The sequence below is a fragment of a genome, unplaced genomic scaffold (genome assembly GCF_019419815.1).
Source record: "Pyrus x bretschneideri cultivar Hongxiangsu unplaced genomic scaffold, Pyrus_bretschneideri_v1 Contig32, whole genome shotgun sequence".
NCBI classification, from domain to species: Eukaryota; Viridiplantae; Streptophyta; class Magnoliopsida; order Rosales; family Rosaceae; genus Pyrus; species Pyrus x bretschneideri.
The window spans coordinates 1,133,955-1,278,133 of NW_025999635.1; the positions used below are offsets into that span (position 1 = coordinate 1,133,955).

General features: G+C 36.3%; 10 protein-coding genes and 1 long non-coding RNA gene across 24 annotated transcripts in view; 8 read left to right on the forward strand and 3 right to left on the reverse strand.

Moving 5' to 3' along the window:
• Nucleotides 1-156: 156 nt before the first annotated feature.
• LOC125480152 (protein IN2-1 homolog B-like) lies at nt 157-2,807 on the reverse strand. Its single transcript, XM_048590560.1, has 10 exons — nt 2,569-2,807; nt 2,320-2,391; nt 2,170-2,230; nt 1,677-1,763; nt 1,301-1,399; nt 1,121-1,223; nt 959-1,035; nt 700-807; nt 495-575; nt 157-413 (listed from the first exon to the last, which is right to left on the reverse strand). Exons 1-10 carry the CDS (start codon nt 2,778-2,780, stop codon nt 402-404), a joined length of 912 nt encoding a protein of 303 aa, XP_048446517.1. The 5' UTR covers nt 2,781-2,807; the 3' UTR covers nt 157-401.
• Nucleotides 2,808-3,648: 841 nt separating this feature from the next.
• Nucleotides 3,649-7,505, reverse strand: LOC103948331 (probable protein phosphatase 2C 38). Of its 4 annotated transcripts, none has more exons than XM_048590554.1 (5): nt 6,978-7,502; nt 6,122-6,598; nt 5,162-5,544; nt 4,304-4,540; nt 3,649-4,109 (listed from the first exon to the last, which is right to left on the reverse strand). In XM_048590554.1, the coding sequence occupies exons 2-5, from the start codon at nt 6,441-6,443 to the stop codon at nt 3,882-3,884; spliced, it is 1,170 nt and encodes a 389-aa protein (XP_048446511.1). In that variant the 5' UTR covers nt 6,444-6,598; nt 6,978-7,502; the 3' UTR covers nt 3,649-3,881. The 4 variants fall into 4 exon arrangements, 3 of the variants coding, with proteins under 3 accessions (XP_048446511.1, XP_048446512.1, XP_048446514.1); XM_048590555.1 differs by having other exon boundaries at nt 6,122-6,539; nt 6,978-7,501; XM_048590557.1 differs by having other exon boundaries at nt 5,162-5,529; nt 6,978-7,500.
• Nucleotides 7,506-15,209: 7,704 nt separating this feature from the next.
• LOC103948338 (protein MAEA homolog) lies at nt 15,210-20,013 on the forward strand. 2 transcript variants are annotated; one of them, XM_048590553.1, is made up of 7 exons: nt 15,210-15,655; nt 15,997-16,191; nt 16,774-16,896; nt 17,487-17,672; nt 18,261-18,394; nt 18,883-19,069; nt 19,158-20,013. In XM_048590553.1, the coding sequence occupies exons 1-7, from the start codon at nt 15,335-15,337 to the stop codon at nt 19,167-19,169; spliced, it is 1,158 nt and encodes a 385-aa protein (XP_048446510.1). In that variant the 5' UTR covers nt 15,210-15,334; the 3' UTR covers nt 19,170-20,013. The 2 variants fall into 2 exon arrangements, with proteins under 2 accessions (XP_048446510.1, XP_048446509.1); XM_048590552.1 differs by having other exon boundaries at nt 15,211-15,655; nt 19,162-20,013.
• Nucleotides 20,014-22,890: 2,877 nt separating this feature from the next.
• Nucleotides 22,891-109,094, forward strand: LOC103936744. Of its 4 annotated transcripts, XM_048590542.1 has the most exons (13): nt 23,000-23,183; nt 23,430-23,888; nt 24,112-24,339; nt 24,505-24,803; nt 25,127-25,238; nt 26,712-27,017; nt 28,488-28,817; nt 29,258-29,539; nt 103,851-104,186; nt 104,629-104,910; nt 105,730-106,053; nt 106,527-106,808; nt 107,671-109,094. In XM_048590542.1, the coding sequence occupies exons 2-13, from the start codon at nt 23,460-23,462 to the stop codon at nt 108,979-108,981; spliced, it is 4,521 nt and encodes a 1,506-aa protein (XP_048446499.1). In that variant the 5' UTR covers nt 23,000-23,183; nt 23,430-23,459; the 3' UTR covers nt 108,982-109,094. The 4 variants fall into 4 exon arrangements, with proteins under 4 accessions (XP_048446500.1, XP_048446499.1, XP_048446501.1 ...); XM_048590543.1 differs by lacking the exons at nt 103,851-104,186; nt 104,629-104,910; nt 105,730-106,053; nt 106,527-106,808; nt 107,671-109,094 and adding exons at nt 30,392-30,715; nt 31,094-31,375; nt 32,309-33,917 and having other exon boundaries at nt 22,891-23,183; XM_048590544.1 differs by lacking the exons at nt 23,000-23,183; nt 23,430-23,888; nt 24,112-24,339; ... (3 more) ...; nt 28,488-28,817; nt 29,258-29,539 and adding exons at nt 98,675-99,020; nt 99,270-99,728; nt 99,952-100,179; ... (1 more) ...; nt 100,969-101,080; nt 102,096-102,374.
• Nucleotides 35,011-114,132, reverse strand: LOC103936743 (ribosomal lysine N-methyltransferase 4). Its single transcript, XM_048590551.1, is given in 16 exon segments — nt 35,011-35,359; nt 35,800-36,000; nt 36,372-36,517; nt 36,631-36,719; nt 36,945-37,078; nt 37,501-37,584; nt 38,029-38,064; nt 38,379-38,444; nt 38,446-38,460; nt 38,571-38,611; nt 38,876-38,945; nt 39,309-39,416; nt 113,250-113,309; nt 113,386-113,496; nt 113,601-113,759; nt 113,850-114,132. Coding segments are annotated over 15 exon segments (1,389 nt in total). The 5' UTR covers nt 113,958-114,132; the 3' UTR covers nt 35,011-35,359; nt 35,800-35,838.
• Nucleotides 46,563-48,175, forward strand: LOC125480153. The gene is made up of 3 exons (XR_007260555.1): nt 46,563-46,688; nt 46,764-46,829; nt 47,213-48,175. It is a non-coding gene; the product is annotated as an uncharacterized LOC125480153 (long non-coding RNA).
• LOC103945047 (cyclic nucleotide-gated ion channel 1) lies at nt 51,536-54,373 on the forward strand. The gene is made up of 6 exons (XM_048590559.1): nt 51,536-51,864; nt 52,000-52,073; nt 52,156-52,663; nt 52,900-53,124; nt 53,435-53,727; nt 54,026-54,373. The coding sequence occupies exons 3-6, from the start codon at nt 52,220-52,222 to the stop codon at nt 54,171-54,173; spliced, it is 1,110 nt and encodes a 369-aa protein (XP_048446516.1). The 5' UTR covers nt 51,536-51,864; nt 52,000-52,073; nt 52,156-52,219; the 3' UTR covers nt 54,174-54,373.
• On the forward strand, nt 74,532-82,812 carry LOC125480148. Of its 4 annotated transcripts, none has more exons than XM_048590547.1 (9): nt 74,532-74,954; nt 75,967-76,429; nt 76,660-76,884; nt 77,076-77,362; nt 77,716-77,827; nt 78,739-79,017; nt 79,183-79,512; nt 79,635-79,907; nt 81,117-82,812. In XM_048590547.1, exons 2-9 carry the CDS (start codon nt 75,986-75,988, stop codon nt 82,653-82,655), a joined length of 3,489 nt encoding a protein of 1,162 aa, XP_048446504.1. In that variant the 5' UTR covers nt 74,532-74,954; nt 75,967-75,985; the 3' UTR covers nt 82,656-82,812. The 4 variants fall into 4 exon arrangements, with proteins under 4 accessions (XP_048446504.1, XP_048446503.1, XP_048446505.1 ...); XM_048590546.1 differs by having other exon boundaries at nt 74,532-74,874; XM_048590548.1 differs by having other exon boundaries at nt 74,532-74,837.
• Nucleotides 114,133-125,243: 11,111 nt separating the features above from the next.
• On the forward strand, nt 125,244-129,341 carry LOC103936764. Its single transcript, XM_009346633.2, has one exon. It carries the CDS (start codon nt 125,244-125,246, stop codon nt 129,339-129,341), a length of 4,098 nt encoding a protein of 1,365 aa, XP_009344908.1.
• Nucleotides 129,342-130,715: 1,374 nt separating this feature from the next.
• LOC103936747 lies at nt 130,716-136,441 on the forward strand. The gene is made up of 4 exons (XM_009346609.3): nt 130,716-130,936; nt 131,831-132,073; nt 132,172-134,714; nt 134,818-136,441. Exons 2-4 carry the CDS (start codon nt 132,050-132,052, stop codon nt 136,133-136,135), a joined length of 3,885 nt encoding a protein of 1,294 aa, XP_009344884.1. The 5' UTR covers nt 130,716-130,936; nt 131,831-132,049; the 3' UTR covers nt 136,136-136,441.
• Nucleotides 136,442-141,240: 4,799 nt separating this feature from the next.
• The window catches only part of LOC103936748 (SAC3 family protein A), a 9,043-nt gene continuing 6,104 nt past the window's right edge, over nt 141,241-144,179 (forward strand). Inside the window, exons 1-5 of one of the 4 annotated variants that reach the window (XM_048590523.1) lie at nt 141,242-141,420; nt 141,557-141,611; nt 141,746-141,820; nt 142,289-143,134; nt 143,580-144,179. The exon at nt 143,580-144,179 is cut by the window's right edge and continues 24 nt beyond it. In XM_048590523.1, coding sequence (XP_048446480.1) covers nt 141,761-141,820; nt 142,289-143,134; nt 143,580-144,179 — 1,506 coding nt within the window. In that variant the 5' untranslated portion in view covers nt 141,242-141,420; nt 141,557-141,611; nt 141,746-141,760. Of the gene's footprint in view, nt 141,612-141,745; nt 141,821-142,288; nt 143,135-143,579 lie in introns of those variants that run through there. The other 3 variants (XM_048590522.1, XM_009346615.3, XM_009346616.2) reach the window with 3 other exon arrangements.

Sequence of the window (144,179 nt, forward strand, 5' to 3'; positions counted from 1 at the left end):
ATTGCTCCAATTGAGTTAAGGTTGAGGGTCCATGACAACAATTTACTCAAAATCTAAGTGCTTCATGTAAAATCTCTTAAAAGTGCTTCATGAAAAAATATTTGACAAGTGCTTCTCCAGAAAGCACTTTTATGATTGACAGAAAGACTGAGAAAGTCAAGAAAACCAAGTCCCTAACAATTTGGTTATCACATAAAATTATTCTTAAAAGGAAAGCTGCAAGTACCAATTCAGCTAACTTATTACACAAGAAATGAAGATTCGCTTGAATAATTACACCCCCAGTTTTTGGGAATTATGATTTGGTTCTCCAGGTTCTCCGAACCACCATCAGTACTTTGCAACGCATACGAGCGAAACTTGGAACATCTGCATCGATTCCTAACTTTGCTATGCTGATTTCATTTCTGAGCCTGCAAAACCAATGAACTAAGAAATTAGCATTTGAAAACGACGAGAATTGCCTTCCTAACATGCTGCAACAAGAAAATTACCAAAAACCGTCTCTTGTAACTTTCGACAAGCTCTTTGGGATCACGCCGCGTCTGTTTGTAAGCTACATTTTTGTCCATCTCCTACAAGAGCGATATACATATATATTCATACGAGTAACCTTTTCGATCAAATTTTGAATCCAACTTTATAATCTGAATTATGAAATACATAAACTCGTGTTTTAAACTTGGAATCGTTGTGTACCTCAATCCATGCTGCCAGTTTAGGTCTGCCTGCAGTGATGTCATACTTCTTCACGTCCAATAAGAGAGGCCGAAATCTTTCAAGGAATGGAGCATAAGCTATATCCACCTGAAAGTAAGAGCAAACTTAAAAAAACTTCAACTGTTGCCCAAAACTTCATATGAATTTTGTACGCGAGGATGGAGACTGTCCTGTAACGCTCAAGGAAAATGAAACTTAAACACTAATTGACAGAAAACAGATATAGCTGCGATATTACCAGACTGAACTTGCCAAGAAAGAAGGGTCCATCTTCGAATTTGGAAAGAGCAGTTTCGATATAGTCAAATGAAGCACCTGCTTCAACACACGACTATGGTTAATAGGAGCCCAGTTTCAACTTAAATCAAATAAAATCGAAAGAAGCAAGTGGTCGTCTCACCAGCTGCCTTGATTTCATCTTCTTTAATTGACGAAAACACAGATTTATTGAAGGTGTCTGTGTAGGACAGCAACTCTTCTGCAAACTCTTTCTTTGCTTGATCCTATATTTGCAGAGTATAAGGTTTTGTATAACATAGAGCAGTCAATATTCAGTAACCAAGTATTCTTGAAATCTTACGTCAGGGAACAGTGAAGGCCCTTCAAAGTGACTGTCAATGTATCTAATCAAATCAAGACTCTCTCCTTTCACTTCGTTATTGTGTTCAAGTGAAGGCACCTGCGTTCAAATTTCACATCAGACACGCCTTGTAGAGAAAATGCAATGGGAAATTAAGCATACGAATGACACAGAAATTTTGTGCAGACATAATGGCTGGAAACATCCCATTGGCTCCTTTTTCCATATAATTAACCAGTGCGGTTTCTGTGAACTCCACAACAGGGCAGTATTTTAGATGCCTTATGATACGGGAGCATTTCGTTGTAATGCAGCACAAAACAAATGAAAACAGCCTTGTAAGCTTGTAGCATATGCTCTAGTTTCAAAATTTCACCTTGTTAGCAGGGTAGACTTTCTCCTTGTACCAAGCAGGCCTGTCTTGCAGATCAATAGGAACCAACTGTATCTTTTCCTCCAATCCCTGTTCATAAGAATCATCAATGATTAAAAGGTTTGATCTTGGCGGTGAGAACAAAAACAGCCAAAGTACCAGCGTACTCAACACAGTAGCAAACATCCACAAACCAGCAAGCATTAAGAGTTGCCCGCAGAATCAATATCCAATTTGGTAGCTCCGAAAAAAGTATGCCAAGGAAACAGATTAAGTTTTCCCTTTTGTTTCTACTGGAACTTCAGATACAAGAATCCGATTCAGAAGTCCCGGGCCTTCTACTCTAAAAGCTTCACTTGAGCAGTTCTATTCATTTTTTGCAAAGCCAAACGACACGGATGAAATACTCTCAAAGTTCTTTTGTTCTCCTTAAGTATTTTTGCAGCCATTCTAATCAACTCAATAAAACCAAACAATGAAATGTTCTTGAAACAACCTTACAATTCCGGGCAATCCACGCACGCTGCGCATACGGGCACTGGTAAGATATATACAACCTTCAACAATCCAAAAACCCAACATTTTCCAACGGTCAGATTCAAACTAAATGCAATTAAGTACTGAAAACCTAGTAATCTACACCAACCTTGTATTTCCATCGAAGATTGGAGGTGGGTCCGATGTAGAAGTAAGAGCTGGTGGAAGAACCTCTTGCCCGCTTCCCACATAAGAACAAGAAAACCAAAAACAAATACGCAAAACAAGATTGCTCACTAATTTATGAAGTAAAAGATGGAGACTTTTACAATTCTAGCAACTGGGTTCTTAAAAACAGAGAAGAAAGGTAAGAACTTTAGTTTGAACTGCACGAAATTTCCCATCTACTGTAACATACCCAGTCGCCATAGTTGCAGAGACTGAAGCTCTGGTTTTCTTTCCAGGGGAAGCTCGAAGACGAAGCTTGGGTGGAGACAATACGGCGGCGTTTGGAAATCTGGCTGTCACTGATATCTTGGAGAGAGAATCTGAGATGCGCGGCCAAGATTTCGGAGATGGTGATGGTGAAAAAGCAGCAGTGCTTCTCAATCTCACTTTCAAAGTCGCCATTTTGCGGTTTGAGTTGGTTTTGATTGGTTGTTACGTATTTATGTTCTCAACGGATTTTACAGAAATTTTCCGGGAAAAAATAAATAAAAATTAGGGGTATGATGTCCACACACTCTATTTTATTTCTTACATATTTTTTTAATTTTCAGCCGTCGGATCGGATGAATTGAAAAGATCAACACACTTAAATTATCAATGGTGTGTGAGAAGTAAAATATGATGTGTGGATAGCATATCTCAAAAATTATTATTTGAGAAAACTAAAGGCCAAAAGGAGAAAGAGTCTGCATTTTAGATTAAGATATAAAATATCCAATGATTTTTGGATTTGAGCCATTGGTTAAAACAAAAGCCTAAAAAGTTATACAAATGATATGCTATTTTAAATTAATCTTTTAATATTCCAAAAATATAGCTACGTGTTATTTCTATTGGGCTTTTTAATTGTTAAATATAAATGACTAGAATTTACAGAGATACAATGGTTGAAATGAAAGAAACAAAATCTGAAAGCTGAAAACAAAATTGTGAAAATAAGTCAAAATTTGAGAAGCGATATAAGAAATTCATGTTTCAAGCCGAAAAAAAACCTTATGTTTTCACGTCATGTAATTTAAAATACATTACTTGATATAGAGTCCGGGTGCAAGTTGAATTGGAGATTTCGATGGACATAATGCTTCCAATTTTATATTTTCAAGGCAAACATATATAATTCATGCAAATTGAAATTGTAGCTCTCAAAAGAAAAAAAATTAACAATAATCATGTCATGTTCCAATGGCTAGGAACTTTCTGCAGAAATTTTCTGAGACTCTCAAGTTCTCTAGCTACTCTCTTTCCATTTATACTGAAATTTCATGTGGCATTAAATGTATAAATTAAAAATTTTAAAAAATTTTAAAAATCCATAAAGCACAGCCATACTATACATCAGAAGAAGAGAGAAGAAAAAGGGGAAAAAATGGAAAAAAAGACCCAAAAATCTGCCTTGAACTCCCTTCTTTGTATAGAAAACAAAAGCTTTTGTTTGTTTCTTAGTACAAGTGAAGAAAACCAGGGGGTTTTTGAGTGAGATAGATCCATTTGAACCTCCTAAATCTAGGTGCCGGTGGCAGGGACACCACCACCTGCCTTAACGGAAAGCAGAGGCCCGTGCCCGTAGCTATGACTGACCAGATGCGAATCTAGGAACAGAACTACCACTGTGATGTCGTCGTGAAAATGTCTCCTCACGCCTCGGTCTATCTTTTTTAAGTCCGAATATCGCATTTCTCTCTTCTTTGCTGCTTCATGAAGCGCGGCTTTCACAAGTTTCCTTGCAATACCCTGCACAAATACAGGAAAACATTATAGCAGGTGGAATAGCAGCTTCAACAAAAGACAATTTCGATCTGAGATACTGAGATACTGAGATACTGAGCTTATGATATCGTACGCGCAAAATAAGACTGATCGCCCGAGAGCCAGAAGATAGTTGAGTAAATACTAAAGAAAGCCAAAACTTGTCAGAGGAACCATACATTACGCGGATAGCTCTGGACAATGTCAACTGCGTCCTGATTGCTTAACTGCTCCCATAGGCCGTCTGATGCAAATATGAGAAACTGATCCTCAGGGTAGAGTTTTTGGACTAGGATAGTTGGCTCAGCTTTAAGGATCGGCTTGTTGAAGGGTTGTGATAATCTGAACTTTGCCAATAGAGGTTCTTTGTTAAATTCTTGCCTCTTCAGGTAGGCATCGCCGATGGATCTTGAAACCTGCAAGACAAGCAAACATCTCTAACATGAGTGCTGCTCTACTGTGCACGCCATGCCATCTTTGTGAAGAGGACAGGCAAATTTGGTCACGAGCGTAGAAGATTTCAATGAATGAGAATTACCAAAACTTCAAAGCAAAAATTATGCCAACCTAACCAGAGGTTTCATAGTTTATCTTAAACAAACTCTGTTCTAATTTAATTAATCCGTTATGATAGGGGAAGACAGGCCTGACCCAAGGGCTTCATAACATATACTTTCACCAAAAGACTAATAAATATTAATGTCCAAAAGATCTCAAATCATTTGTTAAAATGCACCAGAGCATTCCTCCAGCAAATTTGCAAAATTGTTCGAAGCTCCGGGTTCAAAAATAAAAGTCAATACACATAAACCTCAATTGTTTAGTTCCAAATCCATTCCAATAATGGCACCACGCCCTAGTCAGGAAATATAATAAATGAAAACATTGCGAAAACTAAAGGACTTACAGACGAAAATACTCAGCCACACACAAGTCAAAGGGGAAAACGATCACTATATATGTATGCGTACCCTGGTAACAGAAAATGAATTGGAAAACATTACACGAAATTAAGAACAGATAAGAAAATTAATCACCTGTATCAAACCCTTCACGCGCCACACCTTGTGCTTTAACATCACAATCTGTGGATCATTGGGATGCAACGAGTGCAACTCCTCTCTCACAGATTCATGACTTGCATTGTGCTCAATCGATAACTGAACTGCTTTTACCTGCTTAACGGTATTTTCCAGTCTGCCTAGCACCACACGAGAATCCCCCGCATTTGCTATGTATAGCAGCCCACTACATACTATGCCTACTAAACAACATGCACCAACAGAAGCAAGCAGTGGCTTGATTGCCCACTGCTTCTTTACTAGAGAGAGGAACTCCTCTTCGGTCGCCAAAAATGCTTTGGTGATAACATCGGCTGACATTCCTTGATTCTCTGATGTGAACTCTGCACCACGGAAAGCTGTCAAGTCAGTAAATATATGCATTAGCTATCTAAGTAGTGGAAGCGAAACCTGCATAAATAAGATATCTGTTATACCATAAAAACTGATAACAATAGGGACAATTACGTGACCAGAACCTCAGTAGTTCGTAAATTTTCATAATTAGTATTATGACATATAATTCGTGATCGAGGAGGTCGTTGTTAATGAAAGAAAATTCAAGAAATCCAGTCCAAACCACGTGTTTTACACCTCACTCTGGAACCTCAAAATTGCCATAATAATAACGAAATTCTTACCCCACTGATCCCGATTCTGACTCAAACATCATCAGTCGAGCATTGCAAAATGAATAAACTGTCACTACAAAGATAATCCCAGACAATAAGGCTCCCACCCGAGCATTGAAATAGCTCTTGATGATCGCATGTGTAGCAAGCATGCAAGACAGATCACACCAAAACGACTATACCTTGTTTAATACTACCTTCTCAGGTTTTTTTTTTAATAATAGGAGCATTAGTTCAGTTATCACAATTACCAAACTCCTCAATCGGTCTAAAAAAGATGAATTTAGGAGGAAGAATAACGCACTCTTGATATTGTTGAACAGGTGTTCATTTAAAAACCGGGCTGTTTCTGGACCTCCGTGTCCATCATAAATTCCAACAAATGTTCCATGAGGACCTGATTCGAGGGAGCTCAATGGCCCCGATTCCAGTTGGCTATGGTCTTCCAACAAATTGTTTGCTTGAATTACTGCCATCGAGAAATCTCCATTAACATGATGCCCTGAATCTTTATGCCACAACAAACCATCAATTCGACCACTCACGTCCCCCCTATTAGAATTTTCACCCTCGAAAGATGGTTTCCAGCAAGGTGACACAAGTTTCAGAAAAGTAGTTGATACCATCCCTCACATATTCTCAACCAAATGACACCGGAATTAAATTATTCAACGAGTCATCGTTGTGAACATGAGCTAATCCTCGCGCCGCCTCTAGCTTCCCTACAATTACAAAATCCAAGAGGTGTAAATCATCGAACTATGATCGGTATGTGAATAACCTGCATATAAATTTACGAGTAAACATTAAATTGCAAACAGAACCAAAGTCAAATTGAAAGGTGTGCAAAACAAGATAATATGAGTTTAGGAAGATAATTAACTTCCAGGTAATTATTGAAAAGGGGCACAAATAAATAAAATGGGCATGTCCAGAAACAGCACAATATTCCCAGATAATTAAAATGCAAAATAAAAACTAATAGGTATTTCAGAAAAGACACGAACTTTGTCATGAAAAAACATCAAAACCATAAATTCAATTGTCCAACATATACTTAAGACCAAACAAACATCTGGGGTACGAAAACACAACATTGAATCATAACTCAAACAACAAAAGTTCATGTCTTTAAGAATTCAAAAACAAAAACTCCATACCTTGTATTCGATATGTTGGAGCCTTGGAGGGGGATTCTTCTGGCCTTTGTCTATGACGATTCAACTACCATCCGAGAGCTCAGAAGAACATTTTTATTCGGATTAGACTGAGAACCAATGAAGCAGATTTGGAATGTTCTGACAGAAAAAAAAGGTTGTCAGAAACGTGGAAAGGGTTAGATCGAAGGAATGAAGAGAGAGAAATAGAGGTAGAGAGATAAAGCAGAGAGGGGAGAGAAAGAGAGAGAGGGAGCAGTAAATTGGTTCTCTTTATTATTTAACAACAAAAAAAAGGGTTATAATCTTATTGTTTCTTGCAGGGAAAGAGAAGATCAAGCATGGAGAAAGAAGAATACAAAGTTACAAACCCCTCGCCCTCGGTTTGAAAAAACCATGATAAGGCAGAGAGCTGAGGCCTTTCGGGTTGGATTTTCAGTTTTGGTATTCTAATTTATGGGCTGGGGTTTTGACTTTGACCTCCAACAAACCACCATTTTAGGCAGCTTTTGCTCATCTTCCCGTCCCCAACCTTTATTTAGTAACAACTCCCTTCTAATAAGTTGTTCTAAAGAATAATCATTCCCACTTTGCCAATTATATTGTGTTGCCTTTGGGAATTTCTTGGGAATATAGTTGTCAACTTGTTGCCACTATCTATTACCAAATAATTTGTATCATGTTGCATAAATCATAATAAAAAAACATATTTTATTATCTGAATTTAAGTTTCATCACATTTGTTACAACAATGTTATATGCATCTAAACTTAGGTTCTAATTCTCCTTCCAATAGTTCAGATGAATTTAATGTAATTATATTATCATTTGGCAAAACAAGAAGAACACATTTGGGTTCATTTTTTCTCGTTGCTTTTAAGTAGTGGTGGTACATCGCCTCCGTGTTAACATCTTGTAAAAAAAAATTTGGGTACCGGTAACATAATAAGAGTGGACTATATGATTGATATATACTACTCTTGGGATATGATAATAAAAAAAATCCACGTACTATAAGTTCAATGAAGTAGTAACATCACATAGTTGTGTTTCAAGTCTACCGAAAATGTGCTCTAATGAATGTGTATAATCTAATCAATTTTGCTCTCCTAAGGTCCTTATGCATATTAACCACAAAGATTATATTAGTTTAGATTCAAATACTTAAAATATTTGACAACTTAATTAAGCACAACCAGCTTAAAATGAAGGAGACCATCGTGATTGTGAGACTGGAGAGGAAGAAACGAGTTCCTTAATGGTTATGAATTTAAGCTTTTAGATCTAAATTAGTATACTTTTATGGCTAATATGAATTTGATCCTCAAGATCAAAATCTTAGAAGAACGGAACTCCTACTATATAAATTTCAAAATTTGAGCTCATTTAATATGGCAATGATCATTCCTTCAATACTCCTTTTATTTTATTTTATGTTGCTTGGTGAAGATTGAACCTTTTTTGTGGGTTAATTTTTGGTTCGTGTGTTTTTTATGACATTAGACACATAGTTTTTATCGGTATGCACCAATTTGATTAAACCATATGGATTCGACATTTCGGCAGTCACTGTAACGGCAACAACTTCCTTCCAAGAACATGGGACTTTTCTCTTCTACTTGGAGAAAATCGAAGCTTGACTTTATTTTAGCAACATAAGATTTGATGGCTTTGAATAAGTTTATTGTTCATCTCTATGCGTTTTCTTCTTGGTCTGAAGTGAAGAACTTTCGTATCAATTTTCTACTCATAAGTTACAGAGGAATGTTGAAGCGCTGATTAGTTAGTAACTTAATATAACGTTAACTACTTGTTCAGATGCTCTAAACAGTAAATTGTTTGGATAATGAGATTATGTTATGAAGCATGTCCAAATAAATGATTAACTGTATTAAATTACTAAGAGCGTATTTGAAAATACTCTTAAAATGGCTAAAAGAAGTTAAATCCTGGAAAAACATTTAAAGTATTACCTGGAAGAAGCACTTAATTGATGCTTTTTAAGTACTTTTGAAACCCAAAAATATTTTCTCTAAAAACGCTTTTAATTATTTTAAAAGCATTTCCAAACGAGTCCTAACAAGTCAACACTCGTGTATTCTTGTAATTTACAACAATTTTTTTATTAATTTTATTTTGCCAATATATTCATCAGCCTATATGTGAGTTTGTTTCAATTCTTAATTTGTTCACATAACCCTTTTATCAAAATTTTAACTATTTATCAATTTTAGTTGTGAATGTAGCATTTGGTTGATGTACATGTCCCTAAAATATGGTATTATACATTGTCCATGATAGAATTAATGATAACTGTGACAATTCATGGTAGAGGGGGACAATGGTGAGCGGGAATGAACCCATTCACACGTGACGTCAGAGCATAAGTAAAGTACAGTAGAGTAGGTAAGGATTATACCCTCAGAGGTAGCCACCTATATTGAGACTCACCAAGAATCCTCGTCGATACGAACTTTTAGTAGCTAAAACCTGGAGGGGCGCAAAACAGAAAATGTGAGTGGGCAAAAAACAAAGTTTTTGAAAACACATTTCTCTTTTTAAATATTATAACCCCTCACCGTAAAATCCGTATAGTTTCCCAAAAAATAATACTACCTACATAATTAGAAACCATTCTCGAAAGTAATGGAAATCGAGTATATGCCAAGTCAAGTACCTCAGCTGTAAACATGTAAGTCAGGTGATATAATTTAATGCAGAATGATATGTCAGCCAGAGTCACCTAATGTGACTTGTACGGCTGAACCTATTGCTCATCAATCTAGCTGGAGTCACCTAATGTGACTTGTACGGCACTAAACATGCACACGAGTCGGAACCACCTAATGTGGTATGTACGACAAGCTGGGTGTAAATAAGTACGCTCAAGTGCTACGATCATGTGAAGGCTGTGCAACGAATCGCAGGTCACCTACGAGTCAGAACCACCTAATGTGGTCTGTACGACAGGCTGACACTTGACTTGGATCCAAGTTGAGCATGCGGTGCAAGAGGTGAACGATCACGTGAAGGCTAGGCCCTGGCCACGGGCGGAGCAATAACACCGGGGTGCAGGATAATGAGCACTAAATGCATCTAAACATAACCATACTCACCGTAATCACTATCATTGTGATATACTCACTTGAAGTACCTGGGCCTCCGCATCATCAACAAATATTATGCATATATATATCAATGCATATACTAACATGTAGTGTAATTGACATGGCATTTAAAAACGTAAATCCATTTAACACAGTTATGGGAAAATGTAAAGCATATATACGTATATATAGAAAACTAAAAGTCCACTCACCTGAGGTACGCGCTACACTCTCTAGCACGAATATCAAAATGTCTCGAACGATCGTCGCCTAGAACAAATATCAAACAACGTCTCATAATCCTTACTAATAGAACACGTAATTTACATAAAACACATCCCTAAGAATGTTCTAGAATGATTTGAGACCTATTGACCAAAAGTCAACCGTTGGTCAAAGATCGACGGTAGGGTCCACAACCCTACGTAACTCGATCCGGAAGATCCACATCTCAGATTTTTCATCCGTAACTTCCAAAGATCTACATTATGCTTCTAGAACAACATACTAAAGTTTTATTACGATCCAACGACTAGATCTCCGCCAATTGCAAATTCAAGTGGCGGTTAACGTTTTATTTTATAAACTTACAATATCCAATTCGAGAAGATCCATATGTCGGATTCCCGATCCGTAAGTTTCTATGGTCCTTAAATATTACGTACTATAAAATATTAAAGTTTAGTGATGATCCAACGGTCAGATCTTTGATTGCTATAATGTTCAAGTGGCGGACCTTAACGAAATTTCGCCAGATTCTGCAGATTTTGCAGATTTTATGGGCAATCTTTGGAACTCCATATCTCACTTGTTTGTCAACCAAATTCGACCCATAATATACCATAACAAAGCTAGAGAAGTGTAGTACCTAATTGGAGTCCAAATGGTCGCCGGAGATGGCCAAAAAATGGCCAGAAAGACGACTGTCCGCGGGAAAACAAGTAAATTCGCCAGAATTTCTGAGAATCCTTTCAACGTCCATAACTTTGTCAATACTCAACGAAATCAAGTGATTCGAAAACGGAAATCATAGTTCTCAACAAGACGAAGAGATTGGTACCTTACATGGCTTTCTCGCCATGATTTGGCCGTAAAATGCCTCGAAAGTGGAGGAGGTCGCCGGAAACTGGGCAAACTTTAAATTGTTTTAACTTTCTCATTTCTCCACCAAATCACACGATCCAAACATGAAAATTCATCTACACAACATGAGGAATCGATTTATACCAGTTTTGAGTTCAAAAGATGGATGGGAATTGTCTGAATCACGCCTAGAAGTCTCGGCCCAAAACCTTGTTCTTCGAACTCGAGGTTAGGATTCGTTTTCAATGAAACAAAACTCAAAACTGGGTTTATGGTGGTGAAGACATGCAGACAATGGTTGTTTTGATGTTCAACAAGTTGAAATTTTTGGTGATGATGGTGGTTTGTTTCACGGGAGAAAGGGAGAGCCGAGAGAGAGTTAGAAAGTTAGAGAGAAGGGTTACGGAAGAAGAAGAAAAAGAAAAAGGGAGCGTGTTCCAGAAAAGTGGGGGTAGCCCCACGTGGCACTCATCCAATGATCAGACAAAATACCGCCTGTGTTTTAAATGGTAAATTACCAAAATGTCGTCAACGTTTAAAGGTTCGTAGAATCTTTGTTATAACTCCAAATTACATTCCGTTTGCGCCCACGCATCCGTAACGACGAATACTACGAGGATACGCCAAGAAAACGAGTCTTACGTGACACGACACAACAGTCAACAAAAGTCAACGCATTTGACTCGAAGGGCATTTTTGTAATTTCACTTATTAAATTACAAAAAAATCGTAAAATTGGGAATGGGTCATTACAAATGGTTATTGAGATTGTCCACTGTCAATCATTTTGGTCATTTCATGAAAAAGCTCTGTTAAATTAAGGGTATTTTTGTCAAATCAACCTCTCATCTTAAACTGGTGGTTTATTTAAAACAACAAAGACTTTTTACAAAAGAACAAAAATGATTGGTGGTGGATAATGTCAATGATCACTTTTTATCGATTTTAAATTTCAAAAATAAAAATGAAAAATTATGACAATCTCAATAACAACTTTGGCTAAAATGTCTTTTTCTAACCCAATTGAAAGTACAGATAGTAAAGCGAAACAATGTTCATAGTTTTAAAAAAATTGTTGATACTTTAAAAAAATTGTATGCATTCCAAAATTTATAAAAACAGAAGACAAATTTGTATAAAAAAAAGTGGACGACCATATTTTTAAAGTGTCAATAAGAGAAAGAAACCAAAAAAAAGTGCATAAGCTGGAAATACAGCAAGGTCAAGGGGCTCCATGCCAAACAAAGAAAACAGCTGTCCGACGTGGCATTGCCTAAACATTTCCCGCGGACCGTTCGATGGCAGGCCAACCATGTAGTTTTATCTCTCCCTACGTAATTATCGCATCAGTCCACTCCTTCGAGACGACGCTACGATTCGTTCCCAGCCACACGCGTCACCATCGCCGGAGACTCAAACATGGCCGCCAGCTCAATCTGAGTGGCCGCCGCCCAAATGACCTCCATAAACGAGCTCGCCGCCAATTTCGCTACCTGCTTCCTCCTCGTCAAAGTACCAATCTTTTTCACCTCTTTTTTTCTCTTTTTGCCCTTTTCAATGTAATTATGATAATACATTCTGTTTAATTAATTAAATAATTATATGAAGGATGCAGCTGCCGGCGGAGCAAAATTGATTTGCTTTCCAGAAAGCTTTTCGTTTATTGGTGCCAACTGACAAAGATGGTGACAGTCTGAAAGTGGCAGAACCTCTGGAGGGTCCAAGGGCTTGTTCCTTCCTATGGTATCTTTCAGAATTGTGATCTGACCTTCCTTTAGAAGTAGGTCCTCGTCAAGGGTTTCGGTCTTCTTCTTCAACGTGTTAACCTCCGAGTTCAACAACATGTTCTTCTCGTTGTATTTCTTCACCTCCTCCCACATCATATTTCTCTCCTCTGAAGTTTTAGGCAGTATCGCCCGAGTAACCGTTAATTCTTTCGTCGATGCCTGGAGGTCACTTTGAAGCTGGTTTATGTTCTCATCCTTCTTAAGCATCTATTAGCAAGGAACACGTCATATAACATACAAACCACGATATTCAAACATATTAAGATCTCTACCGTTGAAATTTATACGTGATACTACGTACAGGTTACCTGCATTTCAAGGTCCTTCGACTTGTGGGTGAGACGGGAAAAGTTTTCCATTGCATTTTGCAGTTCACATCGGAGAATGTCATTTCCTCTTACAGCTGCTGCAACTTCAGCTTGCAACTGCTCAACTACCAGCTCTTTCGGATACAACTTTTCTCTCAGTAGACTTGTTAGTAAAGTTTCTGCTTTAAGCTCATCTCATATCGTCCTACGTAAGTAAGATTGACAGCATCAGTAACAGTTTGTGTAGAATACAAACAAAATAACTTATCGTTCCTTTAACTATGCAGAAGAACATACTCGGCAGCAACTAACCTCGGGCGTTTGATCATTTGGATATGCTGATCCATCAGCATTCGTGCACTTAGATGCTAAGTTTGAAGTGGACAGACTGGATTTTTCATGCTGCAAACCAGACATTGTCTGCAAACTTCTTGCGAAGCTTTCAGTTCCCCGTTTTATGCCCTGAACTTTAATTTCAGATTCAACAAAAAATTCCCCGTCGAACCGTTGCTTAGCGTCGGGAAGTTGGCCTGCTTTCCCTTCAACAAATTCGAGTAAATTTGAACATAACTGCGAGCTATCGTTAGAATCGATAGCCCTTGACTCTGCAAGCAGGAGACTCGTGTCCGCATCTCCTTATCTGCCTTGAAAGTTAACGCACCATTTTCTTTCCCACTTCCTCTCAACCGGTCTAACAAGTGTATATTCTCATGCCTAAGAGAATCAGCTTCAACCCAGAAACCCGAATGTTATGGCGAACGGATGTTTAAACGGGCGAGAGGGGTAGAGGAGGAGGTAGAGTATTACTGCTTAAACGGCGTTAGAGGCCGGCATTTCGACCGTTAAGCTCCAAACGGCGAGGTTTGGCTGCGCGGTTGCTCTTGTGATGATGACTGGTGATATATGGGAGGGTAAATTCCAACAGGTTAGTCTCTAGATTCTTTTGACGTGGATTCTAGAGATTCGTAAATTGTATTCGTTTATCATACATCATACGGTTAGTTTTTGTCAGGTACTGTTTATATTTAATTTTAAATAAAAATATTTAAAATAATCATTAATCGCACGATATATAATGAATGTATATGATTCATGAATCTTCAGGATCTTCACAAAGAAGATCCGGCGAGGATGAAAATTTTGAAAGTTTTGTCGTCTGCTGAAATTGGGGGAGTAGCGGGTGTCTGATAGAGCGGGAATCGGGTGGGAATAGGTACAAGGTTACTTGAACACACGTGGTCAAGAGGTTTGCTTAGCTAAAATTTCTTTTTCTTCTAAATTAAAAAAATTAGTAATGATAACGAGAGATATTACTATCGTAAGCTAGACTATAACGAGAGAAAGAGTTTGAATTAGATACGCAGCTGGTTAATAAAGAAGGTTTTATCTACTATGACAACCCACTACTTGCTGGGGTTTTGGCTGGTTGCAAAAAATTTCACGTAAATTAAGTGCTAAAATGTATTAGATTGTTTGACAACATACTATTATCAAATTTTATTTTGCAGTACATCGCATTGCCGGTACTGGAAAAGGATCTTGCGAGGATCCTTTTCTTGAAAATCCCGTGATCGTGATCATTCATCGTACATGTACGGTAAAAAATATTTCAAAATTTAAAATTTAAAATTAAATATAAATAATACTTAATGAAAACAAATCGCACGATGTATAATAAATGTTCATGATCATAAAATCTTTCAAAAAAAATGATCGGCGAGTTCCTTTTCCGTCGGGACTGACCCAAAATAATTAAAACTTTTTTTTTTTTTTTTTTTTCCTGGACTCTAGATTTGGGATTTTTGTTTGGACTGGTGGAGGTGTTCTCATGGGCCAGACCTCACTACATCTTTTTCTTTTTATTGGGCCTTACCCTAATGAAGCATTTTTATGACCCCACAAAATAAAAAAGAAGAAACAGTTAGAACCGTTGTAGAAAAACCACCAAAACAATACGCCGTCGTTTAAAGTCCTCTCCTCCTCCTCTTCCATCTGCCGTTGTCCCTACCCTTTCTGTCATTCCACGCTCGAATCTCCCCAATCATTCTCTCTATCCATCTCTTTCTCCATCTTCAATGGAAATCGATTCCCTCCCCAACGGTACCGCCGCGTCGCCGGGACCGACCCTAGGACCCGTCCCCACCGCCGCAACCCCTCCTCCTTCCTCGAAACTGAGCCACCTCGCCGACTCCCTGAAGCTGGAGCACCAGTTCCTCAGAGTCCCCTTCGAGCACTACAAGAAGACGATCCGCGCCAACCACCGCGTCGTGGAGAAGGAGATTTCCTCCGTTATTAACGGCGTATCCGAAGCCGCTGACCGGGACAACATGTCGTCGGACGACGCCGTGAATCATCTCAGCTCCCTCGTTTCCAGGCTGCAGGGGCTTAAACGAAAGGTACTGCTTTTGTAAACCTTAGCTTGGATTGTTTTATCCTGTTTGGATGACGGAGGAGTGAGAGGAAATAGAAAAGAACAGAGGTTAATCCGATGGATTCGAGGCAACCAGAGGTTAATTTGAGATTTATTAGCTCGGGCAGCTTTGATATGATTTACATTACTGTTAAACTGTTGAAAGTCATCGATCTAAATTGACATTGAACTAATCCGGATTGGATTTTTGTGGTTTAATAATTGTACCAGATTATTTTTGTTTATATTTGTGCTTTGAGTGATTGAATTTGGCTATTTGTGATTGGAATTTTCATGCTGATTGATGTGGGGTTTTTTGTGATTAAGTTGGAAGAGGGGAGTAAGACGGAGCACTTGCAGGCGCAGAGGTGCCGGGCTCGGCTTGATCATTTAGAATCGGCAGATGTGGAGAGTCTGTCTGAATGGAATGACACACGTGTGAACCGGATACTTGTGGATTACATGTTGCGGATGTCTTATTATGATACGGCAGTGAAGCTGGCAGAAAGCAGAAATATTCAGGTAGTTTTGGTTTACATTACATATTTGTGGTTCTTTATACCGAGTGCTCTGTCATCAGTTTTTTTCTTTCCAGTGTTCATAAATTCATGGAAGGTTTGAATATCATGAGTTATTGTAGTTTGAATGTATTAATTGGATTGAAGAACTTGGAAACGATGGCAATATTATTATATATCTGGCAATCAAACGGTTTTATTATTATAGTCATGCTCATTATCCAATTGCTTACTCTACTTTACAATTGGAAGAGGGATTCATCTTCACATTTGCTAACGATGGAAAGAAATTATATTTTTGACATTAATGAAGGAATTATGAACTAAATTTTAGCTCACAAAGTCTATATAATGAAAGAAAGCAGCTTATTGCTTTCATAATTGATAGGTTGGAACTTTTATGGTCTAGTATAGGAGTTAGGAAGTGAAGGTAAGTAGAATAAATAGGGGATACTAGCTTTTATTGCCGCAGGTTCATTGGCTTGTTAGAATCCCTTCTTTCTTATTGCTAGTGGTGCAGATTGAAGAATTTTTCCATATTTCTGTTTGTACGTGTTGGCAACTTGATTAGTTTCTTATGTGTCAGGATTTTGTTGATATTGATGTATTCCAAGAAGCAAAAAAGGTTATTGAAGCCCTTCAGAATAAGGAGGTAGGCCCTGCCCTAGCCTGGTGTGCCGAGAACAAGTCACGGTTAAAGAAATCCAAGGTATGCGCTCCCTTTCGTTTTGGGGGAGGTAGGGTTGAGAAGCATGCTATTTGGTGGATTGGAAGAGTTTGCTAATACTACTCTTCTGTCAGTAAAGTTATCTGTTCTGTTGCTTGTTTTTGAAAGAAATTAGCAAAAAAATACTCTGTACATAAGTTTAGGAGGATGGTGATTCTTTCAATGTGTCCTGCCGTTCTTTTATGTGAAATTTGATTTATTTGTTCGAGTTTGGCTTTCTACGGTATGCTTCTATCATACTTGGACTGCATACTAGGAGATGGAAGTAAAAAGAAAATGACATTTTTCTTTCATATATTCTAATTCATTTTGCTGCTATATTGTTGTGAAAGATTCCCTGTAGTTGAGCTGCAGTGCTTCCGTAAGTATGTTGGTTCTACTAAATTTCTAACAACTGCTTGTGAATTTCTGATAAAATGGTTCTTGAAATTCATTTGTTTGAGTTGGTACTGCAAACTGTTTCCTTCCTCAAATTAGATAACTAGACAAAGGTTCCTGTTGACAGTTATACCATTTGAATTGTAGTTCGATTGTTTTATATTATCTAATGCTGAATTCTTTATTGATGGCAGAGTAAATTCGAGTTTCAGCTGAGACTTCAAGAGTTTATAGAGTTGGTACGAGCTGAAAATAACTTGCGAGCGATCACATATGCTCAAAAGTACCTAGCACCATGGGGAACTACTCATATGAAAGAATTCCAGCGGGTCTTTGTAACAGTAGCTTATAAGAGTACTACAGAATGTGCTCCGTACAAGGTGATCTATTTTTCTCTAGATTGGGAAATTCTTTTACGGAGTACTTTGAATCTTTGGCAGCATTATAGGTTTTTACTTATCTGAAATTAACTGTGCCACAGTTTTTGTTGGAATAGACATACTGATATTTAAGGGACTAAAGTAAAAAAGTTAACGAATATGATTTTGAGACTATGGTCTCTGTTTTCCCCAAATCTTGTGGGAATGAGCTGAATAGGACAATGTGCTAAATGGTACCCATGTTTAATTGAACTTATTACTATGTAGGAAAGATGTTTTGTTGAACACAAACTAGTACATATTTGCCTGCACCATCTCTTTGTGGTGGTGGTTCCTCACAGATTAATTTTCGTCTCTGTTAGTCATGGAGCCTTCAATATTCCCGGTATGGAATCCTTTGATATACAGGACTAGGTTTTCAAGAATAGACTCATTTTCTGTGCCATCTCCTTGGGAAATAATATATTTTGAACTACACATTTTAGGGAGATGTATTGGTTTGGTGGTTATATTTATCTTTGGAGCTGCATGGTAAAGGTCAATCTCTGATTGTAATTTTTTTATTTTTTTGTTAATTATGTTTTCCAGGTTTTATTTGAGCCAAAGCAATGGGATTACCTGGTTGACCAATTCAAACAGGAATTCTGCAAGTTATATGGCATGACGCTTGAGCCTTTGCTGAATATTTATCTGCAAGCAGGCCTGTCTGCTCTTAAAACCCCGTATCCTATAACAGTTGTTTATCGATCTGTAGTTTACTGTTTTCCACTTATCTATTAATCAGGAGTGTTCTAGGCTTGGTACAATCGATTTCACTTTATATGGAGTTGACTCCCAAAGCTTCTTTGGCTTTGAGCTGCATCGTTGCCTATGTGACCTGCAGAACAAAACTCTAGAGCGGGAGGGTGAAACAGCCATAGCATATGTACATACTTATGTGATTGAAATAGTGAACCAAAATTTTTGTATATGGAATGAAGTTTTGACAATGCGTACTGTGTATTTCTTTCGTTGTGGAAATTTAGTATTTTCGTCCATTTCTTGCTAACTTTTAAGGGTTTTATGTCATAATATCCAGAGTCATTAGGTGGTCGTGGTTTAGCTCCCTGATTGGTGTTTTGACACTTCACATTCACCTTGAGCACATGACCGCTTGCATTGCAGCTGTTAATTGCATTTATAGATTTCGTTTTGCCTTGACCTGATTCAGATACTGTTATGATGATGATTGCACCAAGGAGGATCCGCTATCACAGGAGGGTTTCCGGAAACTAGCCCTGCCCTTACCTTATTCTAAGCAGCATCATTCGAAGCTTGTTTGCTACATAACTAAGGAACTAATGGACACAGAGAACCCACCGCAAGTCTTGCCCAACGGCTATGTCTACAGCACTAAGGTTCGATTGCATTTTATGTAGTAAAAAGTAAGAACAAGATCTTTGTTAATTCAGTCTTGAAATATTCTTCTTGATTTATGTTTTGGAGGCAGGCTCTTGAAGAAATGGCGAGGAAGAATGATGGTAAGATTACTTGTCCAAGGACAGGATTGGTATGCAATTTCACAGATCTGGTGAAGGCATATATATCATGAATATAAATATTATTGCCCTTTTAAATTATTCAAGTTCGTTATTAATCTGTAATTCTGGGATTTCTAACTGTCAAAACATCCTCCTCTCTGTCTATGTACATAAACAGGAATGCTCTCCTAAGGTCCTCATTTTGAGGACCCGTGAGGTCCTATTTCATTTCAACCCTTAAAATTAATTTGACTGTGAAATAATCCAAAATATGATATTATCCCTGTTACAACATAACAAAATAATAATTTTGATATAAAAAAAAAAACAAGAAGAGTTTCAGGCGTGAATGTCATATATCCGGTATGTTGTAAAAGGGATAATATCATATCTTGTTATTATCCCTGTTACAACATTTTTATTTTGTTATGGTGTAACATGGATAATATCATATTTTGGATTATTTCAGTCAGATTAATCTTATGGGTTGAAATGAAATAGGACCTCACAGGTCCTCAAAATGAGGACCTTAGGAGAGAATTTCTGCCTACATAAAATGCTTTCCTGCCGGACGTCCGGCTCATTCCTCAACTTGGAAGTTGGTATTACTGGTGGGGGATTGAAGCATGCACATATATGCAGAATTTATTTTCAAGTTGCTGAACGGAAGACATTCCACACTTGTTAATATTTCAATTAATTTACTCTACTGCTTTGAGCTGTAAAAACCAAGTCATGGGAATCCAAGTTGACGGGCTCTAAACCCAACTTGCTGGGTGAAGTAGCTACAGTTTTTAATACAAGCGATATTTAAACTCGGACATCCTATGAAATTAGTGTGAAAATAATTTCTCCTGTTTAAACAGAAAGTTTTATAAACTAAGTATTACTAAAATAGATTTTCGTTTTTTCTTGAATCACACAAGGTAGGGCAAACAAAAACGTGGATGAATGATAGCATGTTGGTTATGATGATGAGCAGGTGGCTTGTAGATCACATGTCAATGTTGCTATGCCAAGTACAAATGGTGTTGTCCACCTGAGTAACTTAGTTATCTTTTCGCCAAAGTTTACCACTATTCTAAAAATCCCTGCCTAACAAGTACAAATCATGTTGTCCACCAGAGTAACCTAGTTATCTTTTCGCCAAAGCTTACCACTGTTCTAAACAGCGCTAGGCAGCTAGCCACTACTCTGATTAATGCCTAGGCGTTTGATAATTAAGAAAGGGCGCCTAGACCTGCTGAGGTGCCCGTCCAGGCCCGCATAGACACTTGTTTAAGTTGCAACTCACTCAGATAGAAAATAGATAACTTTCATTTTGCATTTTATTGTTTTCAATAAATTGTAAAAGATTTATTGAACACTTAAATAAGCACACATTATATGTTTGTTTACTATGTTTTCATTATTTTCTAATACTTTATAATATATATGTCATTCTATTTTCTAGCTTATGATGAAATTATATATATTTTAAGTATAAACAGATATTTATTTACATAAAATACAATAAATTTACTTAAATCCATTTAGACGTTAAGCCTCAACCCGTTGTCCATTTAACGTTTAACGTTTATTAGAACCTTGAAACTCACAAGAAAAAACACTAAAAAAAAAAGGCCCATTAAATATGGAGTGTCGGAGGAGGAAAGGATTGTGGCAGACATGGGGAAGGACAGTATATGAATGATAAAGTACAACTACAATTTAATTGAGAACAATTTTTTGTTTTTTGAACCAAAAATAAGCATAACCTTTCTCCTTCATTTCCTCTATCATTTTAATCCCTTTTTCTTCTTATATATACCTAAAGGGGCGGATCTGTAAAAGCCCCATTAAATATGGAGTGTCGGAGGAGGAAAGGATAGTGGGAGACATGCGGAAGGAATGTATATGAATGATAAAGTACAACTACAAGTTAGTTGAGAACAATTTTCTGTATTTTGAGCCAAAAATAAGCATAATTTTTCTCCTTCATTTCCTCTATCATTTTAATCCCTTTTTCTTCTCATACACACTTAAAGGGGCAGATTTGTGATACCATTTTTTTTACACAACTTTTTATGAGATTCACTCTGTAATGTATTTTAACGTTCTAAACCGTCAATCTCTTCGAATTATACTAACAAAATAGCACCATTACAAATCAACTCAAACGAAAAAAATTGACTCCATTCAATTATATGTCATTGTAACCAATTTTCTATCTCTTTGGGCATCATTGTCAGAAAGTTTTCAGCTCGACAATCACACCGTTACATGGTGTTATTAATTTAGATGTTACAACTTATAATACCAGTGAATAACACAATTTTTTTCTGCAAAATCAATCAACAATAGTTAAGTTGTCACCGATATATCATATTGATAATAATGAAACTCATATGATATAACGTGAAGAATTGATAATATTACATCATAGTTACAATGAAAAACGTTAAATTAGTAAGATGAGATTCACTTCTATAAGTGACATTGACACTACTATCTGAAAGATGATGCTAGAGAGGCCATCTTTTTAAATCATATTTGAAGATGACAAAATAATGTGGTGGTTGATGGTTAAATTATTTCTTATTTTGAACAAACGGTATTATCTCCGCTAAGGGGGAGGGGGTGAGTTTAACTTTATAATGGACTAGCAATAATGTGATTCAAATTTGCATTTAACGAGAAGCAAACTTATGACCTTTCATTTATAAGTGAAGAGGAATACCACTAGAATTCTTTCTTTAAATCATTTAAAATAAAATTCAATCACCACATCATTTAGTTTAAAAAAATATGGTCCAAAAAGATGAAGCATTTCCTTATATAAATTGATTATGGTAAAAAATCAAACCATTAAAAACAATAATGTTTTTGTTCTAATATTCTTGGCGTGCTTGGATCATATTACTCGGATAATATAACAATATTCCAAACCAAAGTCACAATTCAGAATACCTTTTTATTGTTCCATCGATCGTCATAGTGCACTAGAAGCAACACCAAAAGAATCCCAGGACAAAAAGTTGGAACAAAACTATAATTTTGCTATGCCAGGGATAAATGGTGTTGTCTGCCTGAGTTGCCAAGTTGTCATTTCACCGAAGTTTTCAAGAAAAAGAACAAAAGAAATGCACATTTGCTGTTTTTAGTTTGAAAAATGTTAGGTAGACCAAATTTGTAAAGCATGTGATGTATCATTAATAAAAAATAATTACGTTAATCAATACTTAAGTAATAATTTAATCATCAACAATTACGTCATATTTCTTACAAAAGTTAATTTAGTTAAATAGTTTCCCTAGGATTACACTTCTTAGTTTTTAACTTAGTATTTTAAATATAGAGAATATTGAATTTGTGACTCATTTTGTGTGGAGATTTATAGTGTCAAAGCCACTCAACCTTGTAAAAGTCTTGATGACTTGTTTCAAACAAAATTGAAAGTAGCAATCTAGCAGGGACTATGATTTTTTTTTCTCATTTTTTTATCTCCTTTCATCTCCTCCTTTTACATCTATAAAAAATTAATATAAGATATTGACGTGACTTTACATGACCGTTCAAATAGGATGAGAAGGAAGAAGAGAAAAAAAGAAAAGAAAATCCTACTTCATCTAGCTGACACTCTCATTTGGAAAAGAATAAAAAGTTGTCGGCAATTATTCCACTTTATAAAGTAGTTGTCTTGTAGAAAAAGAGAGTGAGAGAGAGAGAGAAATAGGGAGCAAAACGACTCAATTTTGATGCAACAATATGACAATCACGACCGTTGGATTCTAAAACATTGCCAAACTCAACAGAATTTATTTGAAGTCACTTCTATAAAACGTGGACTGTTGCATCCATATACCGACCCTGCTTAAACTTGAACATTTCAGTTATAGAAATTTGAAATCTCAAATTTGGTTTCGAAGTGTATTTGCTACTTTATCTGCAAAATTTCAGAGTTCTAGCTCCAAGATTCAGTTCTATTTTCTCCGGAAAAAGAAAAAGAAAAGTAAGTTTGAGTAGTTTCTTGTTTTTTCTTTTTTTCATCAAAATGTTGTGTCAACTATTTTATGATTTTTTTTTTGGTGCAACCGGAGTGACAGAGCACTTATGATCATCAGATTTGATGAATGTTCAACAAATTTCAATTACTAGATCAAATCCGACGGTTATAAGCGCTTCAACACTATGTCTTGAGAAATTTTGATTTTTTTAGGACAACTACTAATTATATTAGTTGTGTGTGTTTGTCCAGTAATTCTGAAATTCAAATCCAAAGGCCGGAATGGAAAACTCGCATATGGAAGTAAGTTGCATATGGGCAGCGAAAACTCAAAAACCTACTGAGTCTCTAGATCAGAAATATTGGAAGAAAATATTTATATCATCGTGTTTGTGTGCTGTCCTATTAGATCCATTGTTCCTCTACGTTCCTATTCTGAAGGATGATATCAAGTGCCTTATGTTAGATCCAAAGTTGAAGATAGTCACTCTTCTTTTAAGATCACTCACAGATTTTTTTTATTTAATGGACATCATTATTCGAATGTATAGATCTGAGAACTATTCGAGTTTAATCGATGAACTTAACCACAGACAACACCAGCTGAATTTTAATTTTGTGCTGAACACTTGTGTGCCAAGAATAGCCAAGACAATATGGGCGTCATATGATATCTTAATTGACATTGTAGCTCTTCTTCCCCTTTCACAGGTAAGAACTTAAATCCCTTTCTTGGAGTAATTGTTTTCCCTATTTGCTTTGCCTGTGGCCAAAACGGATTTTTTCGTGTTAAATGCACAAAACTGACAAACAATATAATATATGTTTGGGTCTCACATACACTTTGTTAGAGAGTATTAATTTTGTGTTCTAGACAACATTGTTATTCATCCATCAATTTTTACTGTTGGCACTACTAATGAATGGCATCCAGGTGGCAATCCTCGTTTTCTTCTCAAAAATGAGTGACTTGAGATATTTGACTACAACAAGGATGGTTCTTATGAACGTTTTCACTATGTTGCAATATGTGTCACGAGTTCTTCGCATCTACCTCTTACTTAAAGAAATCCAAAAAATGCCTTTAAAAGAGGAGATTAGAGCGACTTCAACATGGGTTAAAGGTGTTCTCAATTTCTCTATGTACATCATTGCTAGTCATGTAAGTTTCAATATATATCTCTTTTTTGTCGAATCAATTCTTATTATCCTGATCTCACTTTTGTTTATTAAAAAAAGAGTGAAATGACTATTTTGAAGTAACCATAACATCTAAAATATTAATAATTTCCTAAGGCTTTTTTTTTTTTGTATGTTTAATTTTCAGGTAGCTGGAGCCCTGTGGTATTTTTTTGCTATTCAACGAATGATGATTTGCTGGCATTCTGCATGTCAAAAAAATGATGGATGTGATAACAGAATGTTTGGTTGTCACGATCACCACTTCTTTAGAAATACCACAATTCTAAATGATTTATGCCCTGTCAGTGTTGGTGACAATTCATCAGGCACGATGTTCTTTGATTTTGGTATATTTGCCACTGTGCTTAAATATGATGTTGTAGGATCAACCAGTTATTTCAAAAAGTTATTGAACTGTTTCTGGTGGGGTTTGCGAAATTTAAGGTTTGTACATTTTTGTCTTTCTTTATTGAAAAATTTAAACTTTTTAAGGTCCTTGAATTTGTTCATAATTTATATGAATTCTTTATGTTGAGGATCTAAATTACATCGAGAACCTAAAGTATTGCTTCAACGAAATAGAGTTGAGTAGAAGGACTCGTAGAGATTAAAAATCAAGTTGAGAGACAAAAATGTTATCTTGGATAAATTTTAGGAAGAAGGGACCATAGAACCAAATAAACCCTTGGAATAATGGTTGTAAATTGTAAGTTTATAACTTGAAATTTGATATCTTATATAATGATCCATTAATTTCATTTTTGCAGTTCCTTTGGTTCAAATCTAGAGCCAAGTGCTGATGGATGGGAGAATCTCTATACGGTTTTTATTTCTATAAGTGGCTTGCTTCTGTTTTTATATCTCATCGGAAATTTGCAGGTTTGCTTAAAAAACTTTTCGTATGTCTATCATTAAGTGCTATTAATCACTCCAACTACGTAAACTTGATATGTGAAGATTTTGATATCCATCAAATTCACTCTAATCTAATATATGTTAAGTATTCTTAAACTACATATATGTTAAGTATGATTTTTTTTTTTCACTAAATCTAAATGTCATGTACAAGAAATTTTTACTTGTAACAGGAACACTTACCACATAATGTATTATTCTACGTGTTATCATATAAGTAGATGACATAGATGATATTCTCGGTTTTAGGATATATTTATAAAAACCAAATCTGTGTGTAATTAGAATGAGATAGTAACACCATGTGATCGCGTTCTAGTTTTAACTCTCATTACGTATGTTAGATTTTCATTGTGGTCCTCTGGTTAGGTGCATATTATTATGAATTTCATTGTATAGCTACAATAAGATACCTACATACGTTCATGATATTGTATTCCATCAAAAGATTAGAACCAAAAGTAGATTAGGGTGGGTTGGTTGAGTTGGACTTTAAATCGTTGGCCATTCCAATAGGCTCGGGTTGGAAATTTTCAAACCCATTGCCACCTAAGAAAATAAACAAACCAACCCACCCAAATTATTCTTAGGTTGGCTAGGTTGGGCGTGTTTCACGGGTTGAGGTTAATTAGTTTCTATCTTGTTCATCTGAATTTGGTGTTGTAAATGACAAGCATATCACCAATCACGTCGCAATTGTTTGGCCATTAAAATTCAATCCCATAAGTCCCTCTCCTTGTAACAGTTTATATTTGTTGTAATTGTAATTTATTGTCATTATTTGCTAGTCTTATTTGGCTTTAAAACTCCATATTGGTGTCACTTAGTACTACGATTTAGTGATATTTCACTTCATTTGTAAATGAGAGGTCTTAGTTCGATTCTACCACATTCTTGTTAACCCATGTTATATATAATATCGTTAAAAAAAAAACCGTCAACACTGGTAATTTGTTTATAGAAAAAGCTGTTGTAAATGCAAATCAATCAAGCCAATTTTCTATTCACCATTCTTCTTCTAATAGACGTCTCTAATTCTCCCTACCGTAATTTTCTCCTAAGGCATGTATTATCATTCGGATGGGTCGGGTTCAATCGGATTAATAGTATTTCAACCTAACTCAACCCGCTATAGAATAGATGGTCGATTTTTTACCCAAAAATAACTTTTTAACGTTTAGAACCCAACATATATCAGTTGGGTTGGTCAGGTTGGTCGGTAGGCCACTAACAAGGCCACTAACATGCCCACCCCTACTAGGTATTAATGTAGTAGTATTTCATTTTTTTCATTTTTTTGGGTTGAAATAGTAGTTAAATGTAGAAAAAAAGATTAAACTGAAAATCCAATATACTGATGACATTCAACTTCAAAGAAAAATAGTTGTTATCCAATATGACAATCTAATTCTTATCAATCTCTTACTTGGTGAATAGATGTCTATGCAATTTGAAACTACAATAAGAGAGGATCAGAAACGCAGGATGATAATCAAACAGAAACAAAAGATGCTGCTAATCGAACAAAAGATGGAAAAAAAAGGTCGAGATATAGAATTATGGTTATTTAAAAGAGGAATTCCCACCGGGTTGAATAAGGGTATGAAGTTGCGGATGATGGAAAAAGTACAAGAAGCACTTAAAGGTGATATGGATATTAGTTTGGATGATATTCTCCCTCTTCTTTCCTTTTATGATCAAAGCCGTATAGAAGATTATATGCCTTTGACAAGGTTGAAACAAGTAAGTTCCTTATATCTAAATTTACCCTTTAATTAATTACTCACTTTGATAATCACATAAAACGAGTATAGTATCTATTTATCTTTTGGATAAGACTTATTTGTCGAAATCCCCCCTAAACTTATATCCTACTACCAATTTACCCTTTAAAATTAAATTTTAACCAATTACTCCCCTAGACTTTTATTTATGGCCAAATTCCCATCTTCTATTAAATATGACACATTTCAACCATGATTCCGTTAGTTTGGAGGGCAAAATCGTCATATAGAAGTAAATATGTTTTGCCCTTTTTGAATTAGCATCTGGGACATGCGACATGCCATTGGAGAAGGTGGGTTTGCAGGGAGAGCGGAAGGGGGATCACGAATTGAATTGGGAATCTGGAACCTGCCATTGGAGGTTGTGGGTTATTGCGGGGTGGTATTGGGAATGAATTTGAGGGAAGCGGTAGGCGGATGAATTTGATATGAGATTAGGGGTGGCTGGTGGTTTAAGATTTGGGGTGGATGAGAAGGGTCACAATTGGGTAGAAGAGGGGAAGTGAGAGATGTGGTTTTTTATTTTCATCTTTAAATCCTACTTTTATTGTGAATCTGTTGACCTTAAAAATTATAAAGCCTACGAGGCGCGCAAACCTGGTAACTAATAAGTTAACCACAGAATCATGGACAAAACGTGAGAAATTTAAACGGCAAAAGGAAATTTTGCAATAAATAAAGTTTAGGGAGGTAATTGATTGAAAATAAAGTTGATGGGTAAATTGGCACTAGGTTACAAGTTTAGGTGGGGTTTCAACAGACGCCTGTCCTGTCCATTTTCAAGTCTCCATTCACACAACCGAACACCCTGGTTCTGTATACCAATCATCCTCCTTCAACCTTTCTCTGCCCACAGTCCGCTCCAGAACTGCAAAAACATTACAGATTCTTTCACAAAAGCTATTACCCATTTAATTGAAACCATACGATTTATTTTTATAAAAAAGAGGGGCTCTTCTTTGATGTTCTTCTTCCCCCACTGATTGTTACCACTATGGAGATCCATATTAATTTGTGGCACAAAAAGTGGCTTCAAGATCACCAGGTTGAGATCAAATGATAAGACCCACTCTCTGGATTGATGACGACGGGTTGCAATCATCGCCGTCGTCCATAACGGAGGACGACGATCACAGCGGGTGGCAGAAAAGAGGGATTGGGGTCATCGGAGAAGAGAGCGAATTCAGTGTTCGATCAGAGTTTGGTTGTGTGTTTGGAGACTTGAAAATGAACAGTTGTCTTTATTGTATTGGACTATTAGGAGGTCGGTAAATTTTGAGTACTGAACAGGCAGTACCAAGTATTATCTTCATCATTTTATTAAGAATTTAATTAACTGTTGATGATTGTATCTTTATCCTTTTAATGAAAATTTCTTCCTATGGGTTTTCTTGCTTTCTCTCTGATAGTTTAACAACATGAATTTCAGGTGCCAATGCTTCGAGGGATAGATGAACATGTGTTGAAAACAATCTGGCAGAAATTCGAGCCTGTGAGGTATACTGGGAGTGAGAACAGCTTTATTATTCAAAAGGATGAACCACTTGACAAGATGGTCTACATTGTGGACGGAATTGTATCCATTGAAGAGAGATCTTCTGATGATTCGAGACGAGGTGCAGGAGAATTATGTGGAGAAGAACTTCTACGTTGGCCATTCTCCTCTTTCTTCCATCTTAGAAATCCGTTGGCAACTGAATCTGTCATGGCAACTGGTGTTGTTGAAGCCCTTGCTCTCAAAGCATCGGACTTGCGAAGTGTAAGCTCTTAATCAAATGCACATTTCCCTTATTAAAATTGAGCATTGATAAGAAAATTAAGTGGCATAAAAGAGTGATCCAAAAATTACCGTATTTGAAATATCAGACAAGACTTTCATGCTTTCAACGCAACCCTTCACATGCGGGGCAACTTAAGCCTAATGTGTGGATTATGCAAGACATATTGAGTGATGCATTAGTTTCATCTAATACCATATTAAAATTGAGCCTCCATCTTAGTTAAAATCATTGGGAATAGGAGGAAGAGGGTCCAAAATTATTTTAAATTATTAGGCAAAATTTGATTTCCTCTGACAACGTCAATAAGTCTATAAGCTATAAGAAATCTAATTACCTCAATTTGATTGTAATTTGGCTAGATTTTCTTTTACTTGAACTAACGAACTCTAACCACCTTTTTCTTGCTGTGGATTAATAGATATACCACCAACCATACATTTTAGAAAAAGAGGAGCGTAGACACAGAAGGATGATGAAAGAGGAGTTTAAGCTAAATATATATGGATTGATACAAGACAATGATATTTTTAAAAGGTTGAATGAGGATGTAAAGTCGCAGATCATGGAAAGCGTAGAACTAAAAATTCATCAAGATGGTCTTTATTGGGATTTGCTCAATTGGGATCAACTCGTTTCTTATCTTCCCAAGGATTTTCAAGATCAGATCGAAAGGTACTTGCCAGTGACGAAGTTGGCGAAGGTAAAGTTTCTTCAAATCCATGAATCCATATCTTTAATTTTGAACATAGAATTTGAGGCATTTATTTATTTATAACTCTCATCCCAATATCCCATTCATGCGCATGTGATATTATAGCTCCCAGGCATTTAAATACAGCATAACTAACGTATACTATACCAACCCCAACCTAGGGCCTAGGCTACATAACAATCTAGCCCTTGCCCATGATAAGGTGGAGCGTAAGTACATGAGACAGAAAAAAAACAAACAAAAGAAAAAATAAGCTGCCAAATAGAAGAATTTGCCGGCCAATAAAGACCATTCACTTGGAACTTTCTAAGCCTTATCCTTTCACACCAATAAATTTTAAAAGGAAAACCATCCACTTCGATACTTTTTTATATTACTTGAGGCATGTGAACATTTGTAGTTATAATCATCCAAATAACCCAAAAATGGCAATTAACTAAAACCAGGGAAAAAGTTTAAAAATATGCTATAAAAAAGTGAGTGGTAGAAATAGGGAAAGTGTGATACTAATTGGATAGAAAAAGAAAAAAGAAGTCATGCTTATGGCATTAGTCAGGTTTTTTATTGTCACGATTCATTTAAGAAAAATACTAAGGAGACCATTAAAAAAACAATCATCAACCGTTGTATTAGTTACGTTTTTTACTCTCCCTCTTCATCCTTCGGATGTTCAAAGGTGCAAAAAAAAAGAGCCTTTTGCCAAGTTGAAGCAAGTAATTACTCACCTTGATGATCATATAATATGAGGATTGCATCTCTTTATCTTTTTAATAAGAATTTAATTAATTCTTCCTATGGCTTTTCTTGCTTTCTCTCTGATTTTAACAATATGAATTCCAGGTGCCAATGCTTCAAGGGATAGATGAAGATGTGTTGAAAATAATCTGTCAGAAACTCAATCTTGTGAGGTATATTGAGAACAGCTTTATTATTCAAAAGGGTGAACAACTGGACAAGATGGTCTACATTGTGGACGGATTTGTATCCATTGAAGAGAGATCTTCTGATGATTCGAGACGAGGTGCAGGAGAATTATGTGGAGAAGAACTTCTACGTTGGCCATTCTACTTTTCCTTTCCTCTCAAAAAACCGTTGGCAACTGAATCTGTCAAGGCAATTGGTTTTGTTGAAGCCCTTGCTCTCAACGCATCGGACTTGCAAAGTGTAAGCTCTTAATCAAATGCACATTTCCCTTATTTACAACTAAGCATCAATAGGAAAATTAATTGGGATAAAAGAGAGATCCAAGAATTACCTATATTTAAAATATTAGACAAGACTTTTATGCTTTCAACACAACCCTTCACATGCGGGGCCATTTAAGCCTAATGTGTGTAGTAAACAACACATATTGAGTAATCCAAAATTATTTAAATTATTACGCAAAATTTTATCTCCCTGATATGAAGTTCATATAGTTTGACAAATTCAATAAGCCTTTAAGAAACTCTAACAACCTCAATTTGATTGTAATTTGGCTACATATTCTTTTTAGTTGAACTAACGAACTCTAACAACCTTTTTGTTGTTGTGGATTAATAGATATACATGCAATCAGACATTTTAGAAAAAGAGAAGCCTAGACACAGAAGATTGCTGAAAGAGGAGATTGATCGAAATATAGATGGATTGATACGTAGAAATGGGATTCCTGAAAGATTGAATCGAGATGTAAAGTCGCGGATCATGAAAAATGTAGAAGAAATTTTTCAACAAGATGATCTTTATTGGGATTTGCTCGATTGGGATCATCTCGTTCATCGTCTTATCAGGGATTTACGAGATGAGATCAAAAGTTACATGCCAGTGACTAAGTTGAAGCAGGTAAAGTTTCTTCAAATCCATGAATCCATGACTTTAATTTTGAACATAGAATTTAAGGCATTTATTCATTTGTAGCTCTCATCCCAACATCCCATGCATGCGCATGTGATATTATAGCTCCCAGGCATTTAAATACAGCATAACTAACGTATACTATACCAACCCCAACCTAGGACCTAGGCTAGATAACAATCTAGCCCTTGCCCATGATAAGGTGGAGCGTAAGTACATGAGACAGAAAAAAAACAAACAAAAGAAAAAAATAAGCTGTCAAATAGAAGAATTTGCCGGCCGATGAAGACCATCCACTTGGAAATATCTAACCCCTATCCTTTCACATCAATAAATTTTATAAGGAAAACCATCCACTTGGATACTTTTTTATATTACTTGAAGCATGTGAACATTTGTAGTTATAATCATCCAAATAACCCAAAAATGGAAATTAACTAAAACCAGGAAAAAAAAATATGCTATAAAAAAGTGGGTGGTACAAACAGGAAAAACGTGATACTAAGGGTTGCAATAATGTCACTGATAGCAAAAAAAGAAAAGAAAAGAAAAAGAGTAATTAGTTACGTTTTTATTGTCACAATTCATTTAAGAAAAGTACTATGTGATGATGATAAAAAAAAAAAAAAACAATCATTAACTGCCATATTTTGTTGTTTACAAAATATAATTTAAATAGATCTAAAGCCACAATGCATCATTGCAACGGAGCAACAATCACACCTTTCACATTTACATGGCCACCTTTTCTTGTAGTGAGCAAACACAAGAACGGTCCGAAGGCTGCAGATTTTAATAAAAACGTTGGAGATTAATGATGGATGAAAAGTTTTTAAAATTCATGAGTTAGTTATAACTATATATTTATGTATTAGATTTTTTATTCTGTCATTTAATTTATTTAAATGTTATGAAATGTAGATTTCAGCATTCCGATACATAGACGAATCAGTGTTGAAAGAAATTTGCAACCACTTTCGGCCCAAGAAGTATAATCGTACTGACAATATTATTGAAAAGGGTGACCCAATTCAAATGTTGTTGATTGTGGAAGGAAGAATAGGCCAAGAAGGTTGGGTAAAAGACGCAGGAGAAATCTATGGAGAAGAACTTCTGGCTTGGCCATTCTCAACCTCTTTTCCTGATAAAGTACCTGTCGCAACTAAGTCTCCTTTTGTAATTACGGATGTTGTTGAAGCCCTTGTTCTGACGCACAGCGACATGAAGAGTGTAGCCACTGAATTCCGGAAGCATTTCATAAAAAATTACAGCAAATTCGTATCAAGATTGGGATTCAACTTTTTTACCTCAAACTTTTTTACCCATTATTCTGAAGGGGCCATTAAGGTGGCCACAAGGAACTACACTTGTTTGAACAATCCAAATGAAGAAGGCTTTGGAATAGTTTACCACACAGAATTAGATGGAAGTGCTGTCGCCATAAAAACGTGCAACAGTGCTGCTGGTGACCCGTTCATCCAGAGTCAACGTCTTGTTCATGAGGCATTTGTTCTTTTACATATCAGTCAGGAAAATGTGGAGAGGCTGTTAGGTTATTGTTTAGAGACAAGATGGCCTGTAATGGTTTACGACAGCACCGATGCTTTGACTCTTGTTGAGCACTTTCACAAAAACAAATCGAAACTCTCGTTGGAATCACGAACGAAGATAGCAGCGGAAACTGCAAGAGCTCTAGCACATGTGCACTCCAGGTCAGTCATACACCGAGATTTGAAGACAACGAATATATTAATAGATCGTACAACTCACACTGTAAAAGTTACCGGTTTTGGAGCTTCACGATTGCTTGATGAAGATGAAGGTGAAATGGAAGATGAAGTATCAACTTTGCCTGGGACATCCAGACACTTGGACCCTGAGTATCTTAAATCACGCGACGTCTATAGCTTTGGAGTAGTCCTAGTGGAGCTACTAACGCGTCAAGAGGCAATTTCTTCTGACGGGTTTGAGACATCCCTAGCAAACGACTTTCTTTGTTCAGTGCAAGAAGATCGCTTGGGCCAAATTCTCGATGGTGAAATAAACACAGACAAGTTTAGTTTTGAGATGGCCAAAAAAGTGAGTGTGCTTGCCGTGACATGTTTGAGGTCAAGTGGGGAGGAAAGGCCGTCAATGGAAAAAGTAGCTGAGGAGCTTGAGGGACTAGTGCAAACTATTAGAAACAGGGTAGAGCATTCTACGGTGGACGATAATGTATCTTCGGCCTCTAGAACTTCCGAGTGAAGTATTGATGTGAACCCCGTGCAGCTGGTTTCAGTTTAAGTGTGTGCTTGTGAAATAATTAGGTATCAAATGTTGTAACTTTTATATTTTTGCCCATTTCATTTATTTTTGCACTTCTCTTGGTTCAAACCTCTAGAATTATCCATTGCCCCCACTGAAATCCATACCGTCTTAAAAGAGATGGCCAAAATTCAGAACTAGAGAACCATAAATAGAGTCCAGTAGAAAATGTATTTGCACGTTGTTGTAGGATTGAAAATGAATAAAATATTATGTTGCTTTTTTCTTTGGGAGTTTTAACGAAAAGCTTGCAGTACTGTTCGCTTTAACGAAAAACCATATTTTTACACTAAAAAATCAAACCTGATACTATTCACTTTACCCTTTATTTTGTCCTTATCGTTAAAACTCAAAGTTTTCAAGTCATTTTTATTAATTTTCCTTTTTTCTTTTCGTAAGCAATGTTTGAATCCATAATGCCAAAGAAAGCTGATGGCCCTAGGTTTGTTTCTTTTTTTTTTTATTTTTTTTTTACAAATTTACAGTGTCAAACAACAAACTGGTAGCTGGAAAAGGTGAAAATCACCAAGAAAACTGACACTTGGTTCAAAAATATTAGAGGAAGTACAGGCCATTGTGTGTGACATGCAAAAGTGCTACTAATTCAAATTTCCAACATGCTCAGCAAATCTCTAACTTTTCAAAAGTAATTAAATTGAAATTAATAGATTTTTCTTCTGCACACTGATTATTGAAGATTCGCTACGAAGAATGAATCCGTAACTTACAGAGGTTTCAAAATGGACTACACCATCCATTAATCTAAACAGAACCGTCTCAGCAAAGCAAACAATTTAATCTCGTTCCTCCAGAAATGGCATGTTTTATTACTTCACAGGGCTAATTTCTTCCCAAATATTCAAGGCAAGTGGTTTTAACATTAAAATACCACAACATGATTAACACATTAAACAAACAGTTTTATTAATATAGCTTATTTTCTGGCACAGAATTAACCTTTTCAATGTATCAAAGCAAGTGGTAATTATTAAAATGAATATGTTAACAAACTCTTATAAGCATAATCCAATAACCTAAATATAGTGTTTTAATCGATATCAACAATAAAAAACAATGCAATTGTAAGCATAAATTTAGGTGATTCAATGGTTAAAAACCATGTAAACCTCCTAGACATGAAAACATATGAAAATTAAGGACTGACTTGAGCTCGGAGTTCACATAAAACTTTTAAGAGTAGCAAATGCTCTGTCGGATAGGGTTCCTTGTAATGAGATATATCCTCTGCACAAACAGCACAATGGCAAAAATGGTAGTCTATTTAAAAAATGAAAACAGATTAAAACCTTTCAGTTTCATTTAGAGAATTGTATATTATCACTACTATGCATTCAGTTTCATTTCAAGCTACTATCTAATAAAACCTTTCAGTCAAGGTTTCTGTAAATTAATTTCAATTTGAATAACAAAACTATTTTTAGTAAATTTCTTTACATCTTATTACAAATTATTACATCTGCTCGGATTTTAATACACTGAAGATAAAGTTAAAGTCCTTACATCACAATCTGAATTGAGATCTAGCTCATTGAATCACAATTGAATACTGGAGGTGAAGCCCTACAACGCTTAGGGCTTCGGCTGTCATGAGGACTCCTTGATCTTCTCTCCAAACTCCTTTCTCTCCTTACAGGTGATCGGGAACGACTGCACATTAGAAAAAAATAATCGAGTTTCAGCAAAATACCCAGACAAATGATATGCATACATAGAAATTCGACCTGAAGAACAAAGTACCGGCTGTCGACTTTCTGACGCTCTCCCCCCCTCCTTTTTCCGGCCTTGGGATCGGCAGCGTAAGATGAACTTACACAGGCAGATTTATAAAAAATGTGGACTATATTATAGAAATTTACTACTATAACCTCATTCACTTGAGAAAGCATTCACACAGAAATCCAAATTCACCCAGCAAAAATGTGTCTTCTATTTTTAGCGTAAGAGCCAGTTTGGTGGGTTTTCCTTCATGTTAGCCTGATATTGTGGGCTCCTAGTTTCCCAGAATCCCGGTTTCTCATGTACAGTTTCATATAAATCCATAACTTGTACCTGTGTCTGATTGCATAAATAATCTCCGATGATATTACCTCTCTCGAGTCTTTGGTGGTATTGCAAAACCAATATCATCATCTATGGCAGTCTGTTGTAGTCAAAGTGTCGCAGTAGTTTCTTAGCCACGCAGAAGCAGTTTTGAGGATATGAAGTTCACCATTGAGGAGATCCTGAGCCATTTGCCTCCGGATAGAAAGTCTTTCGCATGTAACTGGAGAACTTACAGGTCCCAAAGACTATGCACACACTCAAGAAGCACTAAGGGAGTTACTACATTTGTAGTCAGATACAACATTATGCAAACTATAGAAATGATTATATTAAAATTCCACTCTCTTCATATGTTTAGTACGGCTTCCCAAACGCCTAAGAATTCTCCAGTTATAAAATTCCTCAACTTCATCAATATCTCAACCAAAATGAGTATGTTACTGCAACACGTCACTGATTCAATGTTCGTATGCTTAAGAATTCCTTCATTCAAAAGAACCGTAATTGGTGTATGCTCTCGTGAATTAATGCATTATCATAGAAAATAATGAACTCTTGTTTAACTTAGCATAGACAAGTTCTGTAAACGAAGGGAGTAAAAAGTTAGCATCTTTACCTTGATAGATGCATCATAATCCTCAGCTAATTGGGTTAATTTTGATAACATCTGATGTGCTTCAATCTCTCTGATGCTGTTTGTTAAAGGACGTCGAGCCAATCGACCATCATGTTCTGCAGCTTCTTTGGCCAGGTCACTAAGTTCTGAATATTAAGAAACAATCAATAAACTATTTCCAGATGAGTCATAAGGTTAAATGAGCTCAGAAGCATATTAAGCAATGCATGCGAGTAAGTTAACATGAAGAGAAACGCACCTTGAGGAGAGGCGCAACATAGAACACGAGCAAAAGCACGAAGTGACTGAGGAATTCCTTTCCCTTTTCCACTAGCAGACCTAACTTCCCTATGTCATCGTACGATTATTGTAATCAGTAAAAGATTTTCATCACAAGATATCACGTCATCACGCAGATAAACGCAAACAAGACTGGAAATGGAACAAAAGAAACAGAATATTTGACTTCACAGAGTACCACTAGATACGGGGGATAAAGGCCATCATGTAGGCAAAGGAACAAAAATAGGGGAAAAAAAGGAAATAAAAGAGATATAGTGCATCACTACCAACTTGTTAGTGAAAGAATCCATTGAAGAGTCGAAACCATTGACATCATTACTGATTGGTCTGTGATGTCTCTTCAAAAGTTCCCACTTCATTTCACAAAGGACGTCATGGTGAGGTATATTGACCTGGATCTTGACCTGAAAATAGACCAAGGGCATCCATAACATTTACAGATTACATATAACAAAGCCATCATCTGGAAAGAAATGATGTAGAACATGTATTCAGTATCTTACTAATTAACACTGGATGACAGATAATTAAGTGGCTTGAGTCTTCAAGCAAACTTACTGAACATAGAGATTATAAATACTCAACTAATTGCAATTACTATGCTCCCATGAAAGACATCCAACTTATCAAAGAGGTTTTAAAACAAGTGCTAGATCAAAAGTAGTCTTGGTCATGGAGTCAAAGGGAGAATAGTTTTGTTACCAAAAACAAACTTCTAGTCGAAGTATTAAATCAAAGTAAGAAGTGTGAATTAAGCAACAGAAACATTTTCGCAACATAACAAAGCAATCATTGTGACTATAGTGAACTGAAATCCAAGACTGACCTGGTCGTGGACGTTGTATGAAAGTGTAAACCCAAAGTCAAGAAGCAGGGTAGCATTTGAAAATTTTCCGTATCTTATCAGTACCTATACAAATATACAAATTGAAGTCCAGAGTTACAACTTTAAATAACCACTTCTGCAACATAACCATACTCACGAACTGCTCCAGAGGATGTTTCCATGTACCATCCATTCATACTAATAATAGGAAACCCCAAACTTCCAGTAATTTCTAAATATTAATTCCACAGCATATATCAAGCAATATTGTGCTTTTTACTCTAACATAGACCCTGTGTTCATGTATTGTGATCCGTTATCTGTTAACACACAATGACCACTGAGGAATAAAAAGTTTTACTAATTCTTTGTCATGAAAATTTCAAACCCAACGAGAGACATCTAAAACGAAAATGAGTGAAAAATTTTAATGAGTCGTCTACAAAAACAAAAATTGATCAAAATTCCAAAGGGTGCCTGTAATTTTAAATAGGGGAAACAAACCATCTTAATTAAGTAGCATCTAACCTGTTCACCAGGAGGATAATTGCGGTCAGCAATGACCTGCCCAGATAAATAACAGGCATGAAAAATCAAGAACATTGTTCACACATATCCCTGATATGTATAAACTTTAAAGGGAGCTAGTAATTGCAAATATAAGTAGCATATGAGAAATGAATTTGTTTTGCATCCCAATAACTGAACTAATATAAAGCAATAAAAACATAAAAAAGACTCAATTTCCATAAGAGTGCAGAATGAAAAAAGAGAATATAAAATTCTTGCACTCCTATAACCAAATCAAGATGTGAGATAGAGAATCAAAACGCAGAGAGAGAGAGAGAGAGAGAGAGAGAGAGAGAGAGAGAGAGTACCTCTGAGATATGTTTGTTGTTGTCACTCAACACTATTGATTCTGAAGTGCCGTCATGATTCAAAAAAATCAGCAAATGGGATCTATAAAATAAATTGAAAATCCAAAAATTCACATCTAAAGGGGAAATAATTGAACTTCCATCATAAAGTTCATAACACTATTTACAACGGAATCTTTATAAATGTGTTACCAGGGAATAACCCTTCATGCTTCCCCATGCTCGAGAAGTAACTGCGAAATCCACCACGAACCAGTGAGAATAAGTTGTATTATCTAGAATAGTTTGTATCCAGCAATCATATAAAATCGGAATGAATAGATATATAGGTAAATGGAGATATAACTAACTAAAGTATATGAAATTGGATGCCATTGAACATCTACACCGCTGCTGGCATTCATTCATTTTATTCAAAAAATTGGAATTAAGTACAATTGAAGCAATTTATTCAGACAGTTTAGGACATGAAAATGCTTTAAAATGGAGAAGCTTACCTAAAGCATATACGTGCATGAAATCCATAAAGGTGATACTTTTGGACATTTCAGGGAAGTTCTTGAGAGCCTGAAAATATGTCATAGCAATAATCAGAATCTAGAAGTTAATAACAAAGAAGTGATTGACAACCATCTCATATCTCAGGTAAGTATTGACTTGATTAGGTTTCAAAAGTTATTAAGTTGACGGGATCCCAACTATTCCAAATTCTGAAGAATGTGTGCCACCAACAGTTGACGGGTTACTCTGGTTGATTAATTTTGCCAGATCATTCAAGAATAAGATAAAGGGACATTGAATTACATGCCACCAACAGTTTAAATCCCGAATAGAGATGATGATATTAAACTTAAAGCATACACATGGCAGAGGTTCAAGCATGAACGTCCCAAAACCATTAACCAGTGTATGAAACAATCAAGTACTTACCGTCCTAATTACCAAAAATTCCTTTTTGATTTGAGATCTTTGATTAATTGTTTCCTGACATACAGAGCTTTGGCGAATCAGCTCCAGCTCATCGTCACTCCAAAATATCTAAGAATATACAAACAACAGCAAGTCAATAACAGCGAATTCTTGCCATTCAAGAAATGTGTACAACCAAACGAATCAACTACAAGTAAGGACCATTGCTCAGTTAAATTATTTTCCATTCATGTTCAACACATGCTGTCTGAATTGACCGTCTAACAACATAACCTACCAAATTATCTCTAGGAATGCAAATGATAACTTAATATCATATAACACTCACCGTGCAATGCATCCCTCCGGGCGAGGAAGCCAGCCAATGTAAGGGGTCCACCCGGAATCCTGCATAAACAAAAACCCCAAACTCCACAGAAAAAACCTTTCCACAACATAGTAATTAAACTAGAACAGCAATCCACATTGCACATTTTTTGCAGCATCGCCAACTCCATCGCAAAATATGGAATTACGGTGTTTGCGTGGGGTATGGATTATTGGCAATTTGGCATCATAAAATAAAAAAAAATGTAAAAGGTGTCGGGTTTGATGTTCCGAGTTGATGAGTTTGTTTGACAGGGCTACTGATAAGGTGAAAATTTTCATAGTTTTTCCAGGCTCGAAAGGAATGAATAATTGTAATTTACCACTAATTGTCCCATTTTAAAATATAAAAAAAGTTCAAAGAAATGATTTTGTCAACATTCTAAGTTGATAGTCATACAACGTATATATGAGAAATGTAGTCAAAATTGAATGGCTGTTGCTATAATGCCCCTCAACGTTTGGATCTTTAATATTCAATATTGTTATGAAACTATTGATGTACAAAATCGGGTTAATTTTAAAACAATGTGAAATGTCAAGGTGTGACGTTCGAAAAGTTGGTTCGGTCACTAAATAAAGATAGTGTGTAAAGAGATAGAGATAAAGAGAAAAATACAAGATATATGTTGTTCACAAGTTGGGATACGTCCACAAAGGTAAAAGAGCTCTCATTAATAATGTAGAGTTTACATGATACAAATGTTTAAGCATAATCATTATTAGGGAATTCTAATAATGGTTTAGAGAATCCAAGACTCTAAGAAGCTTGTTCCACTGCTTCGACAAGACCATTAACAATGAATGATAAAATTACCATATGATCAAAAAGCAATACAAAGATCAAATACGAAATTATCTTCAAAACATTACCTACTCAAAGAAGGAAATGAAACAACATCAATGGGTTGCTTCGAAAAATAACAAGGAAGACTCGTCAATTTGATAATGAAACTACCAACAAACAAATTGTACCATAACTACATTAGTTCATCATCTTTAAAAACGTTATAGTTAGATCCACAAGACCCCTAGATAACTTAGGCTAAGAATCCAATTGGTTATAGCTCGTGGGACATAATCTTTTTCTCCAAAGACAATTTGTAGTTAACAAAATTCTTACCAAGTCATCTAGAGGTATTGGTTTGGCAGAAGTACCAATTTCACATATTTGATGCATTTTGTTGAATTTTTACGTAAATTGACATAAGTGACTACACGTACATTAACATTGAATATGAGTAGAAAATTGGTAATATTTGTATTTTGGTGGTAAATTCCGACCACAACGGTGAAAAGATTCCAACCACAATGGGAACGGGAAAAAACCAAAGCAAGTTTCGGCAAAGCAGCAAATAACAAAAAAAACAAAGCGCAAAAATTTCGTATTGTATTTTCAAGATCAAAACCGTCTATCTGCCATAATCCAACGGTCATATAGTTTCAAATTTGGTTGATTTTTTTATAGAAATGATCTTTGAAAGAAGACCTATAAGATAGACAGTTTTGATCATTGACATACATTATGAAGTGGGTCCCATAACAACTTGTGTCAAAAGTTGTGTAAAAAAAAGTGGTATGCACTTCCTTCCGTTTTGGGGGAGGAGGGTAGGGTGGAGAAGCTTGCTATTTGGTGGATTGGAAGAGTTTGCTAATACTACTCTTGTGTCAATAAAGCTATATGTTTTGTTGTCTGTTTCTGAAAGAAATTAGCAAACAAATACTCTGTACATAAGTATAGGATACTGATTCTTTCAACGTGTCCTGTCCTCGCATTCTTAGATGTGAAATTTGACTTATTTGTTCGAGATTGGATTTCTATTGTATGCTCTATCATACTTGGACTCTAAGTCATAATGCTGCTATGTTGTTGTGAAAGATTCCCTGTAGTCGTAGCTGCGTTGCTTCCATATGTATGTTGGTTCTACTAAGTTTCTAACAACTGCTTGTGAATTTCTGATAAAATGGTTCTTGAAATTCATTTATTTGAGTTGGTACCGCGAACTGTTTCCTTCCTCAAATTAGATAACTAGACAAAGATTTCTGTTGACAGTTATACCAATTGAATTGCAGTTCGATTATTTGGTATTATCTAATACTGAATTCTTTATTGATGGCAGAGCAAATTCGAGTTTCAGCTGAGACTTCAAGAGTTTATAGAGTTGGTACGAGCTGAAAATAACTTGCGAGCGATCACATATGCTCAAAAAGACCTAGCACCACCATGGGGAACTACTCAGATCAAAGAATTGCGGCAGGTCTTTGTAGCAGTAGCTTATAAGAGTACTACAGAATGTGCTACGTACAAGGTGATCCATTTTTCCCTTGATTGGGAAATTCTTTTACGGAGTACTTTGATTCTTTGGCAGCCTTATAGGTTTTTACTAATCTGAAATTAACTGTGGATTGAGCTTTTGAGATTATGGTCTCTGTTTTCCTCACATCTTGTGGGAATGTGCTGAATAGGACAATGTGCTAAATGGTACCCATGTTTAGTTGAACTCATTACCATGCAGGAAAGATGTTTTGTTGAACACAAACTAGCACATATTTGCCTGCACCATGTCTTTGTGGTGGTAGTTCCTCACAGATTAATGCCTTCAATATTCCCGGTACACATTTTAGGACTAGGTTTTCAAGAATAGACTCATTTTCTGTGCCATCTCCTTGGGAAATAATATATTTTGAACTACACATTTTAGGGAGATGTATTGGTTTGGTGGTTCTATTTATCTTTGGAGCTGCATGGTACAGGTTAATCTCTGATTGTAATTTTTTTATTCTTTTGTTAATTATGTTTTCCAGGTTTTATTTGAGCCAAAGCAATGGGATTACCTGGCTGACCAATTCAAACAGGAATTCTGCAAGTCATAGGCATGACTCTTGAGCCTAAATTTATCTGCAAGCAGGCCTGTCTGCTCTTAAAACCCCGTATCCTCTAACAGTTGTTTATCGATCTGTAGTTTACTGTTTTCCACTTATCTATTAATCAGGAGTGTCCTAGGCTTGGTACAATCGAGTTCACTTTATATGGAGTTGACTCCCAAAGCTTCTTTGGCTTTGAGCTGCATCGTTGCCTATGTGACCTGCAGAACAAAACTCTAGAGCGAGAGGGTGAAACAGCTATAGCGTATGTACATACTTATGTGATAGGTATGCAATTTCACAGATCTGTTGAAGGCATATATATCATGAATATACATACCCTTTCAAATTATTCAAATTATTCAAATTCGTTGTTAATATGTAATTCTGGGATTTCTAACTGTCAAATTATCCTCCTCTCTGTCTCATGTATATAAAATCCGTTCCTGACAGACGTCCGGCTCATTCCTCAACTTGGAAGCTGGTATTACTGTTGGGGGATTGAAGCATGTACATATATATGCAGATTTACTTTCCAGAATTTATTTTCGAATTGCTGAACAGAAGTCATTCCACACTCGTTAATATTTCAATTAATTTACTCTCTACTGCTTTGAGCTGTAAAACTAGGACATCCTATGAAATTCGTGTGGAACTAGTGGAAATGCCTTTAAAATCCAATAAAATTCAAATATGATCCACCCCTTAAAATTTATCTCAAGCGTGCTGAAGAAGAAAAATAATGTGAAAATAATTTCTCGTGTTTAAACAGAAAGTTTTATAAACTTAAAGTATTAATAAAATGGATTTTCTCTTTTCTCGAATCACACAAGATAGGGTACACAAAATCATGGTTGAATGATAACATGTTGATTATGATGATGAGCACGTGGCTTGTAAATAGCATGTCAATGTTGCTATGCCAAGTACAAATCGTGTTGTCCACCTGAGTATCCTAGTTATCTTTTCGCCAAATCTTACAAGAAAAAACACAAAAGAAAAAGCCCCATAAAATATGGAGTCTCGGAGGAGGAAAGGATGGTGGGAGACATGCGAAAGGAATGTACATGAATGATTTCGCCAAAGCTTACAAGAAAAAGCACAAAAGACAAAGCCCCATAAAATATGGAGTGTCGGAGGAGGAATGATACTGGGAGAATGCGAAAGGAATGTATATGAATGATAAAGTACAACCACGAGTCAATTGATAACAACTTTTTGTATTTTGAGCCAAAAATAGTCATTACTTTTCTCCTTCATTTCCTCTATCATTTGAATCCCTTTTTCTTCTCATGTATACCTAAAGGAGTCGGATCAATGACACCACATTTTTAACACAATTTTTGAAATAAGTTTTTGTGGAGCCTATTCCGTAATATATTTCAACAATTTGAATCCTCTATTTCTTCGAACTATACCAACAAAATAGCACCATTACAAATCAACTCAAAAGAAGAAAAAAAAGTTTAACTCCATTCAATTATACGCCATTATAGCCCATTTTCTCTCTCTTTGGGCATCATTGAGAGGAAGTTTTCAGCTCGATAATCATACCTTTACAAGTGTTATTAATTTAGAAGTTATAACTTACAATACTAGTGAATAACACTATCCTTTTCTTCAAAATCAATCAATAATATTTAAGGTGTCACCGATACATCATATTGATAATAATGAAACTAGTTACACTGAAAAATGTTAAATTAGTAAAGATGAGATTCACTTCTATATTCACTTCTATAGCAACATTGACAATACTGTCTGAAGGATGATGCTAGAGAGATCATCTTTTTAAATCATATTTGTAGACGACATATGATGTGTCGGTTGATGGTTAGATACTTTTCTTAAATCATTAAAATATAATTCAACCACCACATCATTTGGTTTAAAAAATATGGTCTAAGAAGATGAAGCATTTCCTTATCTGAAGTTGATTATGGAAAACAATAAAACCATTAAAAACAATAATGTTTTTGTTCTAATATGCTTGGCGTGCTTGGATAATATTACTCGGATAATAATAACAATATTCCAAACCAATGTCACAATTCACACCACCTTTTTATTGTTCCATCAATTTTCATACTGCACTAGAAGCAACACCAAAAGAATCCCAAGAAAAAAAGTTGGAACAAAACTATAATTTTGCACAATCCAAACCCATAGATGTAGTGGCGGATGCAAGATTGTAACATTGGGTGGTCCTAATTAAATTACGCTAGGTGTTAGTCGGATGACGGGCTGGGTTTAGTGCCTATGTGCCAAGACAGGGCTTAGGCGGGGGCCTACGCAAACTAGGTAGATTTAAGTAAATTTATTATATATTATATAAATAAGTGTCTATCTACACTTAAAAAATATATACATGTATCGAGAATTTGAGTTTAATATTTTAATTAAGTTTATTTAAATATAACAAACAAAAATATCTTAATTTTCGCTTAACATTGTAGTAAATTTGATGGTACGATATAAAAGGTCAAGTGATTACAAATTCGTAGTACTCTACGAAATATTTTTTTAGAGGTCGGATGAATTTATAGTGAATTTTAAAACAAAAATAATGGTCTCAAACATATGGTATAAAAGTATTGGTTGACTAATACACCATCCCTTTATTAATTAAAATGCTAAGTGAACCAACCTGCCCTTTATTAATTAAAATACTAAGTGACACAACTTGATTGGACAACAATTAAGAAAAAAAAGAAAAAGAAAAATGGGGAGTCGGTCACGTGGGAAATAGAGAGAGAAAGCCTTTCTTCTTTGTTGGAACCAAGGTCGAAGAACAGCAGAATCATGGTGGTCTTCTCTATGTTCATCTTCGTCTGAAATTAAATATTTCTTTTTGGTTCAAAACTTCTGTTGCACAACATCGTCACAGTCATGATGGTCTTCTCTCTTCCACCACCTGCTCAGACCGTTGGGTGATCCTCAGAGGTCTTCATATGCGCTTCTTCGGACTTCTAGATGGACCTAGGAGCACCGGGGTCCATGAAATGGATCTGCCTTTGCGTACATGATTAGCACATTAAACACCGAAATCAACCACTTAAAAATCCTAGATTAACAACCTCGTATTAGTTGAGATTAAGATTCTTTCTGCGTTGACATTTCATCGGTTGTTCATATCGGAGGAAAGGATAGTGAGAGAGATGTGAAATCTATATGAATGGTATAACTACAAGTTATTTATTTATTTTTTATTTTTTATTATTTAAAGAAGTACAATATTCATTACACGTACAAAACAAGAAGACAATGTGCACTATCTTAAAAATATAGTCTAAAAAGTTGAATCATTTCCTTATCTGAAATTGATTATTGAAAAAAATCAAACCATTAAAAACAATAATGTTACTCGAATAATAATAACAAAAGCTTTTTATTGGATAATATTCTTGGCGTCGTTGGATAATATTACTCGAATAATAATAACAATATTCCAAACCCAAGTCACAATTCACAAAAGCTTTTTATTGTTCCATCATTTATCATACTCCACCAGAAGCAACGCCAAGAGAATCCCAGGACAAAAAGTTGGAACAAAACTATAATTTTGCAAAATTCAAACCCATACATATGTCACTACTACAAAAAGGCCTCATTGTGTCGGTTTTATATAACATAGTGGCGGATAAGACATTTCCGACATCTACTTACTATGGTGTTGGAATTATTGTCGGTTATAAGCGACATAAATTGTCTATATCGCTCTATGTCGCTTATAACCGACATAAACTGTTAATGTCGCTTATAACCGACATAGATTTTAATATTTTTTAATTAGTGTTGTTGCATAAAAAAAAAACCGTGTCGCTTGTAACGACATAAAGTTAGCGTCGGTTAAAAGAAGACTGGTGTTGCTTCTACCCGACACTAATGAAAGTTTTTAAATATTTTCAAAGCATGTGTTAGTTGTAGCCGACATGGATTTTAATTTTTTTTTAAATATTTTGAAACCCAGTGTCGATTGTAGGCGACAGATTGGTGGCCTTTATATTCCCTCCCTGTGTTTTCTTCTTACTCTCTCACATCTTTCTTATTTCTTCTTCCAATTTATAAACTCTCCCCCATGTTTTGTTCTTTCTCTCTCACATGTTTCTTATTTGTTCTTCCAGCTTCATTAATTCCTTCTTCTTCACAGTAAGTTTTTCTTGCTTCTAGTATTTTTATTTTCTCCTCTTATGTTTAATTTTTATTTACAATTTAATTTTGTAGGGATTTTATTTGAGCTAGTTGAGTACATAAAGAATTGATTGACGATGGAATTCTTTCATAATTCAGGTTTCGATCACTAAATTTCTTAATTTTTAAATTGTATAATACACAAGTTTATTTATTTAAAAATTCTAATTTAAGTATTTAGATAAATTGCTATGATTTATGTTAAATTAATAAATATTTAGTCTAATTAATTAATTTTGTCACTTGAATTGTTATGAGAAAATGGAAATGAATATTAAGCATTTTTGTTAAAATAACAATATTAAATATAACATAAATTGATAATATTTAGTAATATTACAATATATTATGTTAAATTAATTTTTTTGCACACTAATTGTTATGATGATATTCAAAACTTGAATTTAACAAACAATCAAGATTAGACGAGCATAATTTTGATAACTTTTTGTTGTTATTTTAATTTGTTTTTATTGTAATAGGTGTTGGAAATTAAAGGATTGCAATCGTGATAGAGTTCAAGGGTTGAAAGATAGAAATTGAAAATTCTAATAGTTATGCCTACATGAAATGGATTGAAAGATTGTAGGGATCTTAGTGTAAACATAATATTTTGCCTCGTAAAGTGGTAAAACATGTGGCTGATCCAAAATTCTAACACTGGGATGTCTTAATCAAGGTATGCTAGGCCTAATGCCTAGGTAGGGGCCTCTGCAAAATAGACAAATTTAAGTAAAATTATTATATAATGTAAATAAGTGTTTATTTACACTTAAACTATACTTATATTGGTAATTTGAGTTTATTATTTTAATTAAGTTTATTATTTAACATATAACGTACAAAATACCATAATTTTTGCTTTAGTATTTAGTAAATTTGATGGTATGAGATGAAAGGTCAAGTGACTGCGAGTTCGTATGAATTTATATTGAATTTAAAAAAAAATAATAATAACAGTGTCAAACATATGGTATATAAGAATTGGTTGAGTAATACACATCCATTTATTAATTAATATGCTATGTGGCATAACTTGATTGGACAACAATTAAGGAAAAAGAAAAAGAAAAATGGGGAGTTGGTCATGTGGGAAATGGAGAGAGAAAGCCTTTCTTCTTCGTTGGAAAAGGTCCAAGAACAACAGAGTCATGGTGGTCTTTTATGTGTTCCTCCTCGTCTGAAATTAGATCTTTCTTTTTGATTTAAAACTTTTGTTGCACAGCCTTCTCTCTTCCACCACATGTCCGGGCCATTGGGTGGTCCTTGGAGGTCCTCATAGGTGATTCTTCAAACTTCCTGATGGTCTCGGGAGCACCGGGACCATAAAATGGATCTGCCTCTGCATACATGATTAGCACATTAAACACCAACATAGTTAATCAACTACTTAAAAGTCCTAGATTAACAACCTCGTATTAGTTAAGATTAAGATTCTTTTTGCGTCGTCATTTTGTTGGTTGTTCATGTAGTGAGAGGCATGTGAAATGTATATGGATTGTACACAAAATATAACTACAAGTTAATTGAAAAGAAATTTTTAACATTTTTCTGTATTTAGAGCAAAAAATAAGCATACATTTTCTCCCTCATTTCCTCTATCATTTTTTAATCCCTTTTTTCTTCTCATGTATACCTAAAGGGAGCGGATCCATGACATGACCTTTTTTAACACAAGTTTTTATAGGATGCACTCCGTAATGTATTTCAACGATCCGAATAGCCAATCTCTTAGAATTATACCAACAAAATAGCACCAATACAAATCAAATCAAAAGAAAAAAAAAATTGACCTCCATTCAATTATATGCCATTACAGCCGATTTTCTATCTCTTTGGGCATCATTGTGAAGAAGTTTTCAACTTGGCAATCACATCGGTACATAATGCTATTAATTTAGATGTTATAACATTTAATACAAGTGAATAACAAAATCTTTTTCTTCAAAATCAATCAATAATAGTTAAGGTGTCACCCAATGAACTGATAATATCACATCATGGTTACAATGAAAAATATAAAATTATTAAGATGAGATTCACTTATGTAGTGGCACTATTATTGTCACATCTCGGCCCGGGGTCCACCACATCCCAAGCCCGCTCCATCACCGTAGCACGATATTGTCCGTTTTGAGCCTTGACCACGCCCTCACAATTTTGTTTCTGGGAACTCAGACGAGAACTTCCCAGTAGGTCACCCATCATGAGAGTGACCTTGCACGCTACTCGCTTAACTTTGGAGTTCCCATGGAGCCCGAAGCCAGTGAGCTCCCAAAAGGGCTCGTGCTAGGTAGGGATGAGAATATACATATAAGGATCACTTCCCTGGACGATGTGGGATCTTACAATCCACCCCCCTTAATTAGGGGCCCGACGTCCTCGTCAGCACACCACGGCCAGGGTTAGGCTTTGATACCAGATTGTCATATCTTGGCCCGGGGTCCACCACATCCCGAGTTCGCTCCACCACCGTAGCATGATATTGTCCGTTTTGGGCCCGACCACGCCCTCACGGTTTTGTTTCTAAGAACTCAGACGAGAACTTCCCAGTGGGTCACCCATCATGGGAGTGCTCTTGCACTACTCGCTTAACTTCGGAGTTCCCATAGAACCCGAAGCCAGTGAGCTCCCAAAAGGCCTCGTGCTAGGTAGGGATGGGAATATACGTATAAGGATCACTCCCCTAGGCAACGTGGGATCATACAATCCACCCCACTTAGGGGCCCAACGTCATCGTCGGCACACCACGGCCAGGGTTAGGCTCTGATACCAAATTGTCACATCCCGGCCCGGGGTCCACCACATCACAGGCCCGCTCCACCACCATAGCACGATATTATCCGTTTTGGGTCCCGACCACACCTCACGGTTTTGTTTCTGGGAACTCACACGAGAACTTCCCAGTCGGTCACCCATCATGGGAGTGACCTCGCACGCTACTCACTTAACTTCGGAGTTTCCATGGAACCCAAAGCCAATGAGCTCCCAAAAAGCCTCGTGCTAGGTAGGGATGAGAATATACATATAAGGATCACTCCCCTATGCGATGTGGGATCTTACAATTATCTAAAGAGTGATGCTAGAGAAACCATATTTTTAAATTATATTTATAGTCTACGTAATGTACCGATTGATGGTTTGATTCTTTCTTTCAATCATTAAAAGTGAAATTCAACCATGAACCATTACATTGTTTGAATTAAAAAAAGCCTAAACATTTTCCTTATCTGAAATTGATTGTAGAAATAAGTCAAACCATTAAAAACTAGGGTTTTTTGACTTTAATCCTTCAAGAAGATTGAAATTTAAAATAAACCAGATGTTAGATTACATATTGATTATAATCTCTTGATGTGTCCTTAATTCAAAATAATTAATGCGCATTTTATTTAATGTCTCCCATTAAATATTTAAATTTATTAACATACAAATTTTAATTTATTTTTTGACCAAAAAAGAGTTTTTTAATTATTAATTTTATTTAACATTTTTCAAGCTTGAAAGACTCAATTAATGTACCCGCTAGTACCGAAATGTATTATATTGAACTAATGTATTTAAATGTTAGTACTGAAATGTATGTACCAAAATATATGCACCGAAATGTATTATATTAAATTAATATACCTAAATGTGTGTACCGAAATGTGACATCCTACATCGCCCAGGGGAGTGATCCTTATATGTATATTCCCATCCCTACCTAGCACGAGGCCTTTTGGGAGCTCACTGGCTTCAGGTTCCGTAGGAACTCCGAAGTTAAGCGAGTAGCGCGCGAGAGCATTCCCAGGATGGGTGACCCATCGGGAAGTTCTCGTGTGAGTTCCCAGAAACAAAATCGTGAGGGCGTGGTTGGAGCCCAAAGCGGACAATATCGTGCTACGGTGGTGGAGTGGGCCCGGGAAGTGATCCCGCTCGGGCCGGGATGTGACAATTTGGTATCAGAGCCTAACCCTGGTCGCGTGTGTGCCGACGAGGACGTCGGGCCCCTAAAGGGGGTGGATTGTGACATCCCACATCGCCCAGGGAAGTGATCCTTATATGTATATTCCCATCCCTACCTAGCACGAGGCCTTTTGGGAGCTCACTGGCTTCAGGTTCCATAGGAACTCCGAAGTTAAGCGAGTAGCGCGCGAAAGCATTCCCAAGATGGGTGACCCATCGGGAAGTTCTCGTGTGAGTTCCCAGAAACAAAATCGTGAGGGCGTGGTTAGAGCCCAAAGCGAACAATATCGTGCTACGGTGGTGGAGTGGGCCCGGGAAGTGGTCCCGCCCGGGCCGGGATGTGACAGAAATATATGTACCGAAATTTATTAATATTGAATTAATGTACCTAAATGTTTGAATCGTAATTATGTACAGAAATGTGTGTATCTAAATGTATGCACCGAAATGTATTATAATGAATTTAATGTACTTGAATGAAGAATACAAAGTACATTGAAATATATTGTATAACAAAAATTAGTTTATCTAAATGTTTACAACAAAATATATTATGATAAATGAAATGAAATGAAAATTAATACATTAAAAATTAGGAAGAAAAGAGAAATAATTAAAAAATCAAAATATAATTAATAAATGAGGTTATTAATGTTTCAAGGGGCTAAAATTAGATTTTGATCTTACTCATAGTTTTAATCTAATAGTCATCTTTGCAAAGGATTAAAATGAAGTTTTATATAAAAAGAATAATGTTTTTGTCCTAATATTCTTGGCGTCCCTGGATGATATTACTCGAATAATGAAACAATAATCTTCCAAACCCAAGTCACACTTCACAAAACCTTTTTATTGTTCCATCAATCATCATACTGCACTAGAAGCAACATCGAAGAATCCCAGGACAAAAAGTTGGAACAAAACCTTAATTTTGTTCCAATCAGAAGTCTGTCTTCTCTCCTGTCTTCTCTCATCCAATCAGAAGTCTGTCTCCTCTCTCTGCAACAAAGACAACGCCACCTCAGGCGAACCGAAAAAACTATCAGACAACCACCATTTTGATCCTCTCGACGTCACGAGCTCGAACCCGAGCTCCGTTTCGCAGGGAACTGTGCACGGAGGCCCCATTTCGGAGCTCCGAATCGGACTAAGCTTTCCGATCGCCCACGGTGGTTTCCCAACGAAGGTAAAGTGTAAAACTTGGAACACTTAGTAAAGCGTAGCACAGTGTGCAAATGTTTCAAGTGAATTGCATACCCTCAAACCGCTTTGTCTTTATAATATTCAAATTTAAACAAGACCTAACAGACTTCTTGGATAGGGACTGTGGACTGAGATAACAAACTGAAGAGTTTGCATCCGAACTGGAAGTCTGACTCGGTCTAACAAAGAGTGGTAACCAGCTCAAATTGCTTCGTGTTGTTGTGTAGTTTAAATATTGAGGTTTGTTGCTGAGTTTGGAGAGCCTTGTATGCAGATCGAAGGAGGAAGACACCCTGGAGCTCCGGTGAGTTTTGTCTGATTCAAATCCAAGGGCCAGAATGGGAAATTACTCTGACATGCAACCTGAAGATGCATTAAGTTTATGGAGTGGAGAGGAAACTCAAAAACCACACGAATCTTTGGATCAAAAATACTGGAAGAAAATATTCCTAGCGTTGTGTTTGTGCGCTGTCTTAATTGATCCATTGTTCCTCTACATTCCAATTCTGAAGGATGATTTCAAGTGCCTTATGTTAGACCCAAAGTTGAAGATAAGAGTTCTTCTCTCAAGATCAGTCATAGATTTTTTCTATTTAATGGACATTATTATTCGAATTTATAGATCTGAAAACTATTCGAGTTTAAATAATGAACCTAACCGCAGACAACACCAGATGAAGTTCAATTTCGTATTGAAATTTTGTGTGCCAAGAATAGCCAAGACGATATGGGCATCAAATGATATCTTGATTGACATTGTAGCTCTTCTTCCCCTTCCACAGGTAAGAAATCAAATCCTTTTGTTGGAGTAATTGTTTTCCCCATTTACTTTGTGTGCGGCCAAAGCGGTTTTTCAATGTTAAATGCACAAAACTGACACACTGTGGGTCTTACATACACTTCGTTAGCGAGCGCATTAATTTTGTGTTCTAGACGGCTTTGTCATTAATCCATCGAGTTGCTCATGATATTATCATATTTTGATTGTTGATACTACTAATGTATATCCACTATCCAGGTGGCAATTCTCATTTTCTTCTCAAAAATGAGTGACTTGAGATCTTTGACTACAACAAGGATGGTTTTTATGAACATGTTTGCTTTATTGCAATATATACCACGAGTTTTTCGCATCTACCTCTCGTCTATGGAACTTAAAAAGACTCATGAAGAAGAGATTAGTGAGACTCCTATATGGATTAAAGGTGTACTCAATTTTTGTATGTACATTATTGCTAGTCATGTAAGTTTCGATATATATCCTTATTTATTTTTGTTTGTCGAATCAATTCTTATTATTCTTGTCTCACTTTTGTTTATTAGAAAGAGCGTGAAATGACTATTTTGAAATAATAATGAAGTAATGTTACATTTATCACCTAGTTGTACCATTATTTCTATCATATTTTTAATAGAGATAGGGTCCGCCTACGCATGTGGGTCTCATCTCTATTGAAGATGGTATAGCTAGATGGTAAGAGTAGCATTTTTAAAAATAATATCAGAAATATTTTTAAATTTTTCCCATTTTTGGTTGTTTATTTAATTTTCAGGTAGTCGGAGCCCTGTGGTATTTTTTTGCTATACAACGAATGATGATGTGCTGGCATTCTGCATGTCTCAAAAATGATGGATGTGATAATAGATTTTTTGGTTGTCATGATCACCACGCATTTAGAAATACCACAATTCTAAATGATTTATGCTCTGTCAGTGACAATTCATCAGACACAATGCTCTTCAGTTTTGGTATATTTGCTACTGTGCTTCAATATGGTGTTGTAGGATCAACCAATTATTTCCAAAAGTTCTTGAACTATTTTTGGTGGGGTTTACGAAATTTAAGGTTTGTACATTTTTATCTTTGTTTGTTGAAGAATTTAGGTTTAATGCTCTTTTTAAGGTCTCTGAATTTGTTGACAATTTACATTAATTTTTTTTGTTGAGAATATGAATATTACATCGAAAACTAAAGCACTACTTTTACAAAATAGAGTCGAGTAGAAAGACTCATAGAATTAACAATCAAGTTGAGAGACTAAAATGTTATCTTGGATAAATTTTAGGAAGTAACCGTAGAACCAAAACCAAATAACTTGAAATTGGTTATCATATATATTGATCCATTAATTTGATTTTTGCAGTTCCCTTGGTTCAAATCTTGAGCCCAGTGTAGATGGATGGGAGAACCTCTATACAGTTTTTATTTCTATAACTGGCTTGCTCCTGTTTTTATATCTCATTGGAAATTTGCAGGTTTGTTTAAAAAACTTTTCTTACACTTATCATTAAGTGCTAATTAATTACTCTAACAACGTAAACTTGATCTATGAAGATTTTGATATCCATTAAATTCACTCTAACCAACCTAATATATGTTAAGTATTCTTGAACTAATTATATGTTAAGTATGAATTTTTTCCTCACTAAATTTGAATGCCATGTATAAGAAATTTTTACTTGTAACAAGAATACTTGTCACGTAATGTATTTTTTACGTGTTATAAGTAGATGACATAGATGATATTTCCCCTTTTAGGATATATTAATAGAAAACCAAATATGTGTGTCATTTGAATGAGTAGTGACACCATGTGGCTGTGTTCTAGTTCTAGCTATAGAGAAATTTCTCGTCATGTATGTTGGATTTTAGGGTAAATTATATTTTACCCTTCAGGGTGCAATTGCAATCTCATACAACATCTTTAAAACATTTCAATCTAATGCGTTTACTTTTGTTTCATTTCAATTGATACATCATTTAGAAAATTTGTTAAGTTAACCGTTAAGTAATGACGAGATTACAATGGGTTCCACATTTGTGATGATGTGGCTACCACCATTGCGTCACATGGACAAAAACAAATTAAGAAATTCTTTTAATTATTACCTTAAGAAAATAAGTGATGTTGAACCCACCTCATTGTCCTATTTTTCCATCCACATTATTGTTCCACCCATCATAAAAAATTTACTCTCATTTTTCCACTCACTATTATTTCTGAAATAACCTTTATACCACCACAGCACCACACCTCCAATGTTCTGTTTCTACCACCAGTCCCTTCCCCTGAACTAACTTTACACCAAAATCAAGATTGCAAATCTCTAACAGTACAAATTGAACAAACACATAAATTTATCTGGTGAAAATTTACAACCTTGAAAGCCACAGTCATTGGTTTTGTTGGAGAGTTGCAGATAGCAAGAGATTTGCTTTCTCAATTCAACTAATTTCGTTCGAATCGAAAGAATTAAATTCAAAAAGTGAAAGTAAAAACTCCTATATCTGAGATTTGATTCAAATGAGTTGGAAGCTATCAAATTAAAGATGCAATTCAAAATTGCATTAAACGTCGAAAAGTTAAAAATTTATTGGAAAACACAACAAATTGATTAACATATTTGGATTCTTTACCTCGATGGATGCATCATAATCCTCAGCAAAATGGGTTTATTTGATAACAACATCTGATGTGCAACACGTCACCGTAAGGTTCTCGGCGACAACATCCAGGGCATCACCAAGCCAGCGAGAAATTTTTCATTGTATGTGGTATAGTACGACTTTTTATGCAAATTGTGAGAAATTTTATTTTTTAAGTTATTAACTTTTTAACACATATATCTCATCATTTGTATAATAATAAGTAGTATATCACCCTGTATGCCGGTCACACTGAAAAATCTCTCTAAGCCAGCCATCCACTGTTTGGCTTGTAGAGGTGGTGTGAACCGTATCAGCAACTTGATCAATCTACGAGGAGACACGTGTTGTGCTCAAGATGTTCTTGGAGAACGTGACCAGAGACGCCGTGACATAAACTGAGCACACTTGCCGAAACACGATGACCGCCACGGATGTGGTCTATGTGCTCAAGACGCAAGGATCGACCCTCTATGGGCTCGGTGGCTAGGGCTTTTTTGGGGTTTTCAAGTCTTGCTGTCAATAAATGGGTTAACGGGTTGGGTTTAGTTGTTATTACGTATTAATTAGGTGTCATGGTTGGTTTAGAATGTTAAACAATTGTTAGGGTTCTTGTTACGTAGCTTTGTAAAGTGATTTTGGACTAAGTTTCCTATGTGTGTTTGCAATTGGAATGGAGTTGAATGAAATGGTGGTGTTTGATCCAAAATTGTTATGTTTATTTTTATATATTTGTTTACTAAAGTCACTTCTTCCCGTTTGTTTCGATTACAGCAATTTATACGCAAGAGTTAGGTTCAGTTTTATGTTGTTTTTTTTTCTTCACCAAAAGCTGTTTTATTTTAATGTTAAATAATAAATTCTCTTACTTACTTTAAAAAACAATGACTTTTAGACATCGGTTTTTAAAAGCAACTTGTAGATTGTTTTTAAAAGTTACTTTGATAAAAATGGAGTTAAGCTTTTAATGAATATTTTTTTATTCTTGTAATATGCTCATTAATTTTAAAAAATGACATTATTTATTCTTCTAAACACATTTTATTCTTAGAAAATGACCACGACTATCTACCATTACAAACACTAAAGTCTTATACCACCACCACCACACCACAATAATGCCACCACAACCATACCCCCACCAATACCACAACTGTCACGACTATCATTGCCGCCACCACCATAAGCACAACCACCACTACTTAGTGTAGTTTAATATATATGTTTTTCTTATACAGTTGATATCAAAGGGTTCAAGGGAAGGGTAAATTTGAGATTTCGAGTGCAATTGTTATGCTTTCAACCAACTTGATTACAAATTTCTTGATAATACGATAATATGAGTAGTGTGCATTATGAAATTATGAGTTTTGCGGGAAGATGTGACAGTTATACGAGATAGATGTGACGGTTTTACGAGACCAGTCAAGTGAAAATATGTGGATTGTGCTTTAGTCATTGTAGTGGATCGGGTATGGGCCTATTCACAAATTGAATAGTCGAGTACAAATTTTTGGTTGCTATGGGCCCTAAGGTGAATTGGTAGTGGGATGGTGGTGGGCTGATTTCAAGTGAAAGGTCGTGTGCCTTTTTCACCTTTATGATTTTTTTGTTTTCAATCTTATTTTATTTTTATATAAACATTGCCACAGTGGCAAGTGAGAGTTGATTGTGATGGCCGGTTGAAAGGTGGGATGGTTTAAAAGGTGGAAAGTGATTTGTTCCGTTAATAATTGACGTAATGGGTCCCAGTCTTGAGATACAATTAGTGCGAGTTGGAAGTATGTGACATGATATTATCTTTGTTTTAAAAGAACTTTAACGAAGAGGGTTGGAGATAAATTCATTTTAACTAAAAATTACTTTATAACTTTATTTAATATAAAAGACCTGAAATTTAATAAGAAAGACAAGATACAATATAATAAGAACAAAAGTTAAAAGCCTCATCAATAATACGGAAGCCCATGTGCAACACTATTTTTTTCTCTCCAACCAATGCCCGTGACGAAAGTCTCATTGCGTCAGTCTATTCCATCATAAAGTTGATCCTCGCAAAATCCCTCACATCAAACTACGTGAAGTTTGTCGGGGCCACACTCCCATTAAATATTTGTTTGGTTGTGTACATGTCTCTGTCTGTCACATCTGTCTTCTGTTTCACGTGGGTCAAATTACCTTTGTTTTTTTTCTTTGTTTTCTGGGTCAAATCACCGTTATTTTCTATCTTTTATCTAGGTTTGAACGTCTGTGCCCTCACCCTTTTTCTCTTTTTGTATTTCCCTTATCAATGCAATTGTTATTCCTAACCAAAAAAATATATATATATATATTTAGCGAACAATATTGAGACTAATTCATAAACCCCAGAATATATTATTCAAAAGAGACATGTCAATCAGATGTATGACTTAACTTATTTGACTCGAAGGGCATTTTCGTAAACAAAAATCAACGTATTTGACTAGAAGGGTATTTTTGTAAATTCACTTATTAAAATTATTAAAAAAACCGTAAACAAAAGCGTCATCAATAATAAGGAAGCCCATGTGCAACACTATTTTTTTTCTCCAACCAATGCCCGTGACGAAAGTCTCATTGCGTCAGTCTATTCCATCAAAAAGTTGAATTTCCCCATTAGGCTTTGAACTACGTGAAGTTTGTCGGGGCCACACTCCCATTAAATATTTGTTTGGTTGTGTACATGTCTCTGTCTGTCACATCTGTCTTTTGTCACGTGGGTCAAATAACCTTTGTTAGTAGGTGAAGTGTAAAGAAATAATTTAAAACTAGTTAGTGCTCTTCAATATCCTTATCCAAACAAAACGTAGTGAAAATCTTGGCTCATAAGACTGCAAATCTCCTAGTTTTAAAACTCATTATTTTGGTTCAGTTTCAAAATAGGTGTAGTTTTATTGCAGTTTCAAAAATAGCATGAGTTATTTTGGTTCAGTTTTATAAATAATATTAGTTATTTTGGTTTAGTTTCAAAATAATGTAGGTTAATTTATTGTAATTCCAAAAATAATATTTATTTTGTTTCCTTCTAGAAATAATGTAGATTATTTTGGTTTAATTTTCAGAAATAGCGTGGGCTATTTTGTTGTAGTTCTAAAAATAATGTGGGCTATTTGGGTTCAGTTTCAGAAATAGTGTAGGTTATTTTGCTGTAGTTCTAGAAATAATATAGGTCATTTTGGTTCAATTTCAGAAAGAGTGTGGGTTATTTTGCTGTTGTTTCAGAAATAGTGTGTTTATTTTGTTATAGTTTCAGAAATAGTATGAGTTATTTGGTTCAATTTCAGAAATAGTGTGGTTATTTTGCTATAGTTTCAAAAATAGTATGAGTTATTTTGGTTCAGTTTCATAAATAGTGTGAGTTATTTTTCTGTAATTTCATAAATAGTATGGATTATTTTGGTTCAGTTTCAGAAATAGTGTGAATTATTTTGCAGTAGTTTGAGATATAGTGTGGTTATTTTGGTTCAGTTTTAGAAATAGTGTGGTTATTTTGATTCAGTTTCAGAAATAGTGTGGTGTTTTTCTATAATTTTAGAAATAGTGTGGGTTATATTGGTTCAGTTTCAGAAATAATGTGGTTATTTTGCTATAATTCCAAAAATAGTGTTTATTTTGCTCTAGTACAAAAATAGTATTTTGGTTTAGTTTTCAAAAATGGTTACAATCAATAATACTAAAACCAATATAAGAAATGTATACACTACCTTATAACTTTCACACCTTCCGACCATGCATATTTGAATAAGGTTGGCACCGGTGGAACCTATTACATTTTTACACTATTTTTTTGGTTAAAAACAAAACCAAAAAAAAAAAAAAAAAAGAAAAAAAAGAACTATGTCCCAACAGAAAAACAATGTTTTTTCCTTCTAAAAGTTTTTTTTTTATTGTAAATCAAATCAATCACTTTATTAGACTACAATATTTAATTGAATCTACATTTTTAAAATAATAAAACTACTCTCTAGAACCCACATGTTCTCTATATCCATCTTGCTCACTCTCAATGGCAATTTCCCACGAGCAAAGGGTGGCTGCCCTTCCTCGTCCCTCTGTTCACTTCTCTTCGACAATGGAGGAGATGCTTCGTATATTTGCTTGAGCACCTCTCGCCTCAAACTATCGCAGGGTACGAAAAACGAAGATTGGGATCGAGAAGGGGAGAGAGAGAGAGAGAGAGAGAGATTAGATCGATTAAACTGCAAAATGGTGAAATTAGAATCGAATTTAGAATAAAAACGATAGTAGATATTAGACAAAGAGATCGAGAAAAGGAGAGAAGATTAAATGGGCAAAGAGATCAAGGGTAAAATTGAAAACTAAGTGCTTGGACCAATCTTATTAGGCTGGTTTAATATTGGATTTGTACTAACCATTAAATAAACTTATAGCATGGTCCTTGGTTAAAACTCAAAATTTTCAAGTCATTTTTGTTAGTTTTCCTTTGTTTTAAACAGGGCTTCTCCTTCTTAATTGACATTTCCAAATATTGATTTGAGAAATTAAACTTAATTAATTTAATTACATGCTTTACTTTGGTTTCTAAAATTAATACGGTGTAACCAAAAGTGACTATGACTTGATTGGTTTTGGTGGTTTTAGGGGTATTTTCTTCCATGTTTGGTACGATGTTGTTGTTTCTAAAATTTTCATTTGATAGAAACATCATGTAAATATGAAACGTACAAATAATATTTATCAGACTGTTAAAAAATATGGATTAGTAAATAATATTTTCAATATGCATCTATAATTTGACAATGATTTTTTTTTTTCAATCACGCAAATTACTGGTATCGTAGGTACCCCTAGATGACCTAGGGTAAGAATTCAATTGGTTATAACTCGTGGGACATATTCTTATTCTCCGAAGGCAAGCTGTAGTCAGTGGCAAAGCCAGGAATCCTTAAGGGGAGGGGCGAAATATAAAAGGGCAAAAGGTCGTCACAACTAAATCCTTTTGAGTAATGTTAAGAAGACCAAATTTTTTAAACCAGCTGCTTTCAGGACGGTCCGATGAGTTGGCCGTTCAAGAATCCCTCGCACTTAGTGTTCAGTGTGCGAGCTCTGTGTCCAACATGGGCCAACGCCTGCTTGCTCGGTCCCGTCAAGTGGAATCATTGATGGCAGAGGTGGAAAATCTTAAGCAGGAGATCAAACAGCTTAAGTACGAGAATAGAAGTTTGCATGTGCTTGCAAATAACTATTCGTCGGGCATGAAGAGGAAGCTTGATGAGCTGCAAGAATCTCAAGGTCGCGTTCAAAGTGACCGTCAAAGGCTTGCGTCTTTCTTCCAGAGGCACCTTTTTCCTGGGTCATCTAGCGTTCCACCCAGTATTGAGGCCTGGAATGCTCTAGCTCCGATGCCTCCTGCTCCGACGCCTTCCGCTCCGATGCCTTCTGCTCCGACGCCTCGTAGTGGGGCTTCACGTAAACATCCTTTGTGAAGGATCCATCTTTCTCCATGTTTAGTATCTTTTTTTTTTTTTTTTTTATTTTTTTTTATGAACATGCTTTGTTTTATTCAGTGCATTGGGTTGCCTCCAAGTAGCGCTTTCTTTTACGTCTTGCAGCCGGACGAAGAACCCAATCACTCCAGGATATGTTCACGAATCGGATGAGAACTCCGAGTCATGAACTAGTACCTAAAACAAGAAACAAAACAAAATTAAGAATCTGGAAAAATAAAAACAAACGAAAATAAAACAATCCAAGGGATTGGCAAAGTTGCTAATCCCCGGCAACGGCGCCAAAAATTTGATGCGAGAATTATACGCACACAAATTAAACCCTCTTGTTGTCAAATTGTAGTAAGGATGCAAGTAGGGATCGTTCTAGACCGGGGATTAGGAGGGCTTGCTAAAACCTCTAAATTGACTCAAAAATGTAAAATAAAGTTTAAAACGTTCACAAAAACTCAAAGGACTCAAAACAGGTTCAAAAGACTCAAAACTGCCTAAAAACACTAACTAGGCAGTTTCTGACCTTAAACACAAAGTTGGACGAATTTAAGATTATAGGTTGATTCAAAACACTTTAAAACACAAATTAAGACACTTTAACACTAAACTAGACTCAAAGAATGCAAAACTAAACACTTAAAACACTAAAACAAACCAAAAGACTCAAACATCACCCAAAACACTCAAAACTGCCTTAAAAACACTTTCTGGGCAGTTTTGAGCACCTTGGTGAATTTGGACGAAATTAAGTTGTAACTTGACTCAAGACTCTTAAAAACACGAACTAAATTGATTTCTAACTAATTTGACAATAAAGTAAAGGGGGATTTAGGGTTTGACGAAATTAAACTAAATGAACAAATTACAATTAAAACAGAATGTGAATATGAAATTGATGAAATGGAATGAATGGATGCTATGGCTAGCTAAGGGGTTCATCTCCACACATGTTACACTTGCATAATAAAAAGATTTCCAATTGCATTTCAATAAACCATGAAACTCATCACCCCGGGTTAATTAGGTCCGCTTAAATTAACCTTCAAATCTTCCTAACGTTATTGAATTGGATGATTGCATACGACAACCCAAAACATTCCCCACAAGTCCCCTACATGATTGCATAATAGAGATACAAGCAAGAATCATTACGCTCTATGAAAATTATAAGTGTTGACGAGGCATTCGTTACTATGATTGCATGAAACTTATGCCAAGAATTCGTTTAACGCGATTGTTTATAAGCAACCTCCACTACTTGTGAATATAAGTTCGTAACTATTAGGTGAACTCACTTATATTCTAGCGTCATATTCATGCATGAAAATTAAGTGTGCACTCTCAATAAACATACATAAATAAGTTATCAATCAAACGGTTAAACGAATTGAATCCACAACTTACGAAACGCAATTAGAAGTAATCAAATCAAAATGCAAGCATAAACATATATTTCGAATCCCCCCCTAGCCAAGGGGGGGTTTAGTTCCTCATGATACAAAACAAAGAGAATCAAAGAAACACCTAAACATTCCAACAACTCAAACTTGAATTGTATGAACGTTTAGGCCCTCTTCTCTTCCATTCCTCATTTGTACAAAACAAAGAGTATTGAAATTAAACATTGAAATCAAAGAAACACCTAAACATTCCAACAACTCAAACTTGAATTGTATGAACGTTTAGGCCTTCTTATCTTCCTCTTCGTTGTAGCACAAGGTCTAAGGATAGTTTGATGGTGTGAATGGTTTGGGGGAGTGGTGAAAATGGAAGGAGGAGGCCACGGCAATGGGATGATTTCTGGTGTGGTGTTTGGATTATTAGGGAGAGAGCAAGGCACAAGGGAATGGTTGGTGTTTGTGACTGAAATGTGTATGGAAGAATGAATGAGAATGAGTGGAAATGAATGCTTATTTATAGGCGAAATGGGGGGGAACATGACAGCTAGGAGGGAATGTGGCTGCATGTTTGAATGATTAAAGGATGCATGTGGGTTGGAAATGCATGTGCAAGCATGTGTTGGCTGATTTAAAGAATGTGAATGCAATCTGAAATGCATGTGAATAAAGGGAGTGCATGTTTGAATGATTAAAGGGACATGTGAGGGTGCAATGATGAAGGAATAATCTGAAATGGGAGAGCATGTGGGTGGAAATGCATGTGGGTTAAAGTGGAATGATGATGGGAGATGCATGTGGCTGATTTATGCATGTGATTAAAGGGAGTGCATGTTTGAATGATTAAAGGGACATGTGAGGGTGCAATGATGAAGGAATAATCTGAAAATGCAAGGTGAAATGAAGTGGAATGACAATGGCATGTGGAATGGTTATAGGAAAGGTTTAAATGTCCTAGAACTAAAGGGAACAAGGTTCCAACACTTTGGTCTTCAATTAGGTCTTCAATTTCGTCCAACACTTTGGCTCCAAGCATAAGCTATCCATCCTTAGCCCAAAAGTGCTCCAAAAGTCTCCAAAATGCATCTTTTTGCTCCTTTAGCCCTTTGGACCTACAAACACACGAAAATAGCTTAAAGTACTAAAATAACTAAAGAAACATAACGTAAATGCACGAGAACAAGCCATTTAAGTCGCATGAATATGCTCCTATCAGGGATGTGACAATTACTCAATCCTTTTAGATATATATTAGATAATATTAATGTCGCTCATAATTTATCAATACAAATTACAATTGTTATCGACGAGGTTTTATGTTATAAAAACGTCACAAAATAGGCTCATTATCAACAAAAACAAAAATATATCTCTCAATGTAAACAACTATGATATCCATCAACCATTGATCTTCCATTTTGTTATGTAGTAGTGTTTTCACAATAGTTACAGTAGAAAACGCTCTATCCATCGAAGTGGTTGCAACCGGTAACTCTAAAGACATGTACGAAGCTTATACACTAACTTACATCTTTCACACCTCTCGTATTCACCAATTCCTTTAAAAGATGACTAATTCTTTTAATGTAGAAAAATTACTATGCATCTTCAAAATTGCTTTTGAGGGGAAATGATAAAACCAAACTAGTAATGAAATCTAGTTAAGTTACTACTAGTTTAAGGCCTAAATCGAACCAGTTAAGACATTTACGTTCCGTTGGTGTAGTGTATAGTTTGAGAGCAAAAAAAATCAAATCAGACTAGCCTATGTGAAATAGTTTGTTGTGTTTCTTTATCCACCAAAATACCCTAGTAAAGGTTATATATGTTTCACTAGACTCGAGATAGATGAAAGTCAAGGGATACAAATGGCACAATCTAGTTGCACCACATTATAAAGTCCAAAAATACAGTGTAGTCAGCCACGTGGCTTTTTAAACCAGAATGCAGTTTGGTTCTTCATATTCTCTTCAATCTCTTCTCCACAAAGCTCATCTAAATATATATTGTTGCTGTCAAGTTTTGAAGGAATTCAGGTAAGCTATGAAAGCCTGCTTTGAAGCTGGGTAGTGGCTTGGCTTGAAGGCTAGAACTTGGAAGAGAAGGCGAAGCCGCCAAGGGGGGGAATATGGGCGAGTGGTCCTCCATATGTCAGTGACTCGATCTTATTTTATTTTCAATAAAAGCAAACGACGCTGTTCTACTTAAGGCATTTTTCATTTTCCCAAGGTCCAAAATGACTGTGTTTTGGCCTGAGGTTTACAGAAACTGAACCACCGCGTGCAGCGCCTGTGCATCAGCATAAATCAATGTTTCGTTTCCGACAAGATGAGGGGCGGATACTAGCTCCTACGCTTCATTTTCGGCGAGGGGAGGGGTGGCCGCCATTCCTTGCTTCTCTGTAGCTTCACCACTGGCTGTAGTCAACAAAATTCTTACCATAAGTCATCCAGATGTATTCGTGGGATGGAAATACCAATTACACATGACACGTTTGGTAGAATTTTTTACAAAGATTATTAATTTTTTTTCCGGTAACATGGGATTGATCATTCCAAAAACTAGCTCCAAGAGTTATTACATATAGTTCGAGTCCCAGGTACTCTCATCAAATTATTAAAATAACCAAGTTCTTATCCAATCAGGAGGACTCTTAATATAATAGTACCTAAGATCCATATTATAGCTCAACTTTTATGAAGATTGACATGAGTTAATATATGTAGATTAACATTGAATATGTGTAAATCCATATTATAGACGGTTCAGATCATTGACATACATTATGAAGTGGACCCTACAAAAACGTATGTTAAAAGTTGGGTAATTAAATGGTATGCAATTCCTTTTGTCTTGGGGGAGATTAAGGCGGACAAGCTTAGTCCATCTCCAACTGACCCGGTCAAATAGCTAGGGCTAAAAATAGTTCGAAATGACACGAAAATGGTCTCCAACTAAAGGCTAGGCCCAAGGGCTTATGGTCCCCACTAGGCCAAAAATATGAAATCAAACCAACTGGCTGGCCTATTTCAGCTAGCCAGCCCACACTCTACCCAAAAATTCAAGTGCAACGGCTACCTGGCGTCAGCATGACGCCAACTAGCAATGGCTAGCTGACGTCAGGTTACCTTGCATTTGATTTTTTTTTTTCTAGGATGATTTTTTTTTTTTTTAAAAGTCTAATTATTTTTCCTATAAATACCTAAGTCATTCCTACACCATTTCTCAAATAATTTTCACCATTCTATATTATCTTACCTCATTTTATTTCAATTATTCACAACATTAAACAACACAACCTTCACCCTAGTACTTCTTGGGGGAGTTATTCAAACTTAAACAACATGAAACTTAAACAATATTAAACAAAATAAAACTTAAACGCCTACTACATGGTTCTTTTGGCCCAAAAATGTGCAACAAGATCTTGTTGTAGGTACTTGTTTGTGGCATGCGAACATATCATCCTATGGCGCCTCATGTACTCACTTAAAGAGATATTACCAATTATTGGATCCAAAGGCAAATTAGGCCCATCATATATTTTCGCACGAGCCCTCCTTGACCTATTTGTAGGGGTGGAAAAAATTCCCGAAAATCCCAAACCGAACCGAAAAAATCCCGATCCCAAACCAAAAATTTCCCAAACCGAAATTCTCGAAATTTTCGGGATGCTATCCCGAACCAATCCCAAAATTTCGGTATGGGATTCGGGATTGGCTTCTCGATATTTCAGGAATCCCATACCAAACCGAAAATATATAATATTAATTATTATATATATTTATACATATATATATTATTCTTTTATAATTGATGCTAGTAGTTTCTAATTCATGCTCAGCAACCTAGAATACCCTACACCTTGCATATTTTTCATGTTCTGTTTGATATTCATGTGGATTTTATTATTGCTGCTGCCATGACTGATGATTTCAGAAGGCTTGATTCTTTTGTCTCTCAACAAATTGCAAAAAGAGTTTAATTAATTTGAATTTTGACTATGATAAAAAGAGTCAAACATGCCAGTGTTCAATTAAATGGTAGTGTGAATGAAATGAAATTCCTAGTTCATAAATGTGTTCTTGAATTATATATTTGAAGAACAATTCATAATTTCATATTTCAATTTGGGATTCCCGATTTGTCCCAAAATCCCGAAAATATTTCGGGATTCCCGAAATTTGGGATTCCCGAAAATTTGGTTTGGGATTGGTCTTCAAATTCCCGTCCCGAAAAATTTCGGTTTGGGATTCGGGATACTAGTTTCGGTATGGTATCCCATACCGAACCACCCCTACCTATTTGGATCATCCTATTTGAAAAATTATTGAGATTACATCTCAACAAGAAATCTAAAGAGTTACTCATGTTAGCGACATGTGTCACTCAAAATCCTATCAGAAAAATTATTGAGATTATATAAAGATAAAAAAATCTGGAGGCTTATTCATTTGGCGACAAGTGGCACTCAAAATATGTTTGAAAATCTTATTTTAATATAGGAGTTTAATTTCAGTAACAATATTAATTCAATTAAATAATAAATTATGTTTGGCATATGATCCTTTGGTTCCCTTGATTAGAAATGATATAAAATATGGTATGGCACTGCTTAGTAAAATATTAATTTCTTGCAAGGCTATAGTGTCACATCTCGGCCCAGGCCCCCACCACATCTCAAGCTCGACTCCACCGTAACATGATATTATCCGTTTTGGGCCCCCACCACACCCTCACGGTTTTGTTTTTGGGAACTTAACAACTTCCCAGTGGGTTACCTATCAAGGGATTGCTCTCGCACGCTACTCGCTTAACTTCGGAGTTCCTACGAAACCAGAAGCCAGTGAGCTCCCAAAAGGCCTCATGCTAGGTAGAGATAGGAATATATATATAAGGCTTACAAAATCCACTCTCATGGACGATATAGGATCTTACAATCCATCCTCCTTAAGAACTTGATGTCCTCATCGGCACACATCCACCAGTTGTTTATCACTCTATATGGTGGTGACTCCCAAAGCTTCTGTGGCTTTGAGGTGCCTACGTGACCTGTAGGAAAAAAATTACTCTAGAGGGGGAGGGTACAGCTATAGGATACGCACATACTTACGTGATTGATTGAAATAGTGACCAAAACTTTTGTGTGTGGAATGGAGTGAAGTTTTGACAATGCGGACTCTGTATTTCGTTAGTTGTGGAAATTTAGTATTTTCGTCAATTTCTTGCTAACTTTTAAGGGTTTTATGTCATAATATCTAGAATCATTAGGTGGTCGTGGTTTAGCTCCGTTATTGGTGTTTTGGCACTTCACATTCACCTTCAGCACCTGATTCAGATACTGTTATGATGATGATTGCACCAAGGAGGCATATATGTCATGAATCCACTATGTTAAAACTATTCAAGTTTGTTATTAATTTGTAATTCTGGGCTTTGAAACTGTCAAAATTTCCTCATCTCTCTGTCTCTGTACATAAAATCCTTTAATGCCGAACATCCGACGCATTCCTCAACTTGGAAGTTGGTATTGCTTTCTTGGGGGCTTGAAGCATGTACATATATGCAAAATTACTTTTTCAGAATTTATTTTCAAGTTGCTGAACATAGCACATTCCATACTTGCTAATATTTCAATTAATTTACTCTCCACCGGTTTGAGTTGTAAAAACCAAGTCATTGCAAATCGTGATGAGTTGAATTTAACTGCAAATACCGCGCATAATTGATGGGAATCCATGTTGACGGGCTCTAAATTCAACTTGCTGGGCGAAGTAACTCCACAACTCTAAAGATTAAACATCTGTTATGTATTTTAACGCCAAATTTTAGAAACCAATTTGAAATTTTGGAAAGTTTGTCATCAATCTGATGTAATTTTTTTTTTTATACAAATGGTATTTAAAGTGGGACATCATGTGAAATTAGTGGGAACTAATGGAAATGGTTTTAAAATTTAATAAAATGGGGCATCTTTAATAGGGGCTTAAAGAGAATCTATGTCTTTCAAAGAAAGTAAGTTTTAATAGAGAAATTTTTCAATGAGACCAGAATACGAAGTGATATATTATTTATTATTATATAAATAATAAAATATCTGTGTTAAAAATAAAAATTTCAACTATTTATATAAAAATACATAATATTCTACCTATGTTCGGTTATAATAAAATATTTCTCGCTTTAATGGAAGTGTCCTTAGATATTTAAATTTAGAGATTAAAAAACAAAAAATTATTGTTAATTTCGCTAACCCCAAAAAACTTTCATAACCCTTGCATCTAACCGACTAAAGAAAAGTAGCTGCACAGTATTTGAGAGTGCCATCACGTGCTGCGACCTCACCCAACTCAAATTTAACATGGCCCTCTGCCCATTTGACAGTCCCTACGCAATCGAGGTAACTCGTTTGACAAAATTCTGACAAAGTTGATGTAAATGACCATAGCTAAATATTTTGTTGAGTTGAGAAACCCCAATTGTAGCAATGGTTATTTCAACATAACTCATTTTAACAAAATTTTGACGACGTTGATGAAAATGACCATGACTACACATTTTGATGAGTTGAGGGACCAATGGTAATGAATTTTTAGTTGTAAGATAATTTCTCTAATTTAATTAAAATTAAGAGACCATTGTTACAATTTATTATATTCATTAATAACCACTGAGGCCGCAGCCATGTTTGAAATCTGTGTTGTCTTTTGCATCTGTAGGATGCGTCGGTAACGAGATGCCCGTCATCCGTTATTTGTTGATTTGTTGTGATTGCAAACTATGTTTACTAACAACCTTAATTGTTGCTTGAAAATGTTTTTAGCCACTTGCCGACGTAGGTCTTAGCTTGCTGGCTGACATAGGTCTTAGCTTATTAGCCACTTGTTGACATGTAGCTCTGTGCTTTTTTTTTTTTTTTTTTTTTTTTTTTTTTTTTTTGGGGGAAACTGGTGTGGGTCTGTGTTTATTAGCCACTTGTTCATGTTTATTAGCCACTTGCTGGTATAGGCCTTTGTTTATCAGCACCTTAACTGTTGCTTGAAAATGTTAAGTGCATTTCCAATGAGCTCCCTCTAAAAGTTTCTAGCTAAAATTTAGGGAGGAATTTAAAAAAAAAAAAAAAAAAAAAAATCATCTCCAACCACACTCCCTATTATGATCCTAGGAATGGCAACAAATCTTGGAGCTCCTAAATCAAGAGACTGAAAAATGAACTGTTTTAATTATATTTAAATAGAAACTTTATTCGTATTCATTCATACTAATTCTGACTCTCTAAATTGGACAGTATGGTTGGAGTAGAAATGTCAGGGGAGAGCTTAAGATAACTTTTTAGTCGCTTAGTGCAAATTTAACCAAAAAAATAAAGCATGACTGGAACACACTTCAAGCACATTCCTTTGGTCTTCCTTTTGACTCGTGTTCCTCTGGACTTGCATGCCTTTGGGCTTGTTGAGGTCAGAAAGGACTAAGACACCCGGATCCGAAATGTTCACTTTGACTTCAAATCAAGTTGGGTTGGCCGACACTTGGAGGACTACGAAACCATAAAGTGTAGTGTAGTGGAAGAAGAATGTGAATAAATTTAAATCTAAAAGTGCCTAATCAAAAGAGTGCGTGGGTGAGCGAGATTGAACTCAATTCACACGTAATGGCAGAGCATAAGAACAATACAGTAATTAGGGTAAGAGTTATACCACTGAAGATAACCATCTGTTGAGATTTTGCCAGAGTCCTCATTTACACGTAGGCACAGCTACTAAACTTGAAGGGACGAAAAACGAAGTTGAGTGGGTCAGCAAAACAACGTTTTGTAAAAACCTTTACTTTTGAAGATAGTAACCCCTCACTGTAAAACAAGTATAGTTTTCTTAAAACATACTACATAAGTATGTAAACAAGCACAACAATAATAACCATAAATATGCCAAGTTATGATATATCAAAGGTAGCAATAAATAATCATGTGCTAAACAAGTATAAGTAAGTGCTCATCCATCTACACTAGCACACGAGTTTGTATAGATAATTTCTGACCCGAACAAGGCTGGATGTAATCAATGCGCTCTAGTACTACAATCATGTGAAGACTGGCGCCGAGGCGCGGTCACATACGAATCAGAATTGCCTAATGCAATCTGTACAATAGGATTGACACCTAACTTGGATGCAAGGCGAGCGAACGGTGCGGATGTGAACATATACATGAAGGACTGACCCTGGCCCTGGGGTGAGTACTAACATCGAGGTGCAGCAATGATGAGCTGGTACAATATGTATGAATGTCACAATAGTAATATCCCAACCATATAGCAACATTTAACGCAATTTATCTCACAATAATGATACTTGGATAAAAAAGACAATTTAACACAATTTAAAAGCATTTAACACAACTTATCTCATAATATCTCAAAAACCTGACGAGTCCTTTGATAAAAAAATATTGGAGGAAGATATTTATCGCATCATGTTTTTTAGCTGTTCTAGTGGATCCATTATTCCTCTACGTTCCAATTCTCATCGATGATTTCAAGTGCCTTCTGTTAGACCCAAAGTTGCAGATAACTGCCCTTCTTTTAGGAACAGTCACAGATCTTTTCTATTTAATGGATATTATTATTCGAATTTATAGACTTGGGAACTATTCATCTGGTTTATTTGATGAACTTGATGACAAACAAAACCAAATGAATTTCAGCTTTAGATGGAAATCTTGTGTGCAAAGAATAGCCAAGACAATATGGGTGTCAATTGATATCTTAATTGACATTGTAGCTCTTCTTCCCCTTCCATAGGTAAGCAATTAAATCCGTTTGTTGGCGTAATTGTTTTGCTATTTGCTTTGCATGCAGCCAAAGCGGATTTTTTTCGTGTTAAATGCAAAATTGACACACTGTCTAATATACATTTAAAACTCACATACACTTTGTTAGCGAGTGTTAATTTTGTGTTCTTGACATCGTTGTTATTGAACAATCGATTTTCACTATTGGTACTACGTACTAATGTATGGTATCCAGGTGGCAATTCTCATTTTCTTTTAAAAAATGAGTGACTTGAGATATATGACTAAAACAAGGATGGTTATCATGAACGTTTTTGCTCTGTTGCAATATGTGCCACGACTTATTCGCATTTACCTCTCATTTGTGGAACTTAAAAGGACTCCTAAAGAAGAAATTACAAAGACTTCCATATGTATTAAAGGTGTACTCAATTTCTCTATGTACATAATGGCTAGTCATGTAAGTTTCATTGTATATCCTTATTTATTTATGTTTGTCGAATCGACTCTTATTATTCTTCTCACTTTTGTTTATTAGAAAAAGCAACAAATGACTATTTTGAAATAGCAATAACATCTAAAATATTAATCACGCTATATAATGTCCTTCAATTTTTTATTTTTTTTTTATTTTTTTTATTTGTTTAATTTTCAGATATTGGGAGCCATGTGGTACTTTTTTGCTATTCAAGGAATGATGAGGTGTTGGCATTCCGCATGTCAAAAAGAAGATGGATGTGATAACATAATTTTTCATTGTCATGATCACCACGCATTTAGAAATTCCACAATTCTAAATGATTTGTGCCCTCTCAATTCATCAGACACAGAGCCTTTCAATTTTGGTATATTTGCTACTGTGCTTCAATATGGTATTGTGGGATCAACCAGTTATTTCAAGAAGTTCTTGAACTGTTTCTGGTGGGGTTTGCGAAATTTAAGGTTTGTACATTTGTATCTTTGAATTTGGTCATGATTTAAATTGAATAATGCTATCTATATACTCATTTTTAATTTGAAGTTTAAATTTTTAGTCCCTAACATTGGTTCTTCTCTTCATGCTGAGAATATGAATCACATATCGAAAAACTAAAGCATTGCTTCTAGGAAATAGAATCGAGTAGAAAGACTCGTAGATATTAAAAATCAAGTTGTGAGACAAAAATGTTATCTTGGACAAAAAGGTTGTAAATTTGTAAGTTTATAACTCGAAATTGGTTATCTTATATATACTGATCCATTAATTTGATTTTTGTAGTTCCTGTGGTTCAAATCTTCAGTCCAGTGCAGATGGATGGGAGAACCTCTATACGACTTTAGTTTCTATCATTGGCTTGCTTCTGTTTTTATATCTCATTGGAAATATTCAGGTTTGTTTAAAAAACTTTTCTTACGCTTATCCTTAAGTGTTAATAAATCACTTCAATTATGTAAACTTGATCAGTGAAGATTTTGTTATCCATTCAAGAGAAGTGTTAAGGTAACTCTTTCAAAAGTGGGACTCTCAAAATGAACTCTATGTCACTTTATGTTTTTGGCACAATGTTTTAGAATGTTGCCACGAGAATTGACATTAAACTGTGAGATGGCAGAAAGTCCATGGAGAATCTCACCTTGACAAAGTCTCCTTAGCATTTCTCTCCACTAAATTCACTCTCATTAACCTAGTATATGTTAAGTATTCTTGAACTACTTATATGTTAAGTATGATATTTCACTAAATTCGAATGCCATGTGAAAGGATTTTTTATATGATTTTTCACTAAATTTGAATGCCATGTATAAGAAATTTTTACTTATAACAGGAACACTTGTCACGTAATGTATTAATTCATGTGTTACCATATAAGTAGATGATATAGATGATATTCCCCCTTGAATGAGGATTCTCTCTGGATCCTCTTTGTGAGGATCCCGGGATCCTCAAATTGTGTAGGTTCATTGTATATTGTACGGTCAAAAATCATTTTAAAATAATTTTATTTAAAATTAAATATGAACAGTCCAAAAATTGGCCGCACAATGTACAATGAACGGACACGATATGAGAATTCCCGGCATCCTCACAAAAAGGATCCTCATTCGTCCCCCTATTAGGATATATTAATAAAAAAAACAAGTCTTGTGTAATTTGAATGAGAAAACAACACCATGTGGCCGTGTTCTAGTTCTAGCTACAAAGAAATTTCTTGTCATGTATGTTATATTTTTAATTGTGGTCTGTTGGTTAGGTGCATTATTATGAATTTCATTGTATAGGTCCAATAAGATACCTAAATATGTTCATGATACTGTGTTCATCAAAAGATTATAACTAAAAGTAGCTAGTATTTCTTTCTTTCTTCTTCTTCTTTTTTTTTTTTTTCGTGGTTAAAATGGTAGTAATATAGAAAAAAAAAATAGTATATAACTAAAAGTAGCTAGTATTTCTTTCTTTCTTCTTCTTCTTCTTCTTCTTCTTCTTCTTCTTTTTTTTTTTTTGTGGTTAAAATGGTAGTAATATAGAAAAAAAATAGTAGTAATATAGAAAAAAAAAAAGATTAAACTCAAAATCCAATATAATGATGACATTCAGCTTTAAAGAAAAAAAATTCCTATCCAATGCTGATAATCTAATTCCTATCGATCTCTTGTTGGATAGATGTACATGCAAATAGCAGCTACAAGAACAGAGGATCACAAACACAGGATGGTAATGGAACAGAAGAGGAAAGAAAAAGTTCGAGAAATAGAACTGTTGTTATTTAAAAATGGCAATCCCACCAGTTTGATTGAGAAAATCAAGTCCCGGATTATGAGAAAGGTAAAAGAAGCACTTGAAGAGAGTGTGAATGCTAATTGGGACAATATTCTCCCTCTTCTTCCCCCGGATCTTCAAAGCCATATAAAAGATGCTAGGTCTTTGGCTTGGTTGAAGAAAGTAAGTTCCTTATATAAAACGAGGATTGTCTCTCTATATCTTTTTAATAAGAATTTAATTAATTGCGGAGGATTGTATTGTATCTCTTTTTTTTTTTAATAAGAATTTAATTAATTGAGAAAATAAATTTCCAAATTAATTGAGCCAATTCTCCAAAACGGGAATAAAAAAAAACTCAGAAAAATGATCTTTGCAATTTGAATCAAGAGGAGGGACACCCAAATCCATTCCCCATAAAAAGTAGTACTTGAACCCATATCTGAATTTGAAAGACAACATGCGAAAATCTCCGATTTGTCTTCAATTCGAGATCTACGTTTCATTTTCTTAAGAGACAAGTTTATAATTGTAGATATATAAGAGGAATTATTTTTAAATTAATTACGGGTGGAGAAATATCATTTTAATTTTTTAACTTTTGCCCCTGTTAAGTTTGTGTTATTACTTCTCTATTACTGTAAGAAAATATTTATGCATTTTATTTTTAGGAAAACTAATGAAAAAGGTTTGAAAACTTTAAGTTTTAATAATAACTACAAAATAAAAAGTAAAGTAAATAGTCCTATGATTAACTTTTTAATGTAAAAATGTAGTTTTTCTTTAAAATGACCTGCGGCTTTTCATTACAACTCTCTTTATTTTTTTCTTCCTCCTCCTTATCCCTCTTCCCTCTCGATGTTCTCCCCGACTGCTAAAAAATCCAAAATCATCAATTTCATCTCCTTCTCCAAATCAATACGGTCATGCATTAATTTGAATTCGCACCCGAACTCTTAGAACCCTCGAACCCAGTTTGGGTTCGACATTTCCGGTGACTTTCAGACGTCTTCAGGTGACGGCAGCCCTGCGACCACCACTATTCGACTCCCAACAACAACATTCAAGTTTTGCAGTGCTCGAATCTGGCTCTATATCGAGGAGTTCCATAAGCCCAGCTCACGGTGGGCTTTGAAACAAAAAGTTTTTAAGCACTGTGGTGTAAGCTCACTCACACACCATTTTCAATCTTGTCAAAAAAGAATGAGCATTGCATTGATACTTTGGCTGTGAAACGGAAGGTAGAATTGTTAATGATTAGACATCGGTTTTCAAAATCGTTTAATTTCAGCAGTGGTTCAAAAAAAAAAAAAAAAAAAATTCCTGTGACCTCTGGGTCTTCTTCCTTTATTCTTTCTTCGTTGAGTTTTAGTCCTCCAAAATTTTTGATAATTTTTTAAATTTGAGTTTCTGGATTGCTCTTAAATTGGAGCGTTTGTGTTGGGTATTCCACCCCCTCCCTTTTATTTTCCGGTGGAAGCACTGTTCTCTTCATGCTAATTGTCAAATTGTTCGAACCACAGAGATGAAAAGATCTTTCCAGAGAGAGGAAGAAGGTCGTAGAAAAAATAATATTAATTAGAATAATAACATTAAAATAGATCCTCAAATGTTTGCTATGCCAAGTACAAATAGTGTTTTCCGTTGCCTAGTTATCATTTCACAGAGTTTTCAAGAGAAAGAACGAAAAAATGCACATTACTTTTTTCGGTTTGAAGAATATTAAATTTATGTCTCATTTTGTGTGTAATTTTACACCGTGTGAAAGCCACTCAATATAATGTAAAAGTCATAATGACTTTTAGAAGAAGCTGTTGGCAATTATTGCACTTTGTAAAGTACTTTGCCTTTTAGAAAAAAGAGAGAGAGAGAGAGATATAGAGAATAAAGGAAGTGCTGCTCCTCTTCTGATGTTTCGGGCAATCAGTCGTCAATTATTGAAGGGGCTTTCGCCCGAGTGGAGAATCATCGGACAAGGGGAGGCCCACCTTACGTGAAGGAAGAGAGCCAATTAGTATTCACGCAATAATTGAAAGTGACATTTGAAAAAGAAGAAAGACCAATTATCAATCATTCCGCTTTACAAAGTAAAAAAAATAGCCGAAACACTTATGGTATCAGATTTGATGAACGATCAACAAATTTCAATCACTCCATCAAATTTGAGGGTTTTAAGTGCTCCGACACTATGTCTTGAAAAATTTCAGTCGTTTTAAGGTCAATTACTAACTACATTTGTTATGTTTTGTCCAGTGATTCTTATTCAAGTCCAATGGCCAGATCAGAAAACACTGTCATGACCATGCAACCTGAAGATGAATCAAGTTCCATATGGACAGAGAGAACTCAAAAGCCTGACGAGTCCTTTGATAAAAAATATTGGAGGAAGATATTCATCGCATCGTGTTTTTTAGCTGTTCTAGTGGATCCGTTATTCCTCTACGTTCCGATTCTCATGGATGATTTCAAGTGCCTTATGTTAGACCCAAAGTTGAAGATAACTGCTCTTATTTTAAGAACAATCACAGATCTTTTCTATTTAATGGATATTATTATTCGAATTTATAGACATGAGAACTATTCATCTAGTTTATTCAATGAACTTGATGACAGACAAAACTTTAGATGGAAATCTAGTGTGCGAAGAATAGCCAAGATAATACGGGCGTCAATTGATATCTTAATTGACATTGTAGCTCTTCTTCCCCTTCCACAGGTAAGCAGTTAAATCCCTTTGTTGGCGTAATTGTTTCGCTATTTGCTTTGCATGCAGCCAAAGCGGATTTTTTTTTTTTTGTGTTAAATGCAAAATTGACACACTGTGTAATAGACATTTAGATCTCACATACACTTTGTTATTAAGTGTTAATTTTGTGTCCTTGACATTGTTGTAATTGATCAATCGATTTTCACTATTGGCACTATGTACTAATATATGGTATCCAGGTGGCAATTCTCATTTTCTTTTCAAAAATGAGTGACTTGAGATATATGACTAAAAGAAGGATGGTTATCATGAACATTTTTGCTCTGTCGCAATATGTGACACGAGTTCTTCGCATCTACCTCTCATTTATGGAACTTAAAAGGACTCCTAAAGAAGAGATTACAGAGACTTCCGTATGGATTAAAGGTGTACTCAATTTCTCTATGTACATAATGGCAAGTCATGTAAGTTTCAATGTATATCCTCATTTATTTTTGTTTGTCGAATCAATTATTATTATTATTCTTTTCTCACTTTTTTTTTTATTAAAAAGAACGATAAATGACTATTTTGAAATAACAATAACATCTGAATTATTAATCACCCTATATAATTTTCTTCAATTTTTTTGTTTGTTTATTTGTTTAATTTTCAGGTATTGGGAGCCATGTGGTACTTTTTTGCCATTCAACGAATGATGAGGTGTTGGCATTCTGCATGTCGAAAGGATGATGGATGTGATAACAGAATTTTTCATTGTCATGATCACCACGCATTTAGAAATACCACAATTCTAAATGATTTGTGCCCTCTCAATTCATCAGACACAATGCCCATCGATTTTGGTATATTTGCTACTGTGCTTCAATATGGTATTGTAGGATCAACTGATTATTTCCAAAAGTTCTCAAACTGTTTTTGGTGGGGTCTACAACATTTAAGGTTTGTACATTTGTGTATTTGAATTTGCTCCTGATTTAAATTGGATAATACTATCTACATACTCATTTTTACTTTAAATTTTAGACTTTTAGTCCCTAACATTGGTTCTTCTTGTTGAAAATATGAATCACACATCAAAAACTAAAGCGTTGCTTCTAGGAAATAGAGTCGAGTAGAAAGACTTGTAGATATTAAAAATCAAGTTGGGAGACTAGAATGTTATCTTGGATAAATTTTAGGAACAAGGAACCATAGAACCAAATAAGCCTTTAGAAAAAAAGGTTGTAAATTTGTAAGTTTATAACTTGAAATTGGTTATCTTGTATAGTGATCCATTAATTTGATTTTTGCAGTTCCTTTGGTTCAAATCTTCAGCCCAGTGCAGATGGATGGGAGAACCTCTTTACGGCTTTAGTTTCTATAATTGGCTTGCTCCTGTTTTTATATCTCATTGGAAATTTGCAGGTTTGTTTAAAAAACTTTTCTTACGCTTATCATTAAGTGCTAATTAATCACTTCAATTATGTAAACTTGATCAGTGAAGATTTTGTTATCCATTAAAGAGAAATGCTAAGGTAACTCTCTCAAAAGTGGGACTATTTATGGACTCTTTGTCACCTCACGTTTTTGGCACAATGTTTTATAATGTTGGCACGATAATTGACATTAAACTGTGAGATGACAGAGAGTCTATAGAGAATCTCACATTGAGAGAGTCTCCTTAGCATTTCTCTCCATTAAATTCACTCTAATTAACCTAGTATATATTAAGTATTCTAGAACTACTTATACGTTAAGTATGATTTTTTACTAAAACTAAATGCCGTGTATAAGAAAATTTTATATGATTTTTCACGAAACTTGAATGCCATGTATAAGAAATTTTTACTTATAATAGGAACACTTGTCATGTAATGTATTAATTCACATGTTACCATATAAGTAGATGATATTCCCCTATTAGGATATATTAATAAAAAAATAAGTATGTGTGTAATTTGAATGAGAAAACAACACCGTATGGCCACGTTCTAGTTCTAGCTATAGAGAAATTTCTCGTCATGTATGTTAGATTTTAATTGTGGTCCGTTGGTTAGGTGCATTATGTTCATGATACTGTGTTCATCAAAAGATTATAACTAAAAGTAGCTAGTATTTCTTTCTTTCTTCTTCTTCTCTCTTTTTTTTTTTTGTGGTTAAAATGGTAGTAATATAGAAAAAAGGAAAATTTTGAAATAGGTCAAATTTTATAGACTACCTTTTGAATATGTCAAATTTTTAGTTACTTTGGACCCATATCAAACCCCCCCCCCAAAAAAAAAAAAGATTAAACTCAAAATCCAAAATAATGATGACATCGATCTCTTGTTGAATAGATGTATATGCAAATAGCTGCTACAAGAACAGAGGATCACAAACACAGGATGGTAATGGAACAGAAGAGGAAAGAAATAGTTCGAGAAATAGAACTGTTGTTATTTAAAAATGGCAATCCCACCAGTTTGATTGAGAAAATCAAGTCCCGGATTATGGGAAAGGTAAAAGAAGCACTTGAAGAGAGTGTATATGCTAATTTGGACAGTATTCTCCCTCTTCTTCCCCCGGATCTTCAAAGCCATATACAAGATGCTAGGTCTTTGGCTTGGTTGAAAAAAGTAAGTTCCTTATATAAAACGAGGATTGTCTCTCTATATCTTTTTAACAAGAATTTAATTAATTGTTGCGGATTGTATCTCTTTATCTTTTTAATAAGAATTTAATTAATTCTTCCTATGGCCTTTCTTGCTTTCTCTCTGATAGTTTTACAACATGAATTCCAGGTGCCAATGCTTCAAGGGATGGATGAAGGTTTGTTAAAAATAATCTATGAGAAACTTGAGCCCGTGAGATATACTGAGAACAACTTTATTATTCAAAAGGGTGAAATATTTGAAAAGATGGTCTACATTGTAGACGGAGTTGTATCCATTGAAGAGAGATCTTCTAATGATTTGAGTCGAGATGCAGATGCAGGAGAATTATTTGGAGAAGAACTTCTACGTTGGCCATTCTACTCTGACTTCCCTTCCGAACAACCGTCGGCAACTGAATCTGTAAAGACAACTGGTGTTGTTGAAGCCCTTGCTCTCACTTCACACCACTTGAAACGTGTAAGCTCTTAATCAAATGCACATTTTCCATATTACAATTGAGCATCCATGGTAAAATTAATTGGGATAAGAGAGAGAACCTCTTAACAACCTTTTTTTTTTTTTTTTTTGTGGATTGATAGATATACGGGCAATTAGACGTTAAAAGAAGAGAGGAGCCTAGACATAGAAAAATGATGAAAGAGGTGGTGAAGCAACAAATGAATTTGTGGATACCTAAAAATGGAATACCAAAAAGGTTGAATAAGTCTACAAAGTCGTGGATCATGGAAAATCTTAGCTTGGAAAATTGGGATAATCTCCCTTCTGATTGGTATAATCTCGTTTCTAGTCTTCCCCCCTCGGATTTTCAAAACGAGATCAAAAATTATATGCCATTGACAAAGTTGAAGCAGGTAAAGTTTCTTCAAATCCATGAATCCATGGCTTTAATTTTGAACATAGAATTGGAAGCATTTATTTATTTATATCTGTCATCCCAATATCCCAGGCATACACATGTAATATTAGAGTTCCCAGGTATTTAATTAGAGCATAACAAACGTATACCATACAAAGCCCAACCTAGACTACATAACAATCTAGCTCTAAAATGACAAAAATCAGTTCTAATGAGAGACATGTCAGGCCTAGGCTAAAATAGCCAAGTGCTCTTTATTTAGTCCCGGCCATTGCCCAGGAAAAGATGGAGCGTACATGAGAGGAAAAAAAAAAAAAAACAAACAAACAAAAGTAAAAAGAAGCTGTCAAATAGGTAAAATGGTGGGTCTATAGGAGGGATGCAAGGGGTCTATATAGGTAAAATCCAGAAGCTGTCAAATAAAAAAAACAATGATGGGTCTATATAGGTAAAATGGTGGGTCTATAGGAGGGATGCAAGGGGTTTATAAGAGGGTCTGAATAGTTTTTACTTTTATATTTTGGATGATGAGTATAACGATATATCTTATATTAAAACCTCTCATTTGCATTTTTCATCATTTAGCCAATTTCCCTTTTTAAAGGAAGATTTCATGAGTCGTTTAGATGTGCTCTTAGATACATTTTTTTATAACTTGAAGCATGTAAACTTTTGTAGTTATAATCATCCAAATAACCCAAAAATGATATTCATTAAAACCAGGAAAAAAAAAAAACAAACGTTACAAAAAAGTGAGTAGTAGAAACAAGAAAAACATGATCTGATGGGGTTGCAATAATGTCACTGACAGATAAAAAACAAAAAATAAACCATCACGATTATGCCACTTGTTACATTTTTTATAGTAATGATTCATGTAAGAAAAATACTAAGGAGACCATTAAAAAAAATCAATTATCAACCATTGTATTATGTGGTCAACAAAATATAATTTAAATAGCTCTAAAGCCACCGGGCATCATTGCAACCGAGCAACACTCACACCTTTCACGTTTACATTGGCTTCATTTTCTTGCAGTGAGCAAACAGAAGAATGGTTCAAAGGCTGTAGATTTTAATAAAAATTTTGGAGATTAATGATGGATGGAAGCTTTTTAAAATTCACGAGTTAGTTATAACTATGTACTTATGTATTATATTTTTTTATTTTTCAATTAATTTACTTAAATGTTATGAAATGTAGATGCCAGTATTCCAAAACATGGAAGAATCAGTGCTGAAACAAATTTGTAGCCATCTTCGGCCCATGAAGTATTTTGACGGAGAGAACATAATTGCAAGGGGTGACCCAATTCAAGTATTGTTCATTGTGGCTGGATATATATCCGATCAAAGTTTTAATCAAAAAGGGCCAGGAGAATTCTATGGAGAAGAACTTCTGGATTGGCCATTCTCGATCTCTTTCCCTCGCAGAGTGCCTACAGTAGCTGAGTCTCCTTATGCAGTATCTGAATGTATTGAAGTCCTTGTTCTGACGGCGGTGAACATGGAGAGGGTAGCCACTAAATTCCGCAAGCATTTCATCAAAAATTACGGCAGACTCGCACAGAAAGTGGTTAATTATGCAAGCCCCACCGTTACAATGCCTGGGCCATCATCTTCTGAGGCAGTCGTACGATTTACTGAAGAGGACATTAAGGAGGCCACAAGCAACTACAGTTGTCTTAACTATGAAAATGAAGGCGGCTACGGAGCAGTTTACGAAGCAGCATTACCTGGAAGTGAAACACCTGTTGCCATAAAAACGTCCAACAGTGCTGATATTGGTAACCGGTTCATCCAGAGTCAACATTTGGTTCATGAGGCATTTGTTCTTTCTCAAATCAGACACAAAAATGTGGTGAGGCTGTTAGGTTGTTGTTTAGAGACAAAATGGCCTATAATGGTTTATGACCGCACCTCTGCTAGGACTCTTGAGGAGCACATTCACATGAATAGACCGAAACTCTTGCTGCAACAACGAATGAATATAGCAGCGGAAACTGCAGGAGCTTTAGCATACTTGCACTCCATGTCAGTCATACACCAAGATGTGAAGACAGAGAATATATTAATAGATCATACAACTCACATTGCAAAAGTTTCCGGTTTTGGAGCTTCACGATTACTTCATGAAGATAAAGGTGAAATGGAATATGTACGACCAACTTTGTCAGAGACACGGCTTGATGATGGTGATAACAGTGAAACGGAAGATGAAGTATCAACTTCGCCAGAGCTATTTTGGGATGAAGCAACACCTATCCCAGAGCCATGGGGGGAATATGGAGAATCAAATTTGCCAGAGTCATCGGGGGAAGCTGAAGTATCAACTTTGCCAGGGACATTGGGATACTTAGACCCCGAGTATCGTGTATCACACGTGCTAACAGAGAAGAGTGACGTCTATAGCTTTGGAGTAGTTCTAGTGGAGCTACTAACAAGTCAAAAAGCAGTTTCGTCTAACGGGCCTGAGAGATTCCTAGCAGACGCCTTTGTTCGTTCAGTGCAACGGGGTCTCTTGCATCAAATTCTCGATTGTCAAGTGATCAAAGACAATTTTACTATAGCCGAAGAAGTGAGCAACATTGCCGTGGCATGTTTGAGGAAAAGGGGGCAGGAAAGGCCTTCCATGAAAGATGTAGCTGCGAAGCTTGACACTGTAGTGCAAACTATTATGACCAGGGCAAACCCTTCTACGGTGGAGAATAATATATCTTCGGGTTCTGGAACTTCCGAGTGAAGTATTACTGAACCGACGCAGCTAGTTTCAGTTTGAGTGTGTCCTTGTGAAATAATTCATTAGTCGTGTAGTGAAGGTTGACAAGTAAGATGCGATTGGTAGCTTGTGTAAACCATGGAATTTAGAATTAGTATCAAATATTTATATTTGCCCATTACATTTTATCTTTGCAGTTGCCCATTCGATTGTATATGTCCTAACAGTACCATCCTCGCAAACAGAAAAGAGTAACGTCTATAGCTTCAGAGTTGTCTAGGAAATCCTAAATCAAGGGAGTGAGAAAGGAACTGTTTTTAATTGTACTTTAAAAAAGAAAAAGCTTATTCATATTGGTTCATACTAATTATGACTCTTAAAAAAAAGCTTATTCATATACAGAGTTTCACTGAAAATAGACATCAAAGTAAATAACTTGTACATGTGTCTGATCGCGTAAATAGTCTCCGACAATATTACCTCTCTCGAATCTTCGGTGGTTTTGCAAAGCCAATATCGTCATCTATGGCAATCTGTTGTAGTCAACGTGTCGCAGTCGTTTCTTAGCCACGCAGAAGCAGATTTGAGTACAAGAAGACGAAGTTCACCATTGAGGAGACCCCGAGCCATTTGCCTCCGAATAGAAAGTCTTTGGCATGCAATGGGAGAACTTATGGGTCCCAAAGACTATGCATACACTCAAGAAGCACAAAAAGGAGTTATTACATTTGTACAAGTCAGATGCAACATTATGTAAACCATAGAATGAGTATATTAAAAGTTCACTCTCTTCATATGTTTATTACTGCTTCCCAAGTTATAAAATTCCTCAATTTCATTAATATCTCAACCAAAATGGGTATGTTACAACATCTGATGTGCTTTAGAATTCCTGAATTCACAAGAACTGTACTTGGTCTAGAAAGTTAGGCAAGTTCTGTAAAAGGATGAGGTAAAAAGCTAGCATCTTTACCTTGATATATGCATCACTAGCCTCAGCTAAATGGGTTAATCATGATAACATCTGATGTGCTTTAATCTCTCTGCTGCTGTTTTTTAAAGGGCACGTCGAGCCAATCAACCAATGCATGCGAGTAAGGTAACATGAAGAGAACACACCTTGAGGAGAGGTGCACGAGCAAATGCACGAAGTGACTCGAATTCCTTTCCCTTTTCCATACCAGACCTAACTTCCCTATGTCATCATATGATTATTGTAATCAGTAAAAGATTTTCATCACAAGGTATCAAGTCATAACGCGGATAAACGGATTAATTAAACAAGACTGGAAATGGAACAAAAGAAACAGACCATTTGGTAACTTCACAGAGTACCACGAGATGCGGGCGATAAAGGGCATCATGTAGGCAAAGGAACAAAAATAGGGGAAAAAGAAAAAGGGAAATAAAAGAGATATATGCATCACTGCCAACTTGATAGTGAAAGAATCCATTGAAGAGTAGAAACCATTGACATCATTACTGATTGGTCTGTGATGTCTCTTCAAAAGTTCCCACTTCATTCACGAAGGACATCATGATGAGGTATATTGCCCTGATCTGTACCTGAAAACAGACCACAGGCATCCCCAAACATTTACAGATTACATTATCAGAACCATCATCTGGCAAGAAATGACTTAGAACGCATATTCAGCATCTTACTAATTAACACTGAGTGACAGAATAATTAAGTGGCTTGAGTCTTCAAGAAAACTTACTGAACAAAGGATTACAAGAACTCAACTAATTGCAATTACTATGCTCCCAAGAAAGACATCCAACTTATCAAAAGAGGTTCTTAAGCAAGTGCTGGATCAAAAACATTCTTGTTTATTGAGTCAAGAGAGAATAGTTTTGTTACCAAAAACAAACTTCCAGTCAAAGTGTTAAATCAAAGTAAGAAGTGTGAACTAAGCTACAGAATGATCTTCTCAGCATAACAAAGCAATCATTGTGACTAAAGTAAACTGAAATCCAAGACTGACCTGGTCGTGAATGTTGCATGAAAGTGTAAACCCAAAGTCCAGCAGCAGGGTAGCATTTGAAAATTTTCCGTATCTTATCAGTACCTATACAATGACCAGCAAGGAATAAAATTTTTTGCTAATTCATTAAAAAAAAAATACATAAGAAATTAGCAGAAGGTCATTAAAATTTCAAACCCAATTGAGAGACATCTAGAACGAGTATTGAGTTATAATGTTAATGAGCCGTCTACAAGAACAAAAATTGATCAACTGTTTCAAAACAAAAAATGATATTTGAAAGGGTACGTGTAATTTTAAATGGGGGAAACAGGCCACCTTAATTAAGTAGCATCTAACATGTTCACCAGGAGCATAATTGTGGTCACCAATGACCTGCCCAGATAAATGACAGGGATGAAAAATCAAGGACATTGTTGAAGTGTATACCTCATAATATGTATAAATTTTAAAGGGAGCTCGTAACTGCAGAAATAAGTAGCATATGAGAATTGAATTTGTTGTGCACCCCAATAACTGAATGAATATAAAGCAATAAAAACATAAAAAAAAAAATCAATTTCCATAAGAGTGCAGATTGAATAAGGAGAACATAAAATTCTTGTACTCCTATAACCAAATCAAGATGTGAGATAGAGAATCAAAACGCAAAGAGAGAGGGAGTACCTCTGAGAAATGTTTGTTGTCATCACTCTATTAACTACATTGCAAAAGATGAAATTGGTACAGAGGAAGAGAAAGAATTGGTAGAGAGAAACAAGCGAGATTGTATTGATTGATTAGAGAAAATGTATACAACTGAACTTAAGAAAATGATAGCTATATGATCCCTTATATAGCCATATATCCCAATGAAAGTAATACCCTTCTAACTATATTAACAAACTCAATCACTAGAATAATGTCATGTGGCATTTCTGTTATATCATTTATTACTCCCCCCTCAAACTAAACTTGAAGTATCCAAGTGAAGTTTGAACTCGCCAGGTATTTGAGATTGATTTAGAACTACAAGACCAAGATGTCTGCAATGCTTCAAGAACATTGGACTGTGCAATCCTTTTGTAAATATATCTGCAATTACTGTTATGAAGCTAAACACTGCAGAAACCCCATGTCAATGCTGCACCTAAAACTATGAAGCAGATGAATCTTCCCCACATGAATCAAACTGATTACTTAAAGATTCATTAATATCCTCGGGGTCAGAGAAGAACTTCTTTCTCTTACTGCTGCTGCATTCACCATTCTCTGTTTCTTCCGTAGGACTGGATGAAAGAAGCAACTTTACATCATCAAGTAACCCTTTTCTACCAAAATCAATACTGTAGCTGAAGGTAACGACAACAAAGTCATGCTCAGGAACCTTGAGTAAGCCGTTGCTAGCTGTCATTTTCCCTAACCATTCATATTCTACTAATACAATTTGGCACCTCATCCTTCTCAAGAAACCTTGCAGCAATTTATCCAAAGCCACTTCTATGTCAGTAATTTCGTCCCTAAACAGAATATGAGGGATCGCCACAGAGGAATTCGCTCCATCAGAATGCTCATTACATTCATGACCATCAACACCAAAATTCCCATTGCCATTAGATATCAAATTTTCCCCATATTTGACAACAGCAAGATTGTTTTCATTGTCATGAGACTCCAAAATCTTACGTTTATTGCCATCTGGAATCACCAACTGCTTATCAATCTCATTTGTCATTGTGAAGATTACCCTTCAAGTGATCAAACAATTGAATGTTCATTCCCACATCTTTTCCACTTTTGAGGCTGATGCTGCAAACAAGAAAGCACCCACGAAACCTATCACCAAACCTTCTAGCTTTCCCAAAACCCTGAATCAAACAAGTGCACCCATGACACCTTTGTAACTACTGACCAAAAGATTACTGAGAGCTTTTGCAGCTTCTTGAAGAATTAAGACATAAACCAAAACCTCTACTTACTCCATTATCATCACACAAGACTACACCTTTAGCCATTGGTGAAGCCATGATGAAAGACACAAGTGTAATCCAGAAATCATAACAGATAAATTCTTCCAGGCAGCAAGAGAATGACACTCTTGACACAAATGCTACGGCAACAAGAGAATGACACTCTTGACAAATTCTATGGAATCAAAGAAAGAATGATACTTTCTTAACCATCAAGAAAGAATGACACTTTCTTGAAATCTTGAAATCTTGTAATCCAACCAAATCACTAAATGAAACAGTAGTTTATCTTTAGACGATTCATCCAAAAAACATCAAAACAACTTGACAAACCTGTGTCTTCATCAATTTCACAAAACAACTTGAGCTGTGCATTTCTTCAAACCTGTGGACTGCACAAAGTTGAGAAATTTTCTCCATAACAGAGAACACAACATGGATCAAAGTGGCAGATATAGAGCACAAAGAGCTGATATGCGAACGACACCGAGAAGAGACCATAATCTGAATAACCATCAACACAAAATTATCTTGGCAAACAATCAAGAAACTATATTCCATCATTCTTCAACTAATGTCAATGGCCCTCACAATTAATGATGTATAAAATCTCACACTTTATCTTCTGCGGCAATTCCACAAACACCATATATGCATAAAGAAGATGACAAATACAAGAAACAACCTAACATAGTCCAAGATCCCACTTTCCAATTAGCAACGCAGAAGAGAAATTCCGAGACGATTGAGTCGAGCAACTAAACAGAACCCAAATTCTGAGGAAAACCCACATTCCAGCAAACAAGAATCACAAGATTCTAATGACGCACCACCAACTCATGAGAATACACCGGCTTCCAGGGTAGGAGAAAACTCAGGGGAAAGAAAATTTGATTTCGAGGATGTAAGAGCAGCACTTGGTGAGACTATTCAGAGCAGCACTTGATGAGACTATTCCGGTTTTTGTTGGACAACAAGCACAAGCAGACCCACCGAGAATCAACTTCAATGCATCTGGTTCAGGTGAAGCGAGTGAAGCAGAAGCACCAAAGCTTATGAAACCCAGAAACCCAATGAACAAGAACAAGAAACCCAAAAACAAAACAACCCAGAAGTAATAGAACGATTGCGGAAGCACCCAGAAATTTATTGGAACGTCTAATGAAAATTTGGAAAGAAACTAAAGCTAGAAACAGATGAAAAATAATAGGAAGTTGAACCATCAAAATCCATGGAGTGAGTTTGGTGGCTCTAATACCATATTAATTACATTGTAAAAGATGAAATTGGTACAGAGGAAATGAAAGAATTGGTAGAGAGAAACAAGAGAGATTATATTGATTGATTAGAGAAAATATATACAACCAAACTTAAGAAAATGATAGCTATACAATCCCTTATATAACCATATATCCTAATAACAGTAATACCCTACTAACTATATTAACAAACCCAATCACTAAAATAATGTCATGTGACATTTCTATTATATCATTTTTTAACACAAGTGATTCTGAAGTCTCATAAAATCAGCAAATGGGATCTATAACATAATTAAAGAGGAAAACATTGAAGTTGCATCATAAAGTTCATAACACTATTTACAACGGAATCTTCATAAATTTGTTACCAGGGGATAACCCTTCATGCTTCCCGATGCTCGAGAAGTAACTGCAAAATCTACCTTGAGCAAGTGAGAATAAGTTTAATAGATCTTTAAGAGATGCAACTGCTGCAACTAATCATATCTAGAATAGTATTATATCCAGCAGGTCATATAAAGTCAGAATTAATAGGTATATAGGTAAATGGAGATATAACTAATTTAAAAACATATGAAATCGGACGCCATTTAAAATCTACAACACTTCTGGCATTCATTCAAAAAAATTTTTTTTTAAAAAAATTGGAATTAAGTACGAGTTAATCAAATAATTCAGACAGATTAGAACATGAAAATGCTTAAATATGTAGAAGCTTACCTAAGGCATATGCAGACATGAAATCCTATAGGTGATACTTTTGCAGATTTCAGGAAGTTCTTGAGAACCTGAAAATATGTCGTAACAATAATCAGCATCTAGAAGTTACTAACAAAGAAGTGATTAACAATCGCATATCTCAAGTAAGTATTGACTTGATTAAGTTTCAAAAGTAATTAAGCTGACGAGATGCCCCACTATTCCAAATTCTGAAGAATTTGTGCCACATTATTCTAGTTGTATTTGATTGTTTACTCTGGTTGATTAATTTTGCCTGAACATTCAAGATAATGGGAGACTGAGTTACATGCCAATAACAGTTTAAACACCCGAATAGAGATGATGATATTAAATTTAAAACATATACACGGTAGAGGTTCACGCATGAATGTCCCAAAACCATTAACCAGAGAATACCACATACCACTATTCGACTCCCAACAACAACATTCAAGTTTTGCATGCGAATCTGGCTCTATATCGAGGAGTTCCATAAGCCCAGCTCCCGGTGGGTTTTTTTCCGACGAAGATCCAAGTTTTCTCCGGCCGATTTCAGGCCTTTCCGACCGTTTTTGGATCCGGAAAAGGTGGTATGCATACTCTACACCCTCAAATTAGCTTAGGTTGTGAATTTGGTGTAAAATGGCATGGGTTAGGAAGCTAATCGGAATCTCTATGTTTTTGCAAGGAACCAGAACTTTTCCATGCTCGAAAGCTCCACTGGTATGTCATCGCTCTTCTGCCATGTTTCTGCTTTGATCTCTGATCTTTCTGCAATTGTTTTGGTTTTTGGTTTTGTGGATTTGCTGCTTTATCTGTGTTGATCAATTTGAGATCCCCATTTTGTTTTAATATTCTATACGTTTAGAGGAATCTTGATTTGCAAAATTCTTATCACGATTTTGAGTTCCTTCTTCAAATTGAATACTCTTTCTATAGTTATTCCATGTTTGGAATAATTTTGCCATAATAGCCCCAACTATCGTAGGATCCGGAATAACTATTTTAAGTTCACGAAGCTTTGAGACCAAGATCAATAATTCATGAACTTGGTTTACGATGAGTTTGTTATCAAACATAGTGAACTCATAATATTTGAACATTAAAAAAATCTATCGGTACCTCTTTTATCCGTTGTGTACTTGTGTTCAAGTGCTTCCCAACTTTCCTTTGGAGATTGAATGTGTGCGTACATGTCATATAAGCTATCAGATTATGCGCCCAAGATGTGCCCTCGACATACCAATTCATCTTCTTCATGCTTCTTTCGATCGACAACTATTTTGTTCGTGTCTTTGTCACTTGGTTCACGAATAGGCTCCAATTTCAAGTCCAACACATATATGACATTTAGAACAGTAAACATAAAACGCATCTTGTCCTTCCATCAGATGAAGTTTTATCCACCAAATTTGTTATTGTGGAATAACAAATATACTACGAATCATACATTGCAATAATAGAGGAGCCTAGACACAAAAGAATGATGAAATAGGAGATGCAGCGAAATATAGATTGGCTTATGCCTAGAAATAGAATTCCTAAAAAGTTGAATCAGAAAATACAGCCGTGGATTATGAAAACGGTTGAAGAATAAATTCAAAATCGCATGTGTGCTTTTTGGGATTTGCTCCCTCTTGATTGGGATAAGCTCGTTTCTCGTCTTCCGTTGGATAAACAAAAAGTTATCAAAAGTTACATGCCATTGACTAAGTTGAAGGAGGTAAAGTTTCATGAGTTAATTATAACTATATACTTATGTATTATTATTTTTAATTTGTCAGTTAATCTACTTAAATGTTATGAAATGTAGATCTCAACAATCCAAATACAAAACATGGAAGAATCAGTGTTGAAAGAACTTTGTCGCCTTCTACGGCCCATGAAGTATTATCGTAACAATGCCATTATTGAAAAGAGTGATCCAATGCAAATGTTGTTGATTGTGGAAGGAAGAATAGGTATGGAGGTTGCGTAAAAGGCGCAGGAGAAATCTATGGAGAAGAACTTCTGGTTTGGCCATCCTTGACCTCTTTCCCTGACAGAGTACCTACAACAGCTGAGTCTCTTTTCGTAATTACGGATGTTGTTGAAGTCCTTGTTCTGACGGCCAGCGACATGAAGAGTGTAGCCACTGAATTCCGGAAGCATTTCATAAAAAATTACGGCAGACTCGTGCAGAATTTGAGTAAAAGGACATTCTTAAGATGCTTTACTGAAAGGGAAGTTGAGGAGGCCATAAGAAACTACACTTATCATTACTATAACAATGAACGCGACGGAACATTTTACCACACAAAATTAGATGAAACAGGTATCGCCATAAAAAAGTGTTAAAGGTGACCCGTTCATCCAGAGTCAACATCTGGTTCATGAGGCATTTGTTCATTCTCAAATCGAACACAAAAATGTGGTGAGACTGTTTGGTTGTTGTTTAGAGACAAGATGGCCCGTAATGGTTTACGTCCCCACCAATGCTTTGACTCTTCTCGAGCACTTTCATAGAAACAACCCTAAACTTTTCGTTTGAATCACGAATGAAGATAGCAGCGGAAACTGCAGGAGCTCTAGCATACTTGCACTCCAGGTCAGTAATACATCGAGATGTGAAGGCAGCGAATATATTCATAAATGATAAAACTCATACTGCAAAAGTTTTCGGTTTTGGAGCTTCATGATTGCTTGATGAAGATGAAGGTGAAATGGAAGATGAAGTATCAACTTTGCCAGAGACATCCCAATACTTAGACCCCGAGTATCGTAAATCTCAAGTGTTAACAAAGAATAGTGATGTCTATAGCTTTGGAATTGTTCTAGTGGAGCTGCTAACACATCAAGAGGCAGTTTCTACTGACGGGCCTGAGAGATTCCTAGCAAACGAGTTTGTTTGTTCAGTGCAAAAGGATCGCTTGGGCCAAATGCTCGATGGTGAAGTAACCAAAGACGAATTTAGTTTTGAGATAGCCAAAAAAGTGAGCGAGCTTGCCGTGAAATGTTTGAGGCCATGGGGGGAGGAAAGGCCTTCCATGGAAGAAGTAGCTGCGGAGCTTAAGGGAGGAGCGCAAACTATTAGAAACCGTTAAAAAGCATATAAACTTCAGTCTTTCTGCGGTGGAGGACAATAATATATCTTGGGTGAACCGACGTATCGATGAACCGATGCAGCTGATTTCAGTTTGAGTGTGTGCTTGTGAAATAATTCATTAGTCGTGTAATGATGGTTGACAAGCAAGATGAATTTCGAATTTGGAATTAGTATCAAATATTTATAACTTTTATATATATTTGCCCTTTTAATTTTTTATTACTTGTTAAAGTTTGCATTACAACTTCAAAAAACATAGATCATACTGTTGAATTTATATATATTTGCCCGCTCCACCACCACACCCCACACCCCCCCCCCCTCAACAAAAAAAAAAAAAAAAAAAAATCATAATCTCTATAAAAAGATGGCCAAAATTTAGATCGAGAATCATAAATAGAATCCACTAGAAACAGTGTATTTTTTTCTTTTCATAAGCAATGATTGAATCCCTAAATGCCAAAGCAAGGTGATGACCCTAGTTTTTTTTTTTTTTCATTGTAGTTACAAATTTACTGTTTCAAACAACAAACTGGTAACTGAAAAGGGGAAAACACTAATAAAAATAATACTATTTCAACTAAAATGTCATGACCCGGAACAAGGTTGGCCAAAAACTCGAATTCCGGAATGCGAGTTAAAAAGTAAAAGTAGCGAGTTAAAAAGTAAAAGTAAAACAAAAAATTAAACTTCTTTCATAAAATAATCCGAAAATCTTTACAGGGTGTACAAAAATAAAGAAAAACTCTTAGATCTCTCATCTAACACAACCCCAGCTCGTCCAACCCTTGTCTTACCAAATAATTCATCTGAAAAATAAAAAAGTGAAGGATGAGCAATAACCACCGTCGTCTAGTGAGTAGAATATGTAATATCTCAATCAAGCGTGCTGCTATTTTACACAAACTATAAAATATGAGAATAATATCAAAGTTTTAGCTAGGTAATTTTATATCACTCATCCCTTCACGTGTTAGTTATTCTTCATAATATGCAGCTCACCACATGACCCTATATTGGCCCTTCTGCACTAATGTCCCCGTGTGCCATACATTTATCTCTCGGATAACCCAACACTGAAGTTCTCATGCTCTATGAATATTTCCAAATAATCCACAAATCACCATATATTTAACTTTGAAAGCATTCACCAAATCCGACATGTTTGACTTGAAATAGAGTAAAATCACATGATAACTCATGATTTTCAGTTATTAGAAAATAAGAATATTTTTAAAATTTTAACACATTACATAAACCTCTCACCTCGATCAATAACTATATCCACGGCAAAACAAGCCTACTAACATCTGCAGACAACTCAAACCCCAGCTCTCTCTCTCTCTCTCTCTCTCTCTCTTATTTGTTCTCAACTTTTTTCCAACGTAAAGCTGGACAATCATTCTCCTTTCCTTGGTAATCGTAAAGTGTGGCAGCTGCACCTATTTATAGTTCACTAGGCCGGTTAAACTTAGTGACCAAGCAAGAAATTAGTAATAAAATAATTGGAATTGGTAATATAAGATAAACTTACACAAGCGGATTTATAAAAAAATGTGGACTATATTATAGAAATTTACTACTATAACCTCATTCACTAGAGAAAGCATTCACACAGAAAGCCAAATTCACCCAGCAAAAATGTGTCTTCTATTTTCAGTTGTACCCTGAGATCCCACATTCCCGCTCCAAATGTCCAAGAGCCAGTTTGGTAGGTTTTCCTTCATGTTAGCCTAATGTTATGGGCACTAGTTTCCAAGAATCCCCGTTTCTCACGTACAGTTTCATATAAAATTCTTGTACTATAACCAAATCAAGATGTGAAATAGAGAATCAAAATGCAGAGAGAGAGCGAGAGTACCTCTGAGAAATGTTTGTCGTCGTCACTCAACACAATTAATTCTGAAGTGCCGTCATGATTCAAAAATTTCAAATTTCAAATATTCGGATTAAATGATTAGATAGATTTGATGGAAGGGATCTGAAATCTCTTTCCCAACAGCACCAACAATGTCTCTGTATCTTCCAAAGTTGCCATTATCGAGGATACCAGGAAAGACAGATTGAAGCTTTGGTGGAAGCTCTTAAAAGCACGGAGACATAATCTTAAGGAATGTGATATTCGTATAATTTTTTTTTTATTTCTTTCACATTTCTTATTAATTTCTATCATTTGATTTTCTTTAATTAATTTGATTGGATTACCGGAAATTAAGAATGTGTGTAAAAAGTAAAAAAAAGTGTGTGGATAGCACATCCAAAACTTGGAATAGGATCCTCTTTGGATTTTCTTTGTGGAGATTTAAATAATCAATCAATCGTGTCTGTTCATCGTAGATCGTACGGTTATAAATTATTTTAAAATTTTAATTAAAAATGAAATATAAATAATATATAACGTAAACTGGTTGCACAATATACAATAAACGAATACGATTGATTCATTCTTGAATCTCCACAAAGATGATCCGAAAATGATATTTGTCCCCCAAACTTAAACTCAACTTAGTTGTCACGTGACTCATGTGAGCTTATTAACCCTCCCTTCCCTGCACTACTGATGCCAATCATCCGCCACTTGCTTATTTGTTGTCATTCCGAATTATGATTGCAAACTATGTTTATTAGCAACCTTTATTTAATTGTTGATTGAAAATGTTTATTAGCCACTTGCTGACATAAACCTTAGTTCACTTGCTGACGTAGGTCTTTGTTCAGGCCATTAGTTTAAAGGGATTTCAATTTTTTTTTTATAGATAATGTTAGGAAGATTAAATTTAAAGATTAAAATTTCTAAATTAAAGAACATGAAAGTTGATGATTAGTTTATTACTTAAACATTGATAAATATGTTCATTATTATTGGTGACACATCATTTCGTTTACAAATTTTGTTTCTAAATTTAGTCTCTCAAGCATTATCTTTTTCTTTTCTTTTTTTAACAGAAATGGGGACTAGTTGTGTGGTTCACTCCACATCTAACTTCAACATTCAACCCATCTATCTAATTGATTTTTTGTAAAGATAGTTTATGAATGAAGATTTAAAAAATAGACATAGTCCGAATCGTTAAAATTCGAAGTAGAGTTAGCCTCACAAATAATCCAATTTTTTTGTAAATAAAGAAAATAAAATCGCTTTGGATAAAGGCTTTGGGTCTTTGTTTATGATTATTAGTCGCTTGGTGACGAGTGATTTTTTAGCATGTTCGGAGCACAGGCATAAATGTCATATGTTATTAAACAAGTAAAGTGACACCTGGAATTATAAAATACATAAGAAAAATGAGTTATGAATAAAGGTAGTTGGATGGAAGGGACAAAGAAGATTGAACATTAATCTAAAGGGGTTTCAATTTTTTTATAAAATGAATACTAGTTGTGGAGCTTACTTCACATCGAACTTCAATATTCAAACCATTTATTTTTTTAAATTGCACTTTATAGATCATCATTGCAAAATGTTAGTCAAATCGGAAATATTTCAAGTATTTAATTGATTTTTTTGTAAGAATGATCTATGAATGAAGATTTGAAAAAGAAACATGGTTCAAACCGTTAAAGTTCAAAGTAGAGTGAGCCCTATGTCACATCCCGACCTGAGTCCCCACCATATCCCGGGCTCAACTCCATCGTAACATGATATTATTCGCTTTGGGCCCCGACCACACCCTTACAGTTTTGTTTCTGGGAACTCACACGAGAACTTCCCAATGGGTCACTCATCCTGGGATTGCTCTCGCGCGAACTCACTTAACTTCAGAGTTCTGATGGAACCCGAAGCCAGTGAGCTCTTAAAAGGCCTCGTACTAGGTAGAGATGAGAATATATATATATATAAGGCTTACAAAATCTACTCCCCTGGACGATGTGGGATGTCATGTCACATCCCCGCCCGGGACGGATCACTTCCCCGGCCCGCTCCACCACCGTAGCATGATATTGTCCGCTTTGGGCTTACCATTCCCTCACGGTTTTGTTTTTGGGAACTCACGAGCAACTTCCCAGTGGGTCACCCATCATGGGATTGCTCTAGCCTCCTTCTCGCTTAACTTCGGAGTTCCTACGGAACCCGAAACCAGTGAGTTCCCAAAAGGCCTCGTGCTAGGTAGGGATGAGAATATACATATAAGGATCACTCCCCTGGGCGATGTGGGATGTCATAATCCAAAAACAAAACCGTGAGGGCTTGGTAAGCCCAAAGCGGACAATATCGTGCTACGATGGTGGAGCGGGTCCAGGAGGTGATCCGCCCTGGGCCGGGATGTGACATGTCACACCCCACGATTAGTCCAAATTCTTATAACAATAAAAAAGGAATCGCTTTGGATAAAGGCTCTGGGTCTTTGTTTATGGTTATTAGTCGCTTGCTGACGAGATATTTTTTAGTGTGTTCAGAACACGGGCACATACGCCTATTATTAAACAAATGGAGAGACACTTGAAATAAAAAATCTCTCTACTTATATAATGACAAATGATATACCACCTCATGTTTGATGCACACTAAAAAATATATCTTGGTCGTGATTGGTGATAGATCTTTGTTTATGTTGATTAGCCACATGGTGAGATAGGTGATAGTTCTTGTGCTGGCATGGGTCCAAGTTGATTAGAAATCTTAATTGTTGCTTGAAAATGTTAACATGATTGCAAACTATCTACTTTGTTTTATATGTTATAGTTTTTTATATTCTTTTGCTTTTGAAATTAAAAAATACATAAGAAAAATGAGTTATGAATAGAGGTGGGGGAAAGGAAGGGACAAAGAAGACTGAAAATTTATCCAACAGTATGTAAAAGCCAAACCATCTTTTGCAATAACGAAAGCTTAATTTAGTACAACTTGATAAATTGAGAGAGCTTAAAACAAAGGAGAGAGAGATAGAAACAGAGATATCTGGCAAAACGGAAAAAGTCTACAAAAAAAATGGCGAAATCAAGAAACAATTAAACAAAGTTGAACCCCACACCATCTTTGTTCAATGATGCATCCAAATGATGTAATGAAGAAACAACTATACAGGAGATAAGAAATGTTAAAGGGCGTGAAAAATTAACTGTTTAAATTATACTTTAAATTAAAACGTTATTTCTATTGGTTCGTACTAATTCTGACTATCTAAATTAGAGAGTGGCTGGAGGAGTGTTGTTAAGGAGATCCTAAGATTATTTAGTTTTTATTTCAAATTTGATTAAAAAATAGGGAGCATGATTGCAACATGCTTCAAGCTATTTTGCTTCTTATTTTGTTCCTTAATGTCAAACTTTCTTAATGTCAAGTGATGCGTATTGAAGGGTTCTGATATTTCTACATGTATATAAATAGAGTTTTACATGTTTTATATTGTTTGAAAACACGTAGCACCGAGATCGCCTTTGCTAGTGTGACATAATATCAAAGGATGTTTTACTTGTAGTACAAATTACTAACAGTTTTCATCACAAAGTTACGGTTAATAATTTTTTTTATCACAAGAGTCAATTATTAACAATCACGTCATAATAAAAGTGAGCCTAAATAAATGGTCTTTTTAGACCTACACTTCCCGTTTTTTATTTCGTATTTTAAAATAGGAAATTTTTTGAATTTGAGGCTTATTCCGTGTGGCGTTTAGAGCAACACCGCATTGGTCAGGCAATTGGGCAATTCTTTCCCAAAAACAAGAAAAGGTGCTCCGGCTCAATCCAATTAGTCAGGGGTGGTGGCTGAGAGCCCGGAGTCGGAATCGGGTGTTTCGTCGATTTCACCGACGGAGGAGTCAGAAGAAGCGGAAGAGGAGGAGGAGGAGGAAGATAGGAGGGGTGGTGTCCAAGAGCTCGGGAGATTTGGAAGAAGAAGCCGAAGCAGTAGAGAGCTCGGAGGGAGCACGGAGAAGAAGACCGAGAAAAAGGGAAAAGGAGAGGAAAACATCTTTCCAGGGAGAGGAAGAAGGTCGTGGAAAATAATATAATTAGAATAATAATATTATCTTTTATTAATTTAAAAAATTAATGTTTTAATAAAATAAAATGTGCTTGAGCAATTTAATTTGACGGAACACCCGGAAATTACTATTCACTCAATAATTGATAGTGGCCCACACATTTGAAAAAGAAGAAAGAGCAATTGACAACCATTCCGCTTTATGAAGTAGAAATTAGCCTTACAGATAGAAGAGAGCAGAAATTAGCCGAAAGTCCAATTTGAGAGCTAACACTCTCCTTTTTTAAATAATGTTAGGGAAAAAAAATTTTAATTAAATTTACAAATTAAATGATATCTTATTAATAAGAAATAAGAATGTTAATTAATATTTAATTATTTACAACCATATCATTTAATTGGTAAATTTAGTTTAAAATTTTTATTTTCTCTAGTATTACTTGGCACTTTTAGAAAAAGAGAGTGAGAAATAGAGAGGAAGCACCTTTGGAACAAGAGAATGAGAAATAGAAAATATGCATCTTTAGCAAGAGATAGTGTAAAAAAGAGAGTGAGAAATAAAAAAGATGCAGCTTTCGAAAAAGGGTGTGAGAAATAGAAAATATGCACCTTTAGTGATTTTTTGAACAATCATTTGACGTGTTGCTTTATTTAATTTTGATTAACTTTTTTAAATTTAGGAAAAAATCAACCAACGTTAAATAAAAAGATACGTAATAGATGATTAGGCGTATGATATGCATACATTATAATTTATAATGATGAGCAAAAATAGACCCTCAAATGTTTGCTATGCCAAACACGAACAGTGTTGTCCGTCTTAGTTACCTAGTTATTATTTCACCAAAGGTTTCAAGAAATAAAACCAAAGATAGGCACATTACTTTTTTCAGTTTGAAGGATATTAAATTTGTGGTTCATCTTGTGTGGAGCTTTGCACCGTGTGAAAGCCACTCAATATTGTAATGGTTATGATGACTTAGTTTTAAACAAAAATTGTATGTAGCCGACACTCTCAATTGGAAAAGAAAAAACGCTGTTGGCATTTATCTCCCTTTGTAAAGTATTTGGGTTATAGAAAGAAGAGAGTGAGAGAGAAATAAAGAAGAAAGGGAGAGCTGCTGCTCTTCTGATGTTTCGGGCAATCAGTGGCCCGAGTGGAAAAGCATCACAGGGGGAGGCCCACCTCACGTGAAGGAACAGAGCCAAACGGCTCAATTTTGATGCAACATGACACTCAGATTCAAAAAACTTGCCCGGTTGAACAGCATTTATTTGAATTCACTTCTATAAAACGTGGACTACTGGATCCATATATCCACTCTAATTGAACATTTCAGTTATAGAAATTTGAAATCTCAAATTTGGCTTCGAAGTGTATTTGCTACTTTATCTGCAAAATTTCAGAGTTCTAGCTCCAAGATTCAGTTCTATTTTCTCCGGAAAAAGAAAAAGAAAAGTAAGTTTGAGTAGTTTCTTGTTTTTTCTTTTTTTTCATCAAAATGTTGTGTCAACTATTTTATGATTTTTTTTTTTTGGTGCAACCGGAGTGACATAGCACTTATGATCATCAGATTTGATGAATGTTCAACAAATTTCAATTACTAGATCAAATCCGACGGTTATAAGCGCTTCAACACTATGTCTTGAGAAATTTTGATTTTTTTAGGACAACTACTAATTATATTAGTTGTGTGTGTTTGTCCAGTAATTCTGAAATTCAAATCCAAAGGCCGGAATGGAAAACTCGCATATGGAAGTAAGTTGCATATGGGCAGCGAAAACTCAAAAACCTACTGAGTCTCTAGATCAGAAATATTGGAAGAAAATATTTATATCATCGTGTTTGTGTGCTGTCCTATTGGATCCATTGTTCCTCTACGTTCCTATTCTGAAGGATGATATCAAGTGCCTTATGTTAGATCCAAAGTTGAAGATAGTCATTCTTCTTTTAAGATCACTCACAGATTTTTTTTATTTAATGGACATCATTATTCGAATATATAGATCTGAGAACTATTCGAGTTTAATCAATGAACTTAACCACAGACAACACCAGCTGAATTTTAATTTTGTGCTGAAATCTTGTGTGCCAAGAATAGCCAAGACAATATGGACGTCATATGATATCTTAATTGACATTGTAGCTCTTCTTCCCCTTCCACAGGTAAGAACTTAAATCCCTTTCTTGGAGTAATTGTTTTCCCTATTTGCTTTGCATGCGGCCAAAATGGATTTTTTCGTGTTAAATGCACAAAACTGACATACAATGTAATATATGTTTGGGTCTCACATACATTTTGTTAGAGAGTATTAATTTTGTGTTCTAGACAACGTTGTTATTCATCCATCAAATTTTACTGTTGGCACTACTAATGAATGGTATCCAGGTGGCAATCCTCATTTTCTTCTCAGAAATGAGTGACCTGAGATCTTTGACTACAACAAGGATGGTTCTTATGAACGTTTTCACTCTGTTGCAATATGTGCCACGAGTTCTTCGCATCTACCTCTCATTTAAAGAACTCAAAAAAAGGCCTCTTAATGACGAGATTAGAGAGACTCCGATATGGATTAAAGGTCTACTCAATTTCTCTATGTACATCATTGCTAGTCATGTAAGTTTCAATATATTATCTTTTTTTTTTTTGTCGAATCAATTCTTATTATCTTGGTCTCACTTTTGTTTATTAGAAAGAGCGTGAAATGACTATTTTGAAGTAACCATAGCATCTAAAATATTAATAATTTCCGCAGGCTTTTTATTTGTTTGTTTAATTTTCAGGTAGCCGGAGCCCTGTGGTATTTTTTTGCTATTCAACGAATGATGATTTGTTGGCATTCTGCATGTCGAAAAAATGATGGATGTGATAACAGAATGTTTGGTTGTCATGATCACCACTTCTTTAGAAATACCACAATTCTAAATGATTTATGCCCTGTCAGTGTTGGTGACAATTCATCAGACACAATGTTCTTTGATTTTGGTATATTTGCTACTGTGCTTAAATATGGTATTGTGGGATCAACCAGTTATTTCAAAAAGTTCTTGAACTGTTTCTGGTGGGGTTTGCGAAATTTAAGGTTTGTACATTTTTGTCTTTCTTTGTTGGAAAATTTAGACTTTTTAAGGTCCCTTAATTTGTTCACAATTTATATCAATTTTTTTTGTTGAGGGTATAAATCACATCGAGAACCTAAGGTATTGCTTCTATGAAATAGAGTCGAGTAGAAGGCCTCGTAGAGATTAAAAATCAAGTTGAGAGACAAAAATGTTATCTTGGATAAATTTTAGAAATAAGGCACCATAGAACCAAATAAACCCTTGGAAAAATGGTTGTAATTTGTAAGTTTATAACTTGAAATTTGATATCTTATATAATGATCCATTAATTTCATTTTTGCAGTTCCTTTGGTTCAAATCTAGAGCCAAGTGCTGATGGATGGGAGAATCTCTATACGGTTTTTATTTCTATAAGTGGCTTGCTTCTGTTTTTATATCTCATCGGAAATTTGCAGGTTTGCTTGAAAAAAAAATTTCATATGTCTATCATTAAGTGCTATTAATCACTCCAACTACGTAAACTTGATATGTGAAGATTTTGATATCCATCAAATTCACTTTAATCTAATATATGTTATGTATTCATAAACTACATATATGTTAAGTATGAATTTTTTTTCTTTCACTAAATCTAATTGCCATGTATAAGAAAATTCTACTTGTAACAGGAACACTTACCATGTAATATATTATTCTAAATGTTATCATATAAGTAGATGACATAGATGATATTCTCGGTTTTAGGATATATTAATAAAAACCAAATCTGTGTGTAATTTGAATGAGATAGTAACACCGTATGTCCGTGTTCTAGTTTTATCTCTTGTTATGTATGTTAGATTTTAATTGTGGTCCTTTGGTTAGGTGCATATTACTTTGAATTTCATTGTATAGCTACAATAAGATACCTACATATGTTCATGATATTGTATTCCATCACAAGATTAGAACCAAAAGTAGATTAGGGTGGGTTGGTTGAGTTGGACTTTAACTCGTTGGCCATTCCAATAGGCTTGGGTTGGAATTTTTCAAACACATTGCCACCTAAGAAAATAAACAAACCAACCCATCCGAATTATTCTTAGGTTGGTTAGGTTGGGCATGTTTCGCGTTCTGAGCTTAATTAGTTTCTATCTTGTTCATTTGAATTTGGTGTTGTAAATGACAAGCATATCACCAATCACGTCACAATTGTTTGGCCATTAAAATTCAATCCCATAAGTCCCTCTTCTTGTAACCGTTATATTTGTTGTAATTGTGATTTATTGTCATTATTTGCTTGTCTTATTTGGCTTTAAAACTCAACACTGGTGTCACTTAATACTACGGTTTAATGGTATTCCACTTCACTTATAAGTGAGAGGTCTTAGACTAAAAATCTAATCTACTGATGACATTCAACTTCAAAGAAAAATAGTTGTTATCCAATATGACAATCTAATTCTTATCAATCTCTTACTTGTTGAATAGATGTATATGCAATTTGAAACTACAAGAAGAGAAGATCACAAACGCATGATGCTACACAAACAGAAGATGGAAGAAAAAGGTCGAGATATAGAATTATGGTTATTTAAAAGAGGCGTTCCCACCAGGTTGAATAAGGATATGAAGTTGCGGATAATAGAAAAGGTACAACAAGCACTTGAAGACGGTATGGATATTAATTTGGATAATATTCTCCCTCTTCTTCCCTCGGATGTTCAAAGCCGTATAGAAGATTATATGCCTTTGACAAAGTTGAAACAAGTAAGTTCCTTATATCTAAATTTACCCTTTAATTAATTAATCACTTATAGTATCTCTTTATCTTTTGGATAAGGCTTATTTGTCGAAATCCCCTCTAAACTTGTATCCTACTGCCAATTTACTCCTTGAACTTAAAATTTAACCAATTACTCCCTTAGACTTTTATTTATGGCCAAATTCGCATCTTCAGTTAAATATCACACATTTCATCCATGATTCCGTTAGTTTGAAGGGCAAAATTGTCATTTAGAAGCAAACATATTTTTCCCTTTTTGAATTAGCATTGGGACCTACGACATGCCATTGGAGGCTATGGTTCTGTGGGTGGGCTTCGAAAACAGTCCCAGAGAGAGAGAGAGAGAGAGAGAGAGAGAGCAACAAGGAGCTATTGGTGTGGCAATAGATGGGCTGCGAGAAGGTGGGTTTGCAGGGAGAAGGGAAGGGGGATCATGACTTGAATCGGGAATCTGAGACCTGCCATTGGAGGTTGTAGGGTGAGTGGGTTATGGCGGGGTGGTACTGGGGCTAAATTTGAGGGAAGCAGTAGGCGGATGAATTTGATATGAGATTATGGGTGGCTGGTGGTTTGAGATTTGGGGTGGATGAGAAGGGTTACAATTGGGTAGAAGAGGGGAAGTGAGAGATGTGGTTTTTTATTTTCATTTTTAAATCCTACTTTTATTGTGAATCATGGATAAAATGTGAGAAATTTAAACAGCAAAAGGGAATTTGGCAATAAATAAAAGTTTAGGGAGGTAATTGATTGAAAATAAAGTTGATGGGTAAATTGGCACTAGGTTTCAACAGACGCCTGTCCTGTCCATTTTCAAGTCTCCATTCACACAACCAAACACCCTGGTTCTGTATGCCAAACATTCTCCTTCTACCTTTCTCTGCCCACAGTCCGCTCCAGAACTGCAAAAACATTACAAATTATTTCACAAAAGCTATTACCCATTTAATTGAAACCATACGATTTATTTTTATAAAAAAGAGGGGCTCTTCTTTGATGTTCTTCTTCCCCCACTGATTGTTACCACTATGGAGATCCATATTAATTTGTGGCACAAAACGTGGCTTCAAGATCACCAGATTGAGATCAAATGATAAGACCCACTCTCCGGATTGATGACGACAGGCTGCAATCATCGCCGTCGTCCATAACGGAGGACGACGATCACAGTGGGTGGCAGAAAAGAGGGATTGGGGTCATCGGAGAAGAGAGCGAATTCAGTGTTCGATCAGAGTTTGGTTGTGTGTTTAGAGACTTGAAAATGAACAGTTGTCTTTATTGTATTGGACTATTAGGAGGTCGGTAAATTTTGAGTACTGAACAGGCAGTACCAAGTATTATCTTCATCATTTTATTAAGAATTTAATTAACTGTTGATGATTGTATCTTTATTCTTTTAATGAGAATTTCTTCCTATGGGTTTTCTTGCTTTCTCTCTGATAGTTTAACAACATGAATTCCAGGTGCCAATGCTTCGAGGGATAGATGAACATGTGTTGAAAACAATCTGGCAGAAATTCGAGCCTGTGAGGTATACTGAGAGTGAGAACAGCTTTATTATTCAAAAGGATGAACCACTTGACAAGATGGTCTACATTGTAGACGGATTTGTATACATTAAAGAGGGATCTTCGTCGAGACGAGGTGAAGGAGCAGGTGCAGGAGAATTATGTGGAGAAGAACTTCTACGTTGGCCATTCTCCTCTTTCTTCCATCTTAGAAATCCGTTGGCAACTGAATCTGTCATGGCAACCGGTGTTGTTGAAGCCCTTGCTCTCAAAGCATCGGACTTGCAAAGTGTAAGCTCTTAATCAAATGCACATTTCCCTTATTAAAATTGAGCATCGATAGGAAAATTAAGTGGGATAAAAGAGTGATCCAAGAATTACCGTATTTGAAATATTAGATAAGACTTTCATGCTTTCAACGCAACCCTTCACATGCAGGGCAACTTAAGCCTAATGTGTGGATTATACAAGACATATTGAGTGATGCATTAGTCTCATCTAATACCATATTAAAATTGAGCCTCCATCTTAGTTAAAACCGTTGGGAATAGGAGGGAGAGGGTCCAAAATTATTTTAAATTATTAGGCAAAATTTTATTTGCTTTGACAACTTCAATAAGCCTATAAGCTATAAGAAACTCTAACAACCTCAATTTGATTGTAATTTGGCTACATATTCTTTTTACTTGAACTAACGAACTCTAACCACCTTTTTGTTGTTGTGGATTAACAGATATACATGCAATCAGACATTTTAGAAAAAGAGGAGCGTAGACACAGAAGAATGATGAAAGAGGAGTTTAAGCTAAATATAGATGGATTGATACAAAAGAATGATATTTTTCAAAGGCTGAATGAGGATGTAAAGTTGCGGATCATGGAAAGTGTAGAACTAAAAATTCATGACGATGGTCTTTATTGGGATTTGCTCAATGGGGATCAACTCGTTTCTTATCTTCCCGAGGATTTTCAAGATCAGATCGAAAGGTACTTGCCAGTGACTAAGTTGGCGAAGGTAAAGTTTCTTCAAATCCATGAATCCATGGCTTTAATTTTGAACATAGAATTTGAGGCATTTATTTATTTATAACTCTCATCCCAATATCCCATTCAAGCGCATGTGATATTATAGCTCCCAGGCATTTAAATACAGCATAACTAACGTATACTATACCAACCCCAACCTAGGGCCTAGGCTACATAACAATCTAGCCCTTGCCCATGACAAGGTGGAGCGTAAGTACATGAGTTTGCCGGCCAAATAGAAGAATTTGCCGGCCAATAAAGACCATTCACTTGGAACTTTCTAACCCCTATCCTTTCACACCAATAAATTTTAATAGGAAAACCATCCACTTCGGTACTTTTCTATATTACTTGAAGCATGTGAACATTTGTGGTTATAATCATCCAAATAACCCAAAAATGGTAATTAACTAAAACCAGGGAAAAAATTTAAAAATATGCTATAAAAAAGTGAGTGGTAGAAACAGGAAAAGTGTGATACTAATGGGATAGAAAAATAAAAAAGAAGTGCTTATGGCATTAGTTAGGTTTTTATTGTCACGATTCACTTAAGAAAAATACCGAGGAGATCATTAAAAAAAAAACAATCATCAACCGTTGTATTAGTTACATTTTTTATTCTCCCTCTTCTTCCTTCGGATGTTCAGAGGTGCAAAAAAAAGAGCCTTTTGCCAAGTTGAAGCAAGTAATTACTCACCTTGATAATCATATAAAACGAGGATTGTATCTCTTTATTTAATAAGAATTTAATCAATTCTTCCCATGGCTTCTCTTGCTTTCTCTTTGATTTTAACAATATGAATTCCAGGTGCCAATGCTTCGAGGGATAGATGAAGATGTGTTGAAAATAATCTGTCAGAAACTCAAGCCTGTGAGGTATACTAAGAACAGCTTTATTATTCAAAAGGGTGAACAACTGGACAAGATGGTCTACATTGTAGATGGATTTGTATCCATTGAAGAGAGATCTTCTGATGATTCGAGACGAGGTGCAGGAGAATTATTTGGAGAAGAACTTCTACGTTTGCCATTCTCCACTGACTTCCCTTTCACAAGACCGTTGGCAACTGAATCTGTCAAGGCAATTGATGTTGTTGAAGCCATTGCTCTCTACGCACAGGACCTGCGAAGTGTAAGCTCTTAATCAAATGCACATTTCCCTAATTACAATTGAGCATCCATAGTAAAATTAATTGGGATAAGAGAGAGATCCTAGAATTACCCTTATTTAAACTATCAGATAAGACTTTCATGTTTTCAATGCAACCCTTCACGTGCGGGGCCATTTAAGCCTAATGTGTGGAGTAAACAACACATATTACACATATTGAGTGACGCATAGCACGTAGATAGCCTCATCTGACACCCTATTAAAATTGAGCATCCATCTTAGTTAAAACCATTGGCAATAGGAGGGAGAGGGTTCAAAATTATTTAAATCATTAGGCAAAATTTTAATTCCCTAATATGAGATTCATATAATCTGAAAACTTCAATAAACTTTTAAGAAACTCTAACAACCTCAATTTGATTGTAATTTGGCTACATATTCTTTTACTTGAACTAACGAACTCTAATAACCTTTTTGATGTTTTGGATTAATAGATATACCGCAAATTAGACACTTTTGAAAAAGAGAAGCCTAGACACAGAAGAATGATGAAGGAGGAGATTGAGCGAAATATAGATGGATTGATACGTAGAAATGGGATTCCTGAAAAGTTGAACCAGGATGTAAAGTTGCGGACGATGAAAAATGTAGAAGAAAATTTTCAACAAGTTGATCTTTATTGGGATTTGCTCGATTGGGATCATCTCGTTTCTGGTCTTCCCTTGGATTTTCAAAAAGAGATCATAAGTTACATGCCATTGACAAAGTTGAAGCAGGTAAAGTTTCTTCAAATCCATGAATCCATGGCCTTAATTTTGAACATAGAATTTGAGGGATTTATTTATTCATCGCTCTCATCCCAATATCCCATGCATGCTCATGTGATATTATAGCTCCCAGGCATTTAAATACAGCATAACTAACGTATACCATACCAACCCCAACCTAGCCATTGCCGATGAATAAGGTGGAGCGGAAGTACATGAGACAGAGAAAAAAAAAACATAACAAAAGAAAAAATAAGCTGTCAAATAGAAGAATTCGTCGGCCAATAAAGACCATCCACTTAGAACTTTCTAACCCCTATCCTTTCACACCAATAAATTTTAAAAGGAAAACCATCCACTTGGATGCTTTTTTATATTACTTGAAGCATGTGAACATTTGTAGTTATAATCATCCAAATAACCCAAAAATGGTAATTAACTAAAACCAGGAAGAAAAAAAATTAAAAATATGCTACAAAAAGTGAGTGGTAGAAACAGGAAAAACGTGACACTTATGGGGTTGCAATAATGTCACGATTAATTTAAGAAAAATATTATGTGATGATTTAAAAAAATAATAATAATTGATTGCCGTATTTTGTGGTCTACAAATTATAATTTAAATATATCTAAAGCCACAATGCATCATTGCAACCGAGCAGCAATCACACCTTTCACATTTATGTGGCCACCTTTTCTTGTAGTGAGCAAACACAAGAACGGTCCGAAGGCTGCAGATTTTAATAAAAACGTTAGAGATTAATGATGGATGAAAAGTTTTTAAAATTCATGAGTTAGTTATAAGTATATATTTATGTATTAGATTTTTTTTAATCCGTCAATTAATTTACTTATATGTTATAAAATGTAGGTGCTAGCATTCCAAAACATGGATTATAAAGTTTTGAAAGAAATTTGTAACCACCTTCAGCCCATGAAGTATAATCGTACCGATAACATTATTGAAAAGGGTGACCCAATTCAAATGTTGTTGATTGTGGAAGGAAGAATAGGCCAAGAAGGTTGGGTAAAAAACGCAGGAGAAATCTATGGAGACGAACTTTTGGTCTGGCCATTCTCGACTTCTTTTCCTAATAAAGTACCTGCAGCAGCTAAGTCTCCTTCTGTAATTACGGATGTTGTTGAAGCCCTTGTTCTGACGGCCAGTGACATGGAGAGTGTAGCTACTAAATTCCGGAAGCATTTCATAAAAAATTACGGCAAATTCGTACGGAAATCGGAATTCGACCTTTCTACTGACTATTATTCTGAAGGGGCCATTAAGGAGGCCACAAGAAACTACACTTGTTTGAACAATCCAAATGAAGAAGGCTTTGGAACAGTTTACCACACAGAATTAGATGGAAGAGTTGTTGCCATAAAAATGTGCAACAGTGCTGCTGGTGACCCGTTCATCCAGAGTCAACGTCTTGTCCATGAGGCATTTGTTCTTTTACATATCAGTCACAAAAATGTGGAGAGGCTGTTAGGTTGTTGTTTAGAGACAAGATGGCCTGTAATGGTTTATGACCGCACCGATGCTTTGACTCTTGTTGAGCACTTTCACAGAAACAAATCGAAACTCTCGTTGGAATCACGAACGAAGATAGCAGCGGAAACTGCAGGAGCTCTAGCACATGTGCACTCTAGGTCAGTCATACACCGAGATGTGAAGACAACGAATATATTAATAGATCGTACAACGCACACCGTAAAAGTTACCGGCTTTGGAGCTTCACGATTGCTTGATGAAGATGAAGGTGAAATGGAAGATGAAGTGTCAACTTTGCCAGGGACATCCAGACACTTGGACCCTGAGTATCTTAAATCACACGACGTCTATAGCTTTGGAGTTGTCCTAGTGGAGCTACTAACGCGTCAAGAGACAATTTCTTCTGACGGGTCTGAGACATCCCTAGCAAACGACTTTGTTTGTTCAGTGCAAGAGGATCGCTTGGGCCAAATTCTCGATGGTGAAATAAACACAGACAAGTTTAGTTTTGAGAAGGCCAAAAAAGTGAGCGAGCTTGCCGTGACATGTTTGAGGTCAAGGGGGGAGGAAAGGCCTTCAATGGAAAAAGTAGCTGAGGGGCTTGAGGGACTAGTGCAAACTATTAGAAACAGGGTAGAGCATTCTACGGTGGACGATAATGTATCTACGGCCTCTAGAACTTCCGAGTGAATTATTGATGTGAACCCCGTGCGGCTGGTTTCAGTTTGAGTGTGTGCTTGTGAAATAATTAGGTATCAAATATTGTAACTTTTATATTTTTGCCCATTTCATTTATTTTTGCACTTCTCTTGGTTCAAACCTCTAGAATTATCCATTGCCCCCACAGAAATCCATACCGTCTTAAAAGAGATGGCCAAAATTCAGAACTAGAGAACCATAAATGTGGACTATATTATAGAAATTTACTACTATAAACTCATTCACTTGAGAAAGCATTCACACAGAAATCCAAATTCACCCAGCAAAAATGTGTCTTCTATTTTTAGTTGTACCCTGATATCCCACATTCCCGCTCCAAATGCGTAAGAGCCAGTTTGGTGGGTTTTCCTTCATGTTAGCCTAATATTGTCCGCTCCTAGTTTCCCAGAATCCCGGTTTCTCACGTACAGTTTCATATAAATCCATAACTTGTACCTGTGTCTGATTGCATAAATAATCTCCGATGATATTACCTCTCTCGAGTCTTTGGTGGTATTGCAAAACCAATATCATCATCTATGGCAGTCTGTTGTAGTCAAAGTGTCGCAGTAGTTTCTTAGCCACGCAGAAGCAGTTTTGAGGATATGAAGTTCACCATTGAGGAGATCCTGAGCCATTTGCCTCCGGATAGAAAGTCTTTTGCATGTAACTGGAGAACTTACAGGTCCCAAAGACTATGCACACACTCAAGAAGCACTAAAGGCGTTACTACATTTGTAGTCAGATACAACATTATGTAAACCATAGAAATGATTATATTAAAATTCCACTCTCTTCATATGTTGAGTACAGCTTCCCAAACGCCTAAGAACTCTCCAGTTATAAAATTCCTCAATTTCATTAATATCTCAACCAAAATGAGTATGTTACTGCAACACGTCACTGATTCAATATTCGTACACTTAAGAATTCCTTCATTCAAAAGAACCGTAATTGGTGTATGCTCTCGTGAATTAATGCATTATCATAGAAAATAATGAACTCTTGTTTAACTTGGCATAGACAAGTTCTGTAAACGAAGGGAGTAAAAAGTTAGCATCATTACCTTGATAGATGCATCACAATCCTCCGCTAATTGGGTTAATTTTGATAACAACATCTGATGTGCTTCAATCTCTCTGATGTTGTTTGTTAAAGGACGTCGAGCCAATCGACCATCATGTTCTGCAGCTTCTTTGGCCAGGTCACTAAGTTCTGAATATTAAGAAACAATCAATAAACTATTTCCAGATGAGTCATAAGGTTAAATGAGCTCAGAAGCATATTAAACAATGCATGCGAGTAAGTTAACATGAAGAGAAATGCACCTTGAGGAGAGGCGCAACATAGAACACGAGCAAAAGCACAAAGTGACTGAGGAATTCCTTTCCCTTTTCCACTACCAGACCTAACTTCCCTATGTCATCGTACGATTATTGTAATGAGTAAAAGATTTTCATCACAAGATATCACGTCATCACGCGGATAAATGCAAACAAGACTGGAAATGGAACAAAAGAAACAGAATATTTGACTTCACAGAGTACCACTAGATACGGGGGATAAAGGCCATCATGTAGGCAAAGGAACAAAATAGGGGAAAAAAAGGAAATAAAAGAGATATAGTGCATCACTACCAACTTGATAGTGAAAGAATTCATTGAAGAGTCGAAACCATTGACATCATTACTGATTGGTCTGTGATGTCTCTTCAAAAGTTCCCACTTCATTTCACGAAGGACGTCATGGTGAGGTATATTGACCTGGATCTCGACCTGAAAATAGACCAAAGGCATCCATAACATTTACAGATTACATATAACAAAGCCATCATCTGGAAAGAAATGATGTAGAACGTGTATTCAGTATCTTACTAATTAACACTGGATGACAGATAATTAAGTGGCTTGAGTCTTCAAGCAAACTTACTGAACATAGAGATTATAAATACTCAACTAATTGCAATTACTATGCTCCCATGAAAGACATCCAACTTATCAAAGAGGTTTTTAAGCAAGTGCTAGATCAAAAGTAGTCTTGGTCATGGAGTCAAAGGGAGAATAGTTTTGTTACCAAAAACAAACTTCTAGTCGAAGTGTTAAATCAAAGTAAGAAGTGTGAATTAAGCAACAGAAACATTTTCCCAACATAACAAAGCAATCCTTGTGACTGTAGTGAACTGAAATCCAAGACTGACCTGGTCGTGGACGTTGTATGAAAGTGTAAACCCAAAGTCAAGAAGCAGGGTAGCGTTTGAAAATTTTCCGTATCTTATTAAGACCTATACAAATATACAAATTGAAGTCCAGAGTTACAACTTTAAACAACCACTTCTGCAATATAACCATATGCATGAACTGCTTCAGAGGATGTTTCCATGTACCAATTCATACTAATAATAGGAAACCCCAAACTTCCAGTAATTTCTAAATATTAATTCCACAGCATATATCAAGCAATCTTGTGCTTTTTACTCTAACATAGACCCTGTGTTCATGTATTGTGATCCGTTATCTGTTAACACACAATGACCACTGAGGAATAAAAAGTTTTACTAATTCTTTGTCATGAAAATTTCAAACCCAACGAGAGACATCTAAAACGAAAATGAGTGAAAATGTTAATGAGTCGTCTACAAAAACAAAAATTGATCAAAATTCCAAAGGGTGCCTGTAATTTTAAATAGGGGAAATAAACCATCTTAATTAAGTAGCATCTAACCTGTTCACCAGGAGCATAATTGCGGTCAGCAATGACCTGCCCAGATAAATAACAGGCATGAAAAATCAAGAACATTGTTCACACATATCCCTGATATGCATAAATTTTAAAGGGAGCTAGTAATTGCAAATATAAGTAGCATATGAGAAATGAATTTGTTTTGCATCCCAATAACTGAACTAATATAAAGCAATAAAAACATAAAAAAGACTCAGTTTCCATAAGAGTGCAGAATGAAAATGAGAATATAAAATTCTTGCACTCCTATAACCAAATCAAGATGTGAGATAGAGAATCAAAACGCAGAGAGAGAGAGAGAGAGAGAGAGAGAGTACCTCTGAGATATGTTTGTCGTTGTCACTCAACACTATTGATTCTGAAGTGCCGTCATGATTCAAAAAATCAGCAAATGGGATCTATAAAATAAATTGAAAATCCAAAAATTCATATGTAAAGGGGAAATAATTGAACTTCCATCATAAAGTTCATAACACTATTTGCAACGGAATCTTTATAAATGTGTTACCAGGGAATAACCCTTCATGCTTCCCCATGCTCGAGAAGTAACTGCGAAATCCACCGCGAACCAGTGAGAATAAGTTGTATAGATCTTTAAGAGATGCAACTGCTGCAACTAATAATATCTAGAATAGTTTGTATCCAGCAATCATATCAAATCGGAATGAATAGGTATATAGGTAAATGGAGATATAACTAACTAAAGTATATGAAATTGGATGCCATTGAACATCTACACCGCTGCTGGCATTCATTCATCTTATTCAAAAAATTGGAATTAAGTACAATTGAAGCAATTTATTCAGACAGTTTAGGACATGAAAATGCTTTAAAATGGAGAAGCTTACCTAAAGCATATACGTGCATGAAATCCATAAAGGTGATACTTTTGGACATTTCAGGAAAGTTCTTGAGAGCCTGAAAATATGTCGTAGCAATAATCAGAATCTAAAAGTTAATAACAGAGAAGTGATTGACAATCGTCTCATTTCTCAGGTAAGTATTGACTTGATTAAGTTTCAAAAGTTATTAAGTTGACGGGATTCCAACTATTCCAAATTCTGAAGAATGTGTGCCACCAACAGTTGACGGGTTGCTCTGGTTGATTAAACATTCAAGATAAAGGGACATTGAATTACATGCCGCCAACAGTTTAAATCCCAAATAGAGATGATGATATTAAATTTAAAGCATATACACGGCAGAGGTTCTAGCATGGATGTCCCAAAACCATTAACCAGAGAATAAATTAATCAAGTTCATACCGTCCTAATTGCCAAAAATTCCTTTTCGATTTGAGATCTTTGATTAATTGTTTCCTGATATACAAAGCTTTGCCGAATCAGCACCAACTCATCGTCACTCCAAAATATCTAAGAATATACAAACAACATCCAAGACAAAAACATTGAATTCTTGCCATTCAAGAAATGTATACAAACAAACAAATCAACTACATGTAAGGATCAGTTAAATTCTTGTTCAACCCAAATTATCTCTAGGAATATCATCACACTCACCGTGCAATGCATCTCCTCCGGGCGAGGAAGCCGGCAAATGTAAGGGGCCCACCCGGAATCCTGCATAAACAAAAACCTCAAACTCCCCAGAAAGTCTTTCCACAACACAGTAAATTAAACTGGAACAGTAATCTACGTTGCCCATTCTCTGCTCAAACAAAACGACAGTGGCAAGCTTTGCAGCATCGCCAACTCCATCACTCAACAAATCTTTCAGTTCCGGAACGAGATTATCCGGAGCTAGTTGCTGCAATTATAAACCAAAACAAAGCCTCTTAAATCATAAATTAACAATTTAAACTGTGATTAATAATGTGATTAAAGTCTTAAATAATTTGGGTTAAGATTTACCACGCTGTACGGAACCTTCAAAACGCAATCTCCAGCTGTTATGCTCTTTGAAGCAAACAGAGACGTTCCGTACGCCGATTTCCCAATTGAAAGTGCCGACGAAATCTCGGCGCCGGCCTTCCGCTCTAGCCACGGCAAGAAGTCGTCGGATTCGTCGACCTGGTAGAGAACGATGAATTGTTAGCAAGAATTTGAAATGTTTCGGTTGTTTCCGGGATTGTGAAATTCTCTGTTTGGCTTTTGGGATACCATGGGTTGGGACAAGGAGTGGAAGTTGAGCTGGATACTTGGAGTGTAGGAGAGGTTGAGATGTTGACGGCGGAGACGCCATCGGATTTTTCGCGCTCCCAGTAGCATTGCGGTGCGGGATTGGGACGTCGCCGTTTTGAGGAGAGTGTTGGCTTGGCGCTCGACTGTCGTATCCACGCGGGGAAGGTGTGGAGAATTAGTCCGCGGCTGGAATAATTTTGACCTGTGGTTTAAAAGAGACCGGAATATAGTATTACGGTGTTTGCGTGATGTATAAACTGAATAGCTGTTATAAACTTATAATGCTCCTCAACGTTTGGATAATCTTTAATATTCAATTATTGTTATGAAGTTATTGATGTACAAAATCGGATTAATTTTAAAACAACGTGAAATGTCAAGGTATGATTTTTGTTCACAAGTTGGATTACGTCCACGAAAGTAAAAGAGTTCTCATTAATAATATAGAGTTTACACGATACAAAGGTTAAGCATAATGATTATTAGTGAGTTCTAATAATGGTTCAGAGAATCTAAGACCATAAGAAGCTTAATTGTGGGAGACTTGTGGAGACTTGCAAAATCCAAATAATTTAGTAATCACGAGAGTTTTGAGTACCGAACTAAAGTAGCATATACGGGAGTCTCCCCTAATATGAATTGGCGTGATTTACAAGAAGAGATGAATCGTCAATAACATATTTCAACCGCATTGCATGTTCCACTGCTTGGACGAGACCGTTAACAATGAATGATAAAGTTACCATATGATCAAATGCAATACAAAGATCAAATACGAAATGATCTTCAAAACATTATCTACTCAAACAAGGAAATGAAACAACATCTGATGTGCTTTAATCTCTCTGCTGCTGTTTGTTAAAGGACGTCAAGCCAATCGACCATCATGTTCTGCGGCTTCCTTGGCCAGGTCACTAAGCTCTGAATATTAGGAAACAATCAAGAAACTATTCGCAGATGGGTCATAAAGATAAAATGAGCTCAGAAGCATATCAAGCAATGCATGCGAGCAATGTAACATAACATGAAGAGAAACGCATACGATTATTGAGGAGAGGTGCAACGTAGAACACGAGCAAATGCACGAAGTGACTGGAATTCCTTTCCCTTTTCCACTACCACACCTAACTTCCCTATGTCATCACATACGATTATTGTAATCAGTAAAATTGTTTCGTCACAAGATATCAAGTCATCACTCGGCCAAACGCATTAATTAAGCAAGACTGGAAATGGAACAAAAGAAACAGAATATTTGGTGACTTCATAGAGTACCACTAGATACGGGTGATAAAGGCCATCATGTAGGCAAAGGAACAAAAATAGGGGGAAAGGAAGAAAGGAAATAAAATAGATACAGTGCATCACTACCAACTTGATGGTGAAAGAATCCATTGAAGAGTCGAAACCATTGACGTCACTACTGATTGGTCTGTCATATCTATACCTTGATAGATGCATCATAATCCTCAGCAAATTGGGCTAATTTGATAACAACATCTGATGTGCTTTAATCTCTCTGCCGCTGTTTGCTAAAGGATGTCGAGCCAATCGACCATCATGTTTAGCAGCTTCCTTGGCCAAGTCCTAAGCTCTGAATATTAGGAAATAAAATAGATACAGTGCATGGCTACCAATTTGATGGTGAAAGAATCCATTGAAGAGTCGAAACCATTGACATCACCACTGATTGGTCTGTCATATCTCTTCAAAAGTTCCCACTTCATTTCACGAAGGGCATCATGATGAGGTATAGTGCCCTGGATCTGGACCTGAAAAAAGACCATGCGCATCCCCAAACATTTACAGATTACATATATCAAAACCATCATCTTTCACACGTATACCTGATAATATGTACAAATTTTAAAGGGAGCTCGTGACTGCAGAAATAAGTAGCATAAGAGAAATGAATTTGTTGTGCACCCCAATAACCGAACGAATGTAAAGCAATAAGACCATAAAAAAGAATCAATTTCCATAGCCAAATCAAGATGTGAGATAGAGAATCAAAACGCAGAGAGAGAGAGAGAGAGAGAGTGCTTCTGAGAAATGTTTGTCGTCATCACTCAACACAATTGATTCTGAAGTCCTGTCATGATTCAGAAAATCAGCAACCAACATAACCTACCTCGTTATCTCTAAGAATATCACAACACTCACCGTGAAATTATCAACCAAAAGAAACCCTCTTAAATCATAAATTAACAATTTAAACTGTGATTAAAATCTTAAATAATTTGGGATTAAAACTTACCACGCTGTGCGGAACCTTCAAAACGCAGTCTCCAGCTGTTATGCTCTTTGAAGCAAACAGAGACGTACCGTTCGCCGATTTCCCAATTGAAAGCTCGGCGCCGGCTTTCCGCTCCAGCCACGGCAAGAAGTCGTCGACCTGGTAGAGAATGAAGAATTGTTAGCAAGAATTTGAAATGTTTCGGTTTTTTCCGGATTGTGAAATTCTCGGTTTGGCTTTTGGGATACCTTGGAGTGTAGGAGAGGCTGAACTGTTGACGGCAGAGACGCCAGCGGATATTTCGCGCTCCCAGTAGCATTGCGGTGCTAGATAGAGGAGAGTGTTCGCTTGGCGCTCGACTGGCCTGTCCACGCGGGTACGGGTGGGCCGGAAACCCAAAAACCGAAAAAAATCGAACGGTTCACCGATATGTGACGGAAAAGGACAAAAGTAAAAAACCGAACTGAGATTGAAAAAAGGAACCGAAACCGAAGGTTGGAGAACCAAACCGAGTCAAATATAAATTATTTTTTTATTTATAAACTCAGGATGCGTTTGTTGCACCGAACTGGACTAGCTTCAGGGATTAAGCTGGACATGCTTAGACTAGATTAAGCTGGAGTAACTTTAAATTAAGCTGGAGTAACTTAATGAAGCGTTTGATGCAGTATCGGACTAAAAAACAGGATTATTAACAAAACTAAAAAATTATATATTTTAAAGCATATCTAAAATATTTATATTAATTCTTCCTTTTTTTTTTTTTTTTCTAGAAACCCTTTTTTTAGAATGCTATGTCTTCTCTGCCTCACCACTTCCCCCTTTTTCTCCATCCGTCGCAATCCTCTCTATCTCTTGATTGTTTCCTTCAGCAAGCTTGGCCTGAAGATCTGTTGCTTTCATGGAATCCCGTTTGTAAAAAATCAACCAACAAAACACCTTTTAAAATCCCATTTCGTTTCATGCAATTCCCCAGTTCTTACAAATTGCCATTCCATTTTCTTTTGTTTTCTCTTTCAATTTTGTCACCAACCAAACACCTTTCAAAGTCCCCAATTCCAAATAATTGCTCACCTTGTCTGGCATACCAGATTCAAATCATGGTCCGCTGAAAACGAGAGTCGAAAATTGAATTCTCGTGACAGAACACAACTAGTGGGGGAAGAATCAACGGAATCGGGGTGGTTGGTAAGTGAAAATTAAGGGTGTTTCTGAAAGAGAGCGAAGTATGTATGTGTGCGATCTGAGATACCAAAAGACCCAGATGGTGGAAAACCCCAAATCGCCAAACCCAGATGAAAAAAATCCTTATTTTCAAGGATTGAGATCTTGTGAGTTGGAACAAGGCACAAGGTTTGGACGAGTCATACGAAGCAGCACGGGGGTCTTAGCAGTCCTGGGATATTTGGGGGGTTTGGCTAAGAGCATTTAGTGAGGGAGTCAGTCGGAGTGAGTCAGACTTAATCCCATTAAACCTAATCCTTCAGCCTAACAAACATGGGACTACAATAATAGCTAGTCTAGTCCAGTCCAAAGAGAGTTAGTGAGCCCAAACAAACACACCCTCAATGTTTTAATGGTTTATGTTAATGCATGTAGCTTATACAGTGACGGAGCTATCTACAAGGTTAAGGTGGACTATATAGTCCAAGAAGGTATTTCGTAAACTCATGTTTTAATTGCTTATGTTAATGTTGTAACCTATATAATTACTCAATTTCAATCAAGTTTTTAGTGCACTAGTAATAAATAATATTTTTTAAGTAATGCTAGAGAGATCAAATTTGTAAACTAATTGATATAGATGTTGATGAATGAATTATTACTTTAATGTAGATTAACATGCTTATTTTATATTGGTGACACATTATTTGGTTAAAATTTTGAATCTCCCTATCATTATACCTATTATTTACGCTTAAAATAATAAATGAGTTCTCTCCTCATCCTTTTATCATATTCATTATAAAATGGAGCACTTTTGCTCACCACCATAATTAAGGTGTATGCTCACCATACACCTAATCATCTGTAACGTGTTATTTCACCTAACTCTAGTTAATTTTCACATTAAATGTTACTTTTTAAGTTTTGAAAAAAAAAAAAAAAAAAAAACTAAGGTTAAGTGAAATGTGGTAGATGATTAGGTATATCGTGAGTATACACCATATGTAATACCATGAAAATTTAAATATACGGATATGTAGAGAAGATCGAAAAAATAAATCGATTTATGGTTATGAAAATAGAAATTGGGAAATTTTTAAAGTTTTAATTCTGGAAATTATTATAATGTACAAAGTTTGAAGTTTGAAAATTTATTATTTAAAATCCATGAATCATTCTAGGTCACAATTTATATTTTTGATAGAGTTTGATCTCATGAATGCGTGGGCGCAAACCATTCATGAAACAAAGTGATAATGAAGAAGTTATTAACGTTTAAAGTCGGAGATAAATTGGTAATTTTAAACTTCTTTGGAAGGCTCCAGAAAATCTGGAGCCATGTTATATGCCACGTGTGTGGCTGGGATGAAAGGAAAAGAAAAGGGAAGAAAGAAATGGATGGCTAGGATGAGAAGGAGAGAAGAGAGAGGAGAGAAAATGAGGGAAGAACCGGCCAATGAGGAAGGAAAGAAAGGAGGGGAAATGAGGGAGATAAGAAAGGGAGAACCGGACCCTCTCTCGGCTCGCCGACCCGACCCAGCCAAAATTTTCGTTTCCGACTACTGTTGATGATGGCAATGGTGCCAAAATGACCCTCACTCCAAGACTAATCGATCCCTCTTCCATTTTTACACTTAAACCGACGAGGGAAAGTTCAATTTTGAGAAAAATACCCACAGTGGGTGCGTAGGCCTTAGGTGTAGATCCACCAAATCTAAAATGTTTTTGCTCAATCACCACCACCTTTAGTACCCTCTTGAGCTCAGGAACAAAGGCCAAACAATTTTGGGGGCATCAGAGTTCGTTTGAGGTCTAATCGAACACACCCAAATTCAAGGGTTTCTGGTGGTTCAAGGCAGTTTTCAGGTGTTTCCCGTCCAAATTGGACTTGGCCATAGGTATGAAAATTGTTTCCCTCACTGAGATCTATTTACCTGTAAAATTTGGTAATTTTTGGAAATAGTTGATATTTTTTGGCGACATGGGGTGGCCAACCGCCACCGGCGACGGCGCGTGGCCAGTGAGTCGATGCCATATTTTAAAGCTAATTTTGATGTTCTGAAACCAAATTTGATAAGCATTTGGTGTGGTTCACTTGTTTGAAACTAGATGGTGATTGTTCATCTCTTGTAGAAAATTCGGAATTTTAATTGAAATTGAATTGGCGAACTACGAATGGTTTGATATCTGTTTAGGATACATAGGCAGTCTAACGAGACGTTAGATGCAGCCATAAAATAAGTGAGATTAAATAATTTGAGACAATATCTTTGGTTGGGAAATTGAGCTAAGTAAGGAATGTTGAAAAATATGAGATTACCCTTATGTTTTGGTGAGTAAAATTTTGGGCATAAATAAGTGTGTGGAATCATAAAACTTAAGTAGAGAATTGTAATTGTAGATAGTTAACTAAATAAAATTTTAATTTGGCCTATCAACAAAATTAATCCCCAAAAATAAATATTTTGGGGCCGGGGCGTTACAACATAGTTTATGGTGGTGAGCAAAAATATTCCCGTTAGAAAATAACCATTTACCCTATGCAATCTAGTGTCTGTGCTTGTTACTCAAACGTTAAGTTCTCGATGAGCTCAGACGAGTGCTCGATGTCTACTCATTACTTTGTAATTAATGATAATTTATTGTAAAATTTTTAGATCTAGTTTGCAAGGACCATTTTGGGACCAAGTTTTTCAATATGTATAATACCTTTTTATCAATGGTTGAAATATTGTAATTTTCTTCATCAAAAAAAAAAAAAAAATCACCATTAACTCCATATCTCCGCAATTTTCTTACTTACTCAAAAGTCAAGTTCTCGATGAGCTCAGACGAGTGCTTGATGTCTACTCATTGCTTTGTGATTAATGATGCTTTATTGTAAAAATTTTAGATCTAGTTTGCAAGGACCATTTTGGGACCAAGTTCTTCGTATATGTATTTGTAATACCCTTTCATCAATGACTAAAATATTGTAATCTTCATCATCAAAAAAAAAAAAAAAAAAAAAAACACCATTAACCCGCAATTTTCTTACTTACTCAAAAGTCAAGTTCTCGATGAGCTCAGATGAGTGCTTGATGTCTACTCATTGCTTTGTGATTAATGATGCTTTATTGTAAAATTTTAGATCTAGTTTGCAAGGACCATTTTGGGACCAAGTTCTTCGTATATGTATTTGTAATACCCTTTTATCAATGACTGAAATATTGTAATCTTCATCATCAAAAAAAAAAAAAAAAAAAATCACCAGCAACTCCATATCTCCGCAATTTTCTTACTTACTCAAAAGTCAAGTTCTCGATGAGCTCAGACGAGTGCTTGATGTCTACTCATTGTTGTGTGATTAATGATGATTTATTGTAAAAATTTTAGATCTAGTTTGCAAGGACCATTTTGGGACCAAGTTCTTCATATATGTATTTGTAATACCCTTTTATCAATGACTGAAATATTGTGATCTTCTTCATCAAAAAAAAAAAAAAAACACCATTAACTCCATTTCTCCGCAATTTTCTTACTTTCCGTTGAGATTTTCCATGAATATCACCTTTGGTATGTCCTTAATCTCTTTATGGTACAAATTTCAATTAGTCCATTCAAGAAAAGAAAAACCAATTTTAAGTCGACATAAGCCTTTATAAGCCCAAACTTCTCTTTTTTTCATCATTTGATTTTATGGTTTTAATATCAATTAGTCCACTAAGCCACTTGATTTACGAGGAGACACGTGGCGTGCTTAAGATCTTCTTAGAGAACGTGATCAGAGATGTTGTGACTTACACTGAGCACCCTCGCTGCAAGACTGTGACCACCATGGATGTGGTCTATGCGCTCTAAAGGCAGGGCAGGACCCTCCATGGGTTCGGTGGCTAGGGTTTGTTCGGGTTCTTCATGTCTTGCAATCAAGAAATGGTTGATGGGTTGGGTTTAGTGCTTAATTACGTATTAATTAGGTGGTTTAACTTTGTTTCGAATGTTAAACACCTGTTAGTGTTCTTGTAAGTCGCAATGGAAAGTGGTTATGGACTAAGTTTCCTATGTGTGTTAGGCATTGGAATGGAGTTGAATGAAATGGTGGTGTTTGGTCAAAAATTGTTATGTTTATATTTATATATATTTTTTTACTAAATCACTCCCTCACATGTGTTTGAATTGCAATAATTTGTATGCAAGCAAGATTATGTTTATTATATATATGTATGTATATTTACTTACTAAATCACTCCCTCACATTTGTTTCAATTGCAATAATTTATATGCAAGATTTAATTGAGCAATTTTTATATCTTCCTTCAGCAGAAAGAGAATGTTCGTTTGATCTTAATTCTTGTGGAACAAAAAAGGAAGTGAACTGGATCTGCACAAACCTCTTTGTATGATTATTACACTGATATGTAGATGTACGTTGAAGATTGAGCCTGAAATATTAAAAACTTAGTGGTGTATATATATATATTATATTGATAATGTTATTCTTATGTAATTGATTTTGAGGGAAAGGGAAATTTCGAGTACGATAGTATGTGCAATACTTTCAACCAACTCAGTTACAAATCTCTTGTTTGTGTGATAATATCAATATTACACATCATGAAATTATGAGTTTCGCGTGAATGTGCGATACTTACAAGAGACAAGTTGAGTGAATAGTGTGAATTGTGCTTTAGTTTCATTGCAAAAGGGAGCCAGCCGCATTCCTAACGACCACTCCCAGACCCATACATTTAATCACCTTAGACCATGACCCATCACAATTAATCTTCAAAACATTGGGAGGGGGAGGAGACCAGATCAGAGAGTCGGCATCAGGAGTAGTAGGAACGTGCGGTGACAACACCCCGTGCCCATGAGAAGTCCCCAAGAATTCAGTAGCAGCTTGGTTGGCGCGCGATAGGCAGTCACCCCTGGAGAGGGGAGCAAACCGTTGAAGCTGCAGTGGCACCACGTTTTCCATAAGGACACCGGAGAGAGGACCCAAGAGCAGAGATCCTTGTCATTCCCCACCTCCTCCTTGATAGTCAAGAACCATTGATCAAAAGTAGTAATAGATTGTGGATTAATACGGTAGTTTGAGGCACAGGAGAACCAAACTCCACTTGTCCAAGGGCAAAGGAAGAGGAGATGTTCAACAGTTTCCGGATGCTGCTTACACAACGGGCATGTGCGGTTGGTGCGGATCCTTCGTTTGAACAGAGCAGACATGGTTGGAAGACGGTTATTTCCAATGCGCCATGGGAAGAACCTGATCTTTGGGAGGGTATTGATATTCCAGATATGCTTCCAAAAGTCAGCAGGGATTTGATGAGACTATTAGGCAACCTTCCGGGAGGAAAGCTCGATCATGGTCTTTGGGATATGACAGAAAGCATAACCCGACTTAACAGAGTAAGCGCCGTTTTTCGTCCATGGCCATACAAGACAATCCCGACAGTCGAGACCCCCAATAACTAAAGATTCAATTGCAGCTACTTCTTCCAGACGTAAGAAACCTCGAAGAGTACCTAAATTCCAACTCCTAGTGGTGACATCAATGAAATCACATGCAAGCGATGGAGTATCGGCAGGATTGGAGGATTCCGTCCGCCGAGGAGTGTAGCCACTTATCCTGCCAAACATTAACCGAACAGCCATCGCCTACCTACCAACGGGCGCCCTCCACAGTAAGAGCTTGGCCCTCCAAAATGTTACTCCAGGCCCAGGAGGAGGCACGAGATCCCTTCTTAGCAGATAAGGCGTCACGCGTCGGAAAATAGATACCTTTTAGAAGTTGGGCCCAAAACGCCAAGCAATATTGAAGAAGAGGAAGAAGCCCAAATTCTATAAAGGCACAACTCCCATTTCCTCTCCAATGCATCCGACGCTCGTTGTCATTTTGGCCCCACCAAAAGTTAGCTGTCATGGCATCGATTTCCTTGCAAAAGGTCATGAGAAAAAGAAAGCAATTCATCGGTTAAGTCGGAATAGCCATGACGACAGCCTTGACAAGAACCGGCTTCTCAGCTCTTTTAGTTTTTATACATTTTTAGCTCCTTCTATTTGTGCTGTCACGATTAAGTTACGTTAACAATTTATATTACTATTGTTTTTTATCTTATTATATTTATAAAAAAATTAATACAAAATATTGATTTGGTTTAATCATGACCATACAAAATAGATGAGAATAAAAATGTATAAGAACTAGAAGAACAGAAAAGCCGGGTCGTTGGGGATAGGTACAGTGCGTCCAGCTTTGAATTGTCTGTTCGATGAATAATTGAGAGAGAGGTGTCCATGATGGATCCTGCGACCAAATCTCCTCTGGAGCCACTTCCAAAAATGGATTTCAAAGCCAAATTGATGGGTCTTGTAGATGCTAATCCACGGATCGAAGGGTTTCCAGGTGAGGAGACTGACCATTTTAAAATTGGAGATGGGGATTTTGAAACCTATGAGGAAACACGAGGACCTTGCATAAAGTTCATTGATTCAGTCAAATCTCGACTTCTTCGTCCATGGCGAAATGCCATTATTATCAAGATCATGGGTAAGGCTCATACTCACAATTTCGTCCTTGGCCGTTTGCAACAACGGTGGAGCATGCTCCAAGGGCGTTTCTCGCTAATTGATTTGGAAAATAACTTCTTTATTGTGAAATTTGTGTTAGAAAGTGATATGAATAATATTTTGTGCGGAGGACCTTGGATTATTGCAGGACAATATTTGGTTATGCAAAAATGGAGAGCTGGGTTTGACCCTCATAGTGAGTCGATCAACCGTATGGCTGTCTGGGTGAGAATTGTTGGGCTTCACGTTGAGTGGTACAATCCGGAAGCCATGAAAAGAATTGGGGACCTCATTGGCACAACTCTTCGTGTTGATGCGCACACTGCCTCCCAAGTTAGAGGTAAATATGCCAGAGTCTGTGTTGAATTGGACTTAACAAAGTCCCTAATTGCTAATGTCAAAGTTGAAAACTGTTGGTATGTTGTGGAGTATGAGGGTCTGCACCTTGTTTGCTTCAACTGTGGTTGCTATGGTCATCGTCGTGAACAGTGCCCTTCTTTGATTAGGAAACAATCTACAACTCCTGTTCCGGATGCAGAGACCATCCAACCTATGGATGAGGGGTCAGTCCAAGATCAAGTTTTGAGTTCAAATGGTGGTAAATCAGATAAGAGTAGCTATACTGAGGCTGGGAAGGATATGAAGATTCATGATTCTCCCTTGATTGGGCCCTGGAGTATTGTGACTTATAACCGTTGGGCCAAGCCGACTAACAATTATGAGTTGGGCCAAAATGCCAGGAAGTTAAGTAATTCTGGCTCAAGATTCTGTCCTCTACATGTAGAGGATGTTGATCCGAATACTATTGATAAAGCTAAATCTGTACATGGCAAGGAACATACAATGGAGAATACCATGGGATTTGAAAAGAAGAAACAAAACAGAGGCAGACCCAGGAAGGCTTTAGGGGGCAACTCTAACAAGGAGAAGGGAGGCTCTAGTGGTTTTAGTATGGGGGCGGCTAGTGGCAAATTAATTCTTGGAAACACCTCGTCCCCGCAGTCAAAATCCTCTCTGAGGAAAACCAATGCCAAGTCTAAGATTGCCACAAATTCTTCCAACGGCGTCCAAGTTAGTGGCATGGACATTCAAGAAAGTGAGTTGGGGAGCTTTAACTTTAATGTTGCGGATCCTCAAGCTGTCAATGACGCAGCAGACAAAAGTAACCAAATTTATGGGCATGAACCGCCGGATATTGATAAAAATGATACGGATATGTCGGTTGGGAATTTGCTGGAGAATGGAAGACATGTTAATGATGGCTATGTATCTATAGAGAAAGATAGGCTTCATGAAGCCATGATTGATGTTCAAATTGGTGTGGTGGGTGCCACCTCTACTCTGGTGGAGGCGCCAATATCCTCAATTTGATTGGGTCCATACCCCAGGTATTCCATATCCTTACTGTTTTTATGATGATTATGGTCTGGAATGTAAGAGGTGCTGGAGGGAAACCTTTCTCCGTTACTGCTAAAGATCTCGTCAGATTGAACAAAGTGAACATTTTTGCTATCTTGGAACCCAGAATCAGTGGTGAGAGGGCAATTGAAGTCATAAAAGGTTTGGGTTTTTCAAATTATTATGTTGTTGATGCCAATGGTTTCTCTGGTGGTGTTTGGCTTTTATGGAATAATGAGGTTGTGAAACTGACTGTTGTGGCTTGCTCCTCCCAAACAATCACTGCTGTTGTAATGGATGGCCAGATTCAGTGGATGCTAACGGTGGTGTATGCCTCTCCTTGCCCCCGGGTGAGGAGCCACTTATGGCCTTATCTTGATGGTGTTTCTGCAGCTTCTAACATGCCTTGGCTTATTGCAGGTGATTTCAATGAATTGATGCATAGTTCAGAGAAAAAAGGGGGTAGGCCTGTTAATAAAAATAGTGGTCTTGGTAATTGGAGCGCTAGGAATAGCTTGGTGGACCTTGGGTTCATTGGTGCCAAATTTACTTGGAGCAAGAAAAATGAGCATGGTGAAATCGTCTGGGAAAGACTTGATAGAGGCCTTTGCAACATAGCTTGGAGACACCTCTTCTCTGAGGCATATGTTAGGCATCTTGCCAAAGTGAAATCTGATCATTGCCCCTTACTTATTGGCCTCCATTCCAATCATATTCCTAACCCTGATTTGAAAGCTTTCAGATTCCAAGCTATGTGGATGCTTCACCCGGAATTTGAACCTTTTGTTAATGATACTTGGAGTAGTGCTCAAGGTGATGCTAGTTGCAAAACTATCTTTCTCTCTTCTGAGCTGCAAAGTTGGAACCACAATGTCTTTGGATGTATTTTTCAAAAGAAAAGAAGGCTTTTAGCTCGTATATGCGGAATCCAAAAGGCTCTTTGCATTTGTCATGTGCCGTATCTGTTTGACTTAGAAAAACAGCTCACCACTGAGTATAGTACTATCCTTGAGCAAGAAGAACTCTTTTGGCTTCAAAAATCAAGAAATACTTGGCTTAGGGAGGGAGACAAAAATACCAAGTTCTTCCACCTCTCTGCGGTGGTGCGAAGAAGGAAAAATAAACTTGAAGGCCTTAATAATTCTGAAGGAGTTTGGACAGAGGATAAAGAGACTTTAAAGTCGATTGTTGTCAACTATTTCAAAGATCTTTTCTCCTTTCGAATAACGACGACAACTATGGAGAATCTGCCTCACCTTTTCCCTTGTCTTATTGATGAAGATTTATTCGTCCTAAATGGGGAAGTAACAGATGATGAGATTAAAGCTTGTATGTTTGCTATTGGTGGGCTCAAGGCCCCTGGACCAGATGGTATCCCTGCTAGATTCTATCAAAAATTTTGGCATCTTTGTGGCAAGGATGTTTGTGATATGGTTAAGGTATGTTTCAATACAACTCAACTCCCTGATAACATTAATAATACCTTCATCTCGTTGATTCCTAAGGTTGATAACCCTACAAGCATGACACAGTTGAGGCCTATTAGTCTGTGTTCTACGCTTTACAAGGTCATCTCCAAAATTTTGGTGGGTAAATTGAGACCGCTTCTCCATAAACTTGTTAGCCCTACCCAAGTGAGCTTCGTCCCGGGTAGGCAAATTATTGATAATGTCATTGTTGCTCAAGAAATCCTCCATAAGTATAGGAACACCAAAGGTAAAAAAGGGTTTATTGCTTGGAAAATTGACCTTTCCAAAGCTTATGATCGTCTTCAGTGGAGCTTTATTAGAGATGTTCTTTGGGAGATTGGGCTAAGAGGGAAAATGTTGGAACTCATCATGCAATGCGTTACCACAGTCAATTACCAAGCCATTGTTAATGGTGAGCTCACTGATTCTTTCTCCCCACAATGTGGAATCAGACAGGGAGATCCCCTTTCGCCCTATTTATTTGTGCTTTGCATGGAAAAACTTTCTCATATCATTAATGGATGCATCACTACTAAGAAATGGAAGCCAGTTAAGCTATCTAGATATGGGCCTCCTGTCTCTCATCTCTTTTTTGCGGATGATCTTATTTTGTTTGCGGAAGCTTCCTCAACTCAAGCCAAATTATTGAAGGATTGCCTTGATATTTTTTGTGCCGTGTCTGGTCAGCAGGTGAATTTTGATAAATCATGTATCTACTGCTCTCCTAATATCTCTCGAAGTAAGGCTATTGAAATTGCCAACATCTGTGGTTCCCCTCTCACTTCTGATTTAGGTCAATACTTGGGTGTTCCGTTACTGCACTCTAGAGTCAATAAAGAGACGTATGGAAACATTGTGGAGAAAGTTCAACGTCGACTTTCTGCTTGGAAGAGCAATACTCTCTCTATGGCAGGTAGGCTTGTCTACCTACAATCAGTTGCCTCAGCTATTCCAATCTACTCAATGCAATCTACTCGTCTCCCAATTTCCATATGTGATAAAATTGATAAGTTGAACAGGAATTTCTTATGGGGTCACACTGAGGATAAGTCCAAGGTTCACCTAGTTAAGTGGGAGACAGTTTCCACACCTAAATCTATGGGTGGCTTAGGCTTGAAAGATACCCATGCTATGAACCAAGCTCTCCTTGCTAAAACTGGTTGGAAACTTATGCAAAGAGACCCGGGCCTCTGGGCACAAGTTCTGAAAGGAAAATATCTCAAACACCACGACATGGTGGGTGCTTGCTCTGCTAAGTTCACTAATTGTTCTCATACTTGGCGTGGAATCCTCTTTGGTGCCCAAATCATTCCTAATGGTATGAGATGGAGAGTCGGATCTGGAAGCCAAATCCATTTTTGGAAAGACAACTGGCTTGAGAGTGGCGTACTCGAAAATTTTGCTACCATCCCTCTTTCAGCTGACATGCTTGAATGGTCTGTTGATGATTTCCTTACTGATGATGGTTGGAATGTAGAATTGTTATACTCCTGCCTTCCCCCTGATATTGTGGAACATATTTTCAGTTTACATGTTGGGATTGCGAATCATAGGGAAGATAAGGTAATTTGGAGCCTCACCAATTCTGGAACCTTCTCCGTGAAAACTGCTTATCTCTCTCTCTTTGGCGATGATGATATCATTCCTTGGAAATGGAACTTCATTTGGAAACTCAAGCTCCCACCCAAATTAGTGACTTTTCTTTGGACTATTGGTCATGGGAAAATTCTCACCAATGTGCAGAGAGCTAGAAGAGGGTTTACTAATAACCCGTGTTGTCCAATCTGCCCTAATATTGAGGAGTCAATGGATCATATTTTCAGGTCTTGTAAGCAGTCCCCTTTCTTTTGGAATGGTGTTGGAATCCCTCCTGAAGTTGCCCATTCCTTTGCTCTTGATTTTCAGAGTTGGATGGCCATAAACCTTAGGACACAATGTTCTACCATACATGGTTTACCCTGGAACCTTATCTTTGCTTCAACTCTTTGGTATTGCTGGAAAGGGAGGAACAATCTTGTCTTCAACGATGGTCAACAACCGCCTGTCTCTCCCCAGAAGTTCATTTTTCAATTTGCAAGGGATTGGTATGATGCCAACAAGTCTACTTCTAGTAAGCCTCCTAGACAAATTATCTCAATCCATTGGATCCACCCGCCTATTGGTAGATATAAAATCAATACAGATGGGAGTTGTAATGACCCATTTAGGCACATAAGTGCTGGAGGTTTGATTCGCAATTCTGAAGGGGATTGGATTAAGGGATTTGCTGCTAATTTGGGCAGAGGAACCATCATGGAAGCTGAGCTTTGGGGTGTTTTCATGGGCCTTTCTATAGCTTGGGATGAGGGATGCAGGGATGTGATCCTTGAATGTGATTCTTGGGATGCTGTTACTTTGATCCAAAAACCTATTCTGGATTCGCACCCTCTCTACAATCTCATTATTGACTGCAAAGAAGCCATCGGAAAAAATTGGAGATGTGAAGTCACTCATATATATAGAGAAATGAATGCCTCAGCTGATCACATGGCTGACTTGGGTCATGGGCTATCCCTAGGCCTCCATGTTTTTGTTTCTCCTCCTACCTCTGCTAGTAATGTTCTAGTTTCTGATTCTATCGGCAGGGCCCTTCCTAGGGCTGTTCTTGCCTGATTTTTTTGTTTTGTTGCCGGGCTTTGCCCTCCGTTGTACCAAAAAAAAAGAGGTAGTGGTAAGCTGGAAAGTGACTTGTGACTTGTTCGATGAATAATTGAGGTAATGGGTCCCAATTTTGAGAAACAATTAGTGCAAGTTGCAAGTGGTTCAACATGATTTAATCTTTGTTTAAAACGGAGCTTCTCCTTCTTAATTTGACTTTTCCAAATATTGATTTGAGTAATTAAACTAACCTTCTCTAATATTTCTTACCGTTTAGCTTTTATAAAAATATAAAAATTATCAAGCTATTCTACCTGTGCTACCAGTAATTTGCGCAATTGGAAAAAAAAAAAAATCATCGTCACATTGTAGATGTGTATTAAAAATATTGTTTACTATCTATATTTTTTATTAGTATGATAAATATTATTTATAAGTTTGTACTACGTGATGTTTATATTGACTGAAAATTTTGGAAACAATGACATTGTACCAAACTTGGAAGAAAATGCCACCTAAAACAACCAGAACCAATCGAGTCATACTCAACTTTTTTTTTTCTCTTAAAAAGGAAGATAACTGGTGGCAAATCACAGTTATTCACTTTTTGCGGAGAGACTATGAGGAGTTTTACTCTACTCGTAGCCACAGTCAAACAAATTCACTAGCTATAAGCATCAAACTCAAGACCTTCCACATTTTTTTGTTCATTGTTATTGTCAAACGTTAGACCTTCTATATTTTTTTGTTTATTGTTGTCATAATCACCTTTGGTTACCCCGTATTAATTTTAAAAACCAAATTAAAGCATCTAATTAAATTAATTGTAAACACAAACAAAAGGTCAATGCTTCATTATTTTATTTGGCGTGTAAAAAGAGCTAAAGCAAACAAAAAATGAAAAAGGCAAAGTATTCGGTAAAAAGTTGGAAATTCATAACGAAGCTTGCAGGAAAGGGCAACCGAAAGATGACAACAAGGGCGGCAAGTTGCGGAGCATCTCAGTGCAAGGTTCGATCCAAACAATGTGATGGCGAGTGTTTAGTTTTTTCTTTTCACATTTTAAACAACTTTAATTTACAGGTGTTACATTGAATTCCGAATGTAGCACACTTCTTCAGCTAAGGATGTCTGTAAAAAAGCATCGAGAAAATATGGTTTGGTCAATTAGTTTAATTGCAATAAAACAAAGACATTGTTATAACTCGACCCGACTTGTATCCACATGCAACTCGAAAGAGTGATATTAGACCAAACAATTCGAGATAAAATTCGACACACCGTTTAAACCAGCTGATCGAACAGTGACGTGTGACCAAATAGTGTACGCATAAATTGAATGAATTTACATACAGTAAGACCGCAATTAAAGAAAGAAAGCACAAACCCTAGGCGGCTGACGATTTAATGGAACGTAGTGGGAAGCCACCACCTTGGATTTGATTAGATTCTCTCCTTCCTCTCTCTTTCCCTCTCTCTCTTTTTCTCCCCCCTTTCCCTCTCTCCCTCCCTTGCTTTTCTCTCTCTATCTTCAACCACCTCCTCCTCAATTTCCTGCAACTTTCACACCTTTGAGCAAGCCAGAGCTCCTTCAAACTCTCTCCCAGCAGGTAATTCCTCCTCAATTTCCTGCAACTTTCGCACCTTCGATCGGATTTCGTTACTTTCGTCAACGCGTTTGCGATTTGAATTCAGAACTTCGATTTCCGGTATTTTGCTGGAAGCTTCTGGACTGATTTCAATTTCGCTTATTTTGATTTCGTTTCCGTCGAATTTAGTAGATCTGGTTGACCCCACCCACCACCCCCACCTCCCCCCCCCCCCTCTCCCCACATCGGTTTCATTGGCTGTTTTTGGCTTTTGGAAAATGTTTGATTGTTTTTTCGATCAGAGTGGAAGTGCTTATTTATTAAGCCGTAAACTTTCTCTTTTTATATGGATCGTCCGGACTTGTTTCGTTTGAATCGTAACGCTTTGAATTGAAACACTACTAGAAATTCGTTTTTTGGGTTATTTATTACAGCATAAACAGCACGGATAAAGGGTCTCTGTTTCTGCTTATGCTTTTGGGAAAAGTGCTTCTGTTTTGTTGGATCTATTAGGGTTTTAATTTGGTGTTTAGATTGTTGCTTGGTTACTTAATTATTCTAGAAAATGATCTTAGAGTTGGCAAATTGGTTTGAGTATAGTTTTCATATTATATCTATATATATTTGTTAGTATTATTTTGCAAGTCATATTGCATAATTGCATCTGTTCACACAATATGTAAATTTTTTTTTTTCCCCACTTTTCGTTTTTCAATTTGCCGATCAGCCATGATGCGTTCTTTACTTGTCTACAGATATGTGTGAATTGTTACTTTGAAGTCTGTATATCGTACTTTCCCGATTAGTCTATTTCGTTGACTTAGAGTTTGCTGTTTTATCTTCGAGTTCGTTTACATGTGCTATTGGGTTCGCTTGCTAATGTATAGCTTTGATTTTTGTTTTGTTTGTGTGCAGGATATTGAAATTGGTAGTGTGATAGCTAGAAGAAGTGGAGAAAGCGCACGGTCGTATTAGCTAACTAAATTTGGTTTTTAGAAAAATAGTGTAGCTGCATAATTATCATAGTGGAGGTCTTGAAAGTGACTTCAGAACGAATTCAGGGTCCTGCTAATTGCTATTGACTTTGATTTATAGACGAGAAGGGGTAATATAAGATTGCAAAATCTTGGAATCATGCCGGTTTCGGGAAATGAAGAGGTGTTTATTTCCTTTCTGAAAACTGCTAACTGAGATCAGAGTCTCCTTTAAATTTATTGTTTTTCTGAATATTGATCAATTAAATCTTTTGTTGGCAGACTGGGGTTAAACCCGTCACCCGGAAATCTAGTGATTATAGTGCAGGTGTTCCTATCAAGAAAAGGAGGTTTTTCATGAGGCCTCCTTCACCTCCTCCTGAAGAACCAATTTTGTTTCCGAAAGAAGAACTATCTTCTTTTCCAGCAAAAATTGATTCAGTACAGGAGGAATCTTGGGGGTCGACTCCTTCATATGTTAGTATCACCAGTTCTGGACTTTCTGATGCAAACAAGATTCCTGAATCCGATTATGGAAAAGGAAACTCTGACGTTGCAAATGTTAGTGTGGCCCGAGGAAATGATAATATCTTTAGAGTCAAACTTGAAGAACCTAGCCTCAGGATTCACTCGAGTTCTTTGGATGACATGCAGAGGAAAGGGAAGCTTGTCTTGTCTGATAATCCTACACCTGAGTTGACTTTAAGGAAAAGTGAATTGACTTTAGCATCAAATGAAGCTCTTGCATCTAATGTAGGTAAGGAGACTTTGCAGAGCCGAAGTAAAGTAGAAGTGAAGTGCAAAGAAGAAGTGCCTGCTGTTGCTGAGAGTACTGAATTATCATTAGGTTTAAGGGAACATCTTGCTCCAGCATTGACAGGACAGGTTATTGGTGATGGCAGGAGTTACCGGAATCTGGGTAACTTGGAGCCTATGTCACTGGATTTGTCATTAAGTAAAGAAAAAACCAGCAGCCAATGCGAAAGTAGTGCTAAAGGTTTGAATTCCCTTGGTGCTGATATGAGTGCATGTCGAGCAAACTGGGATTTGAATACACCAATGGATGCATGGACAGATACTGTTAGCGATTCTTCCGTATCCTTTTATGGGAGTAATGCAACTGGTGGGGTGAATTGCACAACTGGGTTAGTTGGAGCTGGTGTTAACAAAGAAGAACTGTCCATTGTTCAGACTCAGAACAGAGGTAATGAGCCCGTCTCATCCACACTTGCTAACCAGTACTCCAGTGACTCCCTTCTTTTGCGCCTTAGTTCATCTTGCTTGCAGTTAAACCAGTGCCAAAACCCTTCTAGTTCGTCCAGTAAACTGGATTTACATAGGGTGATATCTGCTACAAACGTACCTAGATTGTTTGGGCCAATTAGAAATTTGAACTTGGGTAATCATAAAACTGTGAAATCAGAACCATTTGATGAGGGTGTCAAACTGGATGTTAACGTATCTAAACCCAGTAACACAGGATTAGTAGATAGTAGTAGAGCAGTGAAGTGTGGAGTTGTTGAGCAGGGGAATCTTGGAGCTGTTAAGTCTTCAAATACGAGCACCCAACATTCAGTCGATGCTAGACCCATAAAATCTGAACCAACTCATGTGGATACTCAAGAAACCATCAAGTCAATTGAAGGCACCTCAGTTCAACTGGATAAACATTTGATACAAGGTCTGGATAATCGTTCTTGTGACATGACATTGCCTATGACTTCAGAGGTGTCTTGCCGTGTTGGAAATCCTTGTTCAACAGAGTTGACTATGAGCAGGGATGTGATAAAGCATTCTGGAAACGTTATTGCATATGCGCCTATGGAAGCTTGTCAAAGCAAAGATCAGGTTGCTGTATCTCAGGGTCCTGATACTAAGGGAAACAATACGAGAACAGAAGATGGTAATGTTGACAGCGAGAGTTGTAAATTGAAGTTTATGAATGATCAGTCACTTGATTCACGGGGAAGTGGTGAGGGTTCTGCCAGTGATGAGGAAAAGATTAATATATCTGCAGATATGCTGGAAGATTCTTATGGTTCTGATTGTGAATCAGATGGTGCTCATGCTTTAGATACAACCATGGATACTGAACAAGATGGTAAACGTGATGATTATGAAGATGGTGAGGTCCAAGAGTCAGTTGAGCTTACTGCGGTAGAGGAACCTATTTGTAAGGCAAGAGAAGTGGAACATGACGATAATGATGATTTTGATAATAAAAGGACAGAGCTTGTGGCACCTATTAACAATGTTCAGCCTACATCATTCTATAATGAGGCAAAAGACAACAAAGACAATCTTGCTGAAACAAGTAACAATAATTATAAAGAATCTTTCCAGGTAGTTCGTAATGATAAATCCGATACGGGCTCTGATGAAGATATGAGTTTGCATGAAGAACCATTAGCTGTTGAAAATCTAACAAGCGGAGCTGGTGTGGAAGGGTCAACAGAACCTGATGATCAAGCAGTGAAGATGGATGCCCAGAAATGTCAGGATGCAGAGTTCTCCGAGCAAGTCAATAGTGGAAATCAAGGAACCGAAGTGGAAAGTGGTCAGGGTATAGAGCTGAATGTAAATAACACTGACCTGGCACCAATGGGTGACTCAAATTTGCCCAAAACATCCAGTAGTGGTGATAATGCTGCCAAGGATACCAGTTATGGAGGACAACGGAGCAGGATAATAACTTTGCCACGATCTTCAACTGTTTCTCCGAGTAAATCAATATCTATTTCGGGACAGCCTTTGCCGTCAAGGGTTGGAAGAGAAATATTAACTGATGTAGAAATGGAGGAAGATAACATACATTCTCGAGGGAGGTGATTATTTTCCCTTGTTTTGTATTTTGACTTTTATTTGATTTTGAGGGTTAATAGTTGTATTCTAATCTAAAACTTTCTTCCTTTTTGCCATTTTTTCCAGAGGTGAACCGTATGTTCACAGAAACCTGGGATTTTCAAGGGAGCGATACCAAGATCAATCACTGAGATATCCTAGATTAGGTTCTGGACGTGGTAGAGGGAGGATGCATAGTCGTGGCGATTGGGTTTCTGATCGTAACTATGCTTCGGAGCTTTATAATAATCAAACAAACTATCGTGTCCCCAGACATAAATATGCACCTGATGTTTCTGATGCTGACCTTGAATATAACACTTACAATATGCCTCCAGATAGTGCATTTTATGGTGCAGGTCGTGGAGGAAGGAAGCTTTCAAATGATGGACCACTTAACTACCGTATACCCTCAAGGAGGCGGTCTCCTGTTGGAGCGCACACCATTTACATGCCTCGCCGAAATCCAAGAAATGTTAGCCCAACCAGATTCAACGGTGAAGATGCTCCAAATTTGGTTGGAATGAGGCATAATGAGAAGTTTATGCGGGGTTTCCCTGATGATAGTGCAGACCCCATGTTCACTCGTAGCCAACCTTCATATGAGGGAGTGCATGGTCAATTTGGACGAGGCAATCGGAACTTTTCTTTTGCACAGAGGAGAGGGATTCCCAGAGTTCGCTCAAAATCGCCAATAAGGTCCAGGACTCGCTCTCCTGGGCCATGGTCTTCTCCTAGAAGAAGATCCCCAGATGGATTTGGTGGGCCTAGAGAACTGACTCATCGAAGGTCTCCACCAGTTTACAGGATGGAGAGGTTTAGATCCCCTGATGACCCATGTTTTCCTGGAGAGATGGTGGTTAGAAGGAATCCGTCAAATGATTTGAGGAATATGGATCCTGGAAGAGACCACGGCCCTCCAAGGTCTGTTATTCCCAATGGGAGTCCTTCTAGCCGGAGTTCAGTCAGAAACAGGAGATATGATGTCATGGATCCTCGAGAGAGGCCAAATAATGGCGATTACTTTGGGGGCCCCATGCATTCTAGCCGTTTGCATGAGTTTGGTGGTGATGGAAGTGGTGATGATAGAAGAAGATTTGCTGAGAGACGTGGACCCATCCGTTCATTTAGACCTTATAATGGTGTTGGTGGTGAGACATTTCATCTTAACGGAGAGGATGGCCCTAGGCCTTTGAGGTTCTGCCCGGATGATAATACCGAGTTTCAAGAAAGAGGCAATTTGAGGGAAAGGGACTTTGATAGAAGGATTAAGAATCGGCCAGGAAATGCTCCTAGAAGAATGAGAGGGATCGAAGACCAAGAAGCTAATTGCAGACATGGTGAACAGCCTTGGCATGATGATGTGTTTGATGATACGTCACAAGTGAAGAGAAAAAGATTTTGAGTTTGCTTCTGCCATGACCTTGAATTCGAGATTGGTTGTTCATGTCTGGCACACAGAATAGTCACTTTTCAGGGACATTCTATTGACTCAAAGCATCAAAACAAGGTGCCAATCTGTTTGCATATGATGTTCTGTGGTTTCAGGACTGGATGCAAATACAACCTTGCTTAATTGTCTCCCATGTAAATAGTTTGCATCTGGTACTATGGTGGTTACTGGTTAGTTCTTCTCGATGCTCATATTACAGTAATTATGGGTTTTACATGTAGTGCCTAAATTTCATTAGCAATATTTATACTTGCCATAGGTCTCGGTTGCACATCAAGGTCATTATCGTTGAGTTAGCCATTTAAACGCTTATGTGAAGATTCTCCTTAGTTTCTGAGTTATGTTTCTGCATTGGTATTGATGCTTGGTGAGCGAGGGCAGGTATCCTACTAGGAGCTGTCATCACTCTTAACTAGTATTTAGGCCACAAAAGCTCCAATTATAACTGCGTCTCATCACTTTCTTCACGTCCATCTTCCTGTCGCACCTTGTGTGACCTCAGATGAGAAGCCCATCGGTACAGTTTGATCTTAGGTTCGAAAATTTTCTTCGTTCCTGGTTATGCAACCTGCAGCAATCAGCAGAGAAGCAGATCTTGTACACGCTTTCAGTATAGAACATCTTATTGGTTGGAGGTTGTAATGAATAATGATATGCAGAAATGTTGGAAACTGATGTGAAGGAGAAGTTTGCTCCATTACTTCTTATGCATGAATAATGGAACGGGGCTTTGTCGGCAAGTTCTGGATCGGCTGCTAAGCTTACTAGTACTGAAGTCCACAGGTGAATAATGCTCTGTAGGAGGTTGTTTATATCTGTTGATCTGTTCCTTGTTTTGTTGAATGGTGGGTAGCTGACATGCCATTAGGGAACTTAGAAACATATTTGTCTGAACTTCCTGGAGTTGTCATGCAACGCTTTGTGCGCTTCTTATGCGCAGTTAAATGCCAGCTGGAATCAGCCACAAAACGGGGAAATGTTGGGTGTATAATCGGTTACGTTGTGGAGACAGTTATCCCCTGGAAATTTAGTACATTGAGATTTCTCAAAACTGGAAAAAGTAAGTTGGTTTTTGAGTGTCTGGGCAATGAAGGTGTCGGGAAGTCTTAGAACTAGTGGAGGTATTGAGGTAGAATTGCTGCTTATGTGTTTCTTGTGCTACTTTCCTTCCTCATTAGATCAGCAGCAAGTGCCGTAAGACCCGGTTGCCGGCCAAACTTGCTGTAAGACCCGGTTGCCGGCCAAACTTGTCGTAAGACTCGGAACTGCCCTCTGCATCTAAATAAAACCTAAAAATCTATTAATAAGTGGAGGTTGCAGACGAGTAGGGGGGTGAAGTGAATTTACAATTTTGACTGAGCATTTCACTTGTGGCATGGAATGGAATTACTTTTATGAGTGGGGGCATTTATGGAATTTTACTGAGTTGATTTCCAATTTTCTGTTGGTATTTACATCGTCGAATGCCAGAAAATGACAACCTTGTTTACATATGGATGTGATGTGATCAAGTTTAAACATTTTGAATGTGACATGATCAAGATTAATTTTGGATTAATGCAAGCTTATTTGATATTTTTATTGAAATTGTAAAAAACTAGCATTGTTTGACAAGATCAATGATTCAAGTGCAATATAGAGTAGGCACACTAACTTTCGTTACTGTAAAGGATAAATTTTAGGAAAACTAATGAAAAGGGGTTGAAAACTTTGAGTTTTAACGAAAATGACAAAAAGATGTTGTAAATGAATAGTAATATGATTGATCTTTTAAAGTAAAAATGTGGCTTTTTGTTAAAATGCACAGTACCGGAAGTTTTTCGTTGAAGCTTCCTAAATTTTTGCTCATTGGGTATGCGCATTGTCAAATTCTCATAATCACTTTTGCGAAGAAATACATAAGATGTGCGTTTTTGTAAAATCACTTTGAGAAGCACATTAGAGGTGTTTTTGTATAAAATAAAGTCATTTTCATGTGATTTTATAGAGAAGCACTTCTCATGTGCTTCTTCCCTTTCCAAACAGGAATTATATGAAAATCGTCAATATTATTACAAAAATAAAATTAGTTAAATTAAAGACTACCAAAATTAAAAATCTAAGTAAAAACACGGAAATGTTCCTTTTATTGGAAAATTCCATGGGGTTCATTTGGTCCTAGAGCCAATGTGAGAGACTGTAATCAAACTTCAACCATGTCTTCCTTCTTAGTCTTTTTTTTGTTAATCCAAAAATTTATTTATTTTGCCCTCCAAAAAAGGAAAAAAACTTGAAAAAATAGAATTATTATTTTCACCTAGAAAAATAAAAAATCGTGTACGCATTTTTTTTTATTACTAAAGAGGAGTGTACGGTCATTTTATAATAGTGCTAATAGTAATTCTCTTTATTGAGGTCACATTTGTATGACCTATTAGATATCTTTGGGCTAGTACTTTCACTAACACAGCTCATTGAACTGTCTCATTCTGATTTTCACATCCCTACAATCCAAGTTTCGACTAGAAGAGAAAAAAACAAGTATGATCTAATTCATCATTGATTTTGAACACAGGACACGATAAGTTGAAGAAGAAGACCATATCTATCATAGCTATTCACTGCTTGCCAAAAACACTAACTTTTCAAAATTTATCAGTAACACGCTTACAATGACACTTGGACTATGTTGGAGTAAAGAATTTCAAATCTTAATTATTGATGTCAAGATATTAAGGAATGGTTTTTTAGCTGAGATTTACATACACATCACTTTGGTTATTGAGATTGAAAATCAATAGAAATGGTCACTGAGATTGTCCACCATCCATTATGTTGGTCATTCCATTAAAAACTTCGTTAAGTGTCCTGGAGCTCTTAGCCGGAAGTTTGGACAATTTTCAAAGCTTCATAACTCAATCGTTTCTTAATCAAATTCGACCCATAATATATCAAAATGAAGATAGGAAAGTGTAGAACAAGATTATACCTATTCGGAAGCCCAATGATTGCCGAAGATGGCAGGAGAATAGCCTGATAGGTGACTGGTTCATGGGAAAACTGGAAAACTTGCAGGAAACTGGGTAAACTTTAAACGTTCATAACTTATTCAATACTCAATGAAATCGAGTGATGAACGTTTAAAGGTTACCCAGTTTCCGGAGAGTTTTCGAGTTTTCCTACGGAACAATCACCTTTCAGGCTATTTTTCGGCCATCTTCGGCAACATTGGGCTTCCAAATAGGTATGATCTTGTTCTACACTTTCCTATTTTCATTTTGATATATTATGGGTCGAATTTCGTTAAGAAACGATTGAGTTACAAAGCTTTGAAAATTGCCCAAACTTTCGGCTAAGAGCTCTGGGACACTTTACCGAGTTTTTAACGGAATGACCAAAATAATGGATGGTGGACAATCTCAGGACCATTTCTATTGATTTTTAATCTCAAGGGCCAAAGTGATGTGTTAAACAAATCTTATGGACCATTTTGGCTAAAAAGCCTTAAGGAATGGATCAAAAAAGTCAATGCACCATATAAGCATTACAAAGACATGTAGAAGAAATTCGTAAACCTTTCTCACATATCTTTGTTATGCTTATGTGGACTATTTTAAATCCTTTTACAATATTTTATGATCCATGTTTACTTAACAAAACAAAGTTAATAACGGTTATTAATAAGGGCAATCCTATCCCTATTGTAATTAAAAAAAATCTTTGGGTACTATTATTCCCACACGCCTATTAGTGAAAAAATGTTCATGACAAATGGATATAAGTCGAGTGAAAATATGAAGAATTCTCACTCTCCTCCTCATAAAGCCTTGAGGAAAAACGGAATACTAGCATGATCAATCTTAATTATGCATGTTCAAGAGAAGTTATATTTTCCCCTTCAGAATAAAATTGTTTAGTTATATCACACATATTCTTTCAATATAGACTTCTTCGTATTAGTACATCAGTGTTACGGTGTAGTTTTAATCCTTCACACATACATGATTACACTCATTGTGAAAAAAAACCATGTCATTATAAATCATATTCCGACAAGCACACCCTCTCCCTCCACCACTAGCGACCTAGTAATGAAATCTCCTTTTTCCTTAACACCAACAGGCGAGACCAGTAAGATCACTAACCTCTCTTGTTGCCAATAAAAATGTGAGGGAGAATCGGAGAGCCGCAAGAGATCAGGGGAGGAGGCGTCAACAAATTTTTTTCATATTATATTTTGAATTGAGTAAGACACGTGCATAATTAAATTGGCGTCACATTGACGTTTGAATTTGCTTTCTTTTTCTTTTGATACTTCCAAATGTCCTTCATCATAATTTGAATTTGACTTGCCTTAAAATATTGCTTAAATAAAAGAAATAATTGTTGGCAGATGGTGCTTTATCACAATAGTGGAAAATAATCATGTTTATATACCAAGATACGAGTTTGATCTCCACTAATTTCTTTTTTCCCTGATAACTAACTATTTAACCTACTAACGTTATGGTTTGTAAAAAAAGAAAAATTGTTGAGCTTAAGAGGGTAAACTTGACATCAAATTTGTAAATAAAATTTGGGATCCAACTTCAATCGTACATAACATTGAGTCATACAAATTTTCAGTAAGATTAACTATTACGAATTTCATTAGATCCATGTATGTAAGATTTAATCGTTACTCAGGTGCGAATAGAAAACCCCAATTTATTTATTTGTCACAATAGTGGAAAACTAGACTCGGCAAACGGTCGTGTTCATTTCGTGTTCGTGTCATATCCATTATTTTAATATATAAAAATCTTACCGTAATAAATTATTAACAAGTGACTCTGTAGCTACTCGATTAGTTAACGAGTTATATCATTTCGTATCAAGTTAATGAGTCATGCAAGAAATTGTTATGCTTAATATCTAAATGACAAATAAGTCGTATTCGTATCGTTTACGTGTATACTCGTTATCTTAACAAGTTCCTAACATTTAACTTGATAAAAATCCGAATAATGTTAACCCAAAACCTATTATTTTTATGTTGTCTTGGTCAACCGCCAAACACCAAGTCCTCCTAAACCCGCAAACACGACCCAGGACCCAACATAGACCCCCGGTCGTTGAACCTCAAACCCTCCCTCCCTCCCTCCTCCTTTCTCTCTGCATCTTTCTTCCGCATATCTATATCGCTGTTCTCGCCAATCTGCCCCTAATAATTTTTATTAATTTTTCTGGCTTTTTATAAATTTCATTCGTGCTATCGGGTATTGATAATTAGGTTTTTTCAGTCCAAATTCTTTTTTTTTTTTTTTTTTTTTTTTGCGTCTTCTTGCTCGTTCTTGTTGTTGATCTCAGTCTGTTTTCTGGGTTTTTTCTCCGCCCTCCGATTCCATTTATCAGCTTTCTCGTAAGTCAAACTGCGTTTCGAGGTTGATGCCCTGCGTTTTGTTTGAAGGTACCGATTTTAATTGGCAATCAATTAGGGTTTTGGATTCTTGTTATCGAAGATTTTTGGGATTTTTACGTGGATTTTGTAGTATGTTTGACTATTTTGTTTGTTTGGTTAATTTATGTTTTGATTTATTGTAGCAGGATGCTAAAGATATGATGAATCAAGGAGGTAATACCGAGACGATAGCTCCACTGGACCCGAATTCGCTTGAGGTGATTACTACTAAGCCCGCTTCTCTGTTACGATTTTTGTATTAAATTCTGATTGACGGTAGGAGATTTCGATTTCAAACAGATTTGTTGCCATATAGAATGTGATTTAAATTTATTTTCATATGTACTCTCTAAGCATAGCCTCGCCCGCATTTGGTAGATTAGCTGTAAAAAACTTAGTTTTTTTAGTATAGCTCAAAGGATTATCTGGGTGTTGTTCTCTTAGGCAAAAAATTATCTTACCAAATGGCCTGTACTGCTCGTCTGTAGTGGATGCTAAGCTTGTTGTCTCTGATTTTCCATTTGTTATATTCCGTTCAGTTTACTTGACATGTCTACCAATTTTATGATAGCCATTTTTTAGTTGGCTCTGTATAATTTTTCATATCTATATATTAATACCAATTGATTATTGCTTTTTGAATGGCAATACTGATTAATACAATTTTGCATTTATTTGTGTTTTAGAATCGGTATATTATTAATGCAAACCAAGGACAGACGCCTTCATATCCTCCTCTTTCAACAACTGGTTCAGAAGCCTCGTCCTGGAGCGTTCATAGGACGGACAATAGCTTGACAGATAATGGGGTTCATTCCCATTCAACCTATCAATACGATCAGCAACCACAGCCGCCTGGGAGTAGTACATCGAGTTTGGGAACAGTAAATGTACCACAAGATTACAATAGTTATGCTTCATACCAACATTCTTCAGATACATATGGTTATGGAAGCGCAGGGTACCCAGGTTACTATAACAACTATCAGCAGCAATCCAACACTTCCTACTCACAGCCTGTAGAAGCATATCAAAATACAGGTGCTCCTTATCAGCCTCTTTCCTCATTTCAGAATACAGGGTCTTATGCTGGGTCTGCAAGTTATTCAAGCACTTACTACAATCCTGCTGATTATCAGACAGCTGGAGGTTACCCAAGTAGCAGCTACAATAATCAGACTACCTCTTGGAGTGACGGAAATTATGCAAATTATATGCCTCATCAATATTCACAGTACACCCCGGATACCACTGCTGCATATAGTTCTAGTACTGCGACTTCAACTTCACAAAATTATGAGCAGCACTACAAGCAATGGGCAGATTATTACAGTCAAACAGAAGTCAGCTGTGCTCCCGGTACTGAGAACATTTCTGTTACAAGTACACCCAATGTGGGATGTCTGGTTCCAGGTGCTACCACCGGGTATCAAACCTTGGACAGCCAGCTACCACCACCACCACCACCACCACCTTCATATGCTCCTTCTTGGAGGCCAGAACCCAGTCCATCTGAATTGCCATCAGTGCAGGTTTGAATTTCCTTCCGCGGAGGGTTTTTGAAAAAGTTCCGTGCCCTCATATGCCAGCTCTTCTTGATATGGTGCATTGTTGAATTCTATTAATGATCCTATTAATGATCCAAGTCTAAGTATTCATATGATTGAAACTGTCATTAATGAGTGATATTGTCATCAAAGATTATTGCTAGTGCACATGGTAGCTATACTTCAGATTTGTGCATCATCACATATATAGCCTTTATTTTTGTTTTATGTTTTGTTTTAGCTTACTTTTAATCTTTACATTTTAAACCAACCATTAGATAGAGTTCCATGATATTTCTGACAACTGCAGTTGATGGTTTATCTAATGATATTGATCTGATGTTAAATTCGAATATCTCTATAGTCATTACTATGCTGTTGAAATATGTTTGGTTAGTAAAATTCTTGTCGTTATTCTTTGGCTTCTCAGTCTGGTGCTGTAGTTATTGGTGCTCATGATGGTTACTGGAATCATGGGGCTCCAACTTCTCAATCTCAAGTTCACCACAATAGTTCTATGCAACCACAGTTCCAAAAACCTTTGGATGAAAAGGCTTCTTATGATAGCTTTCAGGATCACCGGAAAACTGCATTTTCTCAAGCACCCAACGTGCAGTATCCTGCTTCTCAGCAGGTGCCCCATGCCTCTCATACTTACCAATCACCCTTGCAACCTGTTCCATCCCATGCGTCTCATACTTACCAATCACCCTCACAACCTGTTCCATCCCATGTGTCTCATACTTATCAATCACTGTCCCAACCTGTTCCATCCCCTGTGTCTCATACTTATCAGTCACCCTTACAACCTGTTCCATCTCATACTTACCAATCACCCTCCAAACCCGCTCCACCTATAGGTACACAAAGAGATGATAAACTGCAGATTCCAACAAACCCTAGAATCAATTCAAATCCAACCTTTGGGTTACCAAAAACTGACAAGGATAGCTGTACAACCACTGCAGCAGAAAAACCTGCTTATATCAGTGTTTCACTTCCAAAGCCGGTTGACAAGGTGACATCCAGT

Coding starts and splice junctions, on each gene's coding strand:
- LOC125480152 (XM_048590560.1), bottom strand. CDS start 2,780: ATGGCGACTTTGAAAGTGAGATTGAGAAGCACTGCTGCTTTTTCACCA. Junction 2,231..2,319: donor ATCTTCGATGGAAATACAAG/GTTGGTGTAGAT, acceptor GGATTGTTGAAG/GTTGTATATATCTTACCAGT. Junction 1,400..1,676: donor AAGTCTACCCTGCTAACAAG/GTGAAATTTTGA, acceptor ATTTGAACGCAG/GTGCCTTCACTTGAACACAA.
- LOC103948331 (XM_048590554.1), bottom strand. CDS start 6,443: ATGGTATCAACTACTTTTCTGAAACTTGTGTCACCTTGCTGGAAACCA. Junction 4,541..5,161: donor GCGTGAAGGGTTTGATACAG/GTGATTAATTTT, acceptor CTTGTCTTGCAG/GTTTCAAGATCCATCGGCGA. Junction 4,110..4,303: donor TCCAGAGCTATCCGCGTAAT/GTATGGTTCCTC, acceptor GTATTTGTGCAG/GGTATTGCAAGGAAACTTGT.
- LOC103948338 (XM_048590552.1), top strand. CDS start 15,335: ATGGAAATCGATTCCCTCCCCAACGGTACCGCCGCGTCGCCGGGACCG. Junction 16,192..16,773: donor CAGAAAGCAGAAATATTCAG/GTAGTTTTGGTT, acceptor CTTATGTGTCAG/GATTTTGTTGATATTGATGT. Junction 19,070..19,161: donor GCTATGTCTACAGCACTAAG/GTTCGATTGCAT, acceptor TTTTGGAGGCAG/GCTCTTGAAGAAATGGCGAG.
- LOC103936744 (XM_048590542.1), top strand. CDS start 23,460: ATGGAAAACTCGCATATGGAAGTAAGTTGCATATGGGCAGCGAAAACT. Junction 28,818..29,257: donor AAGCATCGGACTTGCGAAGT/GTAAGCTCTTAA, acceptor GTGGATTAATAG/ATATACCACCAACCATACAT. Junction 104,911..105,729: donor CAGTGACTAAGTTGGCGAAG/GTAAAGTTTCTT, acceptor TATGAATTCCAG/GTGCCAATGCTTCGAGGGAT.
- LOC103945047 (XM_048590559.1), top strand. CDS start 52,220: ATGGGAAATTACTCTGACATGCAACCTGAAGATGCATTAAGTTTATGG. Junction 52,664..52,899: donor CTCTTCTTCCCCTTCCACAG/GTAAGAAATCAA, acceptor TCCACTATCCAG/GTGGCAATTCTCATTTTCTT. Junction 53,125..53,434: donor TGTACATTATTGCTAGTCAT/GTAAGTTTCGAT, acceptor TTTAATTTTCAG/GTAGTCGGAGCCCTGTGGTA.
- LOC125480148 (XM_048590547.1), top strand. CDS start 75,986: ATGGCCAGATCAGAAAACACTGTCATGACCATGCAACCTGAAGATGAA. Junction 76,430..76,659: donor CTCTTCTTCCCCTTCCACAG/GTAAGCAGTTAA, acceptor TATGGTATCCAG/GTGGCAATTCTCATTTTCTT. Junction 79,018..79,182: donor CTTTGGCTTGGTTGAAAAAA/GTAAGTTCCTTA, acceptor CATGAATTCCAG/GTGCCAATGCTTCAAGGGAT.
- LOC103936764 (XM_009346633.2), top strand. CDS start 125,244: ATGGTCTGGAATGTAAGAGGTGCTGGAGGGAAACCTTTCTCCGTTACT.
- LOC103936747 (XM_009346609.3), top strand. CDS start 132,050: ATGCCGGTTTCGGGAAATGAAGAG. Junction 132,074..132,171: donor CGGTTTCGGGAAATGAAGAG/GTGTTTATTTCC, acceptor TTTTGTTGGCAG/ACTGGGGTTAAACCCGTCAC. Junction 134,715..134,817: donor AACATACATTCTCGAGGGAG/GTGATTATTTTC, acceptor CATTTTTTCCAG/AGGTGAACCGTATGTTCACA.